We start from the raw sequence: 134465 nt of genomic DNA, 5'->3' as shown, positions 1-134465 counted from the left end.
AAATATATTGCAAAGTTGTTTTTGTGACTTTCCAATCACCTTCCCTGCAATGTTAACAATTTTAGAGAGCTTGTTATGAACCATCCATCATGAATATTTGTTGTTCATTAATGTGTTTGATATTAGAAAGTATGAAAGAAAAACATTGAAAAACAGACGTTACACAGAGACACTGTGACTACAACTGCAGCTACAAGTAGAACAACAGCAACTGCTGTACAGTCAGTGAAAACTTTGCTAATGGCTGCCTCTGTATCATCTCTGCTTCTCTGTGAACTGATGGATTAGCCCTCATTAATCTGCAGTCTGTTTACAGTAAGTCTACAATACACAAAGTATTGATCATCAGTATTCACTGTTCATCTTTCCAACAGCACTGCAGGATGGAAACACTGGACTCATCAATGCAATAAACCTTTATGCTGGAGCTGAAGGAGGAAGTGGTTCAGTGAGTTGCCACTTGACTTCATCTGGAAGCACCAAGTTCTTCTGTAAAGGAAAATGTAAAGAAGAAGACATTCTCATTAAAACAGATGATGTCACAGCTCAGAGTGGCAGATACAGCATCAGATATAAAGACGGATCTTATGGAAGAAGAAATGTGACTGTGACCATCACACAGCTGACCAAGTCAGACTCAGGACGGTACAGATGTGGTTTGGGTGGATCTTCAGTCCCAGATGCTTACACTGACTTTGACATCACAGTTATAGATGGTGAGTTTCTACTGAAAGTCATAAAACCTGATATATTTACTATGTTCATCCCATTCAATGATTCTGAGGCTTAAGAATAAATGAAGTCAGATAGAATTTAATTAAATTGTTGAAGAATGTGAGACGTTTATGATATATTGACTCAGTGTATCAATGTTGGATGAAATCATGACTCCAGCAGTCAGACTGGTTGAACTGGGCAGCTCCCAGTGTGACTCTGTGGATCTGTGTAAATGTGAAGCAGGAAATATTGTGTGATTGTTCATCTTTTCAGCTGCAACGTTGGATGAAAACACTCGTTTCACCCGTGCAGAAACTGTGGGAGGAAGTGTCACATCTGGATGCCTCAATACTGTCTATGGAAGCAGGAAGTTCTTCTGTAAGGATGAATGTAAAAAAGAAGAAGACATCCTGGTTAAAACAGAAAGGAACAGAGCTCAGAATGGCAGATACAGCATTGAATATAGAGAAGGATCTGTACATGGACTGTATGTGACCATCACACAGCTGAAGAAGTCAGACACAGGACGGTACAGGTGTGGTTACGGCAGAACTTTGTCTCCAGATTCATCCAACACGTTCCAGATCTTTGTTGTCGATGGTGAGTTTTAAATTTAATATTCTGTTCAATGAATATCAATTATTAAATCATTAAAATTATGAAAACTTGTTTTGTTTTAATTTAAAATGAAAAAAAAAGAATTCTGAATACAACATTTAAAGAGTGGATGGAAATGACATGACAGAAACAAATATCTCTTTTTCGGGTTACAGTCAGAAGTTGATTTGTGACAACAAGAGGAGTGCTGAGGTTGGCAGAGTCATACTAGTTGTCCAACCTGGGACCTTTTCTATATTTCTATTAACATTAGGTAACATAGAGAAGAACGGTTCCTCAGGTTCCTTAATGTTCAAGACATCATACTCTAAAATGTTTCTAAAGATGAAACTCATTTGTAGAGTCACAAAGTAATCTGATGTAAAATGTGTTGCCTTTATAATGTTAGTTTTTAAATTTACGACAATCAGTTTGTACGATTTTTAAAAACCTTTTCAGACATTTGTGCTTTTATGTTTAATGTCAGAAAATCAACCTGTGGATGTTATTTTCTTACTCTTCTGTTATCAAAAGTCAATTCTTGTGATTAATAGAACAAACCCACTTCAAATAATCTTAATCATTTACTTCATTAACATATTTAATGCTGCGTATTTCTTGTGTATGTGATGGATGCTGTCAATATGATCTTTCTGTCTAGAGCAGCATCTCATTTCTCTGCATTATTGATTCAGTATCTGATTGTTTCAATGTGTTTTCATTGTTCATGGCTCCAACCACTTCAAAACCAAACCGGACTCTATGACCTTTTCCAACATCAGTCCCATCAGCCTCCACACCAAGAACAACACAGAGTTTAATCTCCAGTTCAGGAAGCTTCACACCTTCATCATCTTTCCCTGAAACCACAGAGCAGTTTACAGGTACAGGACAGTTCATGTCTGTCCATCTGTCCATCACTGTCTCTCTGCAACAAAACGTCCTCTTAAAACAGTCAAATTCAGCATAACAATGTTGTCTAATAAGAATAACAAGATGGTCCAACATGTGTTTCAGCACATAAGACAGTTCAGCACCTAGAAGAAAACATTTCACATTTAATTTTACAATAAATTTCCTTGTTATCTTCATGTCTAATGTATAAACACATCCTACGTTTCTAATGATGTAAGATAATTATTAACATGTGATGTCAGCACATGACAAGTCAAGAAACATTCAGATCAAAGTCTGAGATGTTTTTTCAACAGGAAGATCTCATTTTTGATAAAGGTTCCCTGTGTAATTTTCTTGTAAACTAGGTTATATTTATATTTAGTGTTACTCACCAAAACATGCTGAGTGTATCCTTTAGGTCCAACATAAGTGTTGAATATGTTTCCTCAATCATAAATATTTGTAAAGCTGATTATATTAAGTATTTTAAATCTTGCATTGCTTGTAGTCTTCTTCTCTCCTGCTTTTGTTGGTGCATTGCTGTGTTTCTGGGCAGATTTCTGCATCCTGTAGATCAGTGGGATGATGTGAAACCACTGGCAGGATTGTGTATCACGTCAACCACGTGTGCACAACATAGATCCACACGTAAAAACAAGCTACTTGTGGTCAAAAGCACATCCCCCTACTCTCTTTCCCCACATGTCCTGTCTCTCTCCACTATCACTATCAAATAGAGCCATAAAATGTCCAAAAATTATCTTAAAAAAAGAATTTTGAATACAAAATTTAAAGAGTGGATGGAAATGACATGACAGAAACATATATCTTATTTTTCGGGTTACAGCCAGAAGTTGATTTGTGACAACAAGAGGAGTGCTGAGGTTGGCAGAGTCATACTAATTGTCCAACCTGGGACCTTTTCTATATTTCTATTAACATTAGGTAACATAGAGAAGAACGGTTCCTCAGGTTCCTTAATGTTCAAGACATCATACTCTAAAATGTTTCTAAAGATGAAACTCATTTGTAGAGTCACAAAGTAATCGGATGTAAAATGTGTTGCCTTTATAATGTTAGTTTTTAAATTTACAACAATCAGTTTGTACAATTTTTAAAAACCTTTTCAGACATTTGTGCTTTTATGTTTAATGTCAGAAAACCAACCTGTGGATGTTATTTTCTTACTCTTCTGTAATCAAAAATCAAATAACAACAATTTCTTGTGATTAACAGAACAAACCCACTTCAAATAATCTTAATCATTTACTTCATTAACATATTTAATGCTGCGTATTTCTTGTGTATGTGATAGATGCTGTCAATATGATCTTTCTGTCTAGAGCAGCATCTCATTTCTCTGCATTATTGATTCAGTATCTGATTGTTTCAATGTGTTTTCATTGTTCACAGCTCCAACCACTTCAAAATCAAACCGGACTCTCCGACCTTTTCCAACATCAGTCCCATCAGCCTCCACACCAAGAACAACACAGAGTTTAATCTCCAGTTCAGGAAGCTTCACACCTTCATCATCTTTCCCTGAAACCACAGAGCAGTTTACAGGTACAGGACAGTTCATGTCTGTCCATCTGTCCATCACTGTCTCTCTGCAACAAAACGTCCTCTTAAAACAGTCAAATTCAGCATAACAACGTTGTCTAATAAGAATAACAAGATGGTCCAACATGTGTTTCAGCACATAAGACAGTTCAGCACCTAGAAGAAAACATTTCACATTCAATTTTACAATAAATTTCCTTGTTATCTTCACGTCTGATGTATAAACACATCCTACGTTTCTAATGATGTAAGATAATTATTAACATGTGATGTCAGCTCATGACAAGTCAAGAAACATTCAGATCAAAGTCTGAGATGTTTTTTCAACAGGAAGATCTCATTTATGATAAAGGTTCCTTGTGTAGTTTTCTTATAAACAAGGTTATATTTATATTCAGTATTACTCACCAAAACATGCTGAGTGTATCCTTTAGGTCCAACATAAGTGTTGAACATGTTTCCTCAATCATAAATATTTGTAAAGCTGATTATATTAAGTATTTTAAATCTTGCATTGCTTGTGGTCTTCTTCTCTCCTGCTTTTGTTGGTACATTGCTGTGTTTCTGGGCAGGTTCCTGCATCCTGTAGATCAGTGGGATGATGTGAAACCACTGGCAGGATTGTGTATCACGTCAACCACGTGTGCACAACGTAGATCCACACAGAAATACAAGCTACTTGTGGTCAAAAACTCCACAGGGAACCTTAAGCTTCTAATACAAGACAAAACATCCCAGACTTTTAAACTAATAAATGTCTCTCTCTCTCTCTTCCTTCCCAACTCAACGCCTTTGTCCCTCATCCAGGTTACATCTTGCCTTCAGCTATATTGGTGCCTGTGGTTGTTGTGCTGTTGGCTGTTGTTCTGCTGCTCCTCTACAAACTGAAGACGAAGAGGAGGAACTCTGGTTTGAACACCAGAGGAACCTCAGACAGCAGAAACATGGAGGTGACTTCCTTTAACTCTGTATGTCTCATGTTAACTCTTACTGTTGGCATTTATACATTTTATCTTTGCAGTTAGGAATAAACAATATCATGTCTGCAACTACTTCACTAATATGAACAAAACTATAATTAAATAAAATCATAATTATTGTTAATAGACCTCTGGCCTGTCCAGTTGTTATTACTAAAATATCAGCAAACAATTGAAGAACACAATATCTGGGCTGTTACCGTGGTTACTGCTATATTTTAGGTTTGATGTCATTCCTGTTTTATTTTCAGTTATCTGTCAGCTATGAGAACTGTCCTCCAGTCTCCATGTATGAAGACTCCGTCTACCAGAGCCTGGATCCAGACAGCAGGGATCTGGACCAAATCTACTCTACACTCACAGCAAACACATGATGATGTTTGGATTTGGATCTGGAGTCTGTACTGTGCAGGTTAACATGTGCTGCAAGGTTCCAGTTTGTTCTACTTTCTTCTTTTTGTTTAATCGGCAGATATTAACTATAAACATGCTATTTTTCACCTCTATGCTGATGATACACAACTGATCATGTTTCTTCTTACTTGCTTATTCTGAAATGTTCATTCTGTCTTCATAAATGTAGATGTTGTTTGATATTGTTCTTCTACACTTTGAGCCAAATCTGTCTCCTAGAAATTACATTCATATTTGACTAAATTGCATATTACAGTGCATTCAGAAAGTATTCAGGCAGGAGATATAAAACACATTCCTGATGGTATCAGGTTAAAGTAGTCATAGAGGACATCATGTGTGTGGTTGCTGATAATCTTCTCTGCTTTGTTGAGGACTTGTTCAGTATTAAGCTGTAACAGGGATCTTTGTGTTTTGCTAATAATTTTTGAGCTGAAGTTAACAACGTGTGGTAATGGGTTCTTGTCCTTTTGGCAAATGTAAACCAGCAGTTAAAATACTTTCAATAAAAGAGGAGTAAAATGTTGTCAATATTCTCTGATCGACTCTGATGGAGTTTGGTTTACAGCACCGACGCTGCTGAGCCTTTTTCACAATAACATCTGTACTGTCATTAAATCTCAATCTGTCATCAAACACAGTTCCCAAGTATTTGTAGGTCTGGACGAGTTCAACACTTACTGAAGCCAAGAATGATTGTTGGAACTGTCTGTGTGTTTTGGTGAGATTACTATTTCTTTAGTTTTGGACACATGTGAATCTAAAACAGATCTGTCGCACCAGTCCACAGCTCTGGTGTTATGAGTTCATGTGATTGATCCAACTGACTGAGAAGAGACAGAATAACACTGTCAATAATTTTACAATATGATTGAAACTGATTCAGATATTCGACCATTTATAACCACTGTCTGAGTTCTGTTAGTAAGAAAACTGATAATCGATCTAATGCTCTATTTTCGCTATACACTTTTCTTTTTTTGGAGAGCGCCATTTCTTCTTTATTTTTCTCTCCCTTTCTCCGTCTCACTCGTCTTTTTCTCTCTTTCTCCGTCTCACTCGTCTTTTTCTCAACCTCAACCGTCTCACCCGTCTTGCCTCCAACTCTCCATCATCTGTCTGCACTGTGGAGTCGCAATGTTTCCTCATTGGAATGCACAATCGTGATTGGCTGAGTGGTATCACGTGGTACGGCTTCACTCGCATGCTATTGGTCTGTGCGTTTCCTCATCCACTAAACCACTACCGTAAAGACGACAGAAGCTGCGCCAATTAAAATAGAAGCGCCCCGTCAGGTTTTAAATCATAACCCTCTGTCTTGGCTGTAGGTCCGGGTCCGTATGGGACAGCTTCTGGGTCCGTACCTGGACCGCGGTCCGCCAGTTAGTGACCTCTGATCTAAATGGAAATAAGATCTGAGCTTTTTTTTTAGCGTGTGTGGCTGCATTGTATTAAAGACTGATGAAAAATCTACACAAAATAATGTCACATAATCAAAATCAGAGGAGATGAATGTGAACCTCTTTAGACAGGAAGTGACTGCTGCTCCAGCAGTAATACTGTAGGAAGGTCTGTCCACCATAGTGAGTCATTTTACAGCCAGTATGTGTCAAATTTAAAAGTGTCTGACTCTGGTGCCTCCTAGTGGTCGTAAAGACACTTAACACACACACAGAGCTTTAACATTTGATTCAAATTGTTTTGAATGCTGCACGTTGTTAATCTGAGCTGCTCATCTTTGTACCTTTTTCTGTTTGACATCACATGTTGCATCATACATTTTCTGGCCTGTAATCAAGTGTCACTTTATAATGTGATATTTATGAGAATATTTAATGAGGTTTATCAAAACTACTTTACTGAGTCGTTATGAAACTCTTCCTAAATTAACTTAAAGGACTCAGTTTCTTTGGCTGACAGTGTGGAGCTTCAGGAACCCAGTCTTTTTATTCAGAAAACCTCCTCTAATACTCTTAAATCATACAATTAATATGAGGTTTCACATCTCCATTTTCATGGTTGACGTGCTGATCGTCCACATTCGGCCCGTTTGTACTGTAACAAACCAGTTTAGACAACAGGAAGCAGAACCCTCATGCAGACACTCAGACAGGCTGGTTGAGTGAAAGACAGTTTTACTTTTAAATTCAATAAACAGACTTCTAGTTGACAATCTCAACTCAAGGCAGTGAAGCAGGAAGGCGGGTGACCACAGACACACAGCAGGTCAAACTGGATCAGCACAGCAGCTTTGCAACACAGAGGATCTGGAAAACTGATCATCATCAGCTGCATGAGTCGCATGTTTTACCTGCAAGACTCGTGTTTTAATGCTGTTGTTCATCGTTTGTGATGTGAAAACATCAGAGAAATAAAAAGCTTGTATCCTGGTACTAGTTGAGTTATAACATCCAAAAGCACCGCGGAGCGTCTCTCCTGCAGGCTGCTGACAGCGCTGCCAGCCGGAGAGTTGATCACACTGGACGGTAGAGGAGGAGACGCAGAGACGCTGGTACATGTCTGTTTCAACAGGAGTTGAATGACTTCACAACATTTAACAGCAGAGCTGAGAGCGTCAGAGCTCAGAGCAGAAACACAGTCGCTCTGCGTCGCTGCTGTCCTCCGCTTCCATCATCTCGCGCCGATTCATTTGGAAAGTGCAGTGCAGTCCAGCCAACAGAAATAAAAATAATATAAAAGATATGCGATGTGACGATATACATCGTGTGACGACAGAAAAATGTCTATCATTTCATATTATGCTCTGTTGTTATGTCACATGCGGAGGGCTGAGCCCCGCCCGCGCTGAGAAAGAGGAGAGAAGCAGCGAGACGGCAACCATGAATGACGGCAAAACCCAATAGAGACTGTATTTATTGATGTTATTTACCGAATGTATGTGCACTCTTTTAATTTCAGCTCAGTGTGTGAGAGTCTCTGCTACAGCTGCAGGGTTGAGCGGAGGTGTGTGTCGGTGTGGGTGTGTTTGTGATTTAGAGTAACAGCTGTGAAACAATCAGAAAATAAAGTTTTATTGATCTGATTCACCTGCTTTCTCACTACCAGCCCTCCCTCTCTTCATTCACTCTTTAGCTCACTTGACCACAGCTGCTCTCTCTCTCTCTCTCTTTCTCTAGTCTTTTTTTAAAAATGAGTCAGGAAGCCAACAGAAAAGTCTAACTTAACTTTTCATGTTATCAAAGAAGAGAAGAGGACATCCCCTCGTCCTAGTAACGTCTTTGTCCTCCCTCATGACAGAGTTTACAGCTCTAATCAGTCTGACCTCCGCCAGCATGCTGTAAAAGCACATACGGAGGCGGCTTTATGCCAACCATCTATTTATACATTGAATTCAAATGTGTTATGTCGGGATAGGGATCGTTATCAGGATATGAGATCTTGGTCATATCGCCCAGCCCCACCTGACAGTGCTGTCATCCACATGGAAAAAAACATTCTCAAGGGAACACCTGTCCTTGAGAGCACTGTGAACATAGCTAAAGTAGACAAAGTGCAAAGATTTATAATATGAAAATGAACAAGCAAAATATACATGTTAAAGATCAGTTCTCTCACTGGTTTAGAGTCTTGTAACCATAATTGCTTGTCAAACAATGTATGCAAGACTGAACTGACAGTATGCAAGTTATTCATATTCTACCCCCTACACATCTTAACCAGTTATAGGCAAATTGAATTTGCTCAACTGAATTGACCCGGATGTTTGTGGGCAGGATTGGATGCAGTAACAGTCAAACAGAGATCATTTGAGCTTACATTGCCCTCTGGTGGTCAAGTAATGAACATGTTTTAGGAAGGCTGTCAAATAAAGGAGGAACACATATGATGCAAACTGAGAGCCAGAGAAATCATTACAAAACTATAGTAGTACAGTAGTAGCAACGTTATTAGTAGTTATAATAGTGTTAAAGCAGAGGGATAAATATCCATTATGCAAATATAACACATATAAAGTACCTATATTGGTGGCACATTGAATACTGCACATTAATTAAAAGTTTCTTTGTAAATATGTTAGATCCCTGGCTGCCTGTAGATTCAATGGGAGGTACATGCCAAAGGGAAAAAAAAAAACAAAAAACATTATATGGTAACATTCATTCATACGTATGCCAAGTTTAGAGTTTCAATAATGGAGTGAATAAAGGAGGAGAAAGTAAATGAAAGAAAATAGCAACAGCAATAGTGAAACACTGATGATAGTGTATGGCATGTCCAGATAATCATAGTCCATAAAACAATGGAGGTGTGGATTATAGTAGAAGGTCTCAAACTCAAAATGATATACCAGTCTGTGATGCCACCAGTCTGGGAGTGGACGATAGGGTGACGTTAACGTTATGATAATCCCATATTCAAATCAGTTATAGGACATTACTACTTATAAGACCAGGTATATTATTGAAATGAATACAACTGCTACACACCTGACTTGTGTTGTAGTAAACTTGAGTCTGTATAAACAGGTGCATTTGTTGTCACTGAGCCTCCATGCCAGAAGCTTGGAGAGTGTGTGCTGTAGGGACGTCAATCAGGTACATTTTTCCAAGACATTTTAAAAGATACTGGGACAGAGTGTTTAAAGTTATAACGGTTTAAGTTATAAAACTGTCTATTGTTTTCTCAAATAACATGTCTTCTCAAGGCAGTTATTGGTCAGTGTGTCTCTACTTTGGTATAAATGAGGTCATGACCAAGTGTGCAGAGTTGGAGGAAGAGATACAATGCATGACAGTCCACACTGGACTAGATGGAGTGTGCCTCCATCCATGGGTCCTGCAGGCTGCGTAACAACAGCTACAGGCAGGACTATGGTGAACTGGAGGCACAACAACATGTATAAACATGTTCGGGTGGTAATATCATCATGTGTGGTGCTGAGAATAAGGCAGAAGTTTCCTGATCCATCCCATGACTACACTGGTTTTCATTATCCACAAATAAAGTTTTAATAGGACAATAAAGTGATTCACTTGTGAAAATGTTTATGGAACATTTTCTGTCTCATTACCTTCTAAAAATGCCTTGGCAAAATGAATAAAAGAAAAGGTTAGTTACACTAACACTAACTATACTGAATGTTTGTATACTTTTATTTTATAACACTACTTAATAACTTTCAGGGCCAAAGATTAACATCTTCAACATGAACCAGTTTTACCAAAATAAACAATATAAGAACAACTATAGGATCTAAGCAAAAAAGAAAAAAGGCCCAGTGTTTCATCAAATTCATGTTAAATAGAGCAGGTCTAGACCGTAGTCTTTAATTTACAGAGACCCAACATCCCTCCATGAACTGCACTTGGTGACAGCAGCAAGTAAAAAGTCCCTTTAATGGGAAGAAACCTTAAGCAGAACTGGACTCTAGGTGGACGCCATCTGCCTTGACCTGTTGGGTTGAGAGAAAGAGGGACAGAGAGAGACACTGTTGTTGTTGTTGTTGTCTTTTAGAAATAAAACTGTATTAGTGTAATGTATTTCCTCATTAGCTACCTAGCATTTATACCAGCCTCTTGTCTATTGTGCTTCTAATCATGTTCCAACCCTATGAGCTGATTATCTGCCTGTCTGTCTGCTCCCGGTCTGGATTTTGTTTCAGAGGGATGATTCCACTTTTTCATCAAGCTAATTCTTCAGTATTTGTGCTGCTGACATGTTTGATCTGATCTTTCTTCATGATACAGTCCCTTGAGCTGGTACAAATGAATGATTTGAATCTAGTGAAGTTTGACCATGTTCTCTTTGCGGAAACAGCCTGTGAAACGCTGCTGAATGTGCTGTTGATGTTTATCTGATGACTTTAAAACACAGAGTGCAGCCACAGAGGTTTGAATATGTGTTATCAGTGTATAAAATACTAACGAAAGGAAGATAAAACACTATTTTAAGACTACATGTCTTCAACTGATCTGAATTGTTTTCTCAACATCAAATCAACATTAAATTAAAACTGACTGAAACTGTGAACATTCACTTTACTTTTAACTTTACTTCCTTTAGCTTAAATTAAAAGAGTTATGATTTAAACCTGACATCAGTCAAATTCATTTTAGAGTTTCATCACAGTTACAGAGTCAAAGCAGCTTCATCATGAAACTGCTGATGTACAAAACAGATAGCGAGAATGAGAGGAAGAAAACATTTAATTAGTTCAGCTTAACAAAACACATCTCATTAATGTGTTTGATATTAGAAAGTATGAAATATTTACTAAATGTTTATATGGTGCTCATAGATCCTAAATGGAGCTGGTTAAAGTAAAGTGTCCTTATTTTCAGAGTTGAAATGATAATTGTGTGATTGCTGGAAGCAATCATTGTTCTTCTCAGTCTTTATTCTTATTCCGTCTTCCGTACGTTTTTTGCCACATTTCAACTGCTGCATACTTTGTGCTATAAAAACCATTCAACTGTCAATCTGTGCAACTCATTTAGCAGATGTGTGCTTGTATTTTTCTGAAATGTAACATGTTTCAGCGATTTTATATAATTAAACATTAAAATTTATAATGGCAGTCTATGGGACGAACCGTCCAACTGAGTTGGATCCTTGGTCACTTTGACACTCAACTGCTCAGAAGTCCCTTATCATACAGACGCCATTCAAACTGTAAAATGTTCACAAAACTTTGAACTTTCAAAGTTATCAGATTGTTTAGTGATATCTTTTGTAATTTTTCAGCAATTTAAGCCCAAAGTCAGGGGTTTTTCAGACTTTTTCAGGTCTCACCAGTGTGTCATGTGAGCAGGCACAGTGGAGAGCACAGATAATTTTAGACCAGAAATGTTTTTCTAAACTGCTGTCACTCCCACAATTTTAACTCCTCAAGCACATATCTTGCCTCAGTATGTTGCCACAAGCCTCCTCTCTCTCAAAATGTAAATACATTTCACATAGGACTTATAGTTTTTAGATCTGAACCTTAATTGATAGAGAGTCCCTGTCATGTTCTCATTGACTGCAATACAGTCTGCAGGCTGTGTGTCTCTACTCACTCCAGTTTCTTAAACTTACAGATTCTCTCTTCCTTTAAACACTTTTTACACATATCATTCATTCTCATGTTAAACTAGTCTTGTTTTCACTAATGATGTACAAATTCTGGGCTTTAAGCTCTGGTTTGAGACAAATACATTTTCATCATCAAAAAGGAGATTTTTTCCTCTCTTTACTGGGAATGTCTGTTGGCTCAGTGGTTTAGAACACTATTCTCATGATTAGCTACCCCTTAGATGACAAGGTTGTATGTTTGATACCTGCTCACTACAGTGCCCCTCATAATGTTGCTCTCATGTACAAATTTGCTTCACATCTTTATCCTGTACCATAATTCAATTCCACTCTAGCTCACCTTAACATAGAGTTGAAGGATGAGGGAGTCCAGGTGATGTCGATCTGCTTAATGAGCTGAGCTGAGCTGCTTTTTTGTCAATTTCATGCAAGTGACAGGCTAAATACCAGAATCTGGCTAAATACCAGAATTTGATACCAGAATCTGATACCAGAATCTGATCTGATCTGAGCTGAGCTGAGCTGAGCTGAGCTGAGCTGAGCTGAGCTGAGCTGCTTTTTTGTCAATTTCATGCAAGTGACAGGCGAAATACCAGAATCTGGCCTGACATTACTGTGTGACATGTTAGCTCAGTGCCAAAAGAACAACAAGAACAACAATAAGAACAAGAACAACAAGAACAACAACAAGAACAACAAGAACAAGAACAACAACAACAAGAACAACAAGAACAAGAACAAGAAGAACAAGAAGAAGAAGAAGAACAACAACAACAACAAGAACGACAACAACAAGAAGAAGAAGAACAACAACAACAATAACAAGAAGAATAAGAACAACAAGAAGAACAAGAAGAAGAAGAAGAAGAACACGAAAAAGAACAACAAGAACAAGAACAACAAGAACACGAAGAAGAACAAGAAGAAAAAGAACATGAGCAAGAACAAGAAGAACAAGAACAAGAAGAACAAGAGCAAGAGCAAGAAGAACAAGAACAAGAAGAACACAAACAAGAACAAGAACAACAAGAAGAACAAGAACAACAACAACAAGAACAACAAGAACATGAACAAGAAGAACAAGAACAACAAGAAGAACAACATGAAGAAGAAGAACAAGAACAACAAGAAGAACAACATGAAGAAGAAGAACAAGAAGAACAACAAGAACAACAAGAACGAGAACAACAAGAACAACAAGAACAACAGCAAGAACAACAAGAAGAACAAGAACAACAACAAGAACAAGAAGAAGAAGAACAAGAAGAAGAAGAACACGAACAAGAACAACAAGAACAATAAGAAGAAGAGCACGAACAAGAACATAAACAACAAGAAGAACAAGAAGAACAAGAAGAACAAGAGCAAGAAGAACAAGAACAAGACGAACAAGAAGAACAAGAACAAGAAGAACAAGAAGAACAAGAACAAGAACAAGTCAAGGCCCCTGTTCAGGCCCCCCAGCCGTGGCCCCTTCGAGCCTTACAGGCTCTCGGGGCACCCATCGAGGCCCCTGTACAGGTCCCCCGGCCGTGGCCCCATCGAGCCTTACAGGCTCTCGGGCAAAAAAATTACGTAAAATTATATTCAAGTTATCCTCCTTGAACACCCATTAAAGGTGTCTTGAGAGCTTTAGGCTTTAATTGTATGTGATTGTCTCATCTATTTACAGTAAATACTGGTTTTATACTGTACAAAAAATAGGATCGTGTGAAAATGGCATATTAGAACATAATTTCAATAATCATTACTTCATATAAACATTATTTGAAAGTAATTACAAGCAACTGTCTACAGACTTTTCCAATTAATGTATGAGATTTACTGTATATACATAGTATTTGACAGTAATTACAAGCAACTATCCAACATATCCATCTGACACTCTTCTGCATATTTCTTATATATTGTGTGAACACTGCCATCATTTCTCAGAACCTGCCACTTATAGGATGCTTGAGGCTACAAAGAGCTATTGTATTTAGGTCTTGATGCACAACATATTGGTGTTGGGGCTACATATCAAATCAAATGGTGATAAAATGTATGTTTGTTGTATCCTATGTTCCATCCTAATGCTGAGGAAAGCCTAGGGCTGAAACCCTTTTCTGCTGCTGTGCATCATTAAAAAAGTGGTATATACTTATTTGTGAGGGCTGACGACTTCATTTGTTGTTTTTTTTGTGAGATGCTGCCATGACAGTGTTTTTTGTTATCATACATATTGACATGTGCAACACATGCTTATTTTAAAAAAGATAAGTAATTTCATTTCAAATTCTGAAGGTAGCTATAATAAAGGCTGTAAATCCACCTTAAAAATATTGGAAGCTGTCTCCCAATACATTATGTTAGACCGCAACCTGAAATTGCATATGTAGCATCCATGCGTTTTTTCCTTGTGAAGGTGTCATTTGTAGATCTAGTTTTTCTTCTCTAAACATTAAGACCCAAAGTGAGTCACAGTCAGTCTATGTTCAACAAAATTTAAGGCCCTCATTGCATTTCTACTGCTCCCTCTAATCATTAGGTCACTCCAACATTTCTACAGGTCATAGGGAACAAAGAGCAAAAAGCAAAGACAATGTAAGGTGAATAAAGAGGGACCTCAATATGAGTAAAGCTTTACAATGGCTTACTTTTTTTTTTTAGCAATAGGTGAGTGATGTGTGAAAGACTGGGGTTTGATGCTAGGACTCAACAGTTTGATAATAATGGTGAAGGGATGTAAGACCTTAAAATAGTTGAAAAAACATATAAATGTAAACATAGAAAATGTCTCTATAGTCTCTGTGCTTCAGACAGATCAAGACAATGTGAGCAGATTCAAATGAATGTTGTACAATCATTGGATGAATCAGGCTGTGGGGAGATGATCTCAACCAATGATATTGTTGAGTTCTGGGGGCGGGTGATCCAAATATATAATAATAAATATATCTGCTTATAACTGCAATATGGTGTGTTATAAACCATTCATTAAATGTTGATATACTGTTCATAAATGCTAAATGGAGTCAGGTATATAAATGTAATTTCTTGGAGACAGTTAGTGAGTTGTAATCTACATTCTGGTCACTAGAGGTCGCTGCTGCATCAGTTTCAACTCATCTAAATCTTCCACATTCAGACACTTTATGGTCATACTTGCAGAGCAACAAGTCACACTGTGTGATCAAATCCTTCCTGTTCAGTCTCCCTGCATTCCTGTTGAAGTAATAAAATAAATAAAATAAGATGTAGTTACAAACAGAGATAAAATAAATATATAATAATAAAGGTGTATATTGACTGTACAGGTTAATATGTGTAAACTCACCTTGGTAAAACTCTTCTGTCCACAGCAGCGTGTAACAGTGGTGCAACAGACACTATTGTTTTGTACATGAGGTGTTGCAGGATAGTGCAACATGTCATGAATCTTGCATTTTCTGCCTTAAATAGATGATAGTTTTCTATATTTTGCTTCTTGTCACCAAATGTCATGTTTGAGAGAGACGCCATTGAGCATGTGCAGGAACATGTCAGTATAGTCAGTGTGGCAAACGTAACTTTCTTGCTAGATTTGACGACTTTTAAGACCCTCTTAGCTACTTTTTTTCAATTAAAAAGCACCTGGTGACAAATCTACTGTTTGGGCAGAGCTCAGTTCCTCTCCTTGGAGGGAGTCTCCAGTATTTCTCGGTTCAACCAATCATCAGTCAGACAGAGACATGAATGAGCTGTGAATGTGCAAAGCTAACAATCAATCACTGTTCCCCATTGATTGATCGGGAACTCTTTCTCCTTTGTTTTCTATTCTATACTAAATGAACTTGACCGCTCGAGTTTGATTTTGTTTTGTCATAATAAAGTTAACAATAGTGAGTTTATTCAAGTGTCTGGGTCATCTCTCTATTCATGATACTTCAGTTACAGTTTATGTAACAATCTGCATTAAATCATTTTTGAGGTAGATTTAGATGCATATTGAGGATAAAACTGCCTGAAAAAAATGCCTAAAAAGCTCAAAAGCTCATATTACAGCTAGTTAGTCAGTTTTGACTTCATTTTCTGCGACTTTTAAAAATCTTGTAGACCTACATGTTATTGAGTTATGGCATCACAAATATGAAAATTAGTATGTGATGTCATCCAGCGACTTTTTAGCTACTTCCCACTGAAAACAGTCAGCAACACTGAACGTAGCTCAAAGTCAGAGGTTGTTTATCTGTAGCACAACAAGCTAACAAAGCTGCAAACAGAACAGTTTTCCTGCACATGCTCGGTAGCGTCTGCCGTACACAGAACTACTCTCTGGAGACTGAAAACATGATGCTGTTATTAGTCTTTGGAGTCGTTTCTAAACAAACTAACAAGACCAAACTCTTCATGATGAAGGAACATGTCACCCAGTGCAGCGCTGTGACTCACTGACGTGTTTTTAATAAGATATATCAGGCTTTAGATACACACACAATACTTGTTAGTAGATCAGTTGATTGTTGGTTTGGATCCAAACATGAGAGGTTAGAGCTGTTAGAAAGTAGATTTTCTTTGAGTAAAAACAAAACAAAGCACAACTGGTTCTGGTTTCTGTTGTCTTTATTAGTGGAATGGAATATACACCTCTGTGCTTTAATGCTGTTTTCTCCTTCACTCATTCATCACGTCCACTCCTCTCTCTCACTGAGACTGAACATCACCGTTCATCAGTTCACTGGAGGAAACACAGTTGGAGTCTGAGGCATCTGAAGTGATGTTTAACATCTTACCTGTTCACTATATCTCCCGTTTTGTTTCCCTATTTGTCATGTTAGGACCAGACCAATGTGCTTTGTGATTTGGTCCAGTTTGTTGGTTTGTTTAGTTAATTTTAAGGACAGGAATGAAACTTGAAAATTACAGAACAGCTCCAGTTGTGTAAACATCACTTCAGGTTAAGAGCGACTCATCCATTGAGACATTTTCAGTTAATAAAAGCAGCTGAAGACCAACTTCAAAACATGTTTTAGCTGAAAAACGCTGACTTCACATGTATAAAAAAATCAATTACATATGTAACTCTGGTTGGATGAATAGATGAGCCTCAGAGACAGTACATACAGTACATGTTGAACAGGAAGAATCAAACAGAACTTTCCACACTGCTGATAGTTTGTTTGTTTTTATTTTTGGTCCAGAGCAGCGGTTCCCAACTTGGGGTTTTAACCCCCTAAAACAGGTCACAAGATAAATCTAAGAGGTCATGAGAAGATTAACATCAACGTCTTCCTGCTTTTCTTTTATGAGATGTTATAATCTTTGCTTTTTTCTCTTTTCAATAGTTGTGTTTCCATCCACCTGTTTTTATTTTCAATTTGCACGAGTGGAAACACCAACAACTTCAAAAAAAAACTTTGAATATCTGCACAAAGAGTTTCCTGTTGTCTGAGGTGTAACAGCAGCTGTGTGGATGAAAAGCAAATGTAAACAGACTGAGTGAATAAATGATGACGAACATGAATCATGTGACTTAAACGTCACTGAAGAGATGAAAACATCAGATCTGTGTGGAGAGATGATGAGGAGATTGTAACCTTCTTCACATCAATACATGAAACTAACAGAAATGTCATATTTCCATCATGTTTTCCATCGTTTGAGCTTTGATTGACGCTCTTTTAATGACGTCATCTCGTTGTCTTCTTCTTCTGTGACGATTTAATGGCACCGATTAAAGAATTAGTTTATCTGTCTTTAATATTCACATAACAGCAGTGGATGGAAACAAACATTCACATTTTCTTTTGTTGATTTTATCTGGAAATTCAGTCAAAATTTGCGCTACATGTGGATGGAAACTTGGCAAATTTTTGTTAATTTTAATCTAATAATCACTTTAAAACTGTAAAATTTGGTCATAACTGGTAGACGTGCAAACCGAGACAAAGTTTTAAAAGGTTACAGGCTGCCAAAACTTGGGAATCACTGCTTTAAATTTCTTCTGGACAAAAAAACCCAAAGAACTGCTTTTACAATGAACACTTGAGACTAAATTCAGCTGAGAGAATAATAAAGTTACTGTACAATCAATATATTGTAATCTACTAACCACTGTAATCATCCAATTTACTGGATGATGAATGATCAATAATCTCTGAATTGTGATTAATATCTCAAAATCAAAATCATATAGTCACAAAACTACTAATTTAATGACGTCAAAATGCTAAATCAACTTGTTTTTCTTTATTTGATATCATGTTGATCAATTGTAATAAGAATATAAATCAAAATAACGTGTTTTTTGATTGTTTGTCTTCAGATATTTCCTGTCAGTCACGGCGATCATTAAACACAACACACACCTGAGTAAACAGGTAAACAGGTAAACAGCAGCTGAGTCGTGGTTCCCAGCCGTTACCCACAAGCCTCTTCACCAGCCAAACGTTAAACACGCTCTGATAATTTACTCACAACGCCAACATTTCATTTTCAGGAACAGTCGACCTCCTCTGTGACCTACAGTTACCCAGAACACCCTTCTCTGCGGAGGTCTGCAGAGACTTTGGAGAATCATAATTTCAGCTTTTTTCATTTAAACAAATATCCTTATCATTCTGATAAAATACACTTAGTGTGTTTGATGTTGTTAATTAGTTGCACACGCTGTAAATGCAGTTTTTAGATAAAGGGTTGTGTTACTAAGTACATTTACTCAAGTAAACAATTTGTAGGTGTTTTTACTTTATTTCCATTTTTTGCTACTTCTACTCTTCTTCATTTCAGAGGGAAATATTATACTTTCTACCCCACTACATTTATCTGACAGCTGTAGTTACTTTTCAGATTAAACAGTATCTAATAAACTTTAATTAAACCAGTAGTTCCCAAACGTTTCGGCTTGTAACCCTGTGTGTAGATGTGGCTCTTTGTCATGTTACAGATGTTTGAGTTCCAACAAATCAATAACTGTTTGAGGCCCAAAGAGATAAAACTTTCCAATATTTCACAAAAAAGCAAAGTTTAGAGAAAAGTCTGTAAAATGAAGATTGATATATTGAATATTTAAATTTAGCTGATAATACTTGTGTACTTTTACTTAAGTAGGATCTTAAATGCAGGAATTTTACTTGCAGCACAGTTGCCAGAATAAAATGTACGTCTCTACAAACCACAGATATGTTGAACCTCTACGTTTTAATACATATCAACAGTTCTACAATATGTATCATAGGTCAGTAGTTGTCAAGGACCCTAAACTGGAACAAGTTAGACCACAGACCCCCATCTGATAAGATGTTTGCTTTTAGATGTTTTATTACAGAAAGTGTTTGAAACCCTTGACCAAAACAGTCACACATTCTGTCATTGTGTTACTTATGGTTGGAATTATAATGAAAATAAATTATTCCCCCTTTTGCTGAAGACCCCCTCAAACTCCCTCAAGGACCCCGGGGGGTCCCTGGACCCCACTTTAGAACCACTGTTATAGGGAAAGTGACGTAGTTCAGATGACATCTATATGGGCTTCCTTCTTTGGAGGAGGCGGGTTGGATGGTTAGTTTGATGGCAGACGACGGCCTCGAGACTACTGTTCACTTCCTGTTTCAACCAACAAAACCGAGTATTTGGCTATTTTAATCCAAACTATGATCTTTTCCTAAACCTAACCAGAGCTTAACCACAGCGTTGTCACAACATAAAACATCATTATTCAACTCATAACAGCATTAAATGACGCGCAAAAGCTGGAAATGTGATGAACATTCGAAAATAGAGATTCAACGTATCTGTGGTTCTGTGGTTTGCAGAAACGTTTAATGCCAACATTTTATTCTGGCAACTGGGTTGAATGAAGTATTTTTACATTGTGGTATTTCTAGTTTTACTTGAGTAAAGTATCTGAGTACTTCTTTCACCACTGGTTGGGTTTAAATCATTAAACACATGACGAGGAACAAATCTTTACATTTTTACTCACTTTTTAGTCATTTTACTAATGATTATGATCATGGCACAAATAAATAATTTGGAGGAACAGGAAGGGCACAGCGTGTATTGTGATATTATGGATTATTAACTGATTTGTACGTTTTTTTTTACAAAGCTTTAAAATAATGTAGAAGAAGAAGTGGCGGTCGGCTGGGAGCCATGGCTACACAACAAAGTGAACAAAAGAAGAAAACAGACACTGAGAAGAAAAAAAAAGATCCGTCCAAGTGAACACAGTCTGTTCAGTCTCGTCTCTCTTTAAACTGCAGGAGAAAACAGATAAAATACCTATAACGGTATCCATGCATATTTGTGACTGCTCATCATACCAACACACACATTCATACAAACACACACACACACTCTTTGCATTCTGGCGAGGAACATGCCTGAATGATTTTTATTTTTAAAATCAATAATTCATTTATATAATCTGTTTTATTTCTTCTTGGTAATGTGGTGGTGCAAACACTCGTCTTGAAAAGTTTGGGGACGGGGGGGGGGGGGATGAGGAAAACAAACCAACGACTGATAGGAGAGAAAAAATAAAGTCCTCATGCAAAAGAACGGATGATGAGTTTTTTTTCCCCCATTGTGTTGTTTTTTTTTCTAGTTTTTTCTCTGATATGGTTGATAATTCCTATGATCAGTAGTGCTACTTCTACTGTACGAGGCTCATGCACGGAGGAACGCCAGAAAGATACCCGACGACTTTCTTCTCTATCTTTTTTTTTCTTTTTTGGGGGGGGGGTGGGGAGGGGGTGGGGAGGGGGGTTGAGGATTTGACTGGAAGATGCAGGTGAAAGTTTATGATACAAAATATGTTACAGTATGTACGTCTTGTCTCCTGTCTGTGTGTCACTCACTCACACTCGCCTCTGATGGTCGAGGAAACGCGTCGCCAAAATACTCTCAAGAGCAAAAGTCGCATGAGGCCGATGGCGTGCACTCTGAAAACGGACGGGACAGATTTTCAACACATCTGGGCACGAGACACCAGCGTGATTCTCGTTTGTGTGTTGAGAAATGTCACAAATGTGTGTCTGAAAAATGCATTTTAAAAGAAACTTCAGCAGAGAAAGACAAAGTCCTGTCGCTTGTTTAAGCGAGTTGTTCTACTGACCTCTTCCTCAAATCTGAAAAATCAGGTTTACTGTCCATATTCTGACATAAATGAGTATACTGTTTAAATGGAAAGTAACATTTTTAACACATCATCATTTTAACAAAGTTATAACAACAATAATTTGCATCTTATCGTGTTACAGGTGACGCAGTGACCTCGCAGGGCTGAACTCAACTCAGAAGATATTCACAGTCGTCAGATCTCTGGTAATTATAAGTTTGTTTCGCCTGTTGTATAATTATTCTGTGTTTACTTCTGTTGGTTTGTTTGAGTGTGGACTGGTGGACGGTTGTTGCTTTTGTGTTTTTACTGGTCTTGTCTGACTTGAATATCTGCCAACTTACCTGTTTTCTCCTTCAAGAACCACAATGGAAATAAGCTTTTAGCTTTATTTTGTTTTTATTATTGATAATTTAATTAATTGTATGTCAGGATTGAGTGACTACAGTTTTGTTTGCACTTTTATTTATTTATCTATCTATCGATCTGTCTATTGATCTATCTATTAGGGATGTGCAGAAAACCCAGTATTTGTATTTGTATTTGTATTTGTATTTGTTGAGGCAGCAAAATTATTTGTATTTGTATTCAAATAAAAGTGGAAAGAGGCTTAAAAATCCTGTTTTTGCTTTTTATTACACTTTTAATTTTAAAGTTACAATAAGTGTTCATGAATAAACTACCTTATGAAGGAGGTCCCCACACCGGGTCTTGAACTGGAGTCTCCCAGATTATAGACGACTGCGCTGACTACTGAGCTAAAACTTTACTCATCGCCTTGTTGCGGACAGACCTCTAACTAACAAATATTTTTTAAAATATTTGTATAAAACAAATATTTGTAAAAAAAAAAAAAAACCTATTATTTGTGCTTTGCCGAATAATGTATTTATGTTCGGGCACACCCCTACCATCTATCTATCTATCTATCTATCTATCTATCTTTAACAGCGCTGTCAGCTGACGAGTCGCTCACTGGACAGTAGAGGAGGTTTGTACCCATTAAATTTGGGTTCAATCACCATGAACAACAGACTGTGACTGACCTGAAGTGAGCTCTTGAGCTTCTTTTATGTTTTAGTGAGTTCTATTCGATTGTAAATGTTTAAACTGAGCAGGTGATCAGATGTTTATGTCAGAATATGGAAAAAAAACAACAACATGTTTTTGTGTTTTTCACAAATGCTAACTGCAAACTCCTTTGACACAAACGTTAACTTTTTACACCTGAACTGATTCTTTTGCATCCTGGAAGCATTTTTCTTTTTCTTTGTCAGGGAATCTTTATGAAATGGGAATATTCTTCACAAAGACTGATGGAAGAAACCTTCTTTGAGAAAATGTTGCTTAATGTTTAGCTGACGATTACGTGTTGTTTCTCATTCTTTTGAACTAATACTTTTGAAGTAAAACTGAAATATGTCAATATGTTCAAGCTGACGTATTCTGCTCTCATGATGAATGTATTTATTTTCCCAGAGTGCACGTCATCAGTACAAATATGATTTTTAATGCTGAAGAGCTTTTAGCGTTGTCGTTTCTCTTTTCCATTGAAATCTATTGCAGAATACTTGTTATGCTCTCACATAACAAATGAATTTCTTAGTTGCTTTACATTTTGTTCCCTGCAATAATTACTGTAGTTTTTAAACACACACATTATTATTGTTATTTTTATTATTCTGTTCATTTATTGATGCTATTTTCCTGCTTGTTGTAATGTTGCATATTTTGAAAAGTAAAAGGCTTTCGTTCCCAGTCTGGGCGCCAGTGTCACACCGATAAACACTTCTTGAGCTACAGACCAGACCAGTTCATATCAGACCAGATGAATCCAGTCCAGGATCCGTCATTTAACCCTTCTCTTTCCACAGTCCCTTTTAGAAAACCAGGTAAGTCCAGTGCTGCTCAGACCAGCTCGCTTCAGCCTGTTTGACTCTTTGAAGTTACGATCAGCTGAGTGTAGTCGTGTGAACAGTTTTCAGGCTCAGCATAGATCAGTTTGAACCCGCTCAGTTCGGTTTATGTGTTTCAGCAGTGTCTTTATCATCATTCGAAGATTTTCACGTTCCTTCACCTCTTGCAACAGGGTTCTGATAAAAAGCTCAAACATTCTCGCTCATGATTTCCCTGACTTTCCTAAAAACATGACCTGAAGCTGCTGAACTTTCTGTCCAGCACTGACTGAGCTTTACCCTCAAAACTCCAGACTCCATTTGACGAAGGATTTCATCCTCCTAAAAGACTTTATGAATCATTGTCAGGATTTAAATGTACGAACTTTACATTTCAAGCAAAAGAGGTCCAACGATTAGCTCAACTGAGCAGCATTTTCACTGTAATCAGGCCTCCAAGATCCAGTCTGTTGCTGACAAAGACAAGAAATGATCCTGAAGAAAGCCTCCTGGTTCGAATGATGCTTAAATATGTTTGCATCATTCTCTGTGCTCTGATTTTACCTGTAATGGCCTTATAAACATCACCTGTCAAATATCGGAGCCACTGTAAGGCCAGAAAGCCTCTGAAGCCTCTGAGGGTTGTTTGGTTGTCTACCCATCGTCTCAATCGCATCTTTTTCCAAACACAGAAGAGTTCGACGCTGAAGCAGCTGAGTCCTAAATCCTCCAATCATCCAACAGTCTCTTAGATTCAGCTGTGAGACCGACACCGTCCTCTTAGTCTTTTCATGCCGGGTTCAGACTCAAAAATACGACCATGGTCTTCAGCTGCCGTTTTGTATCCCTCCTGTAAAGTGTGATGTTCAGTCGGGATGCAAAATGACACCAACAAAACCAACCTGTCAGCTGGTTTCGGGATGCTGAATGTCTTTCACAGGAAGTCTTGGCATCTTTTCTGATGTTGGTCGAGAATGAGCTCTCCCCGAGGTTTGTGCAATGGGGTTAAAGGTCAAAATTGTGCAGGGGGGTCAAGTGCGTGTTTGGGGTCTAAAATGTGCATGAAGGGTGATTCTTAAGACTTTTAAGGTCTCTGATGTTTGCTTGATTTTCCAGCTTCCACTGACTGCCGATTTTGCATCATTGTATGTTTTGCCTCCCGTCTGGTCAGCCATTTTGTCTCCATTGCGGTTCATTCCATGTAATCCACAAAATGATGAGAGGAAGTGAAAGCAGCGGTACGTAACGTATCCGTCTGACTAGTCTTGGTCCCCGAATTCTCAGCTAGCAGCGCTCCGGGTTCAGGATTGGAGTTTCAGAGGGATTCTTAAAGTTCTCGGGGAGGGAGGCTGGTGGGGTGGCGGGGTGGGTGTTGGTCAGGGAGGAGGTGGGTGGGGTGGGGGGAGGGGTTACAAGGAGGAGATTTTGACCGTGTCCTGGGTGTAGGCTGTGGCCCGGGTGTTCCGCAGGATGCCTGGGATGGGGGCGGGCGATGGAGGGAGGCTCTCGTCGGGCGTGTTGGCGGGCGGCGTTGGGATGCTGATGATGGCGGCGGTGAAATCTTGTTCGCCACAGTTCAGCTTCAGGTCGTCCGCCTGAGCATTCAGACTGGAACGACTGAGAGAGACAAACACACAGACGCATGTTAATTTAATCAGATGTTGTTAAAAGTCCTGAGGTCAAAAGTCCGTCAGATTTAGTCAACTGAGACATTTTAGTCCAGTTTTATTCATTAGTTTCCATCCAAACATAATGCAAATTTTACCAAAATATCCAGAAAGTCAGCAAAAGCAAACACATATTAATGCACATTCCCCTCCACTACCATTATGTTATATTTGGATGGAAACATGGACTTAACAGTACTGGACATGTGGAAAAAACATCTTGTTTAAACGTTTGTAGAATATACAGTATGTCCAGAAATAGTTTTATCCTCTTTCAAAAAATGGGAAAAAATATGCAAATTAGCAGCAGCATCATTATAGTTTATATTTCCTCAGAGAGAGTGAGGAAAATTCAACTTTCAGTTCAACCTTAAACAAATTATGTTATATTGAATGAAATCTTTCATGATTGAAAAAACAAAAATACCAACATATCAGCCTGTTTAGGAACCAAACTTTTACTTAATTAGTATTTTTCATTTGAGTATTTTTACATTGCTCTATTGGTATTTTTTACTTAAGTAAAGGATCTGAATACTCTCCCTGTGATGTTCATCCTACCTGAATGGAGCTATGTACTTGCTTTGAATCTTTAACGTTATGCTAAACTATCTTAAATCCTGTCACAGTACATAAATCAGTCTAGAGTGGGTCATCTTGAGTCCGTCTACAGTTGTCTTATCTCTCAGTGTGTCTCAGTGTCTGAGTTTACGTTTGTGGTGGTATGGAGGTGGTTTTGATGTGCAGGGTGTCCAGCTCCTGAACGCTCCCCCGGCTGACAGACACAGTGGAGTTGGCCAGTCGCATGGCGGCTCTCCTCCTGGCCCGGCGGGGGCAGCAGCCGGTGGAGTTGTTCTGCGCCCCCTGCTGGCTGGACAGGGAGGTGCTGCGACTGGTCCTGAAGCCCACCGACTCCGTCATACACAGCTCGCTGTAGGTTATCTCGTCTGTGAACTCGTGGTTCTGTGAGGGGAGGGAGGGAGGTGAGAGGTCAGAGGTCAGCCAGATAAGCAGACTGTAACCTTACAGCTTTATGTCAGAAGAGGGAAGAGAAGACCAAACATGAATAAAGGACAGTTTCATACAGTATGTAATCAATCGTTGATAATCTTCCACGTTGGCTTAAAAGTTGAGTTTCTTGGAAGTTTATAGATTAAAAGATTAAAAGGTTTTACTTTCAAGCTCAAAGCAGCTGAGAATTTCTTAAAGTTTTAAACAAATTAAAATTTAAACATCTACAACTGGCAAAACTACTGAATGGACATTGTGGTTAGATTATTACGTCCAAGGTCAAGAGTGAAAGTCCTTAAAATAATGTTTGTGTCAGTCTTAACTTTAAGACTCCTCAGCTTGTGGTCTAAGAGTAATCCACAAGACATTTTAGCAGTAAAAGAAGCTCCTCAGTCTGAGAGAAGTTACAGGAAGTCATATTTTATTTTATATTATTTTTGTATTTAAACTTTATTTAATTAGGTAGGTCTCATTGAGATTCAGATCTCGTTTCCAAGAGACACCTGAGAACAAGAAACCTTCTTAATGACACAATCAGCAAATAGAAACAGCACAGCTGCGGACAGACAAGTATCCACCCTTCATATTCCATATGGACGGAGACTCTGTGAGACCCACCACAAGAAAACCAAGCAGACCAGGCTGCAACTGCAGGAGCATGAAGTGGCAGTTGAGTTTGAATGAGACATCACTGCCACCAGAGTCGCCCATGTGCTCAAATAAAGGAACTATTTACAAATATACACCATGTAGACATCCAGAACCGAGGTGTTAGTCGCAACCAAGGCTTCGCTGGTCCGGTCAGACGCTAAGGCCAGCTGTAATGGGTGGGAGGCCACTCAGGTAGCCTGCCAGATGCAAGGCTAATTTCCAAAGAAAATGACGTTCATGCACTAGAACCTGATAAAAGTGGACGGAGTCGACCAAGAGGCCATCACACAAATCTCAGATAGAGAGGCGCCTCACCACAAGATAGACGGGCCCCATGTGGATGCACATGCACCCCTACTGGGATCGGCCTGCCTACACCCTTATCCGCCTGTTGGATTGTATCCATAATTCAATGAGAGAGCCTAGCCTTGGAGAGCGGTTGCCCGAGGCAGTTAGGTCAGTGACAGACAAACAGCTGGCCTGTGGCCCTGAGGGCACATGTCCAATGAATGTACGCTGTCAAGGCCCTGATGGGGAAGTGGGGAAATATGCACTTACTGGCCCTATTCACCCCCCATACATACAGTCAGCATACTGACACAGAAGCCTGATTCGGACTGTGGAGGCAGGTCAGTTACCGGTAAAAACAACTACCAAATGGTGAATACCCGCACCAACATACGTCCACCCGCTTCCTCCTACTAGGTCAGATCCACAAGGGACTGTGACTGTGTGTGTGTATATATATATATACGTCAATATGATTTACAAGGTCAGCTTTCACGTGGGCAATGTCTGTGTGAGCAGACTGCTGCAATGCAACTGCTGCCACACGTCCACCAAGCTGTGTAGGAAGACAACACAGCGATCGAGAAAGGGGCCCGTAGACCAACTATCGACATCAAGGAACTGAAGAGGCCACCAACATGTGTTGCTTATTTAACCTCTTATTGCTAATCAGTGCGTGGCCTCCACATGTTACATGTCTCAGTATCCCTGTCAGCTGCGTCCACAGTGGTCAGTCCCTGTACATATGGAACATGTAGAACTCATCTTATCAACATTAAACGTTCCAGCTAAGAGTTTCCTCTTTTTCTTCCTCTTTAGTCACGACTGCTGAGAACAACTTTTGCTGAGGAATGGGAGACATGAAACAAAATCAAATATCGACGTCAAACTCAGTCTGCATGTTGATATATTTAACTGGTAATCGAGCAAATCTTCATCCTTTGATGAGGTTATTCTGTAAAGCACCAGTTTCACAGAGTAATCCAGCGATGGCATCAGATCATGATTATTTAATGTTCCCTTAAAGAAATGTTAAACAAAGATTGTCTGAGGAACAATGAAGAATGCTAACTGTATTTTTTCAAATTGTTTCAATTTGTCATTGGGTTGATTGGATCTTTATTAACTCCTCCATCTAATAATGTTTTTAACAGATTGTTATTGTTGTATTTGTCCAAACCTTTGACACAGCGAGGTTCATCACCAGCAGCAGCTGACTGACTGACTGCAGGTGTCTCAGACTGAATATGTTTAATTAATTACTTTTAAAAGCATATTTAAATTGAATTAAAAGACCTAATTACCTCCCCAACATATCAAAACAATCCAAAAACAGCTAAATGAAGGATTGTGCAATTCTTCACTACCGAGACTCTAAAAATATACAGTTAGCAGTACATGAATGTGCTAAAAATATCAACATGCACATGGAATTTGTTTCTACTGGACTCGTCAATATATTACTATGTTTGTATTTTGGCAGTTTTATGAATTAGTCTTTAGGAAGCTTCCTGGTGGGAAGTCGATGTGTGTGTGAATGATGTGAACACAGTGAACTCACCGTAGTCTTCTCCAGACAGTGCAGCAGGTGGTTGTGTTGATGCTCAAACGCTGATCTGTTCTTCACACACAGAGCCGTGCTGTCACTGTCCCGGTCCTGAACACACACACACACACACACACACACACACACACACACACATTACTTGTAGACATAATTAAAACTGTATTATTGTTCTATAAAGTTGCATCCGTGTGTCACCTCAGATAATTTCACATCATCAGCTTTTCAGTTGATGTGTTGAACTTATTTCCACATCCAGCAGTTACGGAGCAACATTATCATTCATGTGGAGTCGTGTTTCTGTCCTCTCCTCCTCACGACGACAAAGCCTCAGATTACACAAACTGAAAGATTCATCCTCCTCTTCCTCCTTTTCTTCATACTCTTATTTTACACACTTTCTCCTCTCTTCTTCTGCTGCACCCTCTCATTTCTCCCCACTCATCCTCCTCCTCCTCTTCTTCACCCTCATTATGCGCTATAAATCCATCCAACAGTCATCCCTGTCTGCTGCTCAGCGCTGAAGAGGGATTAAGACTCAACAATATCTGTGTGTGTGTGTGCGTGTGTGTGTGTGTGTGTGTGTGATCCATCCATTTCCTACCTGAAGCTTAAACCCATTTACTGATAAAACATTTAAACCTGGTGAATGTTTCATCCTCTGGCTAAAAAAAAAAAAAACAGCAGAGTCGTGATGAAGCAGATGAAGAATAAAAAAGTTCATCTGCACATTAACATCCAGTTTATTCTCTGGATATTGATTTATTTATAGTGTTATAAATATATATATATATATATATATATATATATATATATATATATATATATATGGAAATACATGTATATTTGTCGTTTTATTCTGTCATTTTTAACAGCTGATTTTGCTATAAATAAACTTTATTATTTAAAAGCTTTTTATATAGAAACCAGGCTGTCAGGCTGCAGCCTCAGTGGCGCCCTCCTGAGGTCCCCAAAGCTCATGACACACTAGAAACTGATGGATGGATAAAAAAAAAAAGAAATGGAGAAACAACTTGTCTTTTCTTCAAAATATAAAGTTTGTCCTGAAGGGGGCACCAGAGTAAAGGTGTTGTTACCTGGACGACACTGAAGCCACAAGCAGAAGGATTCAAACAGATAAAACTGTTATTTCATATATAAAACATAAAGATTATATTACAATAAATAAACTGTAGTTCCACTGCACCTGTTAGGACATTAGTGGTGAATATGCTTGAACACCAGATTAGAACCTAAAGTAAGAACGTGTTCAGTCTGGAGCCTCATGTGAAGCAGAATTCATCCAGACGTCTTCTGTGTGCAACAGTTACGTTCAGCTGCAGAAACAGGAAGGTTTAACGTCTCCCTGAATGATGATGAAGTCCATTTATGTTTTATTGCTTGTTATATGATGATTTTAAAGCTGCGCCATTTAGTAAAATGTCCTTAATTTCTGATGAATTTTTCTAAACGACTGATTATAAAAACTTGAGCTGTTGTGTTTCAGTACAGGAAACTTTTGTGTGGCTGATTTTTATGTGTAGAGTTTGGTGCAGAAGACAGAAGATGTTTCATCAGTTTCTGCAGCTCTATGTTTATGACACAATAACTAAACTAAAGTGAAACTGTCCTTGCTTATAGTTTTTTTTATACAATTGGAAAAACATGTTATCAAGTTGTTGATAACATGTGCAAGGGATTTATTGTGCCTTAACTTGACTGGAAGGACATCTGCTTGTTGAAGCTTGTTGATACCTGGGAGGAGAATTCACTGGTAGGAGGTCATCAAAGGGTTTAGCAGTGTAAGGCTATGTGCTTTATTATTTTACGACGTTGTTTTATTACCCTCTCTCTGTCAAATCCCTACTAGGACATGCTGTATTTAAACTGAGACTGTTTGGTTGTTTGCCCTTCTCCATGCTGGCACGTACGTACGAGTAAAGAGAGAAAGATTCATCACACTCTGTGTTTTTAATTCTTCAGAAATTCTCCTACAGTTTGGCGACGAGGACGGGACGGACGCTCGCTGACTGACACCTGGGTCTCGACTGAAGGTAAACCGCCGGCGTGAGTCTGCGGAAAGACAAACGGAGGACAGGATCCCGCCTGACGTCAGGCTCCGTCTACTTTGATAAGTGAGAAGGGTGTTATGAATCTTTGCTCTATAGTGAATCCATTTGCAAAATGGACTGTAACTGATGTAACTGATGGTAAAAAAACTTGACTCGGGGGGTTTATAGGTGCAGTTTTTTATGTCCTCACCACTAATCATTGTGTATTTTTCCTCAAATAAAGTATTTTGAACCGAGTCATCTGTGTGATCGCTCTGATTGGTCGAGGCTGAGCTCCAGGTGAGTAGCACCTGTGGCTACATGTGTGTTAGACAGAGATACTACAGCAGAGCGAGAGAGAGAGAGACGCAGACAGTGAAGCACATTTAAACAGACACAGAAAAGATGAAGATCTGCTGGCTCAGCAGTTTGGAGCTCAACCAATAACAAAAGTCCATCACAGTTTCTTCTCCCAGCGGAAACTTGGCAACACAACAACAGACGCAGGTCAGCAGAGAACAACAGAGAACAACAGAGAACAACAGAGAACAACGGATGAGTCGCAGACGATTCGGCTGATATGAATTTTCAGAAGCAAGTTTTGAGCAGAAAAGGCTGTTTTTTTTCCCCCCCACACAACATGTGTATTGTTGGAAAACTGTATTGTTAACATCATATGCAAACATAGATCTGTGTAAAAAAAGAGTTAAATCAGGGAACAAAAGTCTGACGCAGTAAAACACCACAGATTACATGACAGACTGAAACATGAGCTCCTCCAGTTTACTCTGCAACACGTGCAGGTAAATCGTCCTGTGCAGAGGTAAGAATACACCGTGTGTTAAGAGAGCTGGATACGGCGCCGCTGCTGCCATGTTTCCCTAATGGCCGCTTGCAGTATTGCTGCAGCTGAAGAAGCATTTTCACCTCCGACTGCAAAAACAAAGATATACACTGAAAACTAAGTAAAGAATTACTAAGAGACTAATTATTAAGAATGTTTGCCAGTTAACAACTGTTTTTTTCTTATAATTTGTACCAAATTGCACCATCCTCTTTGTAAAATCTTCTAAAAATTAAGTGTTAAATACGTGCAAATGACTTCAAGGAATTTTCCAGGATATTAGTATAAAATTAAAGGAAAATAAAGTGTCACCTCAGTTTCTGTAATACATCCATGACACACATCACTGCAGCTGCAGGTTACACTGTGATATTTGGCCGATAGTTCTCTAAATGTCTTTATCTTTCTCTTTCCATCCTTTTCTATCTACAACCTTCTTTTTCTCTCCGTTGACTGTTTCTCTCTCCTTTCTGTCTCTCGCTTTCTTTTCTTTTTCTTACTCTCTCTCTCTCCATCCCTGTCTGAATTAACTGGACTGTAATCCACTCCTCCTGAAACTATCGACTGTCACTGTGTGTGTGTGTGTGTGTGTGTGTGTGTGTGTGTGTGTGTGTGTGTGTATGTGTGTGTGTGTGTATGTGTCTCACCCCGAGTGTTCGGTCTTCTTTGTACTGGAGGAAGGCGTTGGCTGTGCCTTTCTTCGCCATGCGGATCCGAGCCAAACGCACTTTCTGTTGGATAGAAACACACAGGAAAAGCGCACCATCAGCACATCGCGCACACACACACACACGTGAACACACACACACACACACACGTGAACACACACACACAGTTAAAGTGAAGCCGTCAGACTTCATCTCTTGTCTTTCTTTAAAGTTACTAGCAGGAGCTTCAGTTTTGTGTTGATTTAGCGCCCTCTGTGGACAGAAGCGGTAGTGTTTCCCCAGAGTGAAGACTGCGATTCTCATGAGCGCCACCGTCTCGTGTCGTAAAGATCTGGCGCCTGCATTTGTTTTGCAGGATGCGTAGTGATGGGTTCATATATCTGTCTGTGGTTGTGTAAGATTACGAACCCAGCGATGTGTCAGCTTCCTGCAGGGTTGTGTGGAGATGTGGACGTGTTTATTTCTGCTTTAGAACGTAACCGCCGTGAAATAATCAGAAAATAATGTTTTATTTCTTTGATTCACTCCTTTGTTCTCGGTAACGCCGCTCGCTCTCTTCATTCACTCTCTAGCTCGCTCGGCCACCGCTGCTCTCTCGTCTTTTTTAAAACGAGTCGGCCGACAACAAATCTAACTTTAATGTCCCGCCCTCGTCCCAGTAGCGTCTCCGTCCTCCCTCATGCTACTCTGCTACTCTGGTCTGCGCGCCGTAAATCATTTCATCTGATTTAGCGGGGAATCCGACCCGGCGGCAGCATTTAGAATAACGATATAGAAATAGCCGATCTTCCTGCTGATTGGTTCATTTGCTTACGTAGGTCATATCGAGGCATCACGAGACTGTTTCAGAACCAGTTAAAAGTTCCTTGTAGTAACTTTAAACTCCTCTCAGGTGAGATTTTCCTCTAAAACATTAGATGTTAGAATCATTAAACCATCGTTAAAGGTGCAGTCAGTAATATTTTAAACTGGAAGTACATCCTGACAGACTCTCCCTTTAATCAGTATTGTGCTGTAAAGTTTCTGTTATTTGGATTAAACAACAGCACCAGTGTGATTTCATGCTGCATTCACTGTAAAACGGGAATTACAGCCGACATCACTCGGATGTCTGTAACAGGAACTGTTCAGCTGCTGACTCCTGCAGAATCTTTCTGAAGTTTTACAGACTTTTTGTCGATGTTTTTTTTTTTTTTTTTTTTTAAATATTTATGAGTATATTTATGTGTGCTGCAGCCGCTGCCACCTTAGCAAAAAAAAACATCAACATGCAGCATCAAGCTCGAGTATTTAATATGAGACAGAATGAAACCGTCGGTACCGTGGGGAAGTCGGGTTATTGCGGCGGCGAAATGTAATCATAAACAAGAATTTAATCACATATATAGAATATATATTCTGTAGTCTGGTGTATGAAAAATAAATAAATATTTGATGTGTGCCTCTTCGTCTCATCGTGAACAAAATAATGAATAAAAAAAAAAATACACTTTACAACTGTTAAAGAAAGTTTCTGCTGCCAGAATGAGAGGAATCATATCATATATTCTCCTCTCACATATAAATCTGTTTCCTCATATTCATGTGTTTTCCCTCCAACAGACACATTCTCACTCTCATGTTTATGTAATTTCCTTATGTACACATAGATCTTTGCATTTCTTTATGAGTGACTTTGTAGCTTCCATTTATTATGATTATTATTATTTATTATTCCATTATTATCCCTCAAAGAATAAACGCTGCTTTCACGCTGACTAAACTTATATCAGATTACATTTATATTGATCGTGTCTCTCAGACACAAACATGCAGCATTTTAATTTTCCTGCTGCTTTTGGTTTTATTTCTACAAAACTATTGATCGAGCAGAACGTGTAACTGTTACTTATTGAAAGTATGAAAATCATAAAACAGAATTGACATTTGATATTTTTAATAGTAACAACTATTATAAAAAAAATAACTGAGTCTCTATCTTGTATTTTTAAAATCTTCACAGTCGCCATAACAACACAATATGAAAATACTAAAATAATTTAAAAGGAGGCTCAACTTTACTTTACTGCAGTAATATCAGCCTGCTGTTTGTAAACAGAAGTATTTTGGTATGAAAAACACAATTTTTGATCAACAAATTATTCTGTATTACACATAAATGTCAAGTTCTTTGTGACAACCCAACCTGCTGGAAAACTGATCGATTGATTGATTGACTATTCAGTGAGTTATGATGACATCACAGCAGATATTTATGGTATTTTCACTTCCAGCAGTGTTACATTTGACACCTTATTCTGATTCTGAGTCTAGTTGCATTTTGTACGTCTTCTAAGCATTTTGAGGCGCCATCTTTGTCCCTTACAGTTACCATGGTTACAGGTTACCGTAAAAGGCACGTTGTGTTGAAAGTGTTACGGAAACGTTTCAGATTCGACCTCGTAAGATTGCTGCCGTGACTTTTATGTAAAAGCACTTCATATAGATCAACATAAAGAGATGCAGGTTCCCATGTTATCTGGATCTCCAGACTCAGACCTGCTGTGCTCTCATCTTGTCCGCTCGCTGGTTCTGGTGGTAGATTCGGCTGAAGTTGGACACGATGACGGGCACTGGCAGGGCGATCACCAGCACGCCGCTGAGCGAGCAGATGGAGCCGAAGATCTTCCCCGCGATGGTGTTGGGAACCATGTCGCCGTACCTGCAGGAAGAGAAGAGAGGCACATCATCAGTCAACATCACTCACCAAATTTATATCAAGTCATTTGTAGGAATTTTATTGATATGCACAACTAAAGAACAACAGAGATGATGATGAGATGATAGGCCCTGTGTTGAAAAGTAGTAATACCTTTAATGTTTCACTTGATATTTTTATTACGTTGTGTGTTTAATCAAATTATAACAAACATCCAGTGTGGAAGGTTCTGATTGGTTTCTGGGACTAAGGCCAGAATCGATGGATTGTGAGGGGAGCGACAGAGATCATGAGGTTGATTCACAATCATCATTGTTTTTTTTTCCTGCAAAAGGCAGGAAACATCATATCAGTGAAAACTTTGACCTGCTGGTGGCACCAGAGGATCAAAGTCATTAGGATCCATCATCTGAGAACCACAAACATCCATCAAGTTGATGTTGAAGTGTATCACAGCATCAATGAAAACTTTGACCTGCTAGAGCAGAGGTCCCACGGACCGGTTTAATGTTTAATGTCAGACAATATTTTCACGGACTGGCCTTTGAGGTGCGGCGGATAAATACAACAAACTAAAATGATACGACCGGCATAAAAACTGTGGTATTTTCTAAATATAATAATAAACCTGAATGCACTGTGTACTCGTATGCAACTTTATTAGCAGCGTCCTCGTAACATTGCGCCAACAACATAACATGAGTAACATCCTCTCTGCCCCCTGACGCTCTCTGGTCACTATGGTAACATTTAAACATGCCTTCAAAATAAGATACACCACAAAAACAAATATAAAGTGCATGAAAAATACAACTCGACATAACTCTGAATCAGTGGGAGCCTTGACGTTTGTTTTTTACTCATTTTGCTAGCTTGTGGGTTTAATTTTAGCGGTAATGTATCACATGACCAAGACAAGCGTCTTGACATGCGACGGATGTAATGGAGAGAATCCGGTCATTTTTCAAAATAAAACATTGTTCAGACTTAGATAATAAATAAAACGGAAATAATGTCAGTTATTTATTCTTTCTGTGCGGTCCGGTACCAAATGACCTACGGACCGGTACCGGTCCATGGACCGGGGGTTGGGGACCACTGCTCTAGAGGATATTCAGATATTCAAGAGACCTTGAATATCTGTTTTCAATCCATCAAATAGTCAAATAGTGAAGATATTCAACTTTGAACCACAAATGTTAACCTGCTGGTGGAAGAAACCACGGCGACAGAACAATCTGACATCATCATGAGGAGGAAGTAGAGGTGACTTTGCAAATGAAAGCATGGAGTATTTTTTTGTTATTGAACTTTGACTATTTTTAATGTCTGACATCAGAACAGCATATAAATAAAACACAAAAAACATGCTATGTCCCTTTGATGCAGCTTTGAGTCTTAAAGTTAAACATATAAAATGGAAAATCTTCTCATGTGGTAGAACAGAAATGACTGATTACAGATAGATGGGCTGATATCACAAGATGTATACTGTAAGGACACACACACACACACACACACACACACACACACACACACACACACACACACACAGGTTGCAGCCTTCACTTCTCATTGCACTGAGCCATAAATCACAGGTAGAGAGATGAGGAAGAGGAGGAGGAAGGGGAGATTACAGAGCGGGCAGGAGGCCAGGATGGTTTGTATGATTCTCCTCAGACACACTGAACACACACTGCTGCTCTGATCTCACTGTGAAACTCATCTTACACATTTCACATGGACACAATCACCAAGAATCACTTTCTCTCCATTTCTGGTTTCCATCAAGTGCAGCGAGAAAAATTAATTTCACTACGATCTTTCACTAACGTTCACCAAAGTGCTTTAGTTGCTTAAATCAAACATTCTGCTGTTCAATATTTCAACACTGAGTTCATTTTCCCATTTTCCCTTTATATGGAATCTATTGATTTCTTTGCAAAATTAATTTAAATTTTTAGTTGGACTGTACAGTAATTAATTTGTGATTTCATAATAAAAAGCCCATTAAAAAGTTGAAGTAACCATGGTTACTTTCAGCCTCTGAAAGTACACGATACATGTCTCAGGAAGCATTTCTGACCCGCAGTCAAACATCTATAAACATTTAAACATATTTCACTGGTAGAAGAAGTATTCAGATCCTTTACTGCAGTAATAGTACATAAGTATTATGAGCTTGATGTAGTTAAAGTATTGCAGTAAAAGTAGTGGTTTGGTCCCTCTGACTGATATATTATTATATATGACATCATTAGATTATTAATAGTGAAGCATCAGTGTTAGAGCAGCATGTTACTGTTGTAGCTGCTGGAGGTGGAGCTAGTTTACACTACTTTATATACAGTTAGCTAGTTTAGTCCAGTGGTTCCCAACCTAGGGGTCGGGCCCCTCCAAAGGGTCAGCAGATAAATCTGAGGGGTGGTGAGATGATTAATGGGAGAGGAAAGAAGAAAAAACAAAGTTCTGATACACAAATCTGTTTTCAGTTTTTGGACTTTTTCTCTAATCTTTGATTTTTGCTGAAATATTGGATCATTTGAACATTTATTGAAATGAAAGCATGTGAGAAGTTTAGAGGGAAAAATCACTATTTGGTGGAGCTGTTAACAACTCATAGACATGTGAAATGTGACCCCGACTACACACTGCTTTTTGTAAGACGTCAAAAGACAAAAAGGTTGGAAACCACTGGTTTCATCTTTAACAATGTGTTGTATTTTAAAAGCTTGTTATATTATCCATTGTGTCAAATCTTCATCTGAAAAGTAACTAAAGCTGTCAAATAAATGTAGTGGAGTAGAAAGTACAATATTTCCCTCTGAAATGTAGAAAGTAGCATCACATGGAAATACTCAAGTAAAGTACAAGTACCTCAACGTTATACTTAAGTACAGAACTTGAGTAAATGTACTTAGTTACCTCCTCTTCACATGTACATTCTCCATCATGGAAACACTGACTGGTGCTTAATGAGAATTATATTTATTATGTATATTTTTATAAAAAGTCCAACAGCGTGAGTCATAAAATCTGAATCTTACAGTCATTATATTTCTGTCTTTAGCGAACTGTTTTCCTTTAAGAATGATTAAGTACCTGAACTGTTCTGATGTGATTAAATGATTTACTGTGTTAGAGTCTTTTTCCACTGTAATAAAATGCTTTCAGCCTCACTGTGGAATTAAACTCTTTATATTCAAATATGCAAATCGCCTCAGACTGTAAAGTCAATCAGATATCCAGATAATGAACTGCAGCTCTCCGCTCGTGTACCTGCTGCAGAGGATTATGTCTGAGTCCTGCAGAATAAAAGGCCACGACCCCGTCTGCTGTTCTAATGCTCATATCTGAGAGCTAATTTATATTTTTTTTAAACTTTGAAGCTAATTTCAGAGCTGTGTGGTGTTTCGTACTGAATCTCTCTCTCTGTCGCTAGAAGCTGCCGTTAGGGTTGATTGTCTAGTTTTTATCTTCTAAAAATAAAGATTCTCATTTCCAACTGTTACAAAACATTACGTATTAAATTTAAATACATTCATTTAATCGCTGTGGATTATTCTGCGTTGGAGGATTTGGATTTTACAGTTGATCCAAATCCTCCGTAACCCCCTCTTTACATTTTACATTTACATTTTTAATGTGAATACACATTTAGACGCTTGCAGAAATAACACATCTGTTGTTTTAATGCAAAACATCTGCATCCGACACGTCATAATCTACTGTAATGAATCAATGATTATATGTTATGCTGCGGAAATTTCACTAACAGTGAATTATTTCAGTTAAATGCTCTTTTGTATCAAGTGATCAAAGAGCAGAGACGGTTGAAGTTACGTAAAGGAGCAATCCCACCAGTTTAGAAATCCTTTTGTTAAGTGTCTTCAATGTTTAGAAGATCTTAGATTAGAACATTTTCTGAAAACTCACCGGAGCTGCATCTCTCATATCTGAGATTTAAGAGTCAGTAACGTATTCAGTGCAACTAATGACAAAATTCACATCATGATGGATCATGTTAGAATAACACGTTATCGCTTTGTGCAAGATTTGATTTGCTGTATTGAAATGAAGACACACATTTAGATAGACTGATAAAGATTATTATGAGGAAACCTGATGGTTTACTGCTCTCCTTCATCATCTGATCAACAGTAATCGACGACCTTGTCTCCTAGAAATTATGTATATATTCAACTAAACTGCAACAGCAAATATATTATGCATGAAATGTAATGCTGGCTGATTTATATTTTCTCCCAACATAATGAGAAAATGTTGTTAATTAATGCATTTGGCAAGTTGCAACAATATTGGTATGAGTGAATGTTCTTTCCACCGAAATATGATCTAACAAATCTCAGCTGGTAGAAACTGCAGCAGTATGAAAGTGTTTGTGGTTGTGTTCAGACTCTGGCAGCACCTGGTTCAGGTCAGAGAAAGATCCTGGTCTCTGTTTAATACAGAAAAAAGTCTGCAGTGACTTGAAGCTCAACATGTTAATGAACATTTAAGCCACAGCAGCATCTTTCACTAACCTGAACCAAACCTGAACACACACAGGACTCAGGATGTGAACCCGGGTCTCTGCTGTCACAGTCCTGCATCTCTGGGAGATTCCTACAAGCCAATCATACCTGAGATACTGGTGTCCATGTAAACACATGAAATCCAACATTTCTCACATGGCCGGAGGTCCCTAAATGCACCAACATGATGGTAATGCATAATGGTACAGCAAGTTTCATGTCTCTGCAAGCTGATTTTTATAGAAAATGACCAGCTGCCTGAAAGGAATGAAATCAATCTACAGAACTTTTAAATCTAAGTAAAAAGTAATTACACGTGATTTGTAATTAATGGACTAAAACCTGTAAAACCACCAGCTTTGAAACCCAATTGACCCTTTAGTTTTAATGTATTGTAATTCCAAGTTGTAGAGAGTGTATCTTTAATAGTAAATTAGTGAAGTGTCGGTGGGATCTGTTCAATGACAGCACACGGGTCAGTTTTACTGGACCTCCACCGCCCTCAGCAGGCAGCGATATTGGCAGCTGGGAGCAGATCAATGCAGATAACAGAGAGGGTTGAGAGGAACAGGACTCATCTGTAATCGTTGGCAAAAAACACTCTGAGGAATCGACGAAGACGTCAAACTGAGGCCAAACAGCCTGGATGAATCCACCCTGAACATCAACTGGATCTAAATCTTGATCCTGACACTTCCCTCATACTTTTCTCCTAACTCTTACACAGCCTTACAGACAGTTTATTAATTATGGAAAAACTGCATTTCAATCACATATATGTCACACAAGCACAATCACACAAAGCAAGATAATACATCAGTAAGATAAACTGGGGTCCAGCTTTGTCAGCCTTCATTAAATCTAATTTGGTTCAAATCAGTCTTTCAAGAAGCTAAAACAGTTTAAGGTTTAAGGTTAATGTGTCAGTTAAGTGTAAAACCGTTCCATTCAGGATAGCTAACGGGTCAGTTAAGTGGTTAAGTGGTTCCCATTAGCTAACAGGTCCCCTTAAGAGCTTAAAGTCAGTTTATTGGCTAAAACTGTTTATTTCAGGTTAACTGATGGATTCAGCTGGTTTAACAGCTAAAATGTTTGGTTTAGATTACCTGATGGACCAGTTAAGGAGAAAAAACTGTTGGTCTCATGTTAGGTCAGCTAAAATAGTTTGGCTCAGGTTCAGTAACATTAGTTTATTGTGGGTTAACTTCATGTCAGCTAACAGAACAGTTTACCTGCTATAAAACATATCCTAAATAAAGAAATAAATCTTAATATGCAGCAAAAAAATCTAAATTTTCCTCACATTTCTTTTTCAGGTCATGTTTGTTCTGTCTTTTTGCTGTTCCTCTCCGCTGAGTCAGTGACAAACCACTAAACAGTCCCTACTTTGAGTTTGCTGGCTCTGTGGTTCACTGGTAAACAGTCCCTACATCATTGAGTTTTATGCTACCTACACAAAGTTTGATCCGACTCACATCCTCGAGAAATCCCAGTTGAGCTCCCAGTGACCATGCTGAGAAAACACCACCGACACCAGCTGATCAGCCAGTGAGCTCTCATCCTGACAGCAGTAGAGACGTAAGCTTCCCTGAGCTTTCTAATGCTACTCGTGTGTCAGAGGCACTAGAAATGATGATGATTCAGAAAATGGTCAGTTCACCTGTAACTGCAACCTTTCTAGCTTTCTTCATGAGTTAGGACTCCTCCTAAATAGAGATGCACCGATCCGATACCGCTATCGGTATCAGGGGCCGATACTGATGTAATTCACTCATCGGATATCGGACTGATGTTACTGATATATGCAGTGATCCGTATTCCATTCTGATGTTTTGGCCAGTTGGGAGAGAAGCAGAGTTCACAGGCGCTGGACCCATTGATACAGCTGGACTATTCCACCTTATATCATATAAACTCATACAGATACAGTAGGAGACAGATAAGTCTGTTGATTTGTTTTCACCCTCTATATTGGAGACGAGACGAGGCGGCTGTGGACTGGAGACCACCCGCATGCTGCAGCCAGGGCTACAACAGGACTCTTTTAACACTGAGACATTTTTATTTCCTTTAGTGATTTTTTTATTTCTTCTAAGAGACTGAGATTTGTCTTTTAGCTTGTAATAACTTTATTTGTTTTTACTTTTAATTTCTGTCTGCATGCTGTTTTGGGTCAGCACACGTCCCCAGTAGAAATGACTGGATTTCTTCTTAAAGTCACACTCCACACTGGTGGCAAGTTTTGCTTTGGAATACATTTAAATTTAATGCATTTTTGTATATTTTTTGCTTTTAATAAGAAGTGCTGTGTGGTTTACTACAGTCTTGTGTAACCTTATACATAATACCAGCAACAACAACAACAATAATAATAATATTAAAAAAAGAGCTCTGGTATCGGTATCAGCAGATGTCCAAATTCAGGTATTGGAAACAGATCCGAACTGAAAAAAAGTGGATCAGTGCTCCAAAGTGCAGATCTTGATCTTGTCTTCGAGGCCGTGCAATGTTTGCACTTACTCTCAATCAGTTGAGCGCTGAAGGACAGAAAGTTCACAGATATTTGAATGCAGAAGAAATCCCTGAAGTTCTATTTGGCTTTAACCAGCAGCACATAATGAAAAAGTGCGAATCAATACTTGGCACATGAAGCGCTTCTACCAATGAAGGCGTCAACATAAACCTTGCAAACAGACTTCAGTGCTTGTCACCAGAGGTGAACTACACGTTGCTGATCATGAGCTCGGTGTGCATTGCTGTTTTCCTAGACCAGCGGGGAAGGTACAGGGTTTTTTTTACCCCCTCTCTAGACGACCTGATGGCTCAGACAGTACTGGCACAGCTGTCATGTTTCTATTCACACATTTAAGTGATCTGATAACAAAGTTTGTCACTTCTTTCAACATGTTAGCCACCAGTCCATATGCTCCATTTGAGCTCATGTCGCTGCTTTTTCACAGTGTTGATGAGTCCTCCATGGATGAAAAAGGTTAATGCTGTACCTGATGTTACACAATCTGAACCTGAGATGGTTACTCCATCATGCTTAATGACACCACAAAGACACTGCTTTGGTCTCATCTGATGCAAATGACTTGATGTATGTTAGTACCAGTGAACATCCTACATCAGACGTGCCAACACGTAAATAATCAGCATACGCCACATCTGTTGAAACTTACCAAACAGCAAAGGGTAAAGTTTAAAAGGAAAACAAAGTTACACAAAGTAAGAATCCTAAATAAAACTTGCATTCAAAATATGCAAATCAAAAAGAGACAGAGATCTTACGTAAACTGTCACTACAATCAAGATGCCAATTTCAAATTGAGACAAATGTCATACATAACTCATCACTACTGCCAGGACGGTGTGTTTAGACAAAGGCAAATGTCACACACCACAAGTTTCTATGTGCCACGATGCTGAGTTCAAAAGAAGGAAGATGTCTTACATAACCAGACGCTACCAAGACAACACTGACTTTAGGCTAAGGCAAAGGACTTATATCACAAACTGTTATGCAAATGACCCTGCATTCAGATCCAAACAAAAGCAAACAATGAGACAACTCAGGCAAGACAAATACAGAACAACATGGCATTTAGAATCAGTCATAACATGCAGTGAAAATGTGCAATGGAAATAAAACAAAGGTACAGACAGATGAATAGACAACCTCAACAGGACAATAACCGTTTGATTAGAAAAGCTATCCAAGTTTTTCAATCATAAATAAAAAAGGGCCCATATGTCTGCACAGCTTGCAGACATGCAGTCATTTTTGCCTAATGCTACCAATATTATTAGTAGTAATATTTCTATTATTTTTATTGTTGTTGCAGTGCTTCTGTGTGTCTCTCTCCCCTCTCACTTCCTTCTTTCCCTCTCGGCCCAAGCAGTCAATGCAGATGGCGCCCATCTAGTTCCTGGTCCTGATTAAGGTTTTGTCCCATTAAAGGGGAGTTTTTCCTTGCCGCTCGCTGTTGCAAATGTTTGGTAAATTAAAGAGTACGGTCTAGACCTACTCTATGTGAAAAGTTCCCTGAGATAACTTCTGTTGTGATTTGGTGCTTTATAAAATAAAATTGACTTGACTTGCCACAGAGCACTCTTTACGAATCAAGTGCGACCCTGAAGTAGGTCCAATTACATTAAAGATCTGCATGTTGTTGAAACTTGCCTTACAGGGAGTTCTGTTCACATTTGCAGTGATAAATGCCAAAATCCACCACAGTGCAAAGTACCAAATGAGAGAAAGAGAGAGTGGATCTGTTTCACTTGCCATGATCACCTAAAGAATGGTAATATGCCATCCGTTGCCATGGCCGATAATTTAGAGCTTGCAGATATTCCAGCTGACAATCTAAACATATTGGACTAACGTCTCATTTCCAAATGCATTACATTTGCCAAAATGATCCCTCTTCCCAAAAGTCAACAAAGAGCCATTCATGGCAATGTGGTCCCCTCTGCTGTGCAATAAACAATCAATGAATTACCTAGACTGCGAAGTGAGTTTCACATCATTGGAGTAAAGCTAAAGAGACGATTGTGCTACAAAGATCCTCAGCTGCTCCAGACTGTGACCTGGCCTAAACCTGTGAGGGCTCTGCTTAAACTAAAACAATCCCCAGTAGAGAGCATAACAGTGTCCTCTACTGGGGATGAGGCTGAGTTATGTGACCCAACACTTGACAATGAGGATGATGAAACTAATGAGGATGACAAAATGGATGAGAAGGATGCACTGTGCAAGGCAGAAATAGCTAGCGGGACAGGCAGCTACAACAATTCAGGTCAGGTTAGCTATATTTTGTCAGTTTTGTGGTTAAAACAGCTATTATAGTTAGCTGATGTGGTAATAAGATCAGTTTAGCAGCTAAAATAGTTACGTTAGCTAACGGTTCAGATTAGCAGCTAAAACAGTTGAGGTACGTTAGCTAACGGTTCAGATTAGCAGCTAAAATAGTTACAATAGCTAACAGTTCAGTTTAGCAGTTAACACTTCAATTCATTGGTTATTAAATCTAACTGATGCTAACTGTTTATATTTGGTTATTATTTGTCTTCTGGGCTTAAAAATAAGAAGCTGAGTTTCATATTCAGAACTTTCTATATGCAAAGTAAACACAGCATAAAAGTTCAGGGTAATAAACCAAAAAACTATTGAAGGACAAAATCATGAACTTGTTTCTTGTTTTCCTACATCACTTTGCGCCCTATACATGCAGCCGCAGAGCTGACAGCCGGGTTAAATACAGCTCAGTATGTAAATGAATGAAGCTGTGATGGGCAGACAGCCGACTGGAGCATCTGGTAGCTGTTAATACAGGCAGTACAGCTGGAACATCAGCCTCATTAGCCTGCAGTTTATGGACCTTGTGCTTCTTGGGTTGTAAAGTTTGACTGTGATTTTGGTAGTAAGAAGAAACAACCCACACACTGCTGTTGCATACATAGGTGTTCATCAGGTAATACCACCTGATGAACACCATCATTATAAACTGTGAAACCCTCGACCGTAGCACCTTGGATTTATTTTTCATTCAGATGATCACAGCTGATTTGATCGAATGTTTCTCAATCTCAATCTTCATTTTCTTACTTTTAATTCCTGAATCAAGTTACAGTTACAAGTTCCAAAACCTAACTTAATGCTTTGATAATGCAGATTCAATACTTACTTATTTTGTCTCCAAACTCTTATTTATTCATGATTTTTCAGGGTCCAAAAGTCACAAAGTTTGTAAAATGAGCAAAAATTGAGACAACAGCTGTGCCTCAATTATTTAAACATTACATTTCTAAACCACAAATATTAAACATGTCAAAAACATCTAAAAATCTTGTCAAATTCAATCTTGTCAAATTCACAATAACAGTAAGATTAGTTGGACATAACATTTTTGTCATATGAAAAGGTTAAAACTGTACAGGTTTACTAACATTTAAGTTTAGTGGCTAAGATTTTTTGGTTCAAATCCGTCTGGTTATATCTCAACAGTTTGGTTTAGCAGCTAACACAGTTCAGGTTATTTAACAGCTCAGTTTAGCTAACAAGACAAAACTAATTTCGATTAACAGATTCCATACTATATCTGAAAAGGCTGATTCCTGAAAAAACTATCAAAGCCCAATGCTAATTGTGACCAATAACTTTAATGATTTTTACATTAAGCCTAAAAAAAATTAAATATTTAAATCACGAAGAAACATTTAACATTTAACAGAAGCTTTCCAAAGGTTATGTTTTCTGCAGTATTGTTCTATAGTATTATTGTATGTATTATATTGAACATGTTACTGTGTCCACCTGTGTGTGTGTGTGTGTGTGTGTGTGTGTGTGTGTGTGTGTTCCTGTCAGTCTAATTGATCTTATAATAGCTCAGTTCCCAGCAGACAGCAGTGTTTAACCTACATTGAATAGAATCACTGTGACCTGACACCAGATCAGACAGAAAATACACTAAAACTGGAGGTAAGAGGCTTTTCTCAAGTTATTTTAGCAACCTGGGTTACCAAAAAGGCTAAATTTTACCTCTCTTCCTTTGCCTTTTCAAAGAAAAAAGTTAGACTTTATTGCAAGAATTCATTTTATGTAGATTTACATTTGCTTACATATGATGGCATTCATACTAATAGCATTCTTACGATATTTATATATTTTATAGTAAAAAAAAAAAAAATAATAAAAGAAGAGAAAGAAAAGAAACAAGAAGTAGTATGATGGTGCATTTACATATACATTACATATATATACAGTACACACATACTGTATATATATTAGTGCTGTCAGTCTTCCTCTATAATCCAATTCGAATTTTATTCCTTATTATTATAATATTGGATTATATTAAAATTTTTAATGCTCAAATTTAGCCTATGAATATCTACTATGTGCCTTTACACTGTATACGCAGGCTGATGCATCAGCATGTGGTTGTTATATGTTGTTCTGTCCACTAGAGGGCAGTCCAACTTTACCACTTTCTTGCTAAGTAACAATTAAGCTTAAACACAAAATTAATAGCGTTAACTGAAATATAAATATTAAATAAGCTTTCATCATGCTGGATCATAGTAATTAAACTACACATTTCAATATGCGTCAGTATGTGCCCGTTTACATCAATACGTGTAATTTGGATCAGGATGCACTGCGAGTCCAAATGATAGCGTGAGTAGGAGCTCGGTGTCCAAATCCCAAAACGGCAGCTGCAGCATTGATCGCTCAGGCTCAAGTCTCTCTTCTTAAATAGTCAGGTTGGTGGTGATCTCCGTCTGTCAGTTCTGATATTGTGACATTACGTTAGTTCTGATATTGTGACATTACGTTAGCACATTTAACGCGAGACTGTGATTCAGTCAGAAAACGTTATTGTTCATCAGACGTGACGAAAGCATTTCGTTTTCACATTCAGGTCGGCCAAAGTGAGAAGGGAGAGATTCGCTAACGTTAGCCAACACATTTATTTAAAAAAAAAAAGAAAATACAAATAGCTCATTGATCAACTAATTTATCCATGACAAATAATCCTTTGATCATCATATTTAACATTGATTTGATTACATCTTTACATCTTTCACTCTTCAAACTCTTCAAAGCTAAATCCTTATTTTATAGCCCTGCCTCCTCTTAGAATAAATCATTTCCTCTGCCTTTTAACACTTAAAATCAGTCTGTTAACCACCATCTGGTGGCATCTTAGTTCACCAAAAGGTTTACACATCAGTAACTATGACGACCAATATCATCTTCGGACTGTTATATGGAGCGACCCATGTCTGCTAAGTGCCTCAGAGAAAGACACATTAGCAGAGACAAACCATTATTATTGATTAAAGGAACACTGCGACATTCAGTGAAAGCCTCTTGTTCTTGTCTTTCTCAGAGTCAGATAAGAAGATGAATATCAATTTTCATCTCTGTGTGTCCAGTACAGACAGGATGTGTTCAGCATAGCTTAGCACAAAGACTGGAAACTGATACTGATAAAATGAAATATGGTTAACTGCTTCCACACAAGTTGAATTAACCAAAGCACCAAACCCTGTGGAAAAAAGGCATCATAAGTTTTATTTTCTGAAGTGTCTTTTTGCCAGTAAGCAAGAAAAAAGCAAAATGGCCAAATTTTGAATGGGAGTCTTGTGAGCATGCTGGCTTTGGAAAGAGGATGATTGTTTATGTGAGCATAAAGACAGAAAAGAGGGGAAACTGCTCCATTAACAGAGAAACAAATCCACCTTCCAGAAACTCTAAAGCCGCTTTACATGTTGTATCTTATTATCAGTGGCGGCTGGTTAATGTGTTCCAATTATCCAGAAAAGACTATTATGTTTAAGATAAATTAATTACCTATTATGAAATAACTATGAAACTAAAATGTTTATTCTTATTCTGTGTCTCGTAGTCATGCCAGCATTTGTTAAAAATGTATTTCCAAATTGTATTTGGTTTATTTCTGTATGAATACGTGCATTTCCTGTACGAGGGGCGCCGGCCAAATGAGTGTGTATGTAGTCCTTCAACTTTTGGCGAGCAGGACACTCGAAGCTGTTCTCTAATTTGTTGCTTCAGATTTTCCACTGGACGTATCCGAGGCAACTCTCTGCGCCCTGGACACGACCATTTTCATTGGTAGCCCATAGACACACGAGTTTCTGCAACGTCATCAGTGAGACGTGTGCAGGTGGATTTTCAGTGTTTTCAGAGAGCAAACATTCGTAATGTTTGCTCTCTGAAAGCGTTTGTCTTGTACATCAGTGAAACATCAGGAAGTATATGCTAATGTTACTTCATTGTTTTTGTGCTAACCTTGCTATATTGTTTTCATGCTAATGTTACTTCATTGTTTTTGTGCTAACCTTGCTTTATTGTTTTCATGCTAACGTTACTATATTGTTTTCATGCTATCCTTGCTTTATTGTTTTCATGCTAACATTACTTCATTGTTTTCATGCTAACGTTACTTTATTGTTTTCACGCTAATGTTACTTTATTGTTTTCATGCCAACGTTACTTTATTTTTTCATGTTAATGTTGCTTTATTGTCTTTATGCTGATGTTAATTTATTGTTTTCATGCTAACGTTACTTGAGTGATGGGAGCTTCTGTGCTTTTTTAAGTTGATTCTGGTTGATGTTTGGGACACATTGAGCTACTTTTTCCCTGTAAAGTTAACTTACTAGCTGCTGTTTCTTACTGGAGTATGTTTCATATGTTAGCTTTTTGTTTAAAGGAAAGGTGCTGTAAAAAAAAAAACTTTAACCAGCCGCCACTGAAGCTAACAACAAGCTACTCACAAGTCCATCATGGAGTAAAGGTTTAGGACAACAAATAGGTTCAATGCTAAGTGCTGCTAAATCAACAATGTCTCCTCTTTACATTTATGTTCCTACACCTGTTAAAACAAGATACAGTATTTAATTTGACAGACTTGGATTGGCTAGATGGTGTATTTTTCCTCTTTGGAGCTAAGCTACTAGTGTGCTTTCAGTCTTTGTGCTAAGCAGACCAAACTGAGGACTTTTTGAAAATGTCTGTGTTCCTTTCAGAATAATATAACATTACTATATGTTTAACAAACACACTATTTACAGAAGGCCAACTGTCAAGTTTAATAAGTAGCCTACTGTATATTGTCTCTGTAAATGCTAACAGTTTGTACAGTTTGTAATAAAACCATCAATAAAGTTGGCTTTAGCTCCAGTTAGCTTGGTTTAGTCAGTTTATCTTAATTCATTTTTATTTATATTATATTACAATATACATATTGGTTTAATGTCTTTTGTGAAGCACTTTGTAAATTGTTTTTGAAAAGTGCTGTATAAATAAAGTTAGTATTACCATTTATCATCAGCCCAGTTAGCTTCTAGGTCCAGCTGGCTTTAGTCTTGCGATGCCAGACAATCGGAGATCTGATTGTCTGATCGTCTGGGGATTTCTAAATGCACAATAGTTGTGTGAATGATGGCGAGTACAGCCGCTAACAAACTTTCACCCTTTACGTTTTATTAAGGATGCGCCTTACTGGAAATGATGCTGTCCCCCCATTGTCCTCTGTGGTGAACTGCATGTCACCACCCTAATAGGAACGGATACCCTAAAGACTTTGGATTGGTTCTGCAATGCAGTTTTTTTAAAACTCTAATTGTTTCCATCCATTTTGAACAACAAAAGCAGAGAGATTATCCTCAGTCTCTAGTTGAGTGAAGCATTCAGACTGAGTTGTGAGTCTAAACTGCTTCAGAATCAGCAGATTCAGATTCTCAGATGCTGATTCTGAGTCAAGCAGCACAGAGATGAAACTGATATCTACTGACTCTACAGACTTCTCTAAAGAGGACGAGTCTGTCATTCATTCTTTTTCTTCATCAAACCGAGCAAAAATAGTCCAAAAAGCGCGTAAAATGCTAAACATAATCCACAAAAAGCTAGCCTATATTTATAGATGGCTAGACAGAAAAAGAACAACATCTACAAAACATCGAGTGACCTCCAAAACACGAGGTATTCATTTATAACCCCATACCTCCAATAATACACACATTTATTTACTGCTAACACACACACACACACACACACACAAACACACACTTGCAACCATAAAACGTCCTGCTGGTGTGTGTTTTATCATCAGAGAGCAGCAGTAAATCTGCAGCGGCCTTCAGTCTACAGCCAAACATTACACACAATGCACCTTTAATGGACTGTAAATCAGCTTTGATGCTGCTGTGTGTGTGTGTGTGTGTGTGTGTGTGTGTGTGTGTGTGTACGTTTGTTTGTTGACTGGATGCAAAATGTAATTTTAAAGTGTTTTTCTAAAATAATCAGTATGTTTCCATCATATTAGTTTCCGTTTTTACAGAAAAGTCCAATCTATGGAGAGATTTAACTCTCAAACAAAGCATGCTGGGAAGTCTGCTAATACCACTGATGGAAAGTAACTAAGTACATTTACTCAAGTACTGTACATAACATTAAGCTCATTATACTTTTGAACTTTTACTGTAGTTTGATTTCTCATGCAGGACTTTTGCTTGTAATGGAGTATTTGTACATTGATGTATTTGTACTTTTACTGCAGTAAAGGATTTGAATATTTCTTCCACCACTGGGTTACAATATCATCTAGAAACCTAATTGAACGAGTCAGCATAAATTCATTCAACTCATCATTTCAAGTCGTGTGAACTCGTGTTTATAAAGAACATGATGAAATATCAAATAATCTGAAAATGAAATTCAAAATTTTAATTTTTAATTGAAGTTAGTGAATAAACATTAGTCTTTGTATGATGTGTAGAAGAAGAAAAGAAGGTCAAGAGTTCAACCAGTCACTATACCCAGAATCCCCCGCAGGCGTTCACCACACACACACACACACACACACACATGCAAACATAAAACATAAAAACATAATGCATGTTCAGCCTATTGACAAACCCCCCCCCCCACCCTCCACACACACACACACACACACACACATGCAAACATAAAACATAAAAACATAATGCATGTTCAGCCTATTGACAACCCCCCCCCCCACCCTCCACACACACACACACACACACTCACACACACATATTGTACATACAGTATTGACACACATTGACCCTCACACACGCGACATAGAAGCCTGGTTTATATTTAACTCATTCAGACAAAAAACATATAAAACATGACTTTATTGATTTATCTTATTCACTGACCTGGACAGTATTACCACACACACACACACACACACACACACACACACACACACACACACACAAAGAGACAAAGCAGCGTGATGTATATTCAACAGCAGTATGTATCTCACACACAGCACACGATTCACTGTCACATAAGAAAATGATACGTTTGTGACTCTATGAAACACTTGTGATTCAATATGATTTCACAAGATGTGTCCTCCTTAACGTCCCTCAACTCAGAAACACGTTTCTTCTTCTTCTTCTTCTTCTTCTTCCTTCAGCTGGATGTTCTTCTTCTCTGTGCAGAATAATGTTTTGTTTTCATTCATCTGCTGAAGGAGGAAAGTTTCTCTTTTCTCACCTTCAATCTCAGTTTAACTTGTGTAACTACAGGCAGGATTTATGACATCACAACTAGTTTGGAGCCAATCATGGTCCAGTATGCAACGAACACAAGTGTGATGTGGAAACTTGAAGCGTTGATCTCAACATGCTTTGCAGTTACTATTTATATATGCTGTGCATACATATTATTTTAGTTTTTCACACTTTGTATTATTTATAGATGCTCATAATGTATTACAGTTGTTTTTATGATTGGCTACCTGCAGGGTTCATCTTTTTATGGCCTGTCTGTGAAGTTACATCACTGTTTTATTGTGTTTATGTAGTTTTAATGGTTGATAAATGTGTATATAGTGTAAATACAGTCAGATGTGTAGCTCTCTATGGAACAGACTACAGTGTATCTACAGGAGAGCTTTCAGTGGGCTTTATTACTGACATCACGTCCTGTCAGATGTATTTCAGTGCGGTTCTGATTGGATGTAAACGTGTCAAATATGCTGCAGATTCACAGAGTTTTGTTGCTTGTTTGTGTTTGAGTGAGAAAAGTATCGAGGACATTCTCAGGCTGTAGTCACTGAACGCTTTCTGTGTGAAAAAAGACGCAAACGCGTCACAGTTTGCTTCATAATCGTTGTTGTTGTGTCGACTGTGTGAAGAGTTTTGAACATGTGGACTCAGTATTGATCGCTGCAGGGAACCGATCATAAAAAAGGTTTCTTATGGATCTGTGCTGCTGTGATTTCCTCTTGTGTTTTCTTTTTAACCTGTACTTATTCAGGGGGGAATTTCTCTGAGAGCGATGCTTTTTCTCAGGATCACATTCATACCTGGAGGCTGCCCAGTAGAACCACAGTCTGACCTGCTGCCACTGGAGCGGGGGGGGGGGGGGGGGGGGGGGTTAAGGGTCTTGCTCAAGGGCACCTCAGTGGCACCTTGTGGAGTCACAAGCTGGTTTCTCTAACCTTTAACCCTCCGCTGCTCTCACAGAGATGAACAATCCTGCGACCGACGTTTCACCAGCAGAGGTCAGTAAAATAAATCTTCGAAACTTTAAAATGTGGGAGGTTGTGACTGCACAGAGGTGATTAAACCAACTGAGACTCTGTGTGTGTGTGTGTGTGTGTGTGAGCCCGGAGCTGCTAATGCTAAATAATGGATGGCAGCATTAGAGAGCTTGTAGCTGGTTAGTAGAGAGACGGAGGAGAGAGGGAGGACAAAGTTTCTATTTATTTTCTCCTCCTCTTCATCCCTCCCTCCTCTCTTTATACAGCATATTTCCTTTATTTCCTTCATCTCTCTTGCCCTTCTGTTCTCTCCTCTATCTTCCTCCTCATCTCCTGTTTCTGCCCCCCCTCTCTCTCCTCTCTCCTCTCTCCTCTCTCCTCTCTTCACCCCCTCCTCTCTCTCTCTCGGGTCATTATCTGCTGCTGCTGCTGCCGGAGCCAAGTCTCCGTCCTGCAGCAGCAGAGGAGAGAGGAGGACAACAAATCGAGTGGTAGCTTGACACGAAGCCAGGGAGGAGAGATGGAAGAAGAGGGAGGAGGAGGAGGAGGAGGATGGAGGGAGGATGGAGGGAGGAGGTTGAGTGAGGACACACGTAGAGGAAATGAAAGAGGAGAAGGAGAGAAGAAGAACACAGAGGAGTCAAGAGGGACAAGAGGTAGAGCTTAGATGCTATCTGTTTATAATATCTCTATCTGGAAATAAACCGGCCGGGGCCTCGTTTCCCAAAAAGATGATCATAAAATCATCTCTGGAGCTTCCTTTAAGCTAACGAAATGTTTCCCAAAAGCATCGTGACTGAAGACTCTTAGACATGATTAAAGATGACATGTTTTATTCAAGTTTTAATAGATTTTGTTTATTTTTAAGTCAGGTGTCCATATGAACAGCTGTAATCATTCCTCCTGTTCATACTGGATATTAAAAGATTCTTCAAATGTGTTTTCAATGTTAGTGATGGAGGATAAAATCCACAGTGTGTCCACACAGTCATTTAATGAACGGACGGCTGTTTATGAGCAGCTCATCAGCGAAGTAGGAAAAAAAACATTATGAATGAAGCCTTGGCAGCAGGTTGAAGCCCTGACTTTTGACTTGCAGGCACCTGAAACTTTGACCACGTTTAACATCAGAACAGGATATAAATGACAGAGCTTTAAAACCTGTAACCACATCAAGAAATGAACTACAGCCAGATCTCAGGTTCCTTAACTATTAAAGATAATAAGTCGGTCCATGAATGAAGGACACACAGACAGACTGAGACTCCTGCCGATGAGTCGTAATAAATAAAGGTTTGTACAAAAAAGGGGAACTCTCCGGAGGCCCGGGTCAGCCCGGTTATTCTGAGCCGCTCTCTCAGTATGTTGAATATTTCATGGTGGAGGATTATGTCATCCTGCCACGACACACCGGCGACGCCAGCGAACCCCCGCCAACAGAGAGGAGAGCGCAGAACGTTGGTGAAGCGCTGTCTCCAAATTTCCCTGAAAGCAGAAAAATACAACAAACAGACGGAGAGACGGACGAGTGCTGCCGAGTCCTGACGGGAGCGGATAAGAATCTGTTCATGCCGAGTCAGCCGGTTGAAAAACGTACAGACCGATCCTTATCTCCCACCTGTGATACCCGGCCAATCACAATCTAATTCAGAGACAGACGGCCAATGGTAATTAGTTTAGACTGGAGAGCAGGAAGGACAATTATAGAGCAGGGTGATCCCTCAGATCAGAGAAGAAGAAGAAGAAAAGATTAAAGACTGAAACAGAAGCTTTTCAATTTCATCTTTTTGTTCTGCAGTCAGAGAGAAAAACCAAACACATCTGAATTCAACAGAAGACATTTCTGCAACTATTTGGATAATTGATTCATCGTTTGTATCATTTTTAAAGCAAAAAAACCCAAAATATCAGCTGTTTAATGGTCTTAAATGACAGTAAACTGAATATGTTTGAGTTTTAGAGGGTCGGTCAGACAAAACCAGACATTTGAAAGCATCGTCTGGAGCTCTGAGAAATTCTATCATTTCATAGACAAAACAATTAATCAGTTAATTGATCGTGAAAATGATAGGAAATAAAGTCATGAGGAGGACAGATGTCACAGACGAGGAGCTGAAAAATGCTAACTGGTCGTCATTTCCACCTCCTCCGAGAGTCACTGTGGTTGTTGTTTCAGTCCCAGTATGACTGTTGTTCAGATCTGCCCAAACCAGTCCAACGACAGAGGAAAACCAACCAGTTCTCCCACTTATTAAACATTTAAACCTTCGTGTTCCTGATAAAACCTCTTTCTTACAACCTGAACTGCATCTTAAACGATTTTGCTCGAGCGATTATAAACTGGTTAAACTGGTTAGTTTTGCATGAAATCTATAAAATTCTCCAATAATTTAAAATATGAGTTCAACTTTTCAGGAACAAATCAACAATGAGGTGTCTGAATGTTTGACTGTGTAAAAGCTTCAGTAAAACATTATGAAGAGCTGATCCGGTGTGGAATATTTATCCTCTGTTCCGTCTCCTCTACTGCTCGAACGGGGATCGTTCTTCACAAGGACAACTGGTATCGACCGGACCAGTTTGATCATCGGCTAAGTTTGTTTTTCCTCTTTGAAAACTTCTATTCTGGGTTCCAGCGAGCTGCTAAAAGCCTCCCTGCTCTCCTCCTCGTCTTTCCACCTTCCTCCCTCCTCACCTCCTTCTCCTTAAATCCTTCCTCTCCTCTCCTCCTCCTCCTCCTCCTCCTCCTCCTCCTCCAGTGTAATCCGCTGCCATGTTTAATTGATGGCGTGATGATGAAAGTTGCAGGAGGAGGGATGGTTGTTCCATGTTTTTTTCCTGCTCTGGTGAAGGAGATCTGACTCTTTAAGCAAACTGAAATCCTGCCTCTCTGTTTCTTCTTGTTCCTTTTTTGGGTTATTTCAATCCCTTGGTTTTTTTTTCTCTCCTCCTTTTCTCCTTTTAAACCTTGTTATCCTTCCTTATTTCTTACATAAAACCATGTTTTGAAGGGACAGGTCTGATAGTCTTTGGTTTTGTTACATTATTATTATTAGAATCAGCAGTGTCACCCTGGATTTACTTCATTATGGATTAAAAACACCTCAAAATATCCTTGAAAATCATATTTTAACAACTGTGCACTTTAAAAACAATAATTAGTGTTGGTGAGAAAAGAAATGATCAGCGATACAGCTGTACCTTTACCATGAACTGATATTTCAACTGATGAGCGTTTTTAGGGAATGATTACACAGACGTTACACTTGTCTGTTATGCATTTGTAAAGACGTAATATCTAGTGTTCATATTGCATTGCACTCTTAAAAAGGATGAAAATCCATCCACAGGACCAGATGCATCATCTTTTTTTTATTCTACACATTCTTCTTCTTCCTTGTCAAAACCTGCCTCCTACATTACCCACAATGCAACTGGAGACTGACGTGTGTTAGTAGTGTCTGATGTAGCCTGGAGCTGTTGGCCTGCAGCGGAGACGAGGAGCTACACAGGTCTGCTAAACCTCACTTCTGTCTGACTTTACACCCCCAGATTTTACTTTACTCTTTACTCTTCAGCCCCGAACCGACTCAAGTGACAAACAGGACAGTGAAACAAAAATATCTGTGACTGAAACTGTAAGAAAATCCATCACGACGTACGACAGCTAAAAGCTCACTGGAGGCCAAAACAATGACCTTCATTTGATAGAAGTTAGTGAGATTCTTTATATGACTAATAAAGTAAAATATCACATAAATTAATCAGTAAATATAAAAATATTTCTCCTTTATGATCATTTTGTGAATCTGAAATAGAATCACTATTAAACATGTTTTATATACACATGTATCACACCACTACAGCTTTATTTAAAGTCTATTTGAGCACTGATCACATTATTTCACACATTTACATCACATGAGAAACTAAACTACATCCACAGAAAGTCTTTACTTATGATTATCTTTAAAAACTTCAACAGAAACAGAGAACTTGCTGAGAGCAGTTTTTTTGTGCTACTATAGTTTCCTAGAAGGAAGTTTCTGGAAAAGGTCTGAGTTCAGTGCGACTAGTTTTCTGTTATTACATCTTAAATCTGATGTAAATTTGCTGATTGAACCTTTAATAAAAAAAACATTTGAATCATAATGAAGTGAAAGACTTAGAAAGGAAAAGAAACTGAACAAAATAAAAGAGAGAAAAAAGAAAGAGGAAGGAAATAAAAGTCAGTCACGCTGAGTCTATTTTCAGCATCAGTTGTTATTTAAAGACAAACAGATTGAGATCACAGAGAGAATCTAACCAACAGGACCGAGTGATGAGAGCCGTGACGTCCTGCTAGAAATATTCTGCACCTGATCAGTCTGGAAACTAAAAGTTCTCTACAAAGTTACAAAGTGTTTGACATCATAAACCAGCGTTAGCGTCCGTTCTCCCAACAGTCAGCGTTGGCTTCTTTTCCAACATCTTCCTCTTACATTAATTATATAGTTTTAGTAAGTGAATAAACTTTATTTCTATAGAGACTCATAGAGAAATAAAACAAAATATTGAGGCTTTTGTTTGTAAAATGAGGCGCTGACTCAGCTGATCTGATGCTGAGAGGAAGTTTGTTCCACGGCGTCGGAGCTACAACAATAAGAGCGTGATCGTCTGAAGACTGAAGACTGAAGACTGGACTGTGGAGCTTTTAGCAGCGTTTAGTTTTCAGATCTGAGGGTCTCGGTGCAGAATAAAAGGGGTTAAAAGATCTGAGATGTAAAGCGGAAACAGAGAGTCAGTTTAATTCAGCCAGGACTGAAGAGATACTGTATGTTAACTATGTTTAGTGTTTGTAAGAAGAAGTGTGTTTGCATCGTTCAGGCCAGTAAATGATTGAATCTAGATGAGAGGAAACGAAGGTATGAACATGTTGTTTTCAGGGAGCACTGGTTACATTTGGAAATATTTCTGATTTATAAATAGCAAGTTTAAACCGGACTCTGGATGATTGAAGTCGAGTTAGTCATCAAAAACAACTCCTAAAGTTTCTGGCTGAATGTTTGAAGTTAGTTGTCGGTGTTCCGGGATGAGATATGATCAGCACCAACAAACTGGACTCCAGGAAGTTGGAGGTCATCCAGTCTGCGATGGCAGCGAGACAACAGCGCAGAGAATCCAGATTGTTACGATTCTCAGGACTAAACGAGACAAGCGGAGGTCATCGGAGGTGAAGCAACAGATAACATGAACATGGAGTAACAGATACTAGCCGAACAAAACAGGACCGAGGACGGAGCCTTGTGGGACTCCACACGACATGAGAGCTGAAGTTGTCAACAATGACTTTTAGTTACTTGAGAGAAGCTGTAATCTATATTTCCTGTAACTCCACAGTCGGAGCTTTATAGTGAGTTTCAGCTCGTTGTTTGTCTGTTACTGTTCTGGTTCACTCTCAGCGCTCTTAATGTAGTTTTTGGCTGTAAGAGACACTCTTTCCATTAATAAACAAAGATTATCTGATGTTGTGAATAAAACACGTGACATCAGAGATGAAAATGGAGGAAGTTCTGACCACAACCCCGCTGCAAGTCAGCAGTTCTGCCTGACATGATACTCTCTCTGTATGTGACCCGGACTCGACCCTGTGACACAGTGGCGATGATGATGATGATGATGATGATGGAACGAGTCTCGACTGATACGACTGCGATCCACAGAGACGTTCAAACCTGGAATATCAATATCAAAGTGAGAATCAATTTGACATGTGAGCAGGAAGCTGTGCGGGACTAATATTAGACTCCAAACACTCTGAAAATAAAACCAGCATGATGATTCCTAAAATAACACACACACACACACACACACACACACACACTGTACTGAGAGGAAGTGTGTATACAGTGTGTGTGTGTGTGTGTGTTCTGGGTCAGACTGAATGTTAAACTTTTTAAATGGAGCAGAAAGAAACAGTCAGCTGACTCACCAATAACTTATTTACTATTGTGTGACCTTTAAACTCACATGTGTACGTTAACGATTTAAACTTTTAGCTTCATATCATTAAAATATATCAAAAGTACTGCTACCAGACATATTAACTAAATTACAAAAACCCAGATGACAGCTCCATTCAGACAGGATGAACGTCACAGAGGCAGGTGGGGAATGAAATAATTGAACTGATGGTTCTGGACGTCATGGTAACTCATGGTGATAATGAAAGGATCTGGTCTGTGATAGACGAAGCCAGAAGCCTCCTCAGGGAAGAGTCAAAAATCATCCTCCTTCCCGGAGTCATAACTGAACACACTGACATAAAACACATATCGATATCATTCAGTGTCGTTATCTCTATTATCCATCATCAATAAACCTCCATCAATCCACTGATAAACCAGAGGGACTTTAGTATGACAGTAATCCAGTGACAGTCATCTGTACAACAGCTGATTCAGCAGACTTTTAATGGAGACAGTTTGTTACTGAAATGCATCTTGGGAGTCGTAGTTGACTTCTCTCCTACAGTTTTTTTATGACCACAGACTTGTCGCTCAAAGAACCAGATATTTTCTAACACAATGTTTCGTGTTGATGTCACCAAACATGACGTATGAGAAGATGAACTAGGATGTTACTGCAGGAACATCTGGAACAACTCGCTCCACTCCAATAAACCTCCATAAATCCTCAAACAAACATCTTTATAAAAGACTGAAGATACATTTATATATAATCTTTGTTTTTTTACCTCTCGGATTTTATGACTTTAAATACATTTTAGAGGAAAATTGACGAGTTGAAGGCACAAACTAGAACAAATCAATAAGACATCACAGTTTGATTTTCTTCTTCTTCTTCTTCTGTCGTCTTCTCATCTTTCCTTCCTGGTTTCCATTTAAAGAATTCCTGACTTTTAGTCGGGTCTTTCCTTCTCTTCCTCTTCCTATTCTCTCCTCCTCCTTTTCTATTTCTGGCCACAAGGAGTTAAACGCCACATAAATGTTTAAAACCGCCGACACACAAACACACACACACACACACACACACACACACACAGCTGATATTCCATTACTGTCTCTCTGGTTTATCATGTGTGTATGAAGCGTGTTTCCGCTGGTGAGATATCTGATCCACCACAGTCCACATTTAGTCACATTTACAGGATAATATAATACTTACAGCTCATATGTAAAGAGTGTAATTATGTCCTCTATTCATACTGACTGTGAAGTGATCTCGAGGGCGTGTCCCGACTCAGACCGCCATTAAACGCAGCGTAAAGGACGGGTTCACAATTTCACAAAGCGTGTCATTATTTTATTGTCTACTGCTTTTTTATGTTGTTTATTGCTTCCATTTTGCTTTTATGTCTTTATTTTTATTATTCATATCACAAAAACACTTTATACAGTACTTGAGTAAATGTACTTAGTTACCTTCCACCACTGGTGTTGCATGATGGGAAAGAATCTAAACATCTAAGACGTCTGACACTTCTGAACAGTACTGTAGGGGAGTGTGGGGTAAGATAAACCACCTCCTGTATCCAGACAACTGTGTACATGTTTTATCATGTGACCATAAATTCACAAAGCAGCCATCATGTGTATCTTTTCTTTGTGTATCTGTTTTGTTTTTGTTTTTTTTAAAGAAAACGATTCAAAGTAAATTTTCTTCATGTTTGATATAACGACTGTTATGTCAAAGCAAATGTATACAAGTCATAAAAATATGTATTAAACAAAATTCACTTTGACCAGCAACAAAAAGTTTTCTGTGTAAAAAAAAAAACCTCACCACTCCTCTCATGTGCTTCTCTCCATCACAGCGAGACAGACATGATGGCCGCTTCCTGAATTTATGGTCACATGACAAAACATGTGCACAGTTGTCTGGATACAGGAGGTGGGTCAAGTTATCCACCGGCTCGTCTTACCCCGCTCTCCCCTACCGACTCTCTGGGATCAACTTACCCCTGACCTGGGGGGGGGGGGGGGGGGGGGGGGGCCACAGGAAGACTTTTTCAGGCCCTTTTTTTGTCATAGATGCATTCTGACAATTTCATTCTTCTTCTGTCCCATTTTTCCTTACCTGGAGGACAACATATGTAAAAACCGGCTCATCTTACCCCCCCCCCCCCCCCCCCCCCACATATACAGTACATGTAAATACACACACATAATCTGAACATCAACCGTGATACTGAATATTTTCTGGGACGCTAACACACACACACACATCTTGTTTACTGTGGGCCTCAGGCGGCGTTACACTCGTCCAGTTGAGAATAAAATCAGCTCTTTGTTTCTACATCTCTTCTTCTTCTTCTTCTTCTCTCTCTGTTTGCTTTTTCTCTGTTGCTGCTCCTCGCTCTTCCTATTTTCCGCCCTCTCGTTTTTCTCCTGTATTTACATCTCCCAGCCCCCCCCCCCCCCACCTCCCCCTCCTCCCTTTCTTTGTTATTAACTCGTCTCAGTTTGTCGCTGGAAGGAAGCTCACGTTGTTACAGAGCGTCTCTAATGTCTCTTATTCGTTCGTTTTGCATAATCGACATTTCAGTATTTATTTTTACACACACACAAACTCACACGTGACAGAAACAATCCATCATTGTGTGTGTGTGTGTGTGTGTGTGTGTGTGTGTGTGTGTGTGTGTGTGTGTGTGTGTGCACGGTATTTAAATATCACATGATGTGTTTTAAATGTTTCAAATAGTCTGACATGAAGGAGGAGACGAGAGGAGGAGAGAGACAGAGAGAGGGGAGTAAAAATGGAGAAGAGTGGGGGAAAGGTGGAAGGAAAGTAAAAGAGGAAGGAAGAAGGGAGGGAAAACATGAAGCGGAGGGTTATTTGTGAAAGGAGGATGAGAAAAAAGAAAGAAAGAGGAGAGAATAGTTGAGGAATGAGGAGCAGGAAAGGAGACAGCGAAAGAAGAGTTGTTCAAAAGAAGGGATGATGGAGAGAAGAAAAGACTGTAAAAGAAGAGAATAGAGGGAGGAAAATGAGAAGAAGAGGAGAGAAAAAGCAGAGGAGGAGAAAACAGAGGATGAAATTATAGGAGACAATAAAAGAGAAGAGGAGGAGAAAAGGGGAGTTAAATAGGAGAGAGGGAAAAGGGGATGATCGGAGAGAAGAAGGAAAAGAGAGCGGCGGAGAGAGGAAAAAGGAAAGAAGAAAGGGGGGAAGAGGAGGTGAGGGAGGAGAGAGCAAAGAAGAAAAGGAGGCGAAAGAAGAAGGGACGATGAAGAGGAAAGAGGAGGATGAGAGTGAAAGAGAAGTGAAGAAGAAGAGGAAGAGAGGATGAGATAAATGATAGAACAGAGGACGAGAGGAAAGAAAAGGGGAGAAAGAGGAGACGAGGATGGGAGGATGATGCACTCAGACGCTGAGAGGAAATAATTGATGAGAAGAAAAGTTCTCTCCTCCTTCACTCTCACTCTTTTTTTTTATCTGTTTATCAGAGACTCGCTCAGCCAGACGGCAGCTGCAGCAATTAGGGTCAGAGAGAGAGAGAGAGAGAGAGAGGAGGAGGAGGAGGAGGAGGAGGAGAGGAGGAAGACAGAGAGGAGGGGAGGAGGGGCGGTGGAGGGGATGGGAGAAGGTAAGGCAGGAAGACAGAGAGGAAGAGGGGGATGAGAAGGAGAAGGAGAAGAAGAAAAGAAGGCAAAGGAGGAAGAAACAAACAAGAGTGAGGAGGAGGAGAAAGGGAAGGAAAGGAGGAGGGAGGAAGGAAAAATGGAGCAAAGGATTTAAAAATGGAAAGAAGGAATAAAAGAGGAAATAAAACTATTTCAAACTGATTTTTATATCTTTAAAAATGTAAAAGAGAGGAGAGATGATGAAAGAAGGAAGGAAGGAAGAACAGCAGAGAGAGAGAAGTGAAGTTAAAAGAAGAAAGAAGAACATTAAAGGTTTATGACCAGTAGAGGAGCTGTGGAGCAGCTTTGTGTCTGTTTTTATCTCTTATTTAACCTTCATTTTAAATTCTTCTAAAGTTTAAACACTTTCTCACATTTACATCATTATTATCATCACAAAGCCTAAAGGAGAAACGTCACGTCGTAACATCTGAGGAGAAAAGTATAAATGTAACTGTGGTGAGATGAGAACTGTAGAAGATCACTAACAAATTTTATCTCCCGACAGCAGCAACAAGAAACCAAACGTCAGACTTCCTGTTTGTAACGTTCCCCACGTTCTTTACATGAAACCAGATCACTGATACATACGGACAACATAACAACAACGCTTAAAGAACATAGGAAATGCTAACCTGCATCTTCTTCAATCAATCTATTTTACAGAGATGCACAATGTTCATAATATAACGCAACAACAACACATTTCACCACTGATCAGCACGCCAGCAAAGGCAAGAAGAAGAAGAAGAAGAAGAAGAAGAAGAAGAAGACTGCTAGCAAGAGAGTTGTGAAGTGTGAGGAACAGCTGTTTTTCTTCTTTCTTTATTCCTCTTTAAAATGTTTCATTCAACGATCTCTTCAGTAGAAACTCAGGACTCGACTAGATGTTTATGTTCTGACCACCGACTTTCTATGATTTCATCTTTGTTTCTAATAAATCAGATTTTCTGCGTCAGTCGGTTTGGAGGAACAGTAGAAAATACAAAATGTTTCATCGCAGTTTGAAATAAAACGCAGCGCTATTTCTTGCTGAAATGCATCTTGGGAGTAGTTAAAGGACGACTTCACAGTTTTTCAGTCTTAAACCAGCAGTCAGGTGTCCATATGAGGTTTTCCTCGCTGTAATCATTCCTCCTGTTCACACAGTCATTTAAAAGTCTGTGTGAAGCTTCTATTCAGCTTCATCAGTCTGAGTTAGTCATATCAAGTGGATATCTGACACATTTACAGTCTTTTTAGCATCAAATTCCCTCTTTGTGTTTCCTCGGACAGTGTTTCCCTGTTGAGCTGCAGGTGGAAGTATAGTAACAAAAAGAGGGACTTTGACACTAAAAAGACTGTAACGTTGAAAGATATCTACTTGATTTGACTCATTTGGACGCTGAAGCTTCATATTAGCTTCAGATAAACTTTGAAATACATTTTTTGCACAGAAGGAGGACTGTGGATTTTGTCCTCCATCACTTCCATTGTAAGGTCATTATGAAGGGATCTTCTAATGGTCAGTATGAACAGGAGGAATGATTACAGCAAGAAAAACAGCTTTAATGTTCATTTGGGCTCCTGACTGTTGGTTTAAGACACACTTAAAAAATTATGAACCCGTCATTTAACTTCTAACTTTGAGGTTTTATGTCTCTGAATGTGAACAGAAACTTTTCAGGAAAGAAAAAACATTCTTCAGCAGAGCGAGTGTTTAAACACAGACTCGTCATGAGACACGTCAACCTTCTTAGTCTGGAAGAAAAACAAAGTGGATTTTCTCTAGAAAACTATGAACATAACAGACTGGAACAAGACTCAGCTGATGCTGGATGTAACGGACTAATTGTATTGTTTAGTTGCTCTTCAGGGATTATAAAACCTGAAATGAGAGAAAGAGAAGGAGGAAGTAATGGACAGAAAGAGGGCAGAGAGAAGACATGATGAGGAGGATGATCACAGCAGGAGAGGAAGATGTGAAACTAAATGAAGGAAAAGAGGAGAAGAGAGGAGAGGAGGAGAGGAGGGAGAGGAGAGGGGAGGAGAAGAGAGGAGAAGAGAGGAGGGGAGGAGAGGAGGAGGAGAAGAGAGGAGAAGAGAGGAGGGGAGGAGAGGAGGAGGTGAGGAGAGGAGGGGAGGAGAGGAGGGGAGGAGGGTGAGGAGAGGGGAGGAGAGGAGAGGAGGGGAGGAGGGTGAGGAGAGGGGAGGAGAGGAGAGGAGGGTGAGGAGAGGAGAGGAGAGAAGGGAGGAGGGGAGGAGGGTGAGGAGAGAAGGGAGGAGGGGAGGAGGGTGAGGAGGGTTAGGGAGGAGGGGAGGAGGGTGAGGAGAGGAGGGGAGGAGGGTGAGGAGGGTGAGGGAGGAGGGGAGGAGGGTGAGGAGGGTGAGGGAGGAGGGGAGGAGGGTGAGGAGAGGAGAAGAGAGGAGGGGAGGGGAGGAAAAGAGGAGAGAGGAGAAGAGAGAAGGGAGGAGAGGAGGGGGGAGAGGAAAGAGAGAGGTGAGAAGAGGAAAGGAGAGAGGAGAGGAGGGTGAGGAGGGTGAGGAGAGGAGAGGAGGGGAGAGGAGAAGAGGAGAGGAGGGGAGGAGGGTGAGGAGAGGAGAAGAGAGGAGGGTGAGGTGTGGACAGATTGATGGTCCCTGCAGAGCGTCCAGTCATCTGGAAAACTGGGACACACACACTTTGGTCTGCTTTAGCTTTTTTTGTACTTTCCAGGAAGCTGCTCTCTGATTGGTTGTCAGGTGTTAAAAATCTACCTGAAACAGCCTCAGGTCAACAGTTTAAGCTCTGCTCTAAATCAGAGCTCAAACTATATTAAACACTGTGTAACCACGGCAACAGCACTGATGCTCATGTCCAGGGAGGGTTTTTTTTATGTTTTCTGACACATTATCAGCTGTTAAACTGATGTGTTGAACTTATTAGCAAACAGTTACAGTTACGGAGCAACATTATCGTTCATGTGGAGTCGTGTTTCTGTCCAGTATTCTCTCTCTTTTAGCTGTTTTTACTCTCTACCAGCTCCTGAGGGAAATATCTGCCTCTTCAACTATGTTCACCAGCTAGTCTACAGCTAACCTTCCTTTCCCTTCCTTCCTGCTTCCAACCGCGAGTCGGGGACAGTTTTTCTGTTGCCGTGACGACAAAGGTTGCCTAACTTTAACCCACGCGACGTTTCAAGTGATCATTTTAACCCAAACCATGATCTCACCACAAACCTAACCAGACCTCAACCACAGCGCCGTCACATCATAAAACATCATGATTAATATTATTACAGTTTTGGAAAGTAGAAGTGCAGCCACGAAGGACACGTCCAAATGAAACACATCAGTTTTAAAGTTGATTTAGACGAACCTGTAGATTAGACTCGGGGAAGCAGGATGGACCCAAACGCAGAGGCCGGAATGCAGATATGATGAAAAAACCCCTTTAATTGTGGACGATCATGGACAGGCAAACAGAGCTGAACAGAACTAGCAGAAGAAACAACACAAAACGATCCAACAAGGACCGAACAGAAAACCAGAACTTAAAGAAACTGAACTAACAAGGAGATGAGGTGCAGGTGGGGAGATGGGTGGAGAACTCGAGAGGGGAATAAACATACAGGGAGCTGATTGGCTGAGGACACACAGGGGGCGGGGCAGGGCTGAGGAGGCTAACACAGGGCAGGTGTGGAGGAGTACATGAACACACAAGGGAAACAGAACAAAAACCCAGAAAACAACCTCAATGCCATCTACACTAACCCATCCAAAACCAAACACAAACACAAACCCAAGCACACAACCCAACAAACTAATGATGCAGTCCTCTAAAACCCACCACCCAAATCATACAAGAAAACCCTTATGAACCGAGGGACTAAACAGACGTGCAAAACCAGGAGACCCCACAGAACACAACATAAGACCAAAAAAACACCCAAAGTCCAGGCAAGATGTGACACGTACGTCTTGGCAAAATGAATATTTGAGTGTTTTGGACATTTTATCAGATGAAAACAAGACATTTGAAGACGTCAACTTGTGTTCTAGGATACCATGATGGACGTTTTTCACACTTAAACACTAAAATAATCTGCAGATTAGTCTAATTAGTGATGAAAATAATCATTAGTCGCAGCTTTAATTCAAGAAACGAGAAGAGAAACTGCTGAACTGTGGTTTTACTCACAGAAAGAGAAAAGACTTTTTATGAACTGCACTTTTTTATCAGTTCATCAACTCACACACACACACACACACACACACACTCAGTATATATCTCACATTCTGCTCCTCAGTTCTTCGTATCTCACTAAACAGCTTAAACATGATCTTCTCTCTCTGTTCTCTCTGCTCTGACATTTTCTCTCCAAAAAACTTCAGTCTCTGTAAATCAGCTTAATGTGAAACCTGCTGAAGGAAACCGGCTCTGATCCTCTGACGCTCCGAGAATTATCAGAAGCCGGCGGGAGGAGGAGACGGAGGGATGACGGGACGCCGGCGGAGGAGGTCGACGGGTGGATTCAGACCTGCGAGGTCGAGGTGTGACTTTCTGAGCTGTGATTTAATTTCCTCTCTTCTGTCCGTCCCGCTCGTCCCTCGTTTCTGCTCTGCAGGGAGGAAGTGGAAGCTGGACTTCTGATTCTCACTAGACGATACTTTTCTTTCATGTTATTCGGATCTGGAACAAATTGTCTTTTTTCAATTCATCATTTTTAAGCAAAAATTCACAAGTTCCAGCTTCTCAAATCTACATTTTATTATATTTACATGACAGTAAACTGAATTTCTTTGAGTTTTGAACTGTTGGTTGGAAAAAAAAACAAGCCTGGCGGCGAGAAAGCTGAGTGGATTAAACATGGCGTACAGGAGAAGAGCTGTGCGCTCTCTCAAAGTAGGAAATTGGCAGATAAAACAATCTGAGAGAACATAATCAGTAGATGAATTGATAATGAAACCGCAGTGTGTTTGATTCCACGGTAATGGACTCGCTGCATGTCATACTGCCCCATTTCCTGTCTGTGTCTCCATGTCTGCGATCAAATAATGTGATGAATGTTTGTTTGTGTCCACTCATGTTAGCAGATAAACAGCAGGTGGCGCTAATTCTGCAGTCGGTGCCATTAAACCACAGAAGAAGAGTCAAAGCTCAAACGATGGAAAACATGATGGAAATATGACATTTCTGTTTGTTTCATGTATTCATTTGAGGAATATTTTGGTCCAAATGCTTCACGTATGACATCATTGATTCACCGAGTCTGAACGATTATTAATTTGCTTTTTATAATAACTGAAGTATAAACTATCATCATGACTGAACAAAGACCAGAGTTACAAATTTATATCACGACTTTCTGAGAGAGAGGAAGTCCTTGGTCTCACACACACACACACACACACGTTATAATCAGATTAAAGTATAATTTCATGTGTCAGATATTGAGACAGATATTGAGACAGATGGCCAGTCACACACACACACACACACAGTGACAGGATGACAGGTCACCTCTGGGATATTTACAAAGACTTACATTCATTCCTGGAGTCTTATCATAACCACTGACCCAAAACTACTGTTTTACCAATCAAGGTCACAGCTTTTGTCCCTAACTGGTCTTAAGTCTGGTGTATGTCCCCTAAAAGTGATGTAAGTCACACACACACACGGTCACAGGTGTGTTTCTCAGAGAATGTGGTGGTGATGTTATAATCAGATTAAAGTATAATTTCATATGTCAGATATTGAGACAGATGGCCAGTCACACACACACACACACACACACACGTTTTATTGTGTTTATAATGTGTTTTCTATGGCGGCTTTTTTAAAGACAAACTCACTTCATATAAGATTTTATAACAGCTGCGTTTTTAATCGTCTAATTCTATCGGACAATTTCAGCAGCTGCTGCTCCTCTGAGACTCTAAAGTTAAAGTCAGTGACCTTTGTGGCTGTAGCGTGTGTGTGTGTGTGTGTGTGTGTGTGTGTGTGTGTGTGTGTGTGTGTGTGTGCGTGCATCAGGGGGATTTGTGGTGAAACAAGGATTTCCTAATCACACCGCAACAAGATAAATTACTTTCTTGGCATGTTGAAGGACGTTGTGAATGGTGTGTGTGCGTGTGTTTGTGTGTGTGTGTGTGTGTGTAAGAAACAAGGATTTCCTAATCACATAGCAACGAGATAAATTACTTTTTTGGCATGTTGAAGGCCACTATGAATGGTGTGTGTGTTGGTGTTTGTGTGTGTTGGTGTTTGTGTGTGTGTGTGTGTGTGTCTCAGGGGTAAAAGTAAAGAATCAAATCCTTAATTACATTTTGCAATAAATTCCTGGTAGTGCTTGTTGAAGGACAGAGAGAAAGTGTGTGTGTCCTCTGGCTCTGTCTGCTGTCAGATGTTGTCAGTGTCGTGTTGTCATGATGAGTTTCTGTCACGCTGACGTCTGACTGACTGACTGACTGAGCTGTGAGGCTTTGGTGCCTTGCTCATGGGCAACAAGATGTACCAGACTCTTAGTGCAACAATGTAAACTAACACTAATACATGGTACTGTTCAGTGTAATTAAAGATGTTTCACAAGGGAGTAAAAACAGGATGCAATCGAGCAAATTTCTGTCAGGAGCAAAACATTTTCTTCACTGCAGTTTTTATATTTTACTGGTAATTTACATGTAAATGAGCCCAATTACAGTCAATCTCAGTATGATCTGTTGCAGGCTGTTTTGACGTGCATTGAACTTGTCTGCCGTTGAAGAGAAAACACTTTAGGAACTGCACGAGGAACGCTGTATGTGAGAAAATAAGAGTTAAATATCCCGATGCTGTTAGCGCAACAACAAGATTCACTTTTGGTCAAGAAGCAGAGCAGATGTAGACGAGTAGATGTGTGATTATTGAAAAGATAAACTACTATTAAATCCTTCTGATCATGCACTGTTCCAACCCTGGTCCAACTTTTCAGGTATCACTTTGGTGACCTAGATGTGTCGGATGCGAATCACTGCTGTTCACACAATGTATTACTGTACATAATTATATATTACAGATTGTACTTCATTTGCAGTGGAGGTGTTTCCTTTCCTTGACATTTTCCTAGAGCACAAACACACACACATTTCTCTCCTTCAGTATCTCTTGGTGACTTTTCCTCTCTTCCTCTTCTCACTTCCTCAGTGAAAAGTTGGCCAGGTTACTTCTCGTGTGTGAGTGTAACCGGGGGCGACGGGTAACGTAGGCTAGAGAAGGTTTACTGCTGGATATCGTGACCCTACGCTGCACGCTGTCAGTAAATTAAAATAATGAAAACATATGTGTCAGTAACATGTTACGTAGCCCCAAAATTAGCGACAACCCGTTAGCTACGCTGTTAGCTAACGTTAGCGCTACTGAATCACAAGCATTCGTGGGTGTAAACGCCTGTTTTGTCAGTCAGATGTCTGTCAAACCTGTGAGCGCTACAGCTCATTTAGAATATTTAAGACTTTCTGGTCAATATAATCTCACAAGCAAGCAGACGTTTGGGAGGCTTCCTGCAGCAACTTTAGGTCAACACAGTGCAGCATGACTGACATTAAAAACTACTGTACGAGGTAAACCGTAACTGGTCATTTTTTATTGGTAGGAGAAGAAACAATCACGCCAGCTTGATGTCTCTGATGTCAAAATGTGATGAGATGTGGTCTCTGGAGGTGAAAAACAGGATCCCGGTGCAGTAATTGAGTCTGGAAGTGATAATAGAGAGACTGGCAGTATTGCAAAGATGAAGAGATGGAAGAAGGTTGTTGTGGTGATCTGGTTACCACTATTATCTGGTTGGGTAAAAAAAAAGGAGAGAGCGGGGTCGAGGGTAACTCCAAAGATATGGACTTGGAGGAGGAGGCGACAGTAGTGACGGGCGGACCGATACTTCGAGTTGATGTATCGAACCTTTCTTGATCCTTCGATGTCGGTTCTTCCTTTCATTGTCAAGCGTTGGATCGTTCATCCACTAACAGGGAACGTGAGCTGGGATTAGACCGTCGTGAGACTGGTTAGTTAAAAGCGTTTTGATACTTTTTGCAAAATATGCCGTCAGTTACCGTCAGACGCTCCGTTATAGTACAGACACATTGGACAGCTAGTACTGCCCGCCCCCACAAAATCTCTCTTCAGTGCATTAGTAGTCATCATTTATAAGTTTACATTAATAAAGATAAAATATTAATTTAAATGCATTGATTCAGCATCCCACTTGTAGGTAGATAGGTTACGTTAAGTAATGTGATTCTTCCTGGGCAAGTAGCAGACTTCCCAGTTCCAGTTCGTGTTTTGAGCGACTGCACCACCGTGCAGGCAGTCAGGCAGTGTGAGCGGTACCCCACGATAACAGTGAGTGGGTGTGGGCGGTATGAGTAGGAAAACTCCGGGATTAATGAGCACTCGGTACGTTTAACAGGCTGACCTGGTACATATCGGACACTAAAAAGATTTGTTCAAAAAGATTTGTTGGTTCATTTTTGCCCATCACAAGGCGACGGTAGTGGTATCAGTGAGTTATGTATGTAACTCTGGCTCTGTGAATCCTGGATGACCTCCAGAGGTGTTATATATGTATAACACCTCTGGATTTGCAGCATCTGTGACAGTCCGGAAGAATCAGAATCAACTGATGGTAAAATAAAGTGACTGCAGTTCCTTTTCTTTCGCGTGCTTTACTGAAAAAGAGATCTGAGTGTGAGCAGCAGCAGACTTTGGTTGTAGTGTTGTATGAATGTGAAGCACATGAAACATCTCAACTGTCCCTGCATGAATACAGATTAACATCACACACACACACACACATTACAGCTACAAAGGTCACTGATTTTACAGCCTCAGAGGAGCAGCAGCTGCTGAAAATGTCCAACACAACTAGATGATTTAAAAATACCATTTACCCAGTTTGGGTGAATATAGCACCAATAAAACACTGGGTTAACTTCAGTAGCAATCTGTTATTTTGAGCCAGTGTTAAACTGTTAGCTAAAACTGTCACAAATGTCTTGTTTCTTGTACATAATGATGTGCAAATGACATTCAAAAGATACACAAGTTATTAACAATCAGCACATTTGTGACATATACGTTTAAAATAAGTAGATTATAACCTTTAGTTTGGGTAAATAACCCAAAAGTAAAATACCAAATAACAGTAAAACTGGCTCAAAACAGCTGCTTGTCTTGAGTGGCTCTCTGGGTAACATTAACCCAGTACTGTGTTGGTGCTATATTCACTCAAACTGGGTCATTTGAATCCAGTGATTTTTAACAGTGTGAAGAAGCAGTCTGGACATTTTTGTGAAGGTTGTGCTTATATCTAAAGTGCTTTTTACACACAGTGACACGCCGATGGCAGCGAGTTACAACGCAAGGCCTCACCTTCAAGAGATATTTAGGGTTCATGGAGAGAAGGAGCGGGGAATCAAACCAGCTTCAAAAACCTCCTCCCTCCAAACCTTTCCTGCATCGGAATCAGGGACACTGACTCTGATCATTTCTGCAACTTTCTGAAACAGACAATCTGACGCAACACCAACCTCATGCAGCGATTGGTCAACTTCTCTCTCAGACAACTGCTTCTGTCACTTTTCATGTGAAACACCAGAGTCATTCTGGTCTCAATCTCTAAATTCAGGCCATCTAATAAGTGTACTGTGGTCATTTTGGAAATTATTGCTCCATTAATAAGATTTGAAGACTTGTAGCTTTGATATTTGCTGTGTGGACGTTGATTGACAGCTGTGATTAACGGTTGGCTCACCTGTTGCTTTCCTCGGCTCCGAGACTCACACTGAGTCAGACTATTTCACTAAGTTTAATGTTATTTGATTATGATACCTGCCCTGTTAGCACAGTTTAGCTAAAGTAGCTAACGTTAGCCCAAGTGTGCAGTGCTTGGTGTTCCCAGAAAGCTAACGTTAGCTTGGGTCCGAGATAGCGGGGCGTGTTTTCAGAGCACTCTTTATTTGAAAGGTCCTGACTCCAAACTGAAAAGATGGCGTCGACCATAAGTTGTAACTCTGAGCTTCAAAGCGGCTCCAATGAAACCAACGGGTGACGTCATACCTCGCTACGTCCATCTTGATATACAGTCTGTGGTTCCAACAACTCCAAAGCTCCCTCTCTATCTGGGCATATTGTAAAGGGTCACTTGGGCTCTTACGGTGTGCACATCCATATTACCATAATGTCTCAATTAGCATACCCTGATAATTAGTATAACACCATAATTACCATATTACATAATAACCTGAGCAGTGGTAAATGTCATGTTCCTGCTCTGACAGTCTGGATGGAACATTATACATATTATACAAGTGTGACCTGTTATATAACACACACACACACCACATCTGTTTGGACTCATATTCCCATCATGCCCTGCAAGAAAAACGTGTTTTGATTTAAACTCTTGTTTTTTGGTAGATTTCAGCAACATAAAGAATAAATATTCGGTTCTCTCACTGACATCTCTCTACTAAAGGAAGGCCTCTCTGTCTGTATATATGTGTGTATGTATGTCCTTCGTGTATCTTGTAAACCATTCATGCGATTGACTCCACACTTGGCGGGTGTATTGCTGGGGACCCGAGGGAGTGCAGTGTCGAATTTGGTGCAATTTGGACATGCAATACATTTAATATTAATAAATTCTGAATAAATCAGCGATCAGGGGGCTGCTCCGCTCTTTGCAGGGGCAGTGCGGAGGTTCAGGGCTCTGACGACTGACTCCAGCATGTCAGAGAGACCAGAGACGAGGCGCGACACGAGTCAGAGAAAAGTAGACTGCAAAAACAGAGCTTTTAATCAAGAATGGACACTCTGACCCTGTCTCTGGACAGAAAGCGTAGCATTAGCAGCACGTTTAGCAAATCAGCAGGGACATGACTACACAGGAGGCGTTCAGGTACATGGTTGAGCGTTGGTCACCTCGGTGTTGGAAGCGCTCAGGGCCCAATACACAATGACTGTAGTTACGTACGTAAAACGAAAAAAATGCTTCCACAGGCAGTTCAAGCGCCACTTCAGACAAAGCACAAATCTTTGGAGCAAACATGCTCATTCAAATCTGAACTGAAGGCACAGAAAGGAGGAACTATCTAAGAGCCCAACATGATCGATCCACTTTATTTCAGGATGCACGTTATTTTATTTTTAAATGCAGCCCTTATTTTACTTGAAATAAGAAAAGAACATTTATGTACTATTAGAGTACTTATTATTTATAACATCTGTGTATAATAAGAATGTTTATTATTAATGTTTCTTTCCTGTTGTTGGTGGAACAACATACATGAATTTACATCAGCATGTGTCAGATTTTATTCATTTTCATCTGCAGTCTTCCTCATTCCCATAAACCTGAACCCTAAACTGAACCTGAACCTAATTCTTACCTGAAGTCTAAAATAAAGTCTTAACCAAAACGTCCTCACAGCGACGGTTTCACACTAAATCACACAGAATGATCAGATCCACCACAGATCTTCAGTTCTAGATCCGCTCTGATCATTTACACTCCAGCCCACCTGTATAGATCTACAGCAGCATAGATCAGAGACTCATTACAACGCTGCTGCCAGGACCCGATCGATCGCAGAGTATTGATCGGTTTCACACCGTGGCCCTCAAAAGCTCTCCGCCGAAGGAGACAGCTGCAGATTTCTGCCATTATGGATCTGTGGTGGAGTCTCCACTCCATTACAGCCTAGGATGGAGAGGATAGATGTATGGCCACATAGATCTGTAAAACCCCGAACTCCCGATCACATGACCCGACTCTCCCTCGCCAGTCGAGCAGAAAACCTGGTTTGCTTCCAGCTCGTCCACATTAAAAATGAGAGAGGGAGATTAATTCATTGGCCATCTTATGCGGGGTAAATTTGTCTTTTTTAATACTCCTACATGCACACACACACACACACACACACACACACACACACACTTATCTCCATCTCCTCAATCCCTGCTGCTTGCCAGCGTGCAGCTGTGTGCAGCAGTCAGCAGTTCAGTGCCTTGCTTAAAGGTGACATATTATAACCCTTTTCCACAACTTAACACAGTTTCCTGGGGACTTAATAAAATGTCTCTGACACGCTTTGGTCCAAATACCACAAGGATCAAGCAGCACAGCAGCCGGTTTGAGTTCCTTTAAATGATGATAAGCTGCTGCTCACGTCACCCCCTCCTCTGCTGACCATGGATGTATGAAGAGAACTGGATACAGCGTCGGAGGCGGGGCCCCGATCATTCCTATGAAAGTTGCTCAGTGGCGCATGAAGCCAAAAAAGTTTGACTTCCGCGTATAAAATTACCCGAATCTTCCAGGATCATTGGGCCCATACAGCAAGCGCACTAGTGGCTTTCGCCGGCTACTTCCGGTTTAGCCCTCCGGCTAACATGAACGGGGATAAAACAATTCAATCATGTGACTCTTTTAGGCTTTCGAAATGTGATCGAACTGAATGAATCAAATTCTGATAGTGAGACGAGTCATTTCGCCGGAATTGTGATGCTTAAAAAAAATTATCCACTGATTTAAGGACGTCTCTTTCACAATGTAAATCTATGGAAAAAAGTCTTTTTGGGCCCAATAGCGTCATGTGACGTTGTAACCACATGGTTTGGCCACTATGTTAAATTGGCTTCACAGCCCGGCCTGTTCCTGTGGGCTTGGTGCTGACACGAGTACGGCTTTGTGCTACCATAGCAACTGCTGGCCGTGAACCCTGAGAGAAACATGTCTGCTGAAGAAAACATAGCAGCAACCATGTATGTTTCAGACCTTGAGTAGAAAGAGTTTCCTGACCAAGTTCAAGCATCGAGGATACAACAGAATGGTTAATTATTAACTTAATGTCACGTCAGCGTTTCTTTTTGTATGTGGCTACGTAACGTTAGCTAAAGTGATACGTTGTCGCTGGCTGTGGTGGCTGTTTGTGTCACGGACAACCCACTGCTAGTGACTCCGTTTATATAGTTTATGTCGCCGTACTCGGTATAAAAGGACGGCGTGTTTAGAGGATTGTGGAAAAATGAAAACGAGGCCCCACACGCTATAGATCATTAATATTTATTTATCAAAAGCTACGTTTCTGGCATGTAAATAAATGCAAGCCTTGTAAAGGCCGTAACCTTTTCCCGTTACAAACCAGTAAAACTCAAACGTAGCTAAGAGCCAGCCATGTTTTCTCCACAACAGTAGCTAACAAGAGGGGATGTAGGATTATCAGCCAACTCCTAATAAATCATAGTAATGTATGTTTACTAGTTATTACAGTGTTTAAACATTATTTACTTATTAAATTGACAACATTATTAAATCGTTGCATTTGGTGATCTATGTCCTCATTAGTAACAAAACTACACCTGCGATGTTTTCACTTTTTGAATCTCTTTCCTGACAGGTGTGTTTACAGAGCCTGAGAATGTCTGCAGGTAGTATGAATACCTGATGACTAAAATTGTAATAACGCAGTAATTATCTTTCCTACATTATACGTCACATTGCACGACGACTACAGCAGCTTCAGAACCAACCGTCATACATGGTGGATCATCCTGGTCTCAAACCTGTTTGAATGTTTTCGTACATTTATAGAGCAGAATATGGGCCTTCACATCTAAAGGGGAATAGAGCAGTAAGTATTTTTATGCATATAAATTGTCAGTTATTATTGTAACACAGATATGAGTATGGAAGAAAATACAATAAATTACTGTTTTCACTATCTTATATTGCTTAAGGTTCATCTTTCATGTTTGTTGCTTATGTTACATAGCACACAAAACAGTTTATATAGAATTAACAATGTTTATTGTGATAAAGATTGTTACAGCAAATACTACACAACTTTTGAAACAAAGTTATTGAATGTACCACCTGGTACAAAAGTCCTGACTGTTTAAAAATAGAAAAAAAATGCTAATAAAAAATATTGTTTACAAAAATAACAAAATTTGTGTCATTGATTAGATTTCACAGAAGCCATACTAGAATAAAAACAGGTGACACTATAAATGGGTGTCACCATTTACACTTTTCAGCCATTACAGAAGCTTTGTAAGCTGGTGTTTGGGGTCTCTGGGTCGCCTGTGTGGTGCTACGGATATGGACTGAATTCCCTGATGCTCAGGGTACGGGGGGGGGGGGGGGGTTCGAACCTGTTCCTGATTGAACCTCAATACGTAGCTGGCTATCACTTCCTGCTTCTCTGGGCTTTCAAACTACGCAGAGAGATCCTCAGGAACTGGGATCTTCAGCACCTCATCCATGTGTGGGGCAGCGTCCTGGAAAACCTTCTCAAAGATGACGTGCAACAGTTCATCCACGTAATCGGTGACGCAAAAAAGAAAAAGATTATCTGCACTTTGTGAAATTGTCCAATAAGCCAATAGCTCTGCAGTGTTGCACATTTATTTTGTACTTGATTAGTATTTATACTGTTATCATTATTAGGTTCATTTATTATGAAGGCCATTTAAAGACAATAATTACGTTATATGCTCACTTGTAGTATAATGGCTGTTTGCACATTTTTTGACTTTGTTGGATTTTCAATAAAAGCTTGTAAGACTTACAGAAGGTTGGCTCTGCTGGGAAATTAACTTTAAATAGCAGCTCGACAGCTGATGTTGATGCTGAAGGACATTCAGCATCTTCAGTAGAGTCTTGAGAGGAAAAATAATACTTATATGGTGGAGAGCAAATGTAAATATACACTGTACACATTCCCTAAAGTATTATGAATTACAGATTGCCGTAAAGCGCATTTCAGCGTAACATGCTAACGTCGCTAACCCCTGGTTACCTGAGTGGAACACAACTGTAGCTTAAACTGCAGACCGGCTACATGCGGGACATCATTATCGTTTAACAGTGATATGTGACGGCTTCGTCTTGCTGGTAGAGACGCCAGATTAGGAAACGCTGCTACGTGTTGTTCAGGAGTCACATGATCAAACCAGGTATCTGGAGTTTCATTTGGAGGATTTGTTTGGATTGCAAACGATGTTTTTTTTTTAAAAAAAAACTTGTGTCCCAAAGAATCGTGAGAGAAAATCTCAATTCTGAGTTGAAAACACCTCATTTTGACCAGAAATGTGCAGCTTTACTGCAGCTCATAGCAGTGATTTTAAAGTTTTTTTTGTATTTGGGTCACAAGTGATCAGCTGAGGTCGTATTTAATATTGTTGTAGAATAAAGAAGACCGCTAACATCGCCGTGTGTTCGTGGCTACTCACTGAGGTAGAAAGTAAACACCTGACTGAGGATTCAGACTCATTAATTCCTTCATGGCTGATTGTGTTCATGTTGTGAGGGAGATAAGAGCTCCGGGACAAACACAGAATAATGAAAGTGTTTCTGAGGCTCCACGTTAACCGTCTGTAAAGTAAAAATTACAGAGTCATTATGAGAGAAAGCCATAATTCTCCTGTGCAGCTCGAGTTAATTGTCTGCTGATTGCGCTGATTGTTTTCAATTCCTCAGCTTGGTTTTTATCGATGTATAATTGTCAGTCCCGTAATTATTCGACATGTTTTCTCCGTTAAGACTCCGCACATGTTCTTGCAATAAATTCTCCTCTAACTGATCGATATTTCCCTCATCAGTTACCCATCACTGTCTAACTAGTTCCCTCCTTTTTTAATGGTCTTCATTCTTTGTTTAATATCATGTCTGTTGCATTGTGCATTCAGATGAGTTTTCTGATGCTTTGTGTGTTGTGTGATGATAGAAACTCACATCGTCGTCAGGCTCATACCTGCAGCCTTGTTCCAGCATAAATTCATCAAACTTAAAGGGATCCTGTGGAGGTGATGCCAGGGGGTTAAACTGGGCGGCTGTGGCTCAGGAGGCAGAGCAGGTCGTCCACTAATCAGAAGGTCGGTGGTTTGATCCCCCGGCTCCTCCGGTCTGCATGTCGAAGTGTCCTCAGTTCAGACACTGAACCCCAAATTCCTCCCGAACGGTGTGTGAGGATTAGAAACATCGTGAAGCTCTATATCGCTCCTGATGAGCAGGTTGACCCCTTGCATGGCAGCTTCCAACATCAGTGTATGAATGTATGTGTTCACCATTTGTGAGGAGGGGGAGCCTTGTCCAATGAGGTTGTGGGTGGGATGTTTTCCACAGATCACACTAACAACAGTCTGCACAGGGACTATTTATTTAGCAGTAAAGCTGCCACCCCTAGGAGGAAATATGCCTTATATTTTTATAATTATATTGACAAAATGTTCTCGTTTTAACAAGAGTGTCTGGTTATAACAAGAAAATGTATGTAATTATTACAAATTATGTTTCTTTATAATAATTTATATAATAATAATGTTTCCTTATAATAGTTGTTTTAAAGTGACAAACAGATCCATGGGCTCGGGTCTTTCTCTGATAGTGTCCACATGTTGATAAGAACCACATCTGGGCTGCTTAGTGAGGACAGAATTTGTGTTTGTCCTAAAACAAAGTGAAATGTTACAGTCAAATATTTCAAACACCTTTCTCATTATAGCCAGTATTAAATCTCATTAAAGGATAAAGCTGCTGATTTTCTATATTATCTATCATATATTATATTTATTATATTTTTCCAAACCAACGATGAACTGATCTACTAACAAGTATTGTGTGTGTATCAAAGCCTGATATATCTTATTCCTCCATTGTTGAGCTGTCAGTGAGTCACACCGCTGCACCGGGTCACATGTTCTTCATCATGAAGAGTTCGGTCGTGTCAGTTTGTTTAGAAACGGCTCCAAAGACTCATAACAGCGATCAGGTTTTCAGTCTCCAGTGAGTAGTTTGCAGCTTTGCTAGCTTGTTGTGCTGCATTTCACAACCTCTTGACTTTGTACTGAACTTCTTTGAGACATTTATAATGTAGTACAAAGTCAAATGTCTCAAAGAACTGCAGTACAAATGTTATCGCAGCCGGTAAAGCCGTAAGCAGAACCGTGTTCCCGCCATTGAGATCTTGTTTCGATCCAACCAGAAACAAATCAAACGTGCTGTTTTCGGAGGCGGGTGTGTTCAAACTTACAGCCAATCACAGCGTTAGCAGAATCTGGAGTTTTTTTAGGAACAGGATGGAGTTTCCTGCAGGTGTCTGGACGTCTGAGGAGGGCCACGGCGGCCATTTTGTGTTCCAACCTTGTAGCAGGAGGAAAATGGAGAGACGGCATCTCACCACTTCATCTTTCTGTAACTCTTTGATTTTTTTATTTCTGTTTCTACCTGCACCTCCTCTCTTCCCTCCTCTTCCTCTCTCGCTTTATTTCTCCCTCTCCATCCCTCCATCCTTCACCGTACTCCTCCCTTTCTCCTCCTATTAAAACATTAACAGTGTGAGCCATGTGTTGAGATGGTGTATAATTCCATCCCGGCTGTTTTATAAGGCGGTCTGCTGCTTTCGCTCTCAGACTCATATACATCCTGTTACTCGGAGGAAATGGCTGCTTCCCCTCTTGTTCTTATAAATAATGTGGATGGTAAAGTGCTCTGCAGCAGTATATGGAGCAACTTTAGCTCCATATACAGACCGGATGCTAAAGTTGCTCTTATATAAAGACGCTTGTTTAAGTTGAAAAAGTGAAGCGAGGACATGAGAAAAAATCAGATTATCAGTTCTGGATTTATGATTTTTATGATGCTCAGTGTGGAAAGCCCTGGGTGTTGTGATTGGCTGTCAGGCGCAGGTACGGGACAGGTTCAGGTCTCAGTTTTATGCAGAACCATTCAGAACTCTACTTGGTGTTTCTGTGTTTAGAAACACTGCATAAATCATTAAAAGAAAAAAAATTATTGGGCAGTAAAATGAGCTGCTGGTTAAAGTACCAGAAAGCTTTGGGCAGTATCAAATTTCTACATACCAGTGTCTGTGTCTGTGTTTGATTGACAGCAGCCTGGGGGTGTGTCGGTGTCTGTGTTTGATTGACAGCAGCCTGGGGGTGTGTCGGTGTCTGTGTTTGATTGACAGCAGCTTGGGGGTGTGTCTGTTTGATTGACAGCAGCTTGGGGGTGTGTCTGTTTGATTGACAGCAGCCTGGGGGTGTGTCTGTTTGATTGACAGCAGCTTGGGGGTGTGTCAGTGTCTGTGTTTGATTGACAGCAGCCTGGGGGTGTGTCTGTTTGATTGACAGCAGCCTGGGGGTGTGTCTGTTTGATTGACAGCAGCTTGGGGGTGTGTCAGTGTCTGTGTTTGATTGACAGCAGCCTGGGGGTGTGTCTGTTTGATTGACAGCAGCCTGGGGGTGTGTCTGTTTGATTGACAGCAGCTTGGGGGTGTGTCAGTGTCTGTGTTTGATTGACAGCAGACAGACAGCAACAGACACAAAGTGAACAAACTGCTGTAGCTATGAGTCATGGACAGGGATTTTGAAAAGCAACAACCAAACCAGCATCTAACGGGTCCGAAGCAACATCTGCAGGTGTGTTTACATGCTGTTTAATGTGCCGCAGCTGAGCAGTTAATTAGCTACCTAACTGCTAACTGACATTAGCGCTGCACTTTTCCCTGGTGAATGTTTGTTTGGTGGCTCGTTCAACAAGCTGCAGGACGAGACGTGTGTTCATGTTTGTAAGTTAGATAAGAAGGAGACGTTAGCAGGAAAGCTAACGTGGGTTGTTGTTCAGAGTCGTGTTTAGAGTTGTGTAGCAGGATGCAATCAGGCTCAGTGTGACCGTCTGTTCTGCCTGTGATAGAGCGCTACATTATCACATATGAAGAGATTTAATTTGCTGTATAGAAATAAGGACTTCAGCTACGTATGCGGATGATGGAACGATATTTAATTAAAATAATGTAAAAGCAAGAATTTAAAATATAAATTTCTCACTTTTGGTTTCTGATTTTTATTCAAAGGAGATATAAATGCCTTTTTTGGCAGTTTAATGTCAGCTGGACTTTAAAAAGTAACTTTTACACTCGGCTGTAAGTCATTTGATAAATGTGTCTCATTGTTCACACTCAGTGAAGAACTTTTTTACCCTTAAGTTGGTTCTTTTTATTGCATTTTAAGAGTAATTCTTACAAGTTTTCCCAGATCACAATGTGAGCCAGATGCCTCCAGATGTGGACTGGATGATCCAACTGTATTCTCATTGAAAAGTATAAGTAGCGACAAAAAGGGCAACGATAACTGAATACATGAATTCACATTACAGGTCTGTTAGGTCAACATTGATCAGCACACGCATGAACACACACACACACGCACACACACACACGCACACACACACGTACAGTGAGCAAAGGAACCAACCAGAGCCACTTAGATCAATTTCCAATCAATCTGCAGATATTTAAGAATAAAATCAACCTGAACTGGATCTACACTTTTACACTCAGGAAGTAAAAGTTCATCAGATTGACCTTTAAGTCCTGTTCACCAATAAATTCAGACTCTGTCTCAGAGTGGAAACCCCTCAGAGAGCAAAGGAAGAGGAAACTGAAAAGTGCAAACAGAGACAGATGGAAAGAGGAGGAAGAGGAAGAGGGAGTCATACCACCTTATAGATGGCTGGCAGAGAGTAATTTAAGTGCAAGGTGTGAAGGGTGAGGAGGGAGGAGGTGTGAGAGTCGGGGGGGTTTAATAGAGACTGTAGCTAATTGCTCCAGTGGCATCCTAAAGCCCGTCTCCCCCAAAAGCCCTTGGAGCCTGAATACTGCTGCTAACAGAAGAGCTGCTGACACAGGAGAGGAGAGAGGAGAGGAGGAAACAAGAGATAAGGAGGAGAGAAGGAAAGAAATATCCAAATATGTCTGCATAGACTATTAACCACGTATTGCATATTTATTTGTTTCATTCGTTTTCATTGACGATGCTATTTTACACCAGACTAGCTCGCTCGTTGTTAAGCTTAATGGCCGGCTGTTGCTTAAGTTTGGCTGCTGTATTGAGATGTTTTAATACTGGTTTAATTTCACAACAGTGACAAACACTATCGTTACCTGACTGTCACCAATGAAGGCAGGTCAGGGAGACGTGGATTAGAAAAATTATCCAGTCAGACGCCAACAGGGCAGGTGTTTGAGCAACATCTGCACGTGGCTGCTGCAACCTGAATTCAATGTGTCAGATCACATGTTGGGCGTCATGTTAGAGAAAAATCAAGGCACTAACACTAAGGGGGTTCAGGACCAGCCCTGTTACTGACTGACTGACTCACTGAGTGATGAAGTTACACCATTGGTTGTTGCTCTTTGAAAGGGAAATGACGTGAACAGTTTCTGTTACGTTCTCAAGGCGTTTACAGCAGAGTCACGAAATAAGTTTTAAAAACACACGTTTACCACACGAAGTGTCTCACACGGAGGCGGCAGCACCGACCCGTGAACACGAAGAGACACGACGGATCCATTTTACCGGCCTGCACAGCAGCTAGCAAACGGTTAGCATGGCTACCATCGTTAGCATACCGTGCTGTGTGTAGCCCGTAGACAGTACAAAAGTAAGGTGTAGCTGTGTGGTTACGGTGTTTGTGTGCTCTGAAAGACGTCACAGCGCGGATATAAACTCACACAGCTGTTAGCCTAGCAGGACTGTTAGCCTAGCATGCTAATCCTGCAGAAACATACGGATGAGACCATATGTGTACAGACATAGATAGAAACAGACATGTAATTAGAATAGTTATAATTCAAATTAAAATAAGTTCTCTTTTAAACATCACAGGATATGAGTGGGAAGTTCTGTTCTTGCAGCTGCATTTATATTTATATTTATATTTATTGCAGATGAACATTTAATATCCAGGAATTCACATTACAGACTCGACCACTGACAACAACACAGTCCAGTCATACACCAGGTTGTAACCAAGCCTTGATAATACTGCAAGTCATTTATCTATCACATCTGTTTTCAAGCCTCCAATCCAGAGAAAATCCAAGAAAATTTGGTGGGTGGATGAATGTAAGATTTCTCCTGTGAAATGAAGTCAATTAATTGTAATTTAACGGAGTTTGATCAGAGCACCTAAAGGAAAACGTGGATTATCTGAAGTCCAGACACAAACAGTCGGCCGCAGCATGTTTTCCTGGCAGAGAGAGACTCTCTGAACGAGCTGCAGCAGATTATGTTTCCTCTCACATATATTGCTTCTGTAGGGGCTGCAATAGGTTTATGATTCCACTTCCAGTTTATTTGCAGAGCGATAAAACACAGGAGCAAAGCAATAAAAGCAGCATGATGAAAAACAATGATAAAAAAAAACAGAACAAAGAGAAACAAATGAGCAGATCAGGCTGCAGACAAGGATGTGGAGGGACGGAAAGACTCAAAGAGGAGAGAGAGAGAAGTGATGGAAGAGGATATGTGGTGAAAGGGAGGAAGATAAGGAGAAAATGGGAAAGAAATAGAGGAAAGAACACACAGGAAAAAAACATTTGAAGCTAAATGGGATCAATAAATGTTTCTAAAAGTTGACGATGACGCTGTAAAAACTTTTAACAAACCATCCAGAACATCAAAGGACAATAAAACTCTTCACTGACAGTTTATGTTTAAATCTCCACTGATCATTATTATTATAAATAATCAGTTTTTAGATTGATTTTTATTTTAAAGTCTGAACATTTAGTCAATGTTCTGAGTAGGGCTGCAATATATGATCATTTTCATCATCAACTAGTTTGCAAATTATTTTTCATGATTGATCAATTAATAATTAATTCTATAAAACTTTAGAAAATCGGTTCCCCAACAGCCTATGAGGTGCTTCTGCTGTTGCCAGGGTGAACGTAGAAGACAGTTTGGAGACCCGCCGCCAGCCAATCAGACGCAAGTTGAATCAGGCGTTTAAATCACATCTAAGACGCCATAAATACAAAATTATGAAAATGATTCCAAAACCTTAATTATACATTCATCTGTCAGATGGAAAAACACAATTTTAGAAAACTGAATTCAATTTTCCAGTTTTCTATTATGGATTTTTTTTTTTTTTTTTAATGTGGAAAATTGAGCTAATAAGCGTCACACGGAGCGAAACGAAGGACGAATTTAATCGGCTCAGTGTGAACAAACACCTGAGAAGTATTTAAATATTTAACTTGCAGTGTGGAACTTTTACATATTAATGAACGTCGGTTACATTTAAGCTCTTGCCAGACAAGTTCACACGACGCCGATCGAGTCGATAGATCTGATAGATCTCTGGTGTAACAGGAGTGTTGCTGACGGCCTAGACGGTGTTTTTGTAATTCCTCACAACTCCAGAAGTGGGCGACAAACATCCTGCACTGCATCTTTAAGTCAAAGTAGTAACACCAGAGTAGAAATACTCAGTTACAAGTAAAAGTCCTGCAATTTCATTAAAAATACACAAAAAATATGCTTCAGTACCAAAAGTAAAAATACTCAGAATGACCCATTTAATAATAATAATAATGTATATTAATGGATTATAATTATTGATGTGTTATTGTGTAAGCATCATTAATGCAGACAGTAGCTTAATCTATAATAACACATTATGAATGATTAGTAGATTATATTTTAGTTAACCAGCCTGAATCTGAAGCTGTTAAATTCATGTAAAGGAGTAAAAAAAGTCAAATGTAGTAAAGTAGAAGTATAAAGTAACTCTGATCTCATCTCCTCATTCTGTCCATGTTTACCTGTAGTTTTTTTTTAAGAACAAGACTCACTCTCTCTCTCTCAGCGTCATTAAATAATGCACAAGCAAAGAAAAGGCTGCTGTGTTACATCACATGATGTAACTCTGAGCAAAACCACTAAAGTCCCTCAGCAGCTTTAAACAGGTGAATTTAATCTACTTATCAACATCTGCAACATCTGGGTCTGTGTGATCAGTTCACATCCAATCACAGAAATCAATAACAGGAAACGTCTTTGATCGGAGCAGATAAGTTTGAGGCGTCGTTCATCAGGGTTTATTGAATTTCTGATCAGCGATGAGAAATTCATGATGAGGAGAAATCGATTAAAGGAAATAAACAAGTTGATGTTTGTGTTATTGATTGAACTTTTCTAAACGGCAAAAGGAAGAGAAGAAGAAGAGAAAGAAGAGGAGAACAAACGGAGGGATACTCCCAAGAAAAAGAGAAAAAAGAAAACCCGAGAGTAGAAAGAGAGGTGAGGAAGAGGAGGAGGAGGAGGAGGAGGAGGAGGAAGGAAATGGAGGGTAAAAGCCTGAGTCTGCGTTGTGTTCTGCTGCCTGGAGAATCCATTTAGAGGCCGACCTCTCCCTGCTGATAACTAATGGACCTGAAGACTGAGAGGAGGAGGAGAGGAGAGGAGGAGGAGAGGAGAGAGGAGGAGAGGAGAGGAGAGGAGGAGCGGAGAGAGGAGGAGGAGAGAGGAGGAGAGGAGAGAAGGAGAGGAGAGGAGGAGGCAAGTTTATTTTTATTTGTAGGGAGGAGAGCGGGGGAGGGGGGAGGAGAGGAAACGAGAGGAGTAGCGTAGAGGAAAGAAGAGGAGGTGGGAGGAGCAGAGGAGTACCAACGTTATCAACCAAACATGAGTCGTTATATTTTCAGATGTCAAATCTCAGTCTTTTGGAGTGAAATATCTGTTATCAGACTCCTCCATGATCAATATATCTATGAAGGTTTTACAGGTCACATTCTCTCCACATCGCAGGGATTCATCAATAGTCAGCGAGCACAGAGGTCAGTTTACATGTCGTATGACATGTCGTAGAGTGTATATCCGCTTTGATTAATAAGTCTTATAGACGTTCACATGTCACTGAATATAATCCTTATTTTGCAGAAACAGTTCTGATATTCTGTCACACAAAACTTACATTAAACTGACGGCAGAATGTTTTCCCAAAGACATTATGATACAAGCTGTCAGGTATCATAATGTATGTGGAGTGTTGCTTTTTGTCTTTTTAAATTTTAGTTTCTAGAAACAAAACTTCAACTACCAACAAAACAAAGTACACACACCAGGTTTGATACCAACACTGCACCTTCAACACCTTTTCCTACTAAACAAATCTCCCTTTTTCGTTTCATTAGAAGCCAAAATCTTTTCAGACGCGTGTTTTCACACAGCGCTGGTTTACTACGTAACGCACTGAACCGTAACGTTTGAGTCATTCACTGCTACTCACGCTTTCCTCATTCACACCTTTTGAACTTTCTCTTGCTTTTCTCTCCGTTCACAGACAGGTAGGAGGACGGAGTCGTCGCACGGAGAGGAAGAGGCTCGACGTGTGTGTGTGTGTGTGTGTGTGTGTGTGTGTGTGTGTGTGTGTGATGTCAAAGAGCAGCACGGTCGGTTCGGTCGGAGCTTGTGGCGGTTTTTTTCCTGACTCACTCTCTTTTTTTTTTTGACGCTTCCAAAAGGCTCTTTGAACAGCAGATAATACATCAGTGCTGGAGAGCTGCAGGATGAAGACACCGTCATCCTCTCTCACACACACACACACACACACACACACACACACACACACACACACACACACTTGGCAGCAGTGAGTGTGTGTGTGTGGGCGGCAGCAGGGTGAAGATACACCACCGTAATCGAGAAGCAACGAGTGGGAGGCGCACACACACACACACACACACACACACACACAGATTCTCACACTTCATCGCTTTTCATGGTGGAAACAGACAGTAAAACTCTCCACCGTAACCAATAATAATGACATATCCGTGTCCCGACACAAAACAGGACAATTACAGCAAATAACCTGAAAGGCAAATGCACTTGTGTTGCCATGGCGATGATATTAACGGCAGTACAGTCATCAGAAGCAAAAAATAAAATCTGCTTAATGTCAGATATCACAGCAGCGCACACAACAACATAAAAACGGATGCTGGACTCACCCCAGCGTTGTCATGGTGACGATGGTGTACCAGAAGGAGGCCGGGATGGAGGTGAAGGTGGAGCCCTTGGTGCCCTTCTCGGCGTAGAACATGACGGTGGCGAAGATGATGATGGCCATGGTGAGGGAGAAGAGCAGGAAGCCGAGCTCGGAGGCGCAGCTCTTCAACGTGTAGCCCAAAATCCTCAAACCCTGAGAGTGACGCGAGAACTTGAAGATCCGGAAGACGCGGAAAACCCGGAGGGTGACGAAGGCGCCGCTCACGTCCTCATTCTCGGGCATCACCAGGCCGATGTAGTAGGGCATGATGGCCACCACGTCGATCACCGACATCACCGAGCGCATGAACTTGCAGCGGCTGGGCGCGGCGAACAGGCGCATCAGGTACTCAAAGGTGAAGATGAGCACGCAGGCCGTGTCCATGCAGAAGAAGGCCAGCTGGTACTTCTCCCCGCAGGGAAGGTCTTTGACGCTGCCCTTAGGAGGCCGGCAGGGGACCGTCTCCACCACGTTGGCGATGACGGAGACGGCGATGAAGAAGCCGGTGACGTAGTAGAAGACCAGCGCCATGGTGGAGGTGTGGGGGTTCTCGAAGGCTCGCCACAGTCGTTCCCTGGAGGTGCTGTGTGGAGGGAGGGGGGCGTCCATCGCTTCGTTAGCCTCCGTGTCCTCCGCCAGACGCTCCTGATTCTCCTTTTTCCTGTCTCGGTATTCCTGCATGAAAAGAAAGATGGAGGGAGGAAGAGGAAGAAGATTAGCTTACTCATTCATGCAAACTTTTCAACTCATTAATTCAGAGGCCAAAGTCCTGCATCAAACCTGGACATCATGTTAACAAAGGATATAGAAAGTAAAGATACGTATTTTTTAAAAGCTTGCCGCTAACCCTGCTAACTAATATCACCTTAGTGTTGCTAATCACTAACATCATGTCAGCTTCTTGCTCTGTTGGACAGCTGCTAGCTTAGCATAAATATTTACGTTAGCATCATGTACCGGTAGCTGCGGCTGTGTTAAGCTGTGTTGGCAGAATAGTAAAAACATTATCCTGTCTGGGTGACTTCATGCAGATGGCATCAGAGTCATAGATGGAAATTAAACCTAAATTATCTTTTGAATTAGCTGGATTGACAGTATTAGTGTATTTTATTTAGGTGCATTGATGCAGCCATTTTGCTAACAGTTTGCTGACGTATTACTGTATCACGTTAGCTTAATGCTGTGTTAGCTTTGCTGTTAGGTTAACTAGCTGCTTTTCCTGGTAGCTGCTCACAAGAACAAGAAATAACATTGACAGAATCGTCACTTACAGCAGAAACAGATCCGTATTTTCAACACAACCTCTAAGACCCCACAAACATACCAACAAATCATTTTGTGCTGCTTAATTTGATTTAATGGTTTGTCATTAGTTCCAGTCCACTACAATGAGTTGCTAACTGGTAGCTGTTAACAAGATCTTATAGGAGTAAACTACATTTTATCTAACAGCAGTGGCATCCACATTGATTAAAAAACTAAAATGGCTCTGAAGAAAGTGAATTATCCCCCCCGCCCCCCTTTGTTCAATGATTTGATTTGTCTGAATGAGTCGACCAAGGTGGGCTTGCTTTTCCTGTTAGCTGTTACCAGCTAACGAGCTAAATGAATTGAGCAGCATCCTCCACAGTCATTTATAATCTGGTCTGTAAAAGCCCCTGAAGGAAGTTAAACGCCTGCCTCAAACATTTTGCTAAATGTCAACAGAGAGAACGTGGTGGGAAGGAGCAGAAAATCAACAGAATCTGTGAAATTACGAGAGGAATAAAAATTAAAAATCATGTGGACTCTGCCTTGTGGGAAAATTGTGGGGGAAGTGTTGAACGAATTAAAAAAAAAAAAAAAAGATCTAGAAATTAGGATTTATCACACAGCACCTTTGTGAAAAATGATCAAGTCTGAGGAAATGAAAATCAATTACTCATTCATGAGTCATGGGACAAGGTCAGTTATAAATGCAAAGATATAAAAGCCGATGAAGACAGAGCTGAAAAAGTGTTAATATAAAGAGTTCTGAAGTTGATTCACTGTTCAGAGAGAGAGAGAGAGAGAGAGAGAGAGGAGGGAACAAATGACTTGTTTATGACTCGTAAAAGAAATCACTTACAGATAGATGAGGTACAGAGCTTGCCAAAAACTGTAGCAATAAAGAGCCAAATCAGATTGCATTTGAGCTGCTGGATGTTTCAGAGGGCTCATCACTGCTGTCTTAATGAGTTTGAGTTTGATAATGGGGTTTGAGAGCAGCGCTGGTTAGTAAGCCCCCTCACATGCATTGATGTTTTTACACTTTAGTCATTAAGCTGTTGATGCTCTTCTCCTGAGAGACTTAATGAGTGCAGCAGCATAAAAAGCAACATTACAGTCAACCATTAGGAAGAAATAAAAGGTCAAAGGTCACTGCACCCACATAAGTACACTAAGACTGGGGGCAGGCCATTATAAAAATATCTGATATGGCTGCTGGACTGCAGAGTCGGAGCAATTGAGACTCATTAAGCTTGATCAAGCTACTGACTGTGTCACAGATGTAATCAAATCCAAAGTCTTGTTTTACAACTCACAACAAGTCCAGAACCAAGACCAAAGAGTCACAAGTACAAGATCCAGGGTAAGACAAGTAAGTCCCCAGTAAAGTCCCAAGTTCCACGTCAAGTCAGGCCCACATCCAATCCAAAGTCTAGATCAAAAAGTCCAGAGTAAAGTCTCAAGTCAAGATAACAGTCCCCAATGAAGGTCCCAGGTCAAAACCATCAAGTCCTAAGGAACAAGTCCAATGTCAAGGTAAGCACCAGGTCTAACGTCTAGACCAGCAAGTCCAACGTCTAGACCAACAAGTCCAACGTCTAGACCAGCAAGTCCAACGTCTAGACCAACAAGTCCCATGTCAAGACAGCTTACATCCCAAGTTGATATTAGTGGTGTTTATCTCTCCCTCTTAAACAATTTAAAGGACCAGTCTGTAGGATTTAGTGGCATCTAGCAGACTGAAACCTACAATGGCCATGAATCTCGTGAAAAACATGAAAGGCCCTTTGTAGAGCCAGTGTTTGGTTTGTCCATTCTGGGCTACTGTAGAAACATGGCGGTGCAACATGGCAGACTCCGTAGAAGAGGACCCGCTCCCTCTGTAGATATAAAGGCTCAACGATTTTTATTTTTAGATGATTATACACTAATTAAAATATACTTATGAATACTATATTCCATTTCTGCCAAGTCCATTCAACTAGATGCCACCAAATTCTACACACTGCACCTTTAATACTCATCTAAATGCAAAGTCCATGATCGGATACAAAAATGAAACAGACAAATGTGTAATAATTTGACTCAGTCCAGACTGTATATTATTTACTTGAATTAAGGTGCATTACTTTTAAGTAGCTAAATAAATAGAATTTTAAAAACTCAATATTCCCTCAACTTTTACTGAGTGAACCTTGAAGTACCCCGAACATTATGAATCCTGCTTCAACAATAACAAAAGAATAAAGATGCGCTGGGTAACTTCATGGCCGGTCCCCAAGGAAGATGATGAATTTTTCATTAAATGCTACCTGCTGCAGATTGTTTACCTCAGTTCCCAGGTTACTGTCATCCATTTAAAATTTGGTATTTTCAGTAATATATGGGCATATGTCTGTATTTTAAAAAAGACAGAAAATCACCTTATACTAATGCTGCAGCTCCTTCTTTTTCTTTTAAACACAGGAGCAGATTATTTCTTATAATTGTACCTCCATGCAACAGTCTCCGATGATCTCTGGCACGATGCCGTAGAAGGCCAGCTCCTCATCGAAGGCCTGGATGCACTCGTTTCGAGGGTAGTGGAGCTTCCCGGTACGATAAAAGTTCAGAATGTGCCGGAACATTTCAGGGTCTCGGTCGAAGAAGTATTCCTGCGTGTCCTCGTTGTAGAAAAACTCCTTTTCTGAAGAGCCCAGCAGCGTGTCTGGATAACGATCCAGAGTGTTCTTCCATGTCTGGAGAAACAGAAGAGAAAAGACTCAAATAAAGATGAATGAACGAGGATCTAAAACTGGTTTCAATGCAAGTGTCCAGCAACAGGGATTCCCATTGGAGAAACGGCAAAGTTTACTTTCAAGACCAATCAGAAATGCTGTGTTTTTGTTCATATGAATGTTATTATTATCATTATTAGTAGTGTTATTGTTGTTGATTCATTGTTTGTTTGTTTTTGGGTTTTCTTTGGCTTGGATTTCATTACACTATTGTTTTGCATTATGATGTAATGTTTACTTGTGTGGACTCAGGCAGAGTAGATGCTAACTTAGCATCGGCTAACGGGAAGCCAAATAAATAAATAAATAAACGATCCCCTGCTGTGAAGTTGACACATTTGAAAGTTGAATTTCTCTGAAAGGTGATATTTTATGACATTTTATGAGTTGTGAGGTACTCTGACATTTAACAAAAATAGCAGAACCTGTAATTGACCTTTTTGCTAAACCTGCATTTGTTGAAGCAGTGGACATCGAGCTGTCATGAGAGATACTCTGTACAAAAACATTTCCAAACCCAAAAAAACAAGAGTAAAAGTATAAGAAATGGATTAAACTTTGTCAGCTCTAAGAAAAGCTGCTAACGTTAGCATGACCAGCTAACCAGGTTACTACCTACAGTAGCATTACTTCTGAGGCTAAGAGTTAGCATAGCGTTATACTGTAATTATTATACTGTAATTTGTCCAAGTAACTTATGTTTTTCTACATTAAATATCTGAACGGTTTTAGAAATTATAAAGATAACAGCTTCATTTATATTTTTACTTATCATTAAACCTATAAAACCAAATTCCTTAATTTGGAAGCTTAAAATTCTGTTAATTTACCGATTAATAACGCTTGAATTAAAGTATTTATTAATGGGGTTTCAAGGGGATAATTAATGTATTAATTAATGGATTGGAATGAATTAAGATATTTTTAATGTAATGATTTGTATTGGGTAAAAACCACAAAAACCACCCATTACTTTATACCTTAAAAATTTCATAATGAAGAGTAAAATTCAGGGATGGTTTTCATGGGTTTTGGTCAATTTTAAGATTTTTCTTTTTTTTTTTTTTTTTTTTTTTACCCCTGTTAGAGTATTTTAAGAGATTCTAGTTTCATAGTGTACTTTGGCTAACTAAATACAGTTTGCAATAAAATAATGCTGATCCTTTATTTTCATGTCTTATCATCAGCTAGTGACGATGATGATGTTTTGAGCTTGAGCCTGAGCTCTTTTGTATCATGACATGATGTGAGTTAGCATGATATCATGTATGTAGCCATCCACCAGTTTAAAAGTCAGCTGGGGAGAGTTTTCATTAAGCTCACTAAAGAAAAGCTGTTTTTGTCTACTTTTGTCTGAAATCAACATTAAATCTGTCACCACTATCACTGTAAAGTGCATTTAGTGCTAGAAATGGAAATATGTCTCGTTCACCAGCATGGCATTAAAGTAGAACACAATTTAAAATGGGAATGAGGCAGATTTCAAATATATAGTACGTTCCCTTATGTTTAAACACTTATTGTGTACTTGACTTCCCAAATGTCAACAAACGCTAACACACAAGTTACTGAGATGTTGAGCAGGACGCATGAAAGATGTAAGAGTGAAGCAGGGCCTGTTCTATGCCTAGATGTTATTGTTCCATATTAAAAGCAGCATTATGTCTCTATTTTTACTAGAACGTGTAGCTGCTGCATTTAGGTTTTAAAAATCAGGACGTAGTTTCAGGCCTGACAGAACTTTCTGCTGCAGTGGGAGAACAAGAAGAAAGTGCAGCTTGATTCCTGAAAGCCAAGAAAATCTATTTTTGTTATGGAGCCATTTTGTTATTATTTCTGCCCAAATGCACATCAATGCGCTGATTAGACGTACAGTATTTACAATTCTCAGCCTCCGAGAGCAGAGCGGGAGCACATTAAGGCAACATGAATCTGAAAAAGTGAGCAGCTAACAGCTCTGAAAGTCTTTTTAATTTTCCTTGTAGACGATGCTGTCTGACTAAATGGGTGTTGAACTGCTTTCACTGGAACAAACATCACAGATAATGAGATTGAGGAAGGGCTAAATAAAGTCTAACAAAAGCAGACTGCTGCAGAGGAGGTGAAAACTACATTTTATGAACTGTAAGTGCTGCCAAAATGACACCAAAAGAAACATTGGCCACAGTATCACTTCGGTGTTATTTCTAGAAGACAAAGTACTGAAAGTTGTGGGAAAGACGTCTGCTGGATTCATCCCTGACGCTGACACTGAGAATGTAACTCTGTCATCCACGGACCAGGCTGTATGAGCAGCAGGTTGTGAGTAATATGCTTTTGAAATGCTGCTCCTCCTTTAACAATTTCAGCCAAGCAGAAAATGTATCCAGCTCAGTTAATCCAATTAAAATTTAATAAAGATAGACTACCGGTGATGCAGAACTAGAAACGCAACATGAAACAGGCATTCTTGATATCAAAGAGGGACAGTGGGGGGTTAATGTAAATGTAAAAGATCTAGATTTCAACCTAAACGACATGAAATGATTTCCTTATTCTGATAACTACAAATGAAACTCGTCTTAAGACGTTAGATTATTTCATGTTTAAGTTTCACTGCAGCAACATTATAGAGTCAAACATGTCTAACAATAACAAAATCATAAACTTTAATTGATGTTTGTGTCTTTAATTTGGAAACAGTTTACCAAATATTATACTTATCTAACACCAGGACAGGAAGAAAATAATACATTTGATTGTACAGATGATTTATGTACAAAACTGTGAGTGAACAGTTGATAATTACTTTTTTAATTTTTTAGGAAGCAGCCTGACAACATTTAATATTAGACATATCAACAGTGTACGATTTTGATCCAGTGCCAACGTTCATTGTCGATACAGAAGGTAGCATGCTCTTTATGTGGTGAGGTGGAAATAAAGGGTGACTACTAGGGATGTGCAGAGAGTCCAGTATTTGTATTTGTATCTGTATTTGTTGAGGCAGCAAAATTATTTGTATTCGAATAGGAAGGTTACAGTCTCCTCATCATCATCGCTCCTCATCAGATCTGATGTTTTCAGCTCTTCAGTGACGTTTAAGTCACGTGATTCATGTACGTCATGTCATGTTTACACTTGCTTTTTATCCACACAGCTAGTTTTACACCTCCAACAGCAGGAAACTCTTTCAAACAAATTTTTTCAAATTTCCACTGAGATTTTCTACTTTTTCTACTTTTTTATTAACAGAAAATGTGCATAAAAACAGGTGGATGGAAATGCAGTTATTGGATGTAATTCAGGGTTTTTGCAGATTTACATTCATATAAGAGAAATCTGCAACTCATGACTTACATCCAGTGTTAATGCATCATTAGCAGCATTATTACAGGAAGTAGGATGCGTTTAACGTTTGTGAAGCTGAGGTCAGTCGATGGGCGTGTTGTGCATCTGTGTGAAGGACCTGAGTTCACGTCCCATCACAGACGCCTGCAGACGTGTATTAATACGTAAAAATACTCTGCTTGGAACAATAATGTGTGTCTGATGTTTTCATTCCTGAAAAAGCATAACAGCACTTTATCCTTGAAGAACAAGAAGAAGTGAACAACATCCAACTGAAGGAACAAGAAGAATCACATGTTTCTGAGTGGAGGTCGACTTTAATGTTCACATAACCGAGATCTTTTTTCTAAACGTTACACTGCTGTTGTCATGTGCAGATATTGTAGAAATATTAACACAGAGTTTTACAGAATAATCCAGGAGTGGAAGGTGAAAGAAGCCTGTCTGTCGCCACCAAAAAAAGAAACGTTGATGTTAGATGATTGTGCAAAACGCTGGATCAGGTTTAATGACAACATTGTTTTATGTCCAGTGTTAGTTTAAAGTTCCTACAGGGTCAAGAGCTTAAAACACTTTTTGGCAAAGATTGTGGATACAGGACGCAAACTCAGGACTCATGAAGTGCATCAAATGTCTTCTTTTTATTGTCTTTGACTCGTCTGATACTAAATCAGTTTTAGGTGTTTTTTCCAGAAACCTTTTGTTTTTCTTTTTACTCCGTCAATGCATTATGTTTTTTGAATCTTATTAATTGTGCTCATAACTAAACTAAAGTACTTTCTAACACATTATTTCCTCCTAATCGTAGGATGCAGAATCATTCAGTATAATTACTGGAAGGTGAAACATCTGTAACTCAGGTGTTTCCTCTCACATGGCTGCCAGACTTTGGAGCATGCTCAGTAGACAGCAACACCCACCTGAAACCTGACGCCGCTGACGTTGACGTACAGGATCTCATCTGATCTGGACGAGTTGTCCACCGGAGGTTTGGGCATCGTCTTCTTGGCTAGCGGCAGCCAACCCACCGCCGCCGCCCGCGCAAACGGCAGCCACGTCGCCACGCCGGCCGCCATCTTGCATCAGCAAGTCCAACCTGCAGAGAGTGGAGTTTTGTCCTCGTAGAGGGGGGAGGGGTGAGGTAGAGTTTATGAACCTGGAGGTCAGCGTCTCGCCTCTTCAGGAGGCAGTGGATAAATCCTCGCGGCGGGCGGACATGTTGAAGCCGGAGATGGGGTGGTGGGGGTGGGGGAGGAGGAAGAGGGGAGGGAGGGGTCAGATGGCGGTTAGGTGTCAAGCCATGAAAAAAAACGCAGTGAAGCTGCGGGAACGTGGATGCATCCGACAGGTGTGTGAATCCTAGACGAGCAGAGTGGAAGGTTGTCGGTAAGTTCCCGAAAAAACTCCTGCTGACCTGCAAGACGCTCCTCAGGGTGAAACTCTCAGGAAGGAGCACAAATATCCCTTTTTGTTTTTTTAAAACTTTTATCAGAAGTTGTCAGTCCTGTTCAAGATTCACACAAACTCTGCACAGAAAAAAACATTCTGTTGAAAGTCTTTGAGGAGCAAAATATCAGTCAAATATAATAAAGTTATTCTCTGATATTTGCCGTCACCAGTTTATTGCTGCTGGGAAAAAAAAGATATAAATCCAGGTAGGAAAGTGTTAAAACATTTGTGTCTGGCCTCCACCTCACTGCTTCCTCCCTCTCTCTCTCTCTCTCTTTCTGTCTGTCTGTGTCTAGCTCTCTCGCCCACCCTCTCTCCTCCCCGCTGAAGACAGATTTGTTGCAGCGCCGCAGCCTTTCAAATTCTTATTAAATTGTGATGATGGTCCCTGAAGTTGCAAGATAGACAGAATCTCCTGTGTTGCCTTCCCTCCCTCTAAGTGTCTCTCTGCTGCTGTGGAGATTATGGATCTGTAGCTCGCCCCGGCCTCTCTTCCTCCTCTCTTTCTTTCTCTTTTTTTTTTGCCTTTGCTTGCTGTTTTTGCCCTCTCTAATTTTCCTTTATCTGTCTCTGTGTTTCACTTTCACTCTCTCTCTCGCTCTCTCTCTTGTTTAATCTGCGGGGCATTGGTAGCAGCGAGCGGCAGAGAGGCAGCGGCTTTGTGTTGGGGGAGAGCGAGGAAGGCGTCAGGCGGTCCTACTCCATGTCCATGTATGGCCGTCCTGTCAGAAAACACACAAACAGAAAAGAGACAGAGAGTGAGAGACAAACCAGGAGAGTAAGAGAGGAAAAGAAGAGATGAGAGGAGGGGGAAAAAAGGAGGAGAAAGAAATAGAAGAGAAAAGGAGGAAGAGGAGGGAGGTGTTATAGTTGGGGAAAAAAGGTAAACAGGAGAAAGGAGGGAAGATAAAAACAAGAGAAGGAATGAAGTGAGATTAGGAATAAATGAGGAAAAGGAAAAAGAAGGAGAAGTTTAGAACAGGAGGGGAAGAGAGGAAGAATAAAAGCAAAAAAAAGGGAAGGAAACAAGGAAGGATGATGGAGAAATGATGAAAGATGGGAGGAAAGGAGAAGAGTTGTTGAAGGGAAGAAAGGAGGGTAAATATAACGAGAGAGAGAGGAGGAAGGAGAGAAGGAGGTGGATGAGCAGGTAAAGGAGGAAAAAAGGGAAGTGACTTTAGGAATGATGACTCTATTCCATCAGGAGCAAACAGGAGGAAACAGCGTGAGTAAAAGTTCTTTTAGAGCCACAAGTTACAACAAACATAGAAGTTGAAGTGAGGAGGCTGCTGCTGTTCACCTCTCGTTTCCCTCCAACAGTTCAGCTTTGTTGTTTTTAACCATGACAATGATGAAGGTTCCCAATCCTCAGAATATATCCTATTCTGATGTTGAGTTCCATACTTGAATGTATGTAGAAATGCTGCCTGCAAGTCAAAAGCCAGGGCTTCAACCATGGATGTGTAATAAGAGCTGGATATTGTTTCGCCGCTTGCAGCCAGTTTTTCCCTCATAGACCACGGCTGTGAAAGAGACGATACCTCGAACTGCAAACGTCAATTATGACTCTTTCTATTATGATTTTTTGATAAATGGAGGTTTTATATTTGTAAAACTTTCCTCGAGCCAAGAAAAGTGTTTTAAAAACCCATGACATCATCACAATGTAAAGTCTACGGGCTGAGCGGGAGAAACACTACAGCGGGTCGCAGTAGGACTACGAACGGGCGATCCATGGCTTCAACCTGCTCTGAAAAAGACATAAAATCCTGCTACTATAGTTTGTTTACGTAGCCTCCGGAGCCGGAGGAAGCTTCCTGAAGCTGACCAATCAGAACAGAGTGGGCTCATCAGGAGGCGGGGCCTTAAAGAGACAGGAACTAAAACGGCCTGTTTCAGACAGAGGCTGAACTGAGGGGCTGCATAAAGGACCAGTAGAAGATAAATAAGGAGTTTTTATTCCAGTAGAGCCCCAGAATATAAATATAGAGGCTGGACATGTGCAGAACATGTGTCCTTTAACAAAATAGTTATTTTGACCACTGAGATTTAGCATTAACAAAGTTAGCCATAACAATGTCAGATCAGAAAACTGTTATTTTTGTATTTTTTGAGGACAGGGACCATCCACATATTTTGTCATTTAATTTCTGAGACTTGTTAAAATAATATATTTTTTTAATATTTCAGTAATTTCTTAAAACAGCTGTTGACTGTTGTTTTTAACAAACAAACAGCAGGAAATTGGTGCATTTTGTTGGGGACTAATTTCAGCGGTGGATGAATCCGCATTAGGTGATCTGGTGAGTATTTCTGGACGGTGTGTGTGTGTGTGTGTGTGTGTGTGTGTGTGTGTGTGTGTGTGTGTGTGTGTGTGTGTGTTGATGGTGAAGAAGGAACATGTGACCCAGTGCAGCGCTGAGGCTTTTTGGACAACAACGGATGTCTACAGCAGAGTTCTACTTAAAATGAATTCAAATTCATACCGTTTATATGTAGAAATTCATTTTATTCATTTGTTAAAGACATGAAATAATATTCATGTGTGGGGATAAAACACAGACTCTGTGCGTCATGTCTGGAGTTTATCGATCCTCTGACAGACACATGCGGCTGAGCTCATGTTCATGTGTTTAAGATGAAGATATAAAGCTGCGGGTTATTAAAGATGTTTTTATGATCGAGCAGACGAGCAGAGCGTCGTTCCTCTGCACAGCCTCTCCCTTTATTTCTCCCTCTGCGTTCCTCATTCAATAAACCGGCAACAATAAGCTCTCCTCTGAAACTGCTCTTCGTCAGATGAAAAGTTATTGTCGCGGGTTTATTGCATAAAGTCCACAGTGGGGAGCAATAAAACTTTTTCTTCCTCAGGTTTGGTTTGAATCACAGAGTCTGTCTGCTCCAGGAAATTTACAAACTCTTCAACTGTGAGGAAGCAGCGCCGGCTCCGTCTTTACAAACTCTTCAAACCCTCAGAACTTTATTTTAAATTCTAGAGGAGATCCTAATGTTTCCATATAGACAGATACATGGATTCTAGGGATGAATTAGGGTGAATAAAATGATGCAGACTTGTGTTTTACCTGCTTTCTTCTTATCTAATAATACACTAGTACTCAGTTAGTAAAAGTAGTAATAAATACTACAGTGAAAAAATACTGTAGGTCCTCAAGGTGGAGCTAATTTTATTAGTTTATACTGTTGGATTCTCTAATCTATAACAATGACTATAATGAGATGATCATATGTTTAAAGTATAAAATATTGATATGAAAAGCAGCTGGTAACTATAGATGTTAAAGGACGAGTTCACAGTTTTTCATGTGTGTGTTAAACCAGCAGTCAGGTGTCTGTAATCATTCCTCCTGTTCATACTGGATATTAAAAGATCCTTCAAATGTGTTTTCAATGTAAGTGATGGAGGATAAAATCCACAGTGTGTCCACACAGTCATTTAAAAGTCTGTGTGAAGCTTCTATTCAGCTTCATCAGTCTGAGTTAGTCATATCAAGTGGATATCTGACACATTTACAGTCTTTTTAGCATCAAATTCCCTCTTTGTGTTTCCTCGGACAGTGTTTCCCTGTTGAGCTGCAGGTGGAAGTATAGTAACAAAAAGAGGGACTTTGCCACTAAAAAGACTGTAACGTTGAAAGATATCTACTTGATTTGACTCATTTGGACGCTGAAGCTTCATATTAGCTTCAGATAAACTTTTAAATACATTTTTTGCACAGAAGGAGGACTGTGGATTTTATCCTCCATCACTTCCATTGTAAGGTCATTATGAACGACTGGCTCCAAACTAGCTGTGATGTCATAAATCCTGCCGGTAGGTTCACGTTGTCAAACTGAGATTTAAGGTGAGAACAGAGAAACTTTCCTCCAAACTCTGCTCATACATCATTCTGCAGAGAGACGAGAGAACAACCTCCGACTGAAGGAACAAGAAGAAAAACATGCTTTTGAGTGGAGGGAGAAATAAATAAATAAATGAATGCAGTGGAGGAATAAGTACAATAGTTTCCTCTAAAATGTAGCTGAGTAGACGTACGAGAAGCACAAAATGGAAAAAAAACTCGCGTGCAGTACAAGAGCCTCAAAATCATTTTTGAGTGCAGGACTTGAAAATAAATGAGTGAATATTGGACTTACATTCACCAGGTGGACAGAAAAACCACTTTGCTAACATGTTAGCTACAACTTCAGAGGGTGATAATATGTGAAAATGATCAATTAATTCAGCTTTAAAGAAACTGACCTCCAGAGTCAGATGAGAGGATCAGTTTAGTTTCTCTGTGTGTCCCGTTTCAGCAAGATGGCTGAACCTGTGTCAATCATCCAACCCTAACCCAACAGCACCTCTAACACAAACCTTTCAGAATGAAAGTACACAACAAAATGTTTAAAATAACCAATAAAAAAACACAAACTCATAAAACACCAGCATAAGAGTTTGTCGTTGTTGCACTGTATTAGCAGCTTTTAATATCTACTTCAATCATTAACGTCTTCAAGATATAAGATTATCAGCTTCATGTAGTTTAAAGGACACATATTCTGCACATTTCCAGCTCTATATTTATATTCTGGGGCTCTACTGGAATATCTTTGCATGATTTCCAGTTAAAAACTCCTTATTTATCTTCTACTGGTCCTTTATGCAGCCCCTCAGTTCAGCCTCTGCCTGAAACAGGCCGTTTTAGCTCCTGTCTCTTTAAAGCCCCGCCTCCTGATGAGCCCACTCTGTTCTGATTGGTCAGCTTCAGGAAGCTTCCTCCGGCTCCGGAGGCTACGTAAACAAACTATAGTAGCAGGATTTCACTTCTTTTTCTCCTTCTTTACTCCAAACGTCAACTTCTCAAATCCATTCGAATCTGAAATATGAGAGCGGACAACACATGGAAACACCTCAGCAACCACCTCAGCAACCACCTTAGCAACCAAGTCTACAGAACCGACGGCCATTTATGGGTATGTGCGATGAGTTGAGGTCAGCTCATCAGCAAGTTAGAAAAAACCGTCACAAGTAAAGCATTTACAGCAGGTTGAAGCCCTGAGTTTTGACTTGCAGGCAGCATTTCTACATACATTCACCTCAAGTTTTGAAACTTTGACCCCTTTAAGTATCAGCTGTAATTATTATTATTGTTATTGTACATAAATTGCACAAACACAAGATAAATATGTGACCTTTCATGAAAACACACACACACACACACACACGCACACACACACACACACACACACACACACACACCTCCCTGTACCTGCCCTGCCTCGGTAAAATCTCCAGTGTATGTTCATGAATTATGAATGAAACCTTCCGCCTGACTGGTTTCTCCATGTTAAGTTACCACGAAGCACATACAATCCACCACAACACACACACACACACATAAAGAAACAAACACACAAACACACAACAACCTCTTCCTGCCTGCTGTAGCTGCTGCAGTCTTCTCTACATAAAGCTTTACATCGTTTCAACAGGGAAGCTTTTCTATCAACGTTCAGCCGTTCTGCAAGTTTTCATTTTATTTCTGTACATGTTATCCTATATCCCAACTATCAATAAACCCAAAATATGTGTTCATTATGTGTTTCTGCTGAAAACTGGTGGACAAAACATCAGTTAATGCAGGTTTGCAGGGCTCAGAAAATGACTGAATTTTGAGTATCTACAACTCCACAACAAATGGGCAAACTGGAAATCACCAAATGATTTCACCTTTTTGTCTTTTGACGTCTTACAAAAAGCAGTGTGTAGTCGGGGTCACATTTCACATGTCTATGAGTTGTTAACAGCTCCACCAAATAGTGATTTTTCCCTCTAAACTTCTCACATGCTTTCATTTCAATAAATGTTCAAATGATCCAATATTTCAGCAAAAATCAAAGATTAGAGAAAAAGTCCAAAAACTGAAAACAGATTTGTGTATCAGAACTTTGTTTTTTCTTCTTTCCTCTCCCATTAATCATCTCACCACCCCTCAGATTTATCTGCTGACCCTTTGGAGGGGCCCGACCCCTAGGTTGGGAACCACTGGACTAAACTAGCTAACTGTATATAAAGTAGTGTAAACTAGCTCCACCTCCAGCAGCTACAACAGTAACATGCTGCTCTAACACTGATGCTTCACTATTAATAATCTAATGATGTCATATATAATAATATATCAGTCAGAGGGACCAAACCACTACTTTTACTGCAATACTTTAACTACATCAAGCTCATAATACTTATGTACTTTTACTGCAATACTTTAACTACATCAAGCTCATAATACTTATGTACTTTTACTGCAATACTTTAACTACATCAAGCTCATAATACTTATGTACTTTTACTGTAGTAGGTTTTTTCATGCAGGACTTGTAGTGGAGTATTTTTGCTGTATTGGTATTTGTGAAGGATCTGAGTACGTCACTGCTGCACATTCCTAACTAATCTTTTTAGGAATGTTGGGGGACGTCAGTTTTGTCTACAGTTCATCTGAATCCCGTCCGTCCAGTTTCCAGGAAGTCCGTCTGTCCATCCTCTCCGTGGGAATCCCTGCTGACATCATCTGTTTCTGAGCCGACATTAGATATTTACTGCATCCACATGATGCTTTTAATCTGCAGCCGCAGCTCTGGGATCAGCGTTTCGCTCTCTCAGAGCGGCGGCGTGCTTCAAGTCTGGAACCTTCCGGTAATAGGACGGCTGCTGGTTTTATGGTTATTACTGTGTGAGAGCTGAGCCTGAGTCAGTGGATTTCCTGTTCGACCGCTGAGTGAAGGACTTCTTCAGAAAGCAACACAAACAGCCTGATGCGTTTTCAAATGTCGTCACAGCGTTTTAAAAAGAGTTTGAGCAAGTCTCGTGGAATCTTTCTTCTTGTAGTTTAAATCACTAAAAATGTAGACGCAAATTCAAGAGAAACTCTCTGCAGCATAGTGTATGTTCCTTCCAGGCTGCACAGTAAACTCTGTTCATGTCTTATTCATTTCACCATCAGCCGTCTGTGCAGCTTAAAAGCTTCAAACAGAACTCGGCAGGAATTCTCCTCTAATGGATCGTTCTGTTTGTTCATGACCTCCTAAATTCACCTGTTTGTGATTATTAACAGAGAAAACTAAACATTTTCAATTAATGCTGGAATATCTGATGTCATATATATTTAGAAAAGGGAAATATCCTGGATGTATTTTACATTCATCCAGCTGTCAGTAACATTAAAGCCAAAAGCTTTAAACAAGAGTTCAGTTTGTTAGAATTCAGATAAAGGCTGATGCTCCTGTGAAACTTTCTACGTATGAAGATGTTTCTAAAAATACATTTTAAATGAACGAGGTCTGAATTCATCATCATCTTTAGAGCGAGAGATCTGGGCTCGTGTTTATCAGACTTCCCAGAATCTCTCTGAGGAATCGCGCTGGAAGTTAATTTAGGACTAAAGTCACTCCGACCTCAGACTTAAGATTCATTTATGAAGCGTCTAAACTCTTACTGTCAGTAAGGAGGACGACTCCTCGGAGAGAGTGAGACGTCGCTGTTTTACGACACTCATGACAATCTTTCAATACGTTTATTCTCATCAAGCTTTCATAAAACATCTCTCCTCTCTCTGACTGGCTCTGAACGCCGTCTCCTGGAAACTCCTAACAGATCAGGGAACCTCTGCAGCTCCGAGAGATGGGAGAGATTTCCTACGTTAAGAAAGTTGATAAAATGCTTTTACTCCTCGTCCTAAAAGTTGGACCAAAACTGCTTCACTCTGAGAATTTTTGGCCTGTTAGTTGAGATTTTCTGCTCTGAGAAGCTTGAAAAATACAATCATCTTAGGAAAAAAAAGAAAAGCTAAACAAATTTTAGAAATTGTTATCAGGAAGTAAAATTTACAAGAGTATTGAGAGTAAAATCATAATAGTTTTGTTTCTCATTAAATTGTGTTTCTGACCTTTTTTCATAAAAGTACAAAGTTTTCCTCAGGATAATTCTAAAAAAAACGCAGAATTCTTACTTTTTCTATCATAAAACTATAATTTTATTATCACAAGATATATTTTTTTATCATAACATTATGATTTTATTCTCATATTGATTTTTACTTGTTTGATGGTCAATTCTCTCACTATCAATTAATTCTCATAAAGTCTTTCACATAAAATATAGATTTGTTTTGTAAAATTGCAACATTAATGACTGTAGTTTGTAAAATTACAACTTTAATGACTGTAGTTTGTAAAATTACAACTTTTTTCATGTAATAAAGACTTTTTTATTTCTCACAATATTTTTCTTGTAAAATTACACATTTTCAGTCATAACACTAACTTGAAATTGTTGAATTATTACTTTTCATGTCATTATTTTAGAATTTTATTCTAATAATGGAATTTTTTCTCATAAAATTATGACTTTATTCTCATATTTACTTTTTTGTAAAACGATTTCACAGTAAAATAAATTTTATGAAAAGTTTTTGATTGATTTTTATTGTAAAACTAAAACTTTCACTCACAGTATTGACTTTAACTTGCAGACTTACTATTTTTTCACATAAAATTATAATTTAATTCTCATTTTCATGTAAAAATGACAACTTTTTTATCTTAAAATTGACTAACTTGTGGAAATTTTACTTTTTCTCTCAAAAAAGTATAATTTTATTCTCAAAATATGCAGTACATCATAATATTTAGATTTCATACACAGATTTACTCTCAAATTAACTTTTTCTCGTAAAATGAGTATTTTCATAATATTAACATTATTCTAATATGGACTTTTTCTCCGAAAATTATGACGTTATTTTAATAAGAATAATGTAATTGAAGACAGATAAAAGGCTTATCATTCTGGAAATTTGTGTCAGTATATTTCAAAAACTCTAAAAATAGTGTTTGAATGAAAAGTCGCTGTTTTTTCTAGTTTACACAGAATAGCTCAGAAATGACCTTTGCTATTAAGAGTCTGTTTATGTGATTCAAACTCAAAAACAGAAACTATTTCAGTGATTTTTTGATTTTATTTTTTTATTTCTGATTCTCAGCACACAAAAACACATAAATCCTGAAACAACATTTGCTGACAAACTGTTTTAAAGTGTTTCTAAAACACTGAGAGATAAATTCCAGCTATCAGATTATTTTCCAGATGTGATCCACATCACAGCATTTTAAAAAGGAAACATAGGATATAACTGGATCCACTGCTGATGTGACAAATATTTCTGTAAATATGATATCAGAGTGCTACTGCCTCTGCTCCACTGTAATCTCATCAATAACTGGACAACAGCATGTCTCCAATCACTGATCAATGCAGTGGAAAAACATGTTTCTGATTACTGATCAATAACCAGGAAGCAGGGCTTTCTGATCACTGATCATTAAAGAAGGTAGACAGATGTGAGCTTTACAGTCATTCTGTTTGAACTTTACACAAGATGCACTGTTAGACAGTTTGGCTCGTATCAATAACTTTATATTGATTTGTTTAAGAAATTGTGTTTTTAATGAGTCTTGACACAAGAAGACAAATCTTTTTTCTGCTCTTACATCTCTTAAATATTATTTCTGGTTTCTTTTCTCCCTCTTGCTCATCCTTTTCTCTTTTCCTCTTCACCTCTTCCAGTTTTTCTCATTTCATTTCCTTTATTCTCTTCCTTTATTTCCCCACAGGGTACAAGAGGTGAACGCTTTGTTGAGTATGAAAATGATGTGAATCACAGTCACCACAGTCTCAACCCAGCTGAACACCGATAGGAGATTTTGGACTGACGTGTTAGACGGCGCTCTCCACCATCATCATCATCATCAAAACACCAACTGAGGAAGATCTTTTGGAAGAATGGTGGATAGGATAAAGCTGATCACTCACAACATATTTGTATTGATTAGCAGTGACCCTTCCCTCTAAGGGGACAAGTGGACCATGCCAGCAAAATGCCCCCCAAAGCATAACAGAGCCACCAGACCCCCTCACTGTAGGGGTCAAGCATTCAGACCTGGACCAGTTTTTCCTTTAATTAGTCACCTGTCTGTAGATCCAGGATTTGTGCCGGATGCACAGACATGAAAATAAGATCCATTTGATATATATGTATATATGTTTATATGTGTGTGTGTGTGTGTGTGTGTGTGTATGTATATATATATATATATATATATATATATATATGTTTATATGTGTGTGTGTATATATGTGACTCTTGAAGAGACGGAGAACAAGAGGATTTTTTTTTTCCAAAAGAATTTCGGACTGTTCCTTTAAACCGAAAAACGTGCAGGAAAAGTGCCGTCATTCAGGCTGAAGTAAGTAACAGGATGAACCGTGTTTCTGCTGGAGTGGAAAGTGCTGTCGAGCGTTACGCACACACAAACACACACACACACACACACACACACATAGAGTGATGAAGAGCAGCACACGGCCGGACAGTCTGAGTGTTTGTGTGAAACCATTAGACGACCATCAGTGAGCAGCACTTCACTGCAGCAGACACACACACACACACACACACACACACACACACAGAGTAGAAACACAAGACAATAGGAAACAATAGATTACAACCCAACACAATGAAACAAAAAACAGGCTGAAAATAAAATAACACGCTATCAGCCCGAATATAAGACGTAATATAAGACGAGACAGTTCCATGTTGTCAGCATCAGATCTTCTGAGTGAGTCTGTTAGTCAGTTTAACCTGCAGGAGCTTCTTCTCGTGTAACAAGTTTTTCTGCCTCGGAGGAAATAAATTCATGACGAGTGGAAACGACGTCTTTACTGCGGGAACGGACAGCTGTCACAGATAATGAGGAGCTGAGGATGAACCGTCTGGAAAATGTTATCTGACAGGAGAAAATCATTTTAATCTCTTCTAAGAGCCTGACAGGAGACGGTGTGACTTTACTGCGATGTAACTTCAGGAAGACAGGTGTTAGAAAAGACGGGATTGCCTTATATTCAAGCCAATACGGTAAATTATGTCGCCTCCAAGTCATATTAACTTTACTTTTTGTGTATATTATTGTAACGCTCTTTTTACCTGTTTAAATCAAACTATTCATAGAAATATTAAGAGATCACACATCACGCCAATTTTATCCTCTCTGCTCTGGCTCCCAATTCAATTCATCTATTTTATAAAATACTGGTGCTAACTTACAGAGCCTTGCATGGTCAAGCACCCCAGTATGTTGTTGACCTTACACGCCCAATCAGGCTCTCAGGTCTGCTGAACAGTAATTACTGGCCGTCCCTCAAACCTGCTATAAAACTCGAGGTGACCGTACCTTTCAAGCTGTTGCACTCAAATTATGGAACTGGAACGCGTGTGTATTTCTCATGAATGTGAAGCACTAGCATCTGTGAAAGGTGCTGTACAAATGAACTTTACTTACTTAAAAAAAAATCTCACTACATGGTGAGAAATTTTTTCCTACATGACTAATTAGTCATTGCGTAGAAAAATCAGTGTGGCACTGATTGTGTGTGTGTTCGGGAACTCAGGCACAGCAGAGTTTTAACTGTGTTTTAACATGTGTTCACTATCTCCAACGTCTTGAGACAGAAGTATATTAAAGTCCCACCGACAGCCGCTAGCTGCTCCAACTGACTCCCATTAAAAAGTCTCAACTTCTCTCTAGAAACACTGAGTCAGTCATTGTTTTCAGTGAGTCATTATTGTCTCAATCTGTAAATTCAGGCCCTCTAATAAGTGTGCTGGTGCTTATTTTGGGAATTATTGGTCTGTTAATAAGATTTGAAGTCTTATAGTAGCTTTGATGTCTGCTGTGTGGGTGTTGATTGACAGCTGTGATTGACAGTTGGCTCCGAGACTCTGAGTCCAACTATCGCCAGTTAAATGTTTAAGTTTAATGTTACTTGATTATGAAACCTGCCCTGTTAGCACAATTTAGCTAAAGTGGCTAACGAAAGCTCAAGTGTGCAGCGCTCGGTGTTCCCGGTAAGCTAACGTTAGCTTGGGTCTGGTAGCGGGGTGTGTTTCCAGAGCGTGAGGAGCAACACCTGCACTCCTTACATGGAAGCTTCTGGCTCCAAACGGAAAAGACGATGCCGACCAGAAGCTGCAACTCTGGTCTTCAAACCAGCTCCAGTTAAACAGGTGATGTCACACCTCGTTACATCCATCTTTATATACAGGCTGTGTTTCATCCTGGTATTAATCTCTCTCAGTGTCCTGACAGCCTCCTCAGTTCTTTCTTACAGTATCTTGATATATAAGTGTGTCAGTTCGCGTTAGCTTGAGACCTGCTGCCGTCTCACCTGATTGGCTCAAACTCACACACAATAACTTTAAAACTGAGGTTGTTGCAGCCACTATAACACATCCAGTCCGTTAACAACAACAACCTTTTAAAACACTGCCCTCTCACTTTCATATCCTGGGTTATTTTCCTGCAAGTTTTCCAGGGTTAATGTATTTTGCATCTCCCCCCAACCCCAGAATTTTTATAAATCTATCTGACATCTACTCTGAAATCTTGTTGTGGTGTCTGACATAAAGGAGAAAGCTGCTTCATAAAGGTTTGTGATGAAGGACAGTGAAGTCTTCCCTGCATGCTGACGGACTGGGGGGGGGGGGAGAGGCTGCTGGTCTAGATCAGCTGTCAGGAGGTTTACTACCAACACTGCACCGACCGCTCGCTGACAATCTGACACAATAATTACACACAAGCACAAAACAGAAGCCATGATGCTCCACAGCCTCAACATGTCCACCAATCATGTGACACACATCACTGACAGAAGCACTTTGTTGATTATTGCACTTCTTAAGCATTTGTTTACTTCCTGTTGTTTCTTCTGTTTGTCATTGCACTTGTACCTGGTCAGCTGTTTGAGAGTTCGGCTCTTTCTGACTCACTGTCCTCTAACGTTTAATTATCTCGCCTCGCTTGTCGCTTTGGATAAAGGTGTCTGCCAAATGACAAAAGGTAAATGTAAAGATAAACTCGGAGTTGCACATGCACATTTAAAATAACTGACCCGATCAACCCAACGCCGTGATGTCCACAAAACTTTAACTCAAACATTTTCAAACAGTTCAAACAGCATTTTAAAACCTGCATTCAAACCTGCAATAGCTCATTTTTTGTCCACTTGGGGGCAGTACAACAAGCTGTAAACACAACATCTGTCAAATTATAAGCTTTTAAAGTAGCTACGGCTAACACGTTAGCTTACTTCCACATCCAGCAGTTACGGAGCAACATTATCATTCATGTGGGGTCGTGTTTCTGTCCACCTGGTGAATGTAAGTCCATTATTCACTCTCTTTTAGCTTCTGTTTTTACTCTCTACCAACTCCTGAGGGAAATATCTGGCTCTTTAGCTGCTAAATGCTCCACTATGTTCACCAGCTAGTTTACAGCTAACTGTGTCTGTCCAGTGTGTCCGACCCTAACAAGACCTTAACCACAGCGTTCACACACCATAAAACATCATTATTGTTTATGATAACTGGCGAAAGAGGCGGCATATTAGAAAACGCTCCTATGAGTCGATCTGGAGTGCAGGTACAATCAACCTATGTGGTCCTGTCATTGTGAGGATGTGTTGGTCTGTTTTGTGTTTTTTCACTGGGACAGGAAGCTGCTCAGACTTGGACTCGACTCAAGTGGTCTGGACTACAGCCCTGATTTAGTCTCAACTGGGGACCTGAGAGTAGAGCTGAGTGTCCTTTGAAAATGTTCAATACTGATGTCAAATACAGCCTAAAATTTACAAAATTAGGATTTAAGAAAGGAAATAAATAATGAGAATGAATAAACACGACGATGAATCCGACCAATCATTCAGCGCCACCTTTAGGTACTTTGATCTACAGATGTTCAGTAGTACTCACTGCTGGTGTTACTTTAATAATATATGAGGTACATAAAGACATGTATCTATGATGTATCTATGAAATTATACATTTATCTTCTTGTCAAAAATATATTGATCTCCTAACAAGTGTTGTGATATATCTTGTTCCTCTGTGCCATAAACCTCTGCTGTTGTCCAACAACTATTAAAAACACGTCAGTGAGCCACAGCGCTGCAGCGGCTGACATGTTCATTCATCACCATGAACACACACACTCTAGTTTATTTTGACTCAATCACACACACACACACACACACACACACACACACACACACCGTCACAAATACTCACTACAGCACCATATGCGTGTTCATCCGCCGCTGAAATAGTCCCCAACAAAATGCACCGTTTCCTCCTGTTTGTTTGATAAAAACTACAGAAAGTACTGAACCTTTTTTTTAAATGTGTAACTACATATTTGAGAGGTGATTTTAAAGATCCTCAGTAGGAACCAATGAGCTCGGAGCTCAGAGACAAAGACAAAGTAAAGAGGAAGAAAGTATTGACAGAACAAAAAACAAAAGAACACAACAAGCGAGCGACAGCCGTCACGACTCCAGCTGAGTTTGCATCATGTTTGTCTCTTTTTTTTTTTGCAAAAGTGTGAATTCAGCTTTAAAATACATAAAATTGAAATTATATGAAAAACTGAATTCTGGACTTACAGAAGAACAGAGAAGTGTTTCTTCGCGGTGGGACGGCAGAAACAGAAGGTGTGTGAATATTAATGAGCACAATGTGTGTGTGTGTGTGTGTGTGTGTGTGTGTGAATGCTAACAGCCGTTAATAGCAAACACACAGAACTTCATCACTAATTCATACAACTGGATTACGTCAACCTCAACACACACACACACACACACACACACACACCAAATTAATCTATTTTAGTCTACTCCACTTCTACCTGTTATTCTATTATTTTTCTGCTTTTTTTCATCCTAAATTGCTGCAGAAGCTCTTCAAACAACTCAAACCCCTCTATTTTATTCTATTTTATTCTATTTTATTCTATTCTAACCTCTGTCCTGTTGTTCCACTTCTTTCTTTCCTTTTCTATTTTCTCTGTTCTTTCCAGTCATACATATCTCTCTTTTTTACCACTCTTTTACTCATTTTTCTTTCTTACTCTGATTCTATTTTCTGCTCCTCTCCTTCTTCTTCTGTGCTCTCCAAACTCTTCTCCCTCTCCGACCTGCCGTCCCGTCCTGCTCCGCTTCCCCTCGTCTACTCTACACACTCCCTCTTCTTATTCTATTCTCAGCAGTAGCGGTGTATCTGGAGCAGTTTCCATCCTACTTACCGCTGCTGTTGCTGCTGCCGCTGCTGCTGCTGCTGCTCCTCCGGCCACTGCTGCTGCTGCTGCTGCTGATGATGATGATAATGATGAAGGTGAGGAAGAAGAGGAGGAAGGCAGAGGCAGGTTTTCCAGGTGAAGATGGGACCACAGGAGGATGGAGGAATAATGATTAAAAAAAGAAGAAGAAGAAGAGGAAGAAAGAGGAGGTGGAGGAGTGTTGTTTTACTGTCTCAGATCTGTCCCGCTCTGCTGCCGCGGCAACAACCACATCTCCTGTCTCACACACACACACACATACACACACACACACACACTCACTCACACACACACACACACACACACTCTCTCTCTTTCTCTCTCTCTCTGGCTCCACCTCCCATTTGCTTGCTCGACCCTCCCCTCCGTCTCCCTCTTCTCTCTCTCTCTCTTTCTGTTCGTTGTCATTTCTCGCTCTCTTCCTCTTTTCCTCGTGTCCCTCCCTTTTCTGTCTGCACACACACTTTAATACACACACACACACACACACACACACACACACACACACAGAGAGAGAGTCCAGGAGCTGCTCCACATTAAAGAGACTGATGGGAGTTTCATGTTGGGAAAAGTGAGAGTAGAGAGAGAAGACAGGAGGGACATCTGATGCAACAGAACAATAAAAAAAATGGATAAATATGAGAACTGAAGTGTAAAAGTGATTGTAAATTATTTTTATTTACAGGTTGCTCCGTGTATAAATAGAGATCTGATCTTAACAGACCATCCTGGTAAAACTGGTTTTAAATAATAGAAAGTATAACTCAAGAGATGATTCACTGAAAGTAAAATGTCTGTTTGGTCGCTCTTAAGAAAAGAAAATGTAGGATTTTGAGAATGAAGTCATGAGAAAAAAAGTTGTTATATTATGAAAACAAAGTTGTAAAATTGTAAAATTACTTTATTCTAATCTTGTCATGTTCTGATAAAATTGTGACTTTATTCCCCACATTTTTCTTGTAAAATACTGATAATTTTTTTTGGTAAAATTATGACCATCCTGTCATTCATCTTGTAAAATTACATAATTCTGATATTAATTTTTTAAAATAAAATTATGACTTTTTCACATCATGCAGACATATTTGTAAAATTACAACTTTATTCTCAAACTGACTTTTTTACTATTTTGTTCTTGTATCAACTTTTAAACGTAAAAAATGTAACTTTTATTGTCATATTTACCTTTTCTCGCACAATACTTTTCTCATAAAATTACTACTTTATTCTGATAATACTTAACTTTTTCTTCTTTCTTTTAAAACTTTATCATAATAACTTTCTTGTAAAATTGTAAAATTACTTTATTCTAATTTTGTCATTTTTTGATAAAATTGTGACTTTATTCTTCACATTTTTCTTGTATAAATATGAACATTTCTTGAATATGAATTACTATTGTCTTCTCTTATATAGATTTTTTTGGTAAAATTATGACCATCCTAATGTCATTTGTCTTGTAAAATTACATAAGTCTGATATTAATTTTTTTGTAAAATTATGACTTTTCACATCATGCAGACATATTTGTAAAATTACAACTTTATTCTCAAACTGACTTTTTTACTATTTTGTTCTTGTATCGATTTTTTAACATAAAAATATAACTTTTATTGTCATATTTACCTTTTCTCGCACAATACTTTTCTCATAATACTAACTTTTTCCTTGGAAAAATTATTACTTTTTTCACATAATACAGACTTTCCTCTTGTAAAATTACAACTTCATTCTCAAATGGACATTTTTCGCTTAAAATTACTATTTTGCTTTGGTATCAACTTTTTTCTGTAAAATTATAACTTTGATTCTCATATTTTCATCATCTGGCACAATAATGACTTTTCTCATAAAAAATACTACTTTATTCTCATAATACTAACTTTTTCCTGACAAAGTTTGGACTTTGTTCTCATATTAATTTTTTTTTGTATAATTACAAATGTACTCTCATGAAATTGGAAATACTTGCACAATAATGATTTTTCTCATGATGTTACTACTTTATTCTCATTGTATTGAGTTTTTATTGTAAAGTTATAATATTTATTTCATAACATTAATCTTGTTTATGTAAAATTACTTAATTTAAGATTATACCTTTATTTATAACTTCTACTTTCTTCACATATTCAATTTTTGGTTTATAAAAATTACAACTTCATTCTTATAATTAGGACCCTTTCTTACAAAAAACAACTTTGTTCACTAATATTGTGATGTTTTATCAAAATTTGGAGTATTCGCATTTTCAAAAATTGCTGAATTACTCCTTTAACACTGTATTTCTGCCTTAATTATTTATATAAATTTAAATATTTGTCTTACTTGTATTATTATTATTATTATTATTATTATTATTATTATTATTATTATGTGCATGTACACTTAGTCAAAGTGCTTTTTAGTTTTTCTACTGTTTCAATCTTAAAAACTTTCACATCTATGACAAAAAACAGATGAATGAAGCATAAACATGAACAAACTAACAGTCACAGACGCCAAATGTTAAAACAAGCCAAGAAAAATTGGAATAAATTCACGGTTACATTGATTCTGTTTGGTTTGATTTTTTTTTAATTGTCAGATTGTTACTGAAGTGGTTAAACTGGTTAAACTGGTTTTTGAGTTTGAGTCTGAACGCAGCAGTTTTGTCTGTGAATCATGTTAGAGGTCAAGTTTCATTTGTTCCCTTTAGAGACATGACGGAAACACAATCAGCTTAAACACTTAGTCAGACAAAACACACACACACACACACACACACACACACACACACTAACTGGACACTGGGCCTGTCTACTGTATCCAACACAGCAACAACAACAGCAGCAAACTGGGGCTTAACAACAAACTGTGAACTGTATCAGTCCATATTTGGCATATTTTGAGGTAAATATAACTTTTTGAATCATATATTGATGGACGGAGGAGAAGTAGAACATGCAGTGATGGTTTTAAGAGATTCTGTGGACATTTTCATGCTTTTACAAACTTACCAGAGCTCTTTTTAAAGCCTCAGTGAGTCACCGTTAAATATTTAAAACACAGGTACGCAGAGGACGCTATTCTTCTAAATCTCTTCTTCATCCTCATTCATTCAACAGTCCATCTGTTGGTTTATTGTTGACATAAAACAGTAGAAAAGTATAAAATAATGTTCTCAGAGGAAGAATCACAAGAAGAATTATCATCAGCTACAGCAGTTGGCAGGTAGGTGTTAACATCTCTTAACCGATGTAAGAATTACTGGTTAGCGATTACAAATTGTGACACGTGAGCAGTCAATAACTTGGTAAGCAGTTATTATTTTGTAAAAAAAAACCCAAAAAACCCCAAGAATAATTATTGTTATTGTGTTTTGACCATCCTGGAAATTAGTGTTAGCCTCTGTTCACAAGTTATCATTTTATAATCAACCCAGTAATACTGTTTACCTCATAGAAATTAGCATTAGCATTAGCAGAAGTTATCAGTGTGCAGCTAACAGCATTTTTATGTATGATTGTATACTTGTACAACAGACTTTGTATCTGTCAAAACATACTGTGTGTGTTTGCATGTATAGAAAGGACAAACATATTCACACATAAAATCTGCAACAGCTTATGATTGTGTGTGATGACATTTTCACACCCGTGAGAAATACTGTCGCTAATGACAACCGCTTTAGTCATCAACGATAACGTCTTACATATGTTTTTTCCACAAACTGAGACGAAATTCTGCGAGAAATATCTCACAGAATGTGGAGTAACAACAGAAGAGTAAAGATTTAATCCACATTAGTGTGGATGTGAGGCAACGACACACACACACACACACACACACTCACACACACACACACACATAGACTGCCTCAAGGTATATGTGCAGCATGTGTATACGCCCACACAAGGACACAAAACGAGCTACAACTCATGATGAGTATGAAGGCAGTACAAACACACACACACACACACACACACACACATACACACACACACACACACACACACACACACACACACACACACACATACACACACACACACACACAGTTCAGTTCCAGTTAAAAATTGAATAATAGATGTGAGGAAACGTTGGTCAGCTGTCAGACTGTCAGAGATGACAGTTGTCATTTCACACACACACAAACACACACAAACACACACACACACCAACACACACAAACACACACACACCAACACACACAAACACACACAAACACACACAAACACACACACACACACAAACACACACACATAAAAGTTTAATGTTTGTGTGTTGAAAGCATTTTATCGTGAAGCTTCAGTTCTGGTTGAATGAAACCTTAAAGGGTCAGTTCACGGAAACAACACACAATAAAAACATCTATTTTTTTTGGTTCGCTCCACTCTGGTCTCTTAAAGGAGACGCGTTCTGCTGTTTCTGTTATTTATTTCCTGTTCTGATGTCGGATGTTAAACATCAAAGTTACAAAACTTGTGGTGAACATATGTAGAAATGCTGCCTGCAAGTCAAAAGTCAGGGCTTCAACCATACCGAGGAAAAAAGCATTTTAAGATATTTCCAAAATACTGTCACAAGGTGATGACACGCAGCAGAAATCAACCAACACAATGTGATATGTTCTGATGTAAACAGGAAGTTTAAGGTCACTTTAATACATTTTCTTCTGGATACTCAGCAGCTAAAACCACCAGATTTACAGTAAGTGAGAGAAATGTCATTGTAATTTGGGGGAACCGAATGTTTAAAGCTCTTCTTTCTGTCTACCTTTGAACACATCATGTTTTTTTTCTCTGTTCTCATCTCTTTGGTATTTTTCTCAACTTGCTAACCACATGTCGACCTGCTCTACTCGCCTTCAGACTTCTTTTATGTCTCACTTTTGTTTCATCTCTTCGCTTTCACTGTGTTTTCTGTTTTATGTTCTTTTCACTCCTTCACAAAGAGTTTTGTCTCAGGGTTTTTTTTTTTTGTACAGAAATGAAGATCATTAACCAAAACAATACAACGGGACATGTGTTAGTGTCACGAGTACATCAGTGTCCATTACACATGTAGCTTTACTCAGCGTGACTCCTGTAAAAGAGATCAGCTGTGGTGATATAACACTGAAACCTGAACATGTCTGTCTGGATGTAAACAATCACAAAACAACAGTCAGCAAGGATGTAAAAACACGTCATTTACAGTGGAAATTATCTTTATATGTTACTAATCTGGCATTTGAGACTTGAATCTAATTCCATCTTATATTTGAGAATTGATGTGATGTGATCAGGTCAAGTATAAAGACAGGGTCTGTTAAATACAAGATTAAAGATAATAAGAAATATTTTTTAAGACAAATATATATATTTGCAAACCCTCCTGTTGTCCTGCAGCTGCAGAGAGATATGAAGTTGATCCCTCACTGGATTCCCACCAAGAACTCAGACAGTTTTCTTTGTTGAAATTCACAAACTGCATGTTTGTTTTATTATTTATATGAAAATAAATAAAATATTTCATTATGAAAATGAAACCACACAGGAAACTGACTGGTTATGGTCATGAGAATCACAGAGTTCAAACTCATCTCTCTTCTGATATTAATGTGTGTGTGTGTGTGTGTGTGTGTGTGTGTGTGTCTGTGTGTCTGTGTGTGTGTGTGTGTGTGTGTGTGTGTGTTCACCTGGGGGAATACAGCAGTAATAGGGACTAAAACAAACTGTCCCATGAGTCCAAACACCCCTTTCACTACCTGATTAACCATTGATTTTTCCACCTCTGAGTGTGTATGTGTGTGTGTGTGTGTATGTGTGTGTGTGTGTGTATGTGTGTGTGTATGTGTGTGTGTGTGTGTGTGTGTGTGTGTATGTGTGTGTGTGTGTGTATGTGTGTGTGTGTGTGTGTGTATGTGTGTATGTGTGTATGTGTGTGTGTGTGTGTGTGTATGTGTGTGTGTGTGTGTGTGTGTGTGTGTGTAGTATAAATAAGTAAACACAATTACATCTCAATCTTTGCCACCTGAGAGAAGAAAAGCTCAAGAGAAAGAGAGAAGTGACAAAAGATTAACGGAAAGACGATAGAAATGAAAACTTCTCACCAGAACACATCTGTATTGTTTCTGTAGATGTCTGTACAGCAGTGGTTGGATTTGATGTGGGAACCAGGAGGTTTGTTGTGTCTCAGTTATGGAATCTGTAACTTGATCTGGAAGAAAGCCGGCTGACGAGAAATATGTATTTGGGATACTGGCTCTCAGTCGGTCGAAGGACTTGTGCACATTGTTCCACAACTCTGTTTGATGAAGCTTTTTTTTTCTTTATCTTTTATTAATTACAGCAAAACGACATATAACAAAAAAGATTGACTTGTCACAAAACAACAGAGTTGTGAAGTAGGAAGACGGTTTCAGGCACTGCTGGTTCCTACAAAGTTAATTACGACTCCCAAAGTGCATTTCTGCAAGAAACATCCAATTAAAAAGCTTAAAATTTGGTCACATGCACCGTTAATGGCAGGCAGAAGCTCAAGATTACAGTGTTTTTCTCAACACTGTAATCTTTAGCTTCTGATTGAATCAGTTCACTTCTAATTTCTGAGTCACTTTGGAGTAAAGTCATTAACAATGGCACCATGGCAACAATATAATATATATATATATCTATGTAATAATAATATAAACCTGTGGGATGGTTATATTACCCAGGAGAGTCCTGAGTTTCTGTGTTCAGTAACATCGATTGAAGAATAAATTTGAAATGTGAATACAGAATGAGGAGAACCCTCCCACTTTACATCACTATAGAGATTAAAACAAAACATAAAGAACGGAAAAAAACAAAAACAGGTCATATAACTTAGATAATAATGAACATAATAAGTTATATGAATAAACGACAGGATCAGTCATTACTGCAAGAGCCCAAAACATCGACTCACATGTCATTCTGGAGTTGATGGACCGACCAGCATATAAATACTTATAACTGATGTTCTTTTGGTTTTGTCTTACCAGAAGATGCAGGTTTTGTAAAATAGTGGAATGGGTCAGATCTTTGGCATGACAGAGGAATAAAAACCAGCTAATTAACTGACTGTAATTAATAATCTGATTTGAGAAAAGCAAAGAGAAGAGAAAAAAGAAGAAATGAAATACACCTACAAACACCTGTAAAGTTCACTGATCAACCTTGTTTGTTTAGTCTGAACACAAACAGAAATGAAGAAAAATATTTTGTGTTTTTTGGGAGATGCTAAGCTAAGCTAAACGCTAAGCTAAGCTAACCATAACCTGAACATCTCATTCTCAGAGAGCAAGAAAACACAACTATTTCCTAAAATGTTGAACTGTTCCTTTAATAGAACAAGTAGCAGAGCGGAGTACAGCAACAGCAGTTAAAATAATAGTTATTAATAGTTAAAATAATAATAATACAAATAACAGAACAGAATAAAATAGAATCTGTCTTGATTTTCTTCTAATGGTGTGAGAGGAAGAGTGAAGAGAGAAGAAAAAGGAGAGGAGGGAGACTCAGAGGAAAGGCTTTTTGTGGACGTATTGATCGTAAGAGGAGACACACTGAGTGTGTGTGTGTGTGTGTGTGTGTGTGTGTGTGTGTGTGTGTGTGTGTGTGTGAGACCTCATTAATGATGCAGAGCGGCCCCATGCAGCCGAGGAGGACGGAGGAGACGGAGGAGGGCAGGACAGAACATGAAAAACACGAGGAATCCAGAGGAAGACGTGTGTGTGTGTGTGTGTGTGTGTGTGTGTGTGTGTCTATATATAGGCAGTGGTGCTGAGTGGACTGACATTTCCCAGACAAACAGGGAACTCCCAGACGTCCTCAGAGTTCACTGAGAGGAGACCAGTCTGAGCCTTCTGGATACCAGTTAGAACGGATGGTTTAACTCGGTGGTTACTAACCTGTTTGACCTGTTTGACCCTTTAAAACACCTCAGTCACAGGTAACGAGGTAACGTCCAAGGTAAAAATATCCAGTGTTTCACAAAAAAAAGCACAATTTAGTCAGAAACAAAAATAACCAAACATCTCAGTCTGCTGCTGGTTTCACTGGCGTCCTTTGAGTCTCGACGAGAAAGAAAATAAAACGATTTCCCAACATATCAAACTTTCCTTTTAAGGTGTGACTGGCTGTTCCCACATTATTTATTGCCTACAAACTGGAAGTGGTTCCCATGATTCCCACAAGGTGAAAAAAAGGTGTTTGTTTTCATAAAAAAAAAAAACACAAGGAAATATAGTCAAATATGGAGTTTATTTTGTACATTATGTGCCACAAGGGACTGGAAATACCCAGCTGGCAGGATTGACTAACTGCCAAATATTATATAGAAGAAAGAAGGTCAATTGATTAACAGAAATAAGGGGATTTGCTGGAGAGATAATTGGCTTTTTCTTGTTTTTTTTCTCTCTCGTTATCTTTTGGAGTATGTTGTTGTAACCTAATCACTCTCCTTGTTGCATGACGGTGATTTCTCATCTTGCAGGGACGGCATCTGTTTTTATCACAGAGCACTGACTGGGCAGGTTATTTGTAATTATTTGTGGTGTTGCTGTAGATGTTGTTGACAGGTTTGGGGAGTTGGGGGAGGTGTTATTGTCTGTATATTTTTGTTTTGTCTTGTATGTATAATCATTTATTCTCACTGTGGAAATACTGCAAATATAGTGTACATAAAAATATGCACAAATTACTTTTGAAAGCTTCTCTGGTGAACAACCCTCCATCCTTCCTCTTTCACCTCCTCCACACTGGACTGACCTTTACTTTGCAGTCAGGACAGCACAGTCACTTTGTCAGCGGCTGCTGTGAGGTTAAAACTCATCCAAAAACCTGCAGCATCACCGTCCTTCCTGAATCAGTCCCTGCAAGACCAGTTCCCCACATATTCTCGTTGTCATCCAGGACACTGAGGGCAAAACTGTCCTCAGTTAAGTTGTTTAAATGCCGGTGGACAAGACTTTAAAGTGCAGTTCATGTCTGATCCCGAAGTGACTCACAGTGTCCTTCATGTGGCCTGGACGTCATCAAACCAGTTCACAGTGAGCATGTTTTACTGGTGATTTTCAAAGACATTTTTCTGGGATAAAACTGTCTTTTTCCATCGTTGCAGCATCTCTGTCATCACGCCACCAGCTCTCCATTTTCCTCCCTAAAACAGAAGAGTCACTCCCCGTCATCAGTCATAAGATTAAAAACTCATCTCATCAACAAACACTTCACGCTTCGTCATCTCTGTGGAATCACAATCTCTAATATCCTCCTCTTCCTCCCTCTCTAATAGTCTGGTCTGAAGCCTCGAGAGAGAAAAAGTAATAAAATCTCTCTGACTGTGTTGATGTATATAATGTAATGATGATCCATGAAGTGAAGCTTATTTTACTGTTGACCTTAAAAAAAGCAGCAGTCACTATGAAAAGCTACTTACATGAACTCATTTCTTAAAACGCCAACGTGATACAAAACTATTTTCTCTGTAATTGTGCAGCAAACAAGATAAAAACCAATCAGTCAATCAAGTGTATTACACGGCTTTGTTGAATACTGGATTCTGATTGGTCAATTATGCTGCAGACTGCTGCTTTGAAGGCCAACGTCCAATTATATCAATTACCAACTGCAGCTCAACTGCAACACCCTGTGGCGAAAAACATGAGTTTTCCATCATACCCCATCAGAAAACACCATGGAATATTTTTCTTATATTAATTTTAATATATTTGGAGCACAAAACTTTTGATTTTGGGTTAATGGCTGAACTGTCCCCAGTAAAGAAAAGAGAAAGAGAAGAAAACAGCGCAGAAGAAGTGAGAGAGGTTTAAAGACCCAAAGAGCTAAACGACTCTTAAACGACCAATACTGAAGAAGACAGACATGAAATAAACAATAGATGGAACAGTATGAGCTATCCCTGTTTAAAGACTGGTTGATCGAAAAGAAAATGTCAACAGACTTCAACAGTTAAAACCTCAATCAGGTGCTGCAGTCATTTTATGCATCTGTTCAAAATGCTAATGGAAAAACGTACTCGATTGGCGGTTACATGACAATTAGGGCCATTTGAATTGTGCTACCTTCATTGTTTGAATCTGTGATCAAAAACCTTCGCAAAAACGGGAAAGACATCAGCTTGCACCACCCCTCCATATCAGCTACAGATATTCGGCTCCTCAGGTGTTCAGCGGTGCCGTCTCCTAACAGGACTGGTCCGTAAAGTGTGGTTCGGTGTACAGCTGTATCTGCCAAGATGAGGCAGAGATGGCAATCGAGGATTAACGTGGGACTCTTTCATTTTGAAACAGGACGAAAATGGCAATAAGTACATTTCTTTCCTCCACACGCTGAGACCAAAAACCACAGAGATGCCAAAGATCAGCGTAAAGAAAATCACAGGCGGTGCATCTTTACTGAGCCTGACGATCCAAACTGCCCTGTTTTTTAAAATAATGTCTCTTTGCCCTCCTGACGCTAAAGCTTTCTACCTTCACTCACTAAAAAAAGACCAACATCTGCTGAACAGACAAGCAATGTGGTGCTCTTGTGAGCCCATAGGGCACAATTTCCTTTGGCAAATGTTACCACAAATCAGCCAGTCGGCCGGGATTTCAAGCAGGTACACCAATCACAGCTTGAGGAGCACAGCTGTCCCGCTCCTCTCTCAGGCTGGTCTTGAGAGTAGGGAGATAATCTGTGTGACTGGGCACAGATGTGAGGGCAGCCTGAGGAGCTACTGGACTCCTACTAGTACAGAAAGGGAAAAGTGGAGCAAAAGCCTGTCCTCCAATTCAGGGAACAGCAGCAGAAATACTAACTTTGAGGGAAGCAGTTCCAACTATAGAATTTAACGGACTATTTTTTTTAGCGGAAGCAAGCAAATTATTTTTTAATCATTAAAATAATTGAATTGAATCAATACTTTGTGTCAAATTATTGATTTCTTTAGTAAATAGATGTGTAATAAGAGGGAGAACGTACAGCGAGCGGGTCATTATTGTGAAATGAACCCCGACAGCATTATAGAAAGCGAGACTTGGTTGGACACAATAACAAACAGATCGGATTAAGCGAAAGGTAAAGAAAACGTTTTATTTATCTGTATGGTCCTTTCCATAATGTTGTCAGACACTAATAATAACAATCATAGCCTGGTCAGTGGCAAAAACACTTTTAGTGGATGTACATTGGCGCTATCGCTCCGTCAGATTACACTGCAGCTCATTTTGTGGCTGCCGGCTGCAGCATGTCCCCATTAGTCACTTAGATACAAAAAGATGGGAAAATAGGGTCCAGGTTAAAAATACTGAAGTTTCCCTTGAAGTAAAGGGTCTGAAGACTGTTTTCAACCAATCGTTTTGATTCAGAAATCAAACCCTGCAGCGTCTTTGTCTCTGCAGTGGAAGCGGTGCTAACGTAGCATGTAGCCTGCCGGTGAGTGTTTGTGTCATGTGTAATTTATAAGAGTTCCTTCTCAATGAATGATTAATGCAGAGGTGTAAATAGTCCTGCAGAGGTTAGCCTGGATTATTTTAGCAGTGTGCTGCCACACCTGAGTGCCAGTCAGGTGACTGAGTGTGATTCAGGAGGAGCTCGGTGTCGAGTCGATGCTGCTTCACATTTACAGGAAATAGTAACACCTTCATGTATCTGACGGCGTAGGTTTGGTTTCTGATAATTATATAGCTACATTTTTGGGCAAATATTGTTTGAGGGTATATGAGTCTGTTTATTGTGTTTTATAGTTTCTACTCTTCATGTTACAATCCAATATTTTAACTCTGTGGATTTTTGCTGTTGCTTTAAGTACAGAGCTGGAATTAGCATGTGGTTAGCCTAGCTTAGCATAAAGACTGGAAAAAGACAGAAACAACTAGCCTGGTTCTAAAGTTTAAAAATACACCTAACAAAACACCTCTAAAGATCGCTGATTAACATGTTACATCTTGTTTGCTTAATCTGTACACAAGAAATCATTAATATGCAGATGACACACCACTGTGCTAGATTCGCCAAATTTATCTACCAGGTTGCCTTCAAGTATAGAGTGAACACATCGCTTGCCTGGACCCAAAGATACCAACCAGTACTCTTGAACTGGAGTACTACCTGACTCTCTGTTTGCAGAGAATCAATTTAGTTTGTGGTAATTTCATTAAACACAAAAATCTTAAACTTTTAAACACTTTAAACACAAACCAGCTAAGCACGATATAACCTGAAATCAAGTGACATTATTTGAGGCAATCTATCAGATTTCACACTTTCTGGTTATGTATAACTTTTTCACATATACAGTAGTAACTTCCCAACACCTGGAAACACACTTTTATGTGAAAAAATCGGTGGAGTTCCCCTTTAAAGTCAGGGAGCGATAATTAAAAAAAAAACCAATGTTGATTGTCAGAAGGAAACAGAGAGTGATTTGTGGTCTTCCAGTTTAAAGTTTGATGTTTTGTTGACTCATCCATCCACACCAACCTCCTCCCTTCCCCTTAACTCCTGATGAAGAAGAGTCATAATTACTACGTCGCTTGAACATAAACACAAGTCCTTTTGGGGTATTTCCTGTTACAACTGTCGTTTTTCTTAGGAAAACAGTCTCTGATACCAAGATATGGCATGTATAAGATCCATACCATGTGCATACAAGATAAAAAAATATAGTATATTTATAATTTGGGACTCTGTAGGATTCAGATTCCATAAATAGATCTAGAATCCAAACTCTAAACCTCGGGACAGAGTAAAGAGAAGCTGCAACATGACAAGATAAAATCCTGCTGCAGGATAAATGTAGAGTGGTCAACTTCAGTGTGTTCCCCGATAACATCAAGACCTGATATCCATCTAATGTTAACTGTCTCTCTCTCTCTCTCTCTCTCTCTCTGTCTCTGTCTGTATTTGTCTCTCTCTCTCGGAGGCAAAGGATGTTCGCTGAGGGCGGCGCAGTGACCCACAGTTTATAATTTAACACTCATGCATGATAGATGAGACACTCGCACAGAATGAGCCAAATTCAGACACAACACACAAGTTCTGCGTTTAAAAGCCCGAAAAGACGGAGAGAAGACGGAGATGGAGAGACGAGAGAGGAGGAGAGGGTTTAAAAAGATATGGATCGAGAGAGAGAGGGATGGGTGAGGAGGAGGATGTATATCGACTGAGAAGCAGAGAAAAAGACAGTAAGTGGAGAGAGGAGGAGGAGGAAGAGTTTTACTATGTGGAGGTCTATATTTATGTATTTAAAAGCTATAGAGGGAGGAGAGGGAAGGGAGGAGAAGAGAGGGGGAGGAGGAGGAGGAGGAGGAATAAAGAGAAAGATGAAGACAATGAAGTGGAAAGAGAGAGATGGTTGGAGAGGAAGTGTGCAGGGGAGGAAGAGGAAGAGAGGGATGAAAAGTATGGGTCGATAGAAAGAGGGAAGAGAGGGAATAAAGAAAAGAGGACAAGAAAGAAAGGAAGGGGAGAAAGAGAGAGAGAGAGAGAGAAATGAATGGATTAGGAGGAGGAGGGGTCCTCTGAGGCTGCATTTGCATTTGCAGAAGCTGCTAAAATTCAGCTGTTGGAGGTCTTGAGTGCTCCACCCCTCTGGGACAGACCGACTGCAGACAACAAACACACCCTGAGAGAGAGACACCGAGCAGAAAACACAATCCTCTTCAGCGCCGGCAGCGATGGAGAGGCAAGAGTGATAATTTAACCACAGATATTCATTCTTGACCTTTAGGAAGTAATACGCACTCGAAGGTCCTCTTACTAGTTTTCTGAGCCATCTACCACATCGAGTCTTCTGCCACAGCTGTGGGAAACAGGAAATCTCTGAAATGAAAATATAAACACAACAAAAATGTCTTGTGTTAGCAAATTTATGCATATGCACTTGTTTCAGGTAACTCAGCATCTCCTGTGTAAAAATATAATTTTAGGGACTTATTTTTTCAGATTAAATCATGCTTAGCTGGTTTATGTGTTTCAAGGTTTAAGATTTTTGTGTTTAATCAAATTACCAGACATTAATTTGATGATCTGCAAACCAAGAGTCAGGTAGTAGACTACTCCAGTTAAAGAATACTGGAGTCCAGACAAAGTGGGCAGCTGAAGACAACTTGGCCGGCAGCTCCAGGCTACATTATTAGCAAGACACCTCAATTACACAGGTAATGTAGACATAGTTGGAATAAAAAAGACAATGTCTGTGGTTCTGTTGCATCGACCGGCTCTGGGATTCACACTGAGTCAGATTAATGTCGCAATATTTCATTAGGTTTAGTGTTACTTGATTATGATACTTGCCCTGTTAGCACAATTTAGCTAAAGTAGCTAACATTAGCCCAAGTGTGCAGCGCTCAGTGTTCCCAGTAAGCTAGCGTTAGCTTGGGTCTGAGGTAGCGAGGCGTGTTTCCAAAGCATTAAAGGCAACACCTGCACTCCTCACCTGAAGGTCCTGGTTCCAAACTGAAAAGATGGCGCTGACCAGCAGCTCCCACGTCCTGAGGCTGAAATACCTTAAAGTACCGCCAGATGCTCCAACTGACTCCCATTCAACTCCTCTCCAGAAATAATAAGTCAATCATTGTTTTCGATGAGTCATTATGGTCTCAAAAGTCAGATTAATGTCGCAATATTTCACTAAGTTTAATGTTACTTGATTATGATACCTGCCCTGTTAGCACGATTTAGCTAAAGTAGCTAACGTTAGCCCAAGTGTGCAGCGCTCAGCGTTCCCTGTAAGCTAGCGTTAGCTTGGGTTTGAGGTAGCACATACACATCATATATGCTGTTGACACGTTGAGTCCCTGCAGTGAAACATTTAGTTCTGCTCATTGACGTTGTCTGAAGAAAGAACATTTTAAAACAAACAAAGTACAACATTTTCTTTCCTTTTAATTTGTTTTCCTGTATTCTTTTTTTCTGCAATTATCTGTAAATCAGTTGTATTGTTATATGTGTCCTGTTCTGTACACAGGACAGGACCTTTGAAGAAGTGAAGACCAGAGAAAATGTCCTTACTGTCAAAGTCTAAAACTAATCAGTCCCCACAAAAACAGAAGTACAAGAGCAAACACACACACACACACACACACACACACACACACACACACACACACACACACACACAACACAACACAACACAATATGTTTGACTGTGCAGTCAAACAGATGCACATACTGCATGCTGGCATGCAACTGTGTGCTTTAACACACACACACATACATACACACACACACACACACACACACACACACACACACACACACATGACACAATGTGTTTGACCATGCAGTCAAACAGATGCACATGGTGCATGCTGGCATGCAACTGTGTGCTTTAACACACACACACACACACACACATACACACACACACACAGGAGAAGGTCAGTGGGTGGTCGAGTAACATTGAAGAGAGCGAGTGCACCTCCTTCTCACGCAATGCTCTCATCCTCTCTCTCTCTCTCTCTCACACACACACACACACACACACACACACACACACACACACACACACACACACACATATACACATTTAAATTCACTTAATATCAAACATTAATTATGGATCCACTTTATCAAGAACATTCAAGCTAGCAGTGTTATTTGTACTTGTGCTATTGAGCCAAAACTGTTCCGTGAGCACCTTTTAATTTTAAGACATAAGCCAATTCAAATCTCAAATCAAGTTCTGCTCAATATTTCATCAGTGCTGTCTCATCATCACATTACCAACCGTCAGCACAGCGGAGAGGCCGGACCGTACGGCGCTCACACTGCTGGTCAGTTGTGGCAGGCGGCAGGATTCAGGAAGGTCTGGCTTGTCTTTCCCTGATGATAAGCGTGAATATATTGATTCCTCTTCACCTCAACCATGTTAATGATGAAATGATCATAACAGAATCCAAGACGTCATCAAATAGCTTTAAAGAATTGCAGAAATGACTGTTAGTAGATTATTAATGATGTCTTGTAATACTGCGCATATATCACCAAGTATGCTTTTAGTTTTCATAGTTTTGTGTGTAAAATCGCTGCAGTGAACACATGACTGGAGTCACTGCGGCGGCGGCCACACATGCTCCGCCTCCTCCAGTCACCTCACCGCCACATCTTCACCACCTGCACTCGTACATGCACTGTGACAACGAGACAAACACCTGTATGATGGATTTTGAAGCAAATATAAATGAATATAGTGTTTATGGTGTTTTAGATATTGAGCATGTGGTCTCATCAGTCATGTATGTGTCTATATACAGGAAGTACTTAACAAATACCAGGTGGTGAACTCCAGTGTCCCTCTGCCTACACATACCCTTACTGTGTGCAGCAATGCGCTTCTTGGCACCGACCTCCATGTCTGACCACTTTGTTTGGTTTAATGAATTGTTTTGTTTGCTGCACCGACCGCTGCAGCCGGCTTTTGCATTGACCATTTAAGGTTTATTGTGGGAGTGAAAGGGGTGAGATATAAGGTCGTCCATGTGAGCACATTTTCAAGTTCATTGTGAATTATAAAGGGGAAAAATATGTGCATTCGTGTGTGTCCACAGTTTATAAATCTGATTATTTTTGGGCGCACGCCATTTTCAGCTTTAGTATGCACGTACACTTTTTGATTTAGATGCTACACACTGTTTTATAAATGAGTCTCCTGCTCTGCACTGTGACAGAAATAAAGAGGGAACAGCTTTGACATGAAGTTAGATAAAAAAACATCTCTCTGAAAGCAAAGTGGTTTGTGACGGGAGGCGGTCAAGGATGTGACAGCCGCTGAGACATTAGAGGAGAGAATATTACAGTACCTTCAGTAGGTGATGTTACACCGTCAGCTGAAACGCGACGTGACGCTGGACAGAAAGCTGCAGACACACTGAAGCGGCTGATGCAGTGAGACTTTAGCAACGGCTGAAATGTAGAAGCTGTTGCACCAAAATATGCCAATAAAACCATAAAATCTAACAAAACGTCTCAGTAAACCGGCAGCTATGATGATGATGATGATATGGTAAACAGAATATTCATTTTGCATTGTTTGTTTTAGTTATATATGTAGTTTTTGTTGATTTTGGTATCATATTTAAGCTCTAAATGAATTCAGATTAACACTTTATTATTGTAATTGTGAGTGTTTCTCCTCTGTGAAGAACACAAGTATGTAAACTGATGAATAAATGTTCTTAAATCACTTGTACATGCATTTTAAGAACAACCTCCACAGCCACATGGTCCATCCTCTGTGTTTAACATGTGTAGAAGAAGAAAATAAGATGTTGTAGTTTAACAAGCAGCCAGCTGACAGTTTGGAGAGCTACCTTAGCATTAGCATGAAGTCTCGTCCTCTCAGTGAAGACGCTTTGTTCTCACCTGGAGTCATATTTCTCCTCTTTCCGTGGCGGCTAACGGCGTCTTCACACCTCCGTTATTTTACATTTTAGCTGCCACATGAGGACACAGTGAAACTCATTATGATGTCACCTAAAAAATGTAACGGGGATAAATAATTTAAGTTAGATGTCAGGACTACTGATATGATGTGTTTACAGGTCTCACATCACTACCAAGACATTTAATATCAGATGATCAGAATCTACAGCTGATCTATAGTTAAACACACACACACACACACACACACACACACACACACACACACACACACACACAGAGCCGGTCCTCCAGACAGACGCAGATATCATCTTGACATGCTTGTTCTATAATTAAACTGTCGTCCTCGGGATCAGACTGCAGGCTGCACGAGACACACAACTCCTTCCTTCCTGTCCAACCAGCTACTGTTACAGGCACCCACGCACACACACACATTTCATCTGCTTAGATGACAGGGTTGAATGAACATGTTTCCTCCAGAATCTGGATCTGTACAGTAGTTTTAATCATACACACGGCGTTGATGTCGGATCAGTCTGACCGAGGTCTCGTCAACATCACAGGAGTTTGTCTCGTTCTAAAGACATCAAGACGTCTGTCGGCATCACTTTGGTTTTGTTTAATCTGTCAGATTGAGTTTTGTGTCTAAAATGAGGCAGCAGACATGTAGAATATTTTCCATTTGATAGAATAGTGCAGACATAAAGTACAGTACAGTCTGTAGTTTGAATCGTTCACTCTTTAAAGGACAGGTTCACGATTTTTAAAGTGTGTCTTAAACCAGCAGTCAGGTGTCCATATGAGCAGTGAAAGAGGTTTTCCTCGCTGTAATCATTCCTCCTGTTCATACTGGATATTAAAAGATCCTTCAAATGTGTTTTCAATGGAAGTGATGGAGGATAAAATCCACAGTGTGTCCACACAGTCATTTAAAAGTCTGTGTGAAGCTTCTATTCAGCTTCATCAGTCTGAGTTAGTCATATCAAGTGGATATCTGACACATTTACAGTCTTTTTAGCATCAAATTCCCTCTTTGTGTTTCCTCGGACAGTGTTTCCCTGTTGAGCTGCAGGTGGAAGTATAGTAACAAAAAGAGGAACTTTGGCACTAAAAAGACTGTAACGTTGAAAGATATCTACTTGATTTGACTCATTTGGGCGCTGAAGCTTCATATTAGCTTCATAATGCACTTCCATTGTAAGTGCATTATGAAGATAGCTAAGTCAGTATGAACAGGAGGAATGATTACAGCAAGAAAAACAGCTTTAATGTTCATTTTGGCTCCTGACTGATGTTTTAAAACGCACTTGAAAAATTGTGAACCTGCCCTTTAATCGGAAAAGTAACTAGTAACTATAAATTGCAAATAAATGTACTTAGTTATTTCATCTCTGTGAAAGAATAACTGCTGGTTCAGTAAATATCAGTTAGTGTCTGTGGTGAAAAACAGTAATTCTCCAGAACATTAGAGGTAATCCTGTTGGCTCTACTGAAGAGAAGCAGGCGAAGTTTGTCACCTGTGATTAGAAAATAATGTAAACTTGTCAGTTGTGGTTTTTAATCAGGATAATGGCACGTCAGTGTTATGAAACTGCTGCTCGGGAAGAAAACTGTCGCATTGTGGACTCACAACTGTACAAACTGAGTTAGCGACGTCATTTAAATGAAACAACCGGCAGAGTCAGGCTAACGTTAGCTTTTCAGTGTTGCTAATGACTTCGGCTAACGCGCTAGCTAGCTGTCAGTGATGGAGGGTCTGGTAACAACAGTGGGGCATTATATTTCATGGATATGGACTTCTTCACTCTCTTTCTATCTGACTCTTTGCTTTCTGAGGCTTCACAGATGTTAGCTAAGGGAGTTTGAGCGGAACGGCTCCCGTAGCCAGGTGAGCTTTGCATAGTGTGATGCGGATGAGCGAATTTAACAGTTGCTAACAAGAAGCCGGGGAAGGAGTCGAGGTCGGACCACCAGCACAACGTGCGTTGTATTTGGCCTCAGGGACTCTCTAAAAACTCCATAAAAACGTATTTCACCCGGACAGGCGGGAGTTTGCAGGACGTAGCAGCGCTCCGTGTCAGCGGTGCTCTGAGTGCACGTTCAGGAGTTTTCCACCATGATGGAGGGTGAGTTACGTTAGTTTTGTACAAATAATGTCGGTTACTACTTTTAATTTGCACTATCCAGTCATGCCAACATTAGAATGTCATAAAATGTGTCCAATATCATGTGCCATGAATATATTGGATAAAGTTTACTGGCTAGCTAACGTTAGCTAACAGGCTAACTCTAACAGGTGTCCTTTGTAAACAAGCCTCACGTGCGGAGCGCTTGGTAATGTAAAGAATGACGTCAGCCTAGTCTATTAACGTTAAATTAGTTAACCCCGAATGTTAAATTATATAACCTAACGTCACCAGTTTGTCAATATATTTAAAGTAAATCGCACCACATCATTAGCTTTTCAATTTACAATCATTATTAAGCTAATATGAAGCTTCAGCGTCCAAATGAGTCAAATCAAGTAGATACCTTTCAACGTTACAGTCTTTTTAGTGCCAAAGTTCCTCTTTTTGTTACTATACTTCCACCTGCAGCTCAACAGGGAAACACTGTCCGAGGAAACACAAAGAGGGAATTTGATGCTAAAAAGACTGTAAATGTGTCAGATATCCACTTGATATGACTAACTCAGACTGATGAAGACTCATATAAGCTTCACAGAGACTTTTAAATGACTGTGTGGACACACTGTGGATTTTATCCTCCATCACTTCCATTGAAAGCACATTTGAAGGATCTTATAATATCCAGTATGAACAGGAGGAATGATTACAGCGAGGAAAACCAGTCGCCTCCCTTAGCTTTTCTATGGGAACCATCTGGGACTGTCTCACCCATATTGCCTAAATCTGCATAATAGTATCTGGTTTAATTGACCACTGGAGCTGTCGGGTTATTCAGTGATTTATGATTGTCGATGCAGAACATCTGCTAGTTGCTTGTGAGAATTTTTTCCAATCTTGTTTTGTTGTCAGCTGAGCTGTATGAAGAATAATTAGCTTGAACAAGTAACTGTGATACTGGTAGCTGGTCGGCTGCTGTCTGTATCCACCCAGCTAAAGATATTACTGTCTACTCCAACAGTCCTGCTGTAAATCCTTCATTCAAGTAAAGTAGTGCTCAGTTTTACTACTACTACTATTACTACCTACTTACAGCCCCAAAAAGAAAAGAGAATTCATACAGTGGGGAAACTCAAAGTTCTTCACATGAAAACAAAGATTAATACATTAATAAAATACAGGAAAAAATTAAGAATCGAGGAAAAAAAACAATAACAACATAGAAATTCATGTATAAATCAAACACAAGCTAAAGACGCTAAAGAAGAAAACAAGAACTAATGTGTTAATGAAAAGCTAAACTTACCTGAGAATCATCATGTTTTTAAGTTTTCTTCAGTATCGCAGTGATCCAGTGAAAGTCGTCGTGACAGTGCAAACAGGTTTTGTAGAGTCATAAATTAAAGGTTAATGTAAAATAAATTGTATGTATCTGTCTGCTGTAGTGAAACAGATGTGGACGATGGTTTCAGTCTGAAAAACAATCAAGAGATCAAACAAAACAGACAGACGGTGTGATGTGTGTTTCACAGAACTGGACAGTAGAAGAAGAAAAAGAAGCAATTATTGATCTGTCAGTCTAATGATGGACCAGCTGATAGAGAGGAAGGAGGGATGTAGAGTGAAGAGGAGGTAAAGACAGGATGGATGAGGCAGAGAGAAGCTTCTCTCTGGTTTTTATTCAATCTATATTTCTATCAGGCAGCTTTATGCTTCAGACAGACACATACAGGAAGGAAGAGATGAAGAGGTGATGAAGAGGAGGAGAAACAGTAAAAAAAAAATTCACTTTTTTTACTTTTTTAAACAATAAAAATGGTCATATATTCTTAGTTATGTGGAAAAAAATAGAGTTTAAAAGTGTGTTCTGCTGCAGGCTGGCAGCTTTGACCAATCACATGCTCCGCTGCGGTCCCAGGCGATGACATCATCCTCGAAAAGCTGCGACAGCCAATTAGATGATGAGATGTGACAAGTCTCTGCTGTTTAATTCAGAAGATGTTTGTTTTTTTTATTATTATTTTTCAGATTTGAAAATCAACTGAATCAGGTCAATGAACTTTAACAGGTTCACATTTAAATTAGTTTTACTGGCACGACTGTAAGCTTCATATGACGTCTTTTTAGTTGAATATTAACTTGTATAAAACACAGATTCAAAATGTGTTTTTACCTCGAAAACATGCAGAGAAGGTACGATGCGTGTTTTAACCCTGAGCAGTGTCTGCGGGGTCCTTTTCAGGCTGCATACAGTATAAGGCAGGGCAGCCTGAGAGACGAAACACAGGGCAAAAAGACTGATAATAATAATAATAAACTTTATTTCTGTAGCGTGTTACAAGGTGCTTCACAAAATACAATAAAATACAAGTGCAAGATAGAAAACAGAGAAATAAATTAAAAAGAAAATGTAATAAAGACAGTAGAGAATTAAAACAGAATATAAAAAGAACAACATTAAAACTTTTGAATAAACATAATAAAAATATGATGCAAGCACCAGTGTGTACAGGTGAGGTTTTAAAAGCTTTTAAAGTGAGCTGCTGATCTGATATTTGTTTAAAACTGTATTGTGAAACTTTGAACAACGTTTGATGTTCTGATCTGAGGGCTCTCGATGCAGACGAAGGAGTTAAAACATCTGAAATAGAAAGCGGAGACAGATCATGTAGGGATTTAAAAGTAATCAACAGAATCTTACATTTAATTTGGTCCAGAACTGGAGCGTTGTGTTGTGAGAAGTCGGGGAACTGCTGCATCGTTTATGCGAGTAAATAATGAAGTGCAGTATTCTGGACGGGAGGAGACGAGATGTTTAACTGGAGGAGCGTCGTCGGTTTGACTTCGGCAATATTTCTGATTTGTAGCAGGACTGAACGAGACTCTTAATGTGCTGATTAAAGTCGGAGGTACTGATCAAAAACAAATCCCAAGTCTCCAGCTGAGTGTTAGAAATATGATCAGCAGCAGGAACCAGAACTTGAGTCTTATCTGTATTCAGCTGTAGGAGGCTGGAAGCCGTCCAGTCCTTAATGGCAGCAGCAGCAGCAGCAGCAGCAGCAGCAGCAGCGGTGCAGAGAACCCAGATTGTTGAGATTTTCAGGGTTCGACCAGACATGATGAGCATATTAACAGTTTTCATCAACTCACATCTGCTTTCATCAGGATTTTTTTCCTGGTTGGACAGTCAGAGGACAGTTTAATGAAAGATTTTAGCAAGAAAATCAACCTGAAACTGTAAAAATGAGGCAGACAAAAAGAATATGAGGCAGACTTGTCTCCAGTATAAATGACACTCTCGGCCATAATGTTGTTGTACATTATTTATTATATTTTATCTGATAAAACTTTAATTCAGCCTGGAAACCTTCATAGAGATCACACATCTGAGAGAGCAACAACACTGAGTTACAGACAAATAATATCAAACTAATCACATAGAATATTTGTTTCATAATCAGTGTCTGTCTATCTATATATCTATATATGTGTTAGGGATGCACCATATTGGATTTTTTGCCGATATCCGATGTGCTGATATTTCCAACTCACCGTGGCAGATTGCCGATGCCGATATATGCACATATTTTTTCCAGCTGGCTGAGGAGACTATTATATATGTAAGCATAGATTATACTATGATCAAGAAAGCCTCTCGGCAGAAAAGGCCGATGCCGATATTTAATTTTAGAGCTTTTATCGGCCGATACCGATGACGTGCCAATAATATCATGCATCCCTAATATGTAATATCTATCTATAGATAGATAGATAGATAGATAGATAGATAGATAGATAATGTAGACGTTGCAGTAAAAAATGTGAATACAAATAAGTGAAAACTGTAAGAACTGCAACATTTATTTTTAAAGAAATGTATTCAAAGATATCTGTTCTGTGAATGTATATATATGTGTGTGTGTATATATATATATATGTATGTACAGTAAGTGTGTGTGTGTGTATATATATATATGTGTGTGTATGTACAGTAAGTATGTGTGTATATATATATATATATGTGTGTACGTACAGTAAGTGTGTGTGCATATATATATATATATATATATATATATATATATATATATATATATATATGTGTGCATGTACAGTAAGTGTGTATGAGCAGAGAGCAGTGCAGGTGGTCAGGAGGATGCAGGTGATCTCAGTCTTCATGGTGGTGGTTTTCTCTTGGCTCTCAGATCTCACTGCTGTGTTTGCACGTCGCTGTTGTTCATCCAGCAGATATGGAGGT

The 134465-nt window shown here is 39.5% G+C and overlaps 1 protein-coding gene and 3 long non-coding RNA genes across 5 annotated transcripts in view; 2 read left to right on the top strand and 2 right to left on the bottom strand.

Moving 5' to 3' along the window:
- Positions 1-16769: 16769 nt before the first annotated feature.
- kcnd1 (potassium voltage-gated channel, Shal-related subfamily, member 1) lies at positions 16770-96952 on the bottom strand. Its single transcript, XM_067593479.1, has 8 exons — positions 94953-96952; positions 90418-90663; positions 86640-87352; positions 34463-34625; positions 31904-31987; positions 28359-28454; positions 25560-25810; positions 16770-24797 (listed from the first exon to the last, which is right to left on the bottom strand). The coding sequence occupies exons 1-8, from the start codon at positions 95106-95108 to the stop codon at positions 24590-24592; spliced, it is 1917 nt and encodes a 638-aa protein (XP_067449580.1). The 5' UTR covers positions 95109-96952; the 3' UTR covers positions 16770-24589.
- Positions 96953-106365: 9413 nt separating this feature from the next.
- On the top strand, positions 106366-110814 carry LOC137185172 (uncharacterized). Its single transcript, XR_010928783.1, has 3 exons — positions 106366-106454; positions 107474-107603; positions 109090-110814. It is a non-coding gene; the product is annotated as an uncharacterized lncRNA (long non-coding RNA).
- Positions 110815-117088: 6274 nt separating this feature from the next.
- On the bottom strand, positions 117089-127902 carry LOC137185171 (uncharacterized). 2 transcript variants are annotated; one of them, XR_010928782.1, is made up of 3 exons: positions 126430-127902; positions 124459-124520; positions 117089-119856 (listed from the first exon to the last, which is right to left on the bottom strand). It is a non-coding gene; the product is annotated as an uncharacterized lncRNA (long non-coding RNA). The 2 variants fall into 2 exon arrangements; XR_010928781.1 differs by lacking the exon at positions 126430-127902 and adding an exon at positions 125137-125525.
- A 1661-nt stretch (positions 127903-129563) lies between these two features.
- Positions 129564-134465, top strand: part of LOC137185170 (uncharacterized) — a 30705-nt gene continuing 25803 nt past the window's right edge. Inside the window, exon 1 of the long non-coding RNA XR_010928780.1 lies at positions 129564-130210. This is a non-coding gene — a long non-coding RNA (uncharacterized lncRNA). The remainder of the gene's footprint in view (positions 130211-134465) is intronic.

The sequence above is a fragment of the Thunnus thynnus genome, chromosome 6, assembly GCF_963924715.1.
Source record: "Thunnus thynnus chromosome 6, fThuThy2.1, whole genome shotgun sequence".
NCBI lineage: Eukaryota > Metazoa > Chordata > Actinopteri > Scombriformes > Scombridae > Thunnus > Thunnus thynnus.
The sequence above is the reverse complement of the archived record's forward strand: the minus strand, read 5'-3'. Positions and strand labels throughout refer to the sequence as shown.

Excerpts from the sequence above, each read along its gene's own strand:
- kcnd1 (XM_067593479.1), bottom strand. The coding sequence starts at position 95,108 with ATGGCGGCCGGCGTGGCGACGTGGCTGCCGTTTGCGCGGGCGGCGGCG. Across the intron at positions 34,626-86,639 it reads GTCACCATGACAACGCTGGG|GTACGGCGACATGGTTCCCA; the intron begins GTGAGTCCAGCA and ends CTCTTCCTGCAG. Across the intron at positions 31,988-34,462 it reads ACAAGATGAGAGCACAGCAG|AAAGTGCGTTTGGCTCGGAT; the intron begins GTCTGAGTCTGG and ends TCTATCCAACAG.